The sequence below is a fragment of the Crinia signifera genome, chromosome 12 (assembly GCF_055691185.1).
Source record: "Crinia signifera chromosome 12, ASM5569118v1, whole genome shotgun sequence".
In the NCBI taxonomy this organism is placed as follows: Eukaryota; Metazoa; Chordata; class Amphibia; order Anura; family Myobatrachidae; genus Crinia; species Crinia signifera.
The window spans coordinates 14,947,150-15,091,328 of record NC_139228.1 but is presented as its reverse complement, the minus strand read 5'-3'; the positions used below and the strand labels follow the sequence as shown (position 1 = coordinate 15,091,328).

Sequence of the window (144,179 nt, the reverse complement as noted above, 5' to 3'; positions counted from 1 at the left end):
ACAACTATATACAGGTAACAGAAATGAACTGGAATGTATGTATATCTTACAAGCCGTTCTAGGTCAATATCTGTGTGATTGCCGGACCTGTGCTGCCCTGGATACAGAATTTATCTCGGAGTGTTGGTCTTTAAGGTACAGATTTATGTTCTTGACATTGATAGGACGTACCGTTTGTCATTTCAGGTGCGGTTCCTTAGTTGACCTCTGCCGGGGACCCCATGTCAGGCACACCGGGCAGATCAAGGCCATCCGTCTCTTGAAGGTCAGGCATATTCCCTTTTGAATTCATCTAAAAGTGGCCTCTGGCCGTGGTACATTTGTATTGGAGTACATTGTATCTGCTTTGGAGTAAATGAACACAGATAACGTGGTACTGAGGGAATTGAATGCATTGCAAATGTGAATACATCATAGCTGACTGTTCCCACCCCCTCACCCCTTTTATTACCAATTCATATTCCTTTTTCATGCTATCTGGGGAACGCTCAGACTTGGAGTGGACAATCTCCCCTCTAAACCCCTAGTCTATTCGGCGTCCCCCAGATGGACGCTGAGGAATTGATTTTACACTGTGTGAGTGCGTGTGGCAGGTAGTGACTATTGCAGGGATCTAAGTGACTGTAGCTGAATGAATTGCTTCCTGCACACACTCTGTTACCAGTAACAACCCCAAACCATTTGTTGGAGAGCATGTCTATACTCCTATGTTTGTCTGCTTTTGAGACCTGTTGTATTGTACTACAGCTGCTGAACATTAGTGAAGTCATAATGTGGTTTACAATGCATCAGATCACTTCGAAACAATGGGGGGAATTTAATCCAGCGTGCTAGTGAGTAATGCAAGGAATGAGAAGCCGCAGGTTTCTGCTCGCACCCTCCTAAGGTGTGTGCCGAAATCCAGCAAAACTAGTGCCAAAATTTGAGGTGCGAGCTACCCCCAGAGTAAAGAGCGAGAAAATGCAGCTTATTGGACTAAAATGGTATATTTTAGGCGCGGTACTCCGCATCTCCTGGCTTACATTTGGAGCACGATTTTGCTAATTGAATAGCTCCTAGCTCAATTAAAGCGCATATAATCTTCAGTACAGGGCATGCTGGGATTTCTATTGACTTTAATTGCCTCTTTAACTTCAGTTAACGAAGCCAGTGAACATGAGGCAGGTATTAAAAGCCCAGAATAATATGTTTAGCTGTAAATCTTTTAGTATCTGATCTGTAGGGTCTGTAGCATTATCTTGGTTCCATCCATCCTTACAGAGCTCCTCAGCGTTTTGGAAAGGGGATCCTGCACAGGAAACATTGCAGAGAATTTACGGGATTTCTTTTCCGGAATCTGCGCAACTGAAAGAGTGGGAGAGAGCTCAGGAAGAGGCCGCCAGCCGGGACCACCGCAAAATAGCCAAGGTAGGAGTCTGCTTTATGGAAGCTTACACTTAATATATACCCTTTTAATGCATGGCCATAGGAAAACAGTGTCCCGTCTTCTGAGGAGTCTGAGGTTGTTTTATTTTTAGGGTTCCTGAAAGAGCGCACAAGTGAAGATCTGCATTGTGATTGGGTGTAGTCTTGTCTGTAACAGTTTAAAGAAAAAGATTGGCTCATGGTCCCTATGAGGTACACATAGAGCACAGTCTGAGACCATTTAAATCTCAAGGGCAGGTAGAATAAAAGTTGGGATTGCTTTTATAAATAATTCTATGAGTTCTCCAGAATGGGACACTGGAGATGTTGGGGTTAGAGATAGTATGGTGCAGGAGAGCTGGTACTTCGAGGCCCAAATGGGATGGACTTTGCCCACCTGGATGGTCTTCTGGGCCGAGACAGTGACTTTGCTTTAGTTTCATGTGTTCAGTACAAGAAGTCAAATGTTACTCCCAAACTATAGTATACCTGGGGTCACTGTCCAACACCCGTCGGCAGAGGAGGTCTCTACCGAGAGGAAGAGCCTCTCATTACAGGGATTGGGGTGTTCAGTGTTGTCTCGCATACAGATGTTTGTTCATTGTGGTATGAGGACACCTGAGGAAGATGATCTTGGCCTACAGTTTATGCAGTTTAACTTCAGGTCGTTTCAGCGAGAACTTAATTTAAAGTGGGAACAGTTACACCATTATCTGTCCAATCCGGTCCCCCATCTGACATTAATAGCGGCTGTGTGTGCCTGTCAGCTTTCTGGAAACAGCAGGAGTCCTATTGATATGGAAACTGTATGCCCGTAACTTATTGGTGTATCGTGTCTGCTCTCTTCTAGGACCAGGGATTGTTTTTCTTCCATGAATGGAGTCCAGGAAGTTGTTTCTTTCTGCCAAATGGAGCTCACATCTACAACGTCCTGATAGAGTTCATCAAGGTAATTTATGCTCATTTGAGAATAATTGTTCCCCCAAAAAATTTCTGTGTTAGAATGGGAGGCACTTCTCCAGTAAGTCCGCTATGAAGACCTCCGCTGACCCTTTGTGGTCACCTCGGTGTTTGGCGGATCAGAATAGTAGGTGTTGGCTTCACACATGCCCGTGACATTCAGATACACCATTCTGGGGAATTCATAGGGCACACAGTAAAATGATACAGGGAACCCAAATCTAAACATTACAGGTAACAAATAGCAGCACAATTCTCGGTACACAGTACAGCTGGGATGTAGGGAAGCAGAGGAGCGGAGGAGATGTCCACGTACTACCAGAGGCAGGTTGTCATTGGTAAAGATACTGTACAACTGAGAAGATATGCGGGTATAGATGGTAGGAGAGAGCTGTAATTGAAATGCAGGAAGAGGGCTCTGCTCCAAGGAGCTTACAGTCTAGGCTAAATAGTGGATGATCGTTGGAAATCTGCAATAACCACTCTAGTGCAATGTATATAGCCCTACCTCTTCTGCCGTTGCAGCCAGCTATGGTGGTGCATCGAAGTCTAAGGCCAGGGCTCACAACCGCGTTTCAGTGACATTATTAGCCTAAACCAGTGGTTCCCAAACATTTTTCAATCACGGCACCCCTAAGTATCAGAACATTTTCCACGGCACCCCTAGCCCAAATGTTTCTAATTGAGAAAATAAGAAATTAATATTAAAATAAGTAAATTGTGTTTATATCTATTCCTTAGTGTCAGTTATGTGATGGGGGACATAATTCACTTCTGTTTGTCCACAATTTGCCTATTACATTAGTCATAAAATAACTTTAATGGGTCATGGACCACCAATCCAGGGCACCCCTGCAAGTCCTCCAAGGCACCCCAAGGTGCCACGGCACACAGTTTGGGAACCACTGGCCTAAACCATTTAACTGACAAAATTTTTTTGTCTCCACTAAACCGATCAGAAATGTTAATTGTTTAAAAAAAAAAAAACTTTTTAAAACTTTATTTAATAAAATATAAAACAATTGGTTCTTGATAGTACTACTCACACCTACTTTGTATCCTAAAAAAAATCCATGATTTATAATCCACCTTTGTGGGATTAGTGAATGCATTGTGCAGAGGCCCATCGCATTGTGTAATGGGGACCAGCTTGATCTGAGAACCGCTGGGAAGAGCTGATTGATATTCCATATTACTTCCTACTCAATTCAACTTGTATTAAAGTATTCTTGTAATATGCTACCCAAAGGACAGGCTGGTCTTAAAAACCACCTCAAATTTCCCTTGGCTAATCTAAGATGTTATAATAAACGCACTGTAAAATGGAAACATCTGTATTAAATTGAATGCCTTCAGAGGGAAAGCTGAATCCGCGTGTAACTACACGGCTAATATTACATCCGTTGTGCATTGACTGGCTAGTTAGCCACGTCATATTACTGGCAGTCCGAGGTCTCAGCAATCAGTCTTTGGCTGCAGTGCAGTTTCCAGTATGAGGGAAGCTTAGATCGGAAAGTTGGAAGATGAAGAAAAGAAATTACTTTTGGACGTTTCGATTGAGCTTGGTCCAGCGCGAGGAAAGACTGGAAAACCCATGTAGCTAGGAAAGTGCTGGTTTCCAGATCTGATGTAAAATCTGCCGGTGACTGTTGTAGAGATGCCAGAATTAGTGTCTGTCTGTTTACCGGCATCTCCAAAATGGAATCCTCAGATTTATGCCCCCCATACACGGTCCGTTTTGTACTTTTAAAGTACACATCGGATCGCATCCCTAGTGCATGCAGTGTGCATGCACTGCGATCCGATCCGATGTGTACCTAGTACAAAAAGTATGTGCAGCACATACTTTTTGTACCGTACTATGTGATGCGCGGGAGCGCGCATCGCATAGTACAGAACGGAGCCCTACACAACGGACCGTGTATGGGCTCCTTAACTCTGTGACCCCTCTCACCCTTGATGACCTCTGTCACAATACCAGGTTCTACATAATGGATTGCAATATTTAAACCACACTTCTGGCACCAATGACTACATTGTTGGGCAACGCGTGGAGGTTAGATGTCACAACAGCACATCACTGGACAGCTGTGACTGCCTGTGAGCATATACTATATACTAAGGCGAGCTCAGGGAGGACAGAAACCTCCTGTGGAGCAGAAGGGCAGCTTCTAGAATAGAACAGTAGAACAGAATAGTAGCTTTGGTGTCTGTATGAGACACAACTCGTATGATGATGTCTGTATGAGAAACACAACTCGTACATGTGTTCTTCATTGAGATGTGTAAATAGTTCCCTCATTGACATCTTCCAATACTGCTACATTAGTACTGCCAGATAACTGTGCTGCGTCTGCAAACGCCACTGCACAGCCCATTCCTCGGGTACAGCACTGTGCACACAAGGGCAAGGACTGGGAAAGCCCACTGTCAGCACCTGTAGGGCGAAAGACTCTGTATGTGACCGCTTTCAGCTACATACCCATGACACGCCCATGCGCTAAGCCCATAGGCAGCAGTTTATATGGCTTTGTAAACATTATGGTCGATATTACGCACATGCGTCAAAAAGGTACGACGTCTTCCTAGAACAGTGAACCGTTGGCACTCCAGCTGTTGTTGTACTATACATCCCAGCATGCCCTGCTACAGTTTTACTATTAGGCCATGCTAAATCTGTTGCAGGGCATGCTGGGATGTATAGTACAACAACATCTGGAGTGCGACATCTGGCAGCAGTTTGTCTCAATGTCCCCCAAGCAAGCATTGTAAGAGGTATTTTAAAAGATCTAATACGAGCACAGCATGCTGTTTCCATTCCACACCCATATACCTTTACACTGGCATATAGAGGTTTATTTTTATGAAGCATCTGGTTGTAAAACCCGGCACTCCTGATTGTCTTTACAGTATGCCCAATATTTAAAAGGGCAATGCCGTTACTTGCGGAAGACATCTAGTAAAATCATTGCCCTTTTAAATTTCAGGTTTAAACAATCTGAAGTGCCAGGTTTTACAACCATAAATAGATTGTTGAATACAATTGTCATCTGAAAGCAACTGTCTCTATATTAATGGGTCACAGCAAGCCATCCTCTGCACTGTTCTGAATGAGCGCCTTGTGAAGTTCCCCGTGCAGTGTTTTGTACTCACCTTGTATGATTATTACCCTCTGCAGAGTGAGTATAGGAAGCGAGGCTTTACTGAGGTCATCACTCCGAACATGTACAACAAGAAACTCTGGCAGCAGTCTGGGCACTGGGAACACTACGGCGAGAACATCTTCTCCTTCACTGTGGAAGATGAGACGTTCTCTCTGAAGCCGATGAACTGCCCCGGGCACTGGTGAGTTACACCATGAAACGCGTCAGTCTCCCGTGATCCAGCATTGCAGCAGGTAGGAGTGGTAACAGATGCCGTCTTCTCAACTACAGCTTTCCATTCATCTGCGCCCACCCTTTACTCTTTCATGAGTTTTTATGCTATATTCGATTTTGTTCTGTTCCTCCTTCTTATTTGTTCTTCTCTATCCTGTCCTGTGGGGCTTTGGTTAAGCATAACCTGAATTCCAGACTAAGGACACACTTTCAAATTGATACTCCTGGATACCACCACTATACCCACATTCCCAGTGGATTTCTTGGAAATATAACCTGTTGGACAGTTCTAAGTCCCCCACACCTCCAGCAACTCTGAGGCGATTACATTTCGCGCCATGCCTATATTTATTGGGTATACGTTTAGTCTGGTACAGATGCGTTCTGCTACTTTAGAGATGGGCTGTCTGTATTGAGTAATGGCTAGCAGTTGCTTTATCCCTTTCCAGCTTGATGTTTGACCATCGTCCCCGCTCGTGGAGGGAACTTCCTCTGAGACTGGCTGATTTTGGGGTACTGCACAGAAATGAGCTCTCGGGAGCCTTGTCTGGTCTCACGCGTGTCCGCCGCTTCCAGCAAGATGACGCCCACATATTCTGCTCCATGGATCAGGTGAGACGATGAGAGCTGTGGTGGTAATATTGACCAGTAACGAGAGAGGGTACATTGCCCTGTCCTTCAGCATGACGGCTGCTGACGTGCAGGGGGGAGGTCAATGTGCTGTTAGTACTACAGACTAAGGGGGAAATGTACCAAACCTTCTAAAGAGTGGGGCAGTTTCCCATAGCAATTAATCTGCTTCTAGCTATCATTTATCAAGCTGTGGTTATAAAATGATGGTCAGATGGCTATTAGTTGCTATGGAGAACTTCTATACTGTTTTTAAAAGGTTTGATCCAGTGCGAAGAGGGGGGAATCCTCTCATCATCGAATGAATCTGATTGGTTTCCCATAGCAACATGTCATCTTCAATAGAACTCCCATCTCCGTATATTTAGCCCAATGTGTCTGCAGAAAATGTATGTAGAGTATGGGGCAGCTGTGGGGCGTCATCCAGGTTTCAGTGTCTCCTTGGGGTGACGGAGACAATGGGGAGCATCCATGTGACTCAAGCCTAGTACAGAAGTTCCAGAATCTGCTTCATCTAATCCGGAGCCCATAACCCTAATGCATCTGTTGTCTTCCTCAGCTTGAATCTGAAATCAGCGGCTGCCTGGACTTCCTCCGCGCCGTGTACTCTGTGTTTGGATTCACGTTTAAGCTGTTCCTCTCCACCCGCCCAGAGCAGTATATGGGGGAGCTGGAGGTCTGGCAGAAGGCTGAACAGGTGGCGGATGTTGGGTATTTTTGTAGTATGTTCTGTTCTAGACTTGAACAGAGTTATTTATGCCTACATCTCTTGTAGGAACTAGAGACCAGCCTGAATGGGTTCGGCCTTCCATGGGAACTGAATCCAGGAGATGGTGCATTCTACGGGCCAAAGGTTAGTTGCGTCTATATAGTACTTGTACGGGGTTTCAGATTTTAGGGTCTATATGCAAATGATGTGTTATTTTTCTTCTAGAATGCCTACATTTTCGAAATGTTTACTGTGTTGATATTTGGAGTTGTGGTTGCAGATAGAAGTACCCCAACCCATCTGCAGGGGTTAAAGTCTCAAAACTGCCGTTGCCACGCTGTCACAAAACCTACACCCTACATATGACATCGGCGTTTCGACGAATGTCGGCATTCACCTTGTAGGGCAGTATTCAATGAGGCCAATTCGCCATGTTTTATGGCGAATTTGTGCTATTTTTGCGTTGGAAGGTGATTTTTTGTGTCACAAAGTGAATCACCCTATTCAACATGCACTTTTCGCCGTCTTTCTAAGTGATTTTCGCCGTGTAGCAAATCGCCATCTTTTCATGGTGAAGTGGAATGTGAACTTTTAAAATAAAGGTTGTTTTTTTTTACATTTGGTGTAAAAAAATCAGTGATTTTATTCTGTGAAGGGGCATACTATTTTTATTGATGTGCTTAAAGCACATGAATATATATTTAATTTATAAAAAAAAATTTTTTACACATAACAGCCAGCAGGGGGCCGAGAGCCGCTCATTAGATATTCATATATTCACTGCTCCCGATCATTACATATGCATGATCAGGAGCAGTGAATAACCGTCCCCTGCTGGCTCTCCCAGGGGCCAGCTTGTGCTGCCTGGGTCCTGGGGAAACCCTCCTCCCCTCCGCATACATTCTGGGGCAGGCAGGGAGACTTCCATCTCCCTGCCTGCCGCTGTCCCGGTCCCGCAGGGGTTAAGATTCGCCATCAGGGGCAGCGAGCCCCTGCGACGTTGAATACGGGGATAGCAGGGGGACATCGAGGCTCCAGAACACGGCGACTGTGCAGCAAATCCTAAACAGGATTCGCTGCACGCCGTGATTCTGTTCATTGAATACTGCCCGTAGTGTTCCTTGGATGTGTAGTTTCACAAAAGCCTGAGAACCACAGGTTAGGCGGGCCAATCCTAGATGACACTAATACGTGCAACATTCATACGTTATACATTATTTTAACAAGATACCTAATACGTGACGGGAAGTGGCTCAGGAGGGTCTGTCAGTCACCATTCCAGGATTGCCGTTCATTTCTGTCTTTGTAGACCGGTACTGGGGAACGGGAATCTATTATGGTCTATTGACATTCAGTGCGATTTTGTATAAAAGTACTGCAGCATCTAAAGTTATCATTTGGAAAGTACCAAAACTTATAGATATTATCTGTATAATAAGTCTAAGATTGTGTGCGCCGGCAGCCAATCGCTGCTTCCAATGGAGCGAAACAAGTGCTGCTCCGCTCGGGCATACACAACCGCTGGCACTACCGCACAAGTGCAGGCTGATCACTGGCATCTGAATTATTTTTTAAATGTAATTTGCGAAACAGCGTAGTTTCAATATCGACAGTTTGTTCCTGCGCCATAGACTCTGTTTGTTGACCATGACTCTTGATAATGTTTATAATCGGCTTTGATGGGGAGAGGATGCTTTACTACGGAAATCCCAGTGCACGGTAGAGCTAAAGGTTCTGCAGATTATATGCCATTATAACACCACAGGAGTAACGTGTGTCACCTCTGTATCTTGGCTACGTCACATGCAGTGTAATTCAGTGACTGGCTACGTGCCACGGAACATGCCAGCTTCTGCCACATGCAGTAACACGAATACCAGGAACTGTAGGTTACACAATCATCTATCCGAGATGAGTCTTCTGAATTGACCAGTGTCTTACTGGCTCCTCAGATGTGTAGTTGTTGCGTCTTCTCTGCCCCAGGCCATCTGGAACTTTCCATAATTATCTCAAACATTGCTCAACTCCTCCGGGACTAGTCACTGGCTGCCTGTGTAACACACTGTCGGGTTCCCTTACAGACACCTACAGCCGGCAGCCTGTCCATATATGCCACAAGCTGTTAATGTCATCATTTCCCTTTCAATGACAGCCAATGCCAGTCTCCCAACAGCCCTTCTATAGAACTCCCATGTTGGTACATGTAACCCTATGTGGCTTTAATAGGGGTATTCAGTCATGTTGGGAGGGGGTAGTTGTCTCTGGATACCCATTACATGTTATGTTCCTTCCATTCCTTTACACCAGGGAATGGGTAAATTACCCAAATGGGGTAAAAATTAAATTCCTGGGGGTAATGGACGGTCCCACTGCTGAGAGACAGCCGGGCATACATATGAATCTATGTGCATGCCCGTCTGTGTCTTGGCAGCACGACTATCCATTATCCCCCCAAATATAACTCCATTGCATATAGCAGTGTTTTCCCACCACTGTGCCATGTCACACTAGTGTGCCCTGAGCTGTTCTCAGTGTGACCCCAGATCTAGAGATGCCCAAACCAGTTTGCAGCCACCACCAGTTCAACTGTTATTTACTGGTCTCTTCTTTTCAATGTGATTTTTATTTTATATGGGGGCCAATAGGTTTGTTTTATCTCCTGTGGGGACCAATGTGTTTTGCCCTGTGGGGATCTCATGGTATGCCTTGGCAATTTTAAAATCTTATTTAGAGTGCCGCAAGGTAAAAAGGTTTAAAATCACATGCCCAAAATTTGGGGGTGTGGCCTATATTTTGCTGCTGTAGGGGCATGGCCTGAAGCTCTGTCCGCTTCTAGCCATGCCCCCAACCCCTCTGGCTGTGGGAATGCATGCGTGGATTGCGTCAGGCCCTTGTGTATAACACGCTTCCCTGCGTGATGTCCCAGGCCCCGCCTCCAAGGCCGCTCGCTTCTTCAGTAGAGTCGACTAGTTGTTGCATCATATCAGCAGAGCGCAATCTGTACTGATGCTGCGGTGCCGAGATTCTTTGCCTGGTTATAGTCTCCTGTCAATTCCCATCTCTAGTCTAGGGTAATCATTGCACAGACTGTCACTATATCATCTTGTAATACTGACACTAATAGTTGTCTGGACGTCACATTATCAATGGCTATACCACACACAGCCTGGCAGCCATTGGTGATGTTTACCATGTTCCACACACAGCCATACATGGTCATCATCATCATCATCAATGTCTGCCAGGCTGTGTACCATACTAGCAGTAGTAGTACATTTATTTATAAGGCGCCGCAAAGTGTCCGCAGCGCCGTACATAGCAAACAAAAAACTAATTACAAGGTAACGTACAGGGTGTGTTGAAAAATACAGTATAAATAGGGGTATAGCTGGTAGAACTCAGCATCAGTTCAGAAGTATTTGTCGAGGAGACTGAAGATGAAGTAGAGGAAGGAAGAACAGGGCAGGAGCACTGGTGAGGTAAAGAGGTAGGGTGAGTACGTGAGGCAGGAGGACCCTACTCATAAGAGTTAACATACTAAAAATAGGTGGGTGGACGAACGAAAAACAACAGGATAAGTAGGAACGGAGGCAGGATAGGAGGATCAAAAGAGGTTAGGAGGAGGGATAGGCTAGTCGAAAAAAGTGGGTTTTGAGGGAGCGCTTGAAGGGAGGTAAGGGAATCAGAAAGCCTGATGGGTGGCGGGAGGTTGTTCCAGTGCAGGGGGGCAGCGCAAGAGAAGTCTTGGACAAGGGAGTGGGAGGAGGTGATTAGGTGAGAGGTCAGTCGGTGGTCAGCGATGGAGCGAAGAGGACGGGAGGGAGTGTGGATAGAGATCAGTGAAGAGAGGTAAGGAGCGGTGGAGGAGGAGAGAGCCTTGTAGGTGGTGGTGAGGAGTTTAAAGAGAACTCGGAAAGGAATGGGGAGCCAGTGAAGAGATAGACAGAGGGGGGAGGTGGAGGTAGAGCGGCGGGAGAGGAAGATCTAGCAGGATATATCATCAATTTCTGGGGCTACAGTGTGTATTATAATTATATGATGCCCTTCCTTCCTTTCAAATCAAGGGGGGTAATGTCAGTGTATCTAAATATATTTTAAGGGTAAAAGGTAAAAAAGTTACCTGACCCCTGACTATTATGTACTTGTATAGCAGCAGCAGCAGCATATTCCGATGCGCTTTACAATGACCTGGTTATACTGTACTAGCGATGCGTTCACTTTTAGAGGTGATCAGAACACCGCCATGCTGTGCCTGTAACTGGGGTATTTTATTCACTCCAGATTGACATCCAGATTCAAGACGCCATGGGCCGTTACCACCAATGTGCCACCATCCAGCTTGACTTCCAGCTACCGATTCGCTTCAATCTCAGCTACGCGGGGTAGGTGCTCAGTCTTGCCGGTTATTGGGATTACATGTGTAACACTGACAAGAGGAGGCAGGTATTCCTGACGTGAGAAAGTCTAACATTGGCATCTCCAAGTAGAGCTGATGCCAAGAGCCCAAGGCGGCTATTTGAGGTAAACGATAATGTGTCATACCCACGCAGGAGGCACAGGTGTGTTGCGGGTAAGCTATGTAATGATTTTATCAGGTACAGTAGATATTTGCAGCTTTAAAGCACATGAGCAGTGTGTATTTTTGTGTGTGTGTTTGTTTGCTCGCTCGCACTCAATGGTGGTTTCTCGTCTTGACCCTAGAACAGTTTGATTTCTTTGTGGCATGAAGTCCAAAAAGTCCAAGAAACAGGCCGTAAGGGTAGATCGTAAGGGTGGCTCCATCACACAGTTCCTACAGATCTAAACTCATGCCGACGTCCCCCTATTTCCTGTAGGCCATTGGGGTACACCGAACACCTTGTCCTGTCCGTAGAACCAGCATGTGGTGACAAGCTGTGTAACATGGCTCGGTAGAAGGATGGGTAGACTATGACCATGGTCATCAATAGTACTCAGTGTGTAGAAAAGTTTGTGTCTAGATCCACTTCTGTTTCATGACCAGGATGTGACGTAAGAAGAGGGCGGAAGTTGTTAGATGCCCTCACAGCGTTGTTTTTTTATTTCATCTGTAATTTACATAGGTGTAGGTTATTTTCTTTTAGATCAGTTAGATTGTACCCTTGCGGGTTTGCTTCGCTCGCCACAGATTGATACCCCCCCTTCCAGGTATACGTGGTCCCAGTGCATGTATGGAAAAGTCAAGCACCGGAAGTGGATCTTGCCGCTACCGTGCAGAAAAGGGCCTAATGTTGCCAAGAAAACATTCCCTGCACCATTACATCACCAAAACCAGCCTGAACTGGTGACATGACGACACAAAATGGATCAACGGATCCATGTTGTTTACGCCAAATTGTGACCGCACCATCTGGATGTTGCAGCATAATCAAGATCCGTCACCCCATGCTATGTTTTCTGAATCGTCATCTACCCAGTGTTGGTGATCATGTGCCACTGTGCATAGCTAGCAGAGTCTTGCGTGGCCTTGTGCTGCTGTGGTCCATGCACTTAAGGGATATTTTTGCATTCTGTGATGGTCTCCTGCACACTCCGGTTGTAACACACAGTTATTTCCGTTTCTGATTTTACAATTCTCTTTAACCAGGCCCATTTTACCCACAGTACAGACACTCAAAGCTGTTTGTGGGCTTTTTCTCTGAGATCAGGGGTTTCTGAGATACCCCATCCACAAACCACCCAACCTGCCACTATTAATCTTTCCATGATCTAAGTCACATTAGATCACATTTCTGTCCCATTCCGACATATTGGTCTGAACAACAACTGAACCTCTTGACCATCTATGCATATTTTTGTGGATTGAGTTGCTGACAGCTGATAGGCTAATTAGATATTTGCATTATTGAGCAGGTTTCCTTGCTCCTGTACATAACATAATGTTTATACACCCTCTGGAAAAAAAAATTGGGTCTTCCTTGAAGGGAAATTTAACCCTTTGTCTGCCATGCTCCTATCCTTCTTGCCTGTCTGGTTTGTTTTCAGGCAATGATGCACAAATTGCTTGATTTTATAATTTAGTCATGACCACATTAAAGACTTTGCATTATGATGGGCAGGAATGACTTTCATGAGCGGTGTTTACCAGTTTGTATGATAAAGGAAATCTAACAAATAATATAAATGTGTTTATCACTTCTGAAGTAGATCCACGCCAACTTTGCCCCCCTTGTGTTTCCTGTCACAGTAAGGCGGACGGCGTGGTAGAGCGGCCGGTGATGATCCATCGCGCAGTTCTGGGCTCTGTGGAGAGGATGCTGGCTATCCTGGCTGAGAACTACGCTGGGAAGTGGTAAGTGTGGGTATCTGCAGCCGACGGATATGTCAGGTCCTGGCTTTATCAGAGGCTGAACAGTAAGTCTGCCAGCAGCAGGATAATTCTTCCACGTTGTGGTCTATGTGCTGATCAGAAGTTTTTACTGGTGTCGTGTGCTAGAAAGTATATGAGAAAATCCAGGCTGCTTTACCTTATTCCTTTTGTTTTATAAATAAGGGGGTTATACAGTAAGGATCTCCAAAATCTTTCTCTATTGGGCAAAACCATGCTGCACTGCAGGGGAGGCAGACGTAATATGTGCAGAGCGAGTTAGATTTGGGCGAGTTATATTGTTTGTGTACAGGGTAAATACTGGCTGCTTTATTTCTACACTGCAATTTAGATTTCGGCTTAAACAAATGCCACCCAAATCTAGCACTCTGCATATGTTACATCTGCCCCACCTGCAGTGCAGCAGGTTTGCTTTTAAGAAGAACCCCTGTTTGCTGGAAAGTAGAGCCAGCAGGCAGTAACAAGTACTCATTGGGGTTCCCTTGTACCCGTCATACAAGCTGATCAGCGGTCTGGTGAGAGAGGAACATTCTGTAGAGGGTAGATGGGATCCAGACGAGGGCTGTCGACGTTTCCTGCGTAAGGAGGCCTCATTTAACTCTGGGTTCTAGTCTACAAACATTGTTACATTCATAAAGTATAGAAGTCGGGCACTCAGCAGGATGTGGATTGTATGCTGTATTATATGAATACCAAATATCAATAATTTGCAGTGTGAATATATAATGAGAGCAAAAGGTTTAAAAGAAAACAGAATTATATTGCACTAAATAGTAACAAACTGCTAGTTTACATCTGTAATCATGAACATTGTGTCTTCTTCAGGCCATTCTGGCTGTCTCCTTTTCAAGTCATGGTGATCCCTACTGGAACCAGTTCTGAGGACTATGCCCAAGAGGTAAGAGGACGTGTCATCCTTTATGGGAAGACCTATTTCTTGCTGATTGATGCAATTCTCTAACCTAGGTTTGTTTTTGGTTTTTATTTTCATTGAGGAATGCAATCATGTTGGCCGGAGTGTTTTTTGAATTTTTTTTATTAAGTATATAACAACCAACAGATGAAATGGACTAATACAATAATCCATTGCATTATCCATTTCATGCTGGTTATTCAACCTGACATGTTACATTCTGCTATAGAGGATGCTGATATTCAAATGGAAACTGTTGTTGACCAAGACGGAGGACACTGATCAATTATATTGCTCTACAAGTGATTTGGTGACCAGATTTTTTGGTTATTTTCCAAATAATGGATATGGCATAAACAGAAGACCAACTTTAATGACCAGATTTATCTTAGGACTTGCTCCACAGTATAAGTTACTATACTGTCATTTGAACATCCCTGTTTAGTTTTCATTCTGGCACCTTTCCCCTTGTAAAATCCTTGCAGTTCCTCATTCCTGCCTGGGGTGTCACTCTCTGCTGTGGTGTCTCTAGACTGGTTGGTATCTCAGCACTGAGATACCAATCAGACTTTGCCGGAGCTACCACTGCAGACAGTGACACCCCAGGCAGGAAGGAGGAACTGCAATAATTTTACAAGTGGCAGGGTGCTAGAATGAACACTACCTGTACTTTTGGGGGAACTGGTTGCAAAATTATGTATTGTATTGTATTGTGTTGTATAGTATCAATATGATCTTTGCACACACAATAGCAGTTTTCTTTTTTTTTTCTTTTTTTTTTAAATACAACTTTATTTGATGCATTGGTTCAATATACTCTAAATAGACATTATGCATTCATTTACTAAACACAAACAAAGCAATGTCAAATGGTATATTCGAACAATATCAAGATATAGCATATTGTTTCAAATCTATTAATAATAAGTGATTACATTCTAACTAGTTAAACAAAAACCGTTTTCTGTTTTACATAAAGTTTTGCTGAGCGTTTCTGACACCGGGGCCTGGAGTCACGCAATGACTGGTTCTCAATTACAGTAACTTTATGTTATCTGCATTATTCCTTTGTCCACCAGGTACATAGAATCATTCATGACCACGGCTTTATGGTGGATGTTGATACAGACCAAGGAACCACCTTCAACAAAAAAATACGCAAGGCTCAACTGGCACAGTACAACTTCATTCTGGGTATTTAACCTTTTCTAATAATTTTTTCATCCCCGATAGATCACATCCATCTTAATGGGTATGCCCTTGTGCACAGTGCTTAGTTTGCTTTACACTAAGTGCCGTGCATTTGTGGTGCAACCTGGCAGCAATCTGAGAAGGTGGGTGGGCTCAGGGTGTTCCTAGTTCACTACAGACCATTTTTTCCCAACTGTCCAAAGATCAGATTTGGTGGAGTGAGGTTGTTTAAACAAAGGGGTGGACAGTGCAACTTTTGCTGGAGCGTTCCTTGCTGTCCAGGGTGGGGTCACACAGCCATTGCGCCAGGTAAGAGCTAGTCATCTTTAGGTCAGGGATGGGGAACCTTTGGCCTTCCAGCTGTTGTTGAACTACACACCCCAGCATCCCCTGCTACAACTTTGCTAGTTTTCCATGCTAAAACTGTTGCAGAGCATGCTGGGACGTGTAGTTCAACAACAGCTGGAGGGCCAAAGTTTCCACATCCCTGGTTTAAGGTAGACCAAGCACACCGCTCAGGATGCAAATCTGAGAACCTTTCAAGAGTTTTGCACCATAAAATAACCTTAGGTAACTGGTTTAATTGTACCACACTGACTGCCTTTTATTCAGTTGGTGGCAGAGTCTGTTCCACAGTATTACAGCTTTATCTGTTGACCGCAGTGGTCGGGGACAAGGAAAAGCAGAACAGCACTGTCAACGTACGGACCAGAGACCGCCAGCAGCACGGAGAGCGCAGCCTAACGGAACTGATTACAAAGTTATCTGGGCTGAGGGATTCACGTGTCGGAAATGCGGAGGAGATCTTCTGATTTATTTATTATTATTTTTTTACCGATTTTTACGTGACTGAGTGACCGATGTTAAATCGCAAATTCTCCACTGGCCCAATCAGAACACCAATATGGAAGCAGTTTGTAACCAGCCACAAAGTACGTAGCTTATATGCTGAGGTTGCCTGGTGCTGCCACATGACACTTGCTAGATTTACCCAGCATCCAATGCCAGCACTCTAATGGTTTTTTATGGTAAGACAGGCAGCCAGAGTCTGGTTAGAATAAAATACTAATTGTCCTAGTTCTGTTTTTAAGGAAAGCCAACGGACTGGACCGCACAGCTATCCTTTTTATACATGCATTTGTGGGTGCATTACTGGGAGCTGCCACCTGGGGTGGCTGAAATAAATGATGCTACAAAAGTTATGGTCGTATGTATCGTTTTTTGTAATAAAAAAAAAAAATCTGATGTCATCACTTATAGCAGTCAGGATAAGTGATCTGTCCAACGCTACATTATATTCCCTTGTGTACCTTGATGCGATTTGCCCGTCGTATCCTGTGGCCGTGAGACCGGAGCGTGTCATGCGTGACCCCAGTGGCTTTTTCCACCTTAAATCTAAATCAAACATGTACACTGGGAGGTTTGTTGATACACTTTGCCCCTGTAATGCTATCGGCAAATCTAGCCATCATCAGGATTGCTGCCCGGGGTCTCGCCTATGCCAGGATTACAGTCTGTAAGCTGCAGAACCCAAGTGCATGATGCGCATATTCTCTTCCCAGCATGGGATATGGTGCGTCTCTCTGTGCTCTCATCGCCCACAATGGGCTCTTTACGAATCATTATAAAGTAGGAAGTAAAGTGAACAAGCAAGTATCTTTTTGTTTTGTCTTGTACAAACTATGTTGCAATTCAAGGGGTGCAAATACATAGTTTTTCTGTGCAGGGTAAATACTGGCTGCTTTTGCATGTAGACCACAAATGTTAGACCGCTTTATTTTTACACTGCAATTTAGATTTGTTAGGACACACCTTACCTGGGATGATCGGCGTATGGAACGCTTTTAGTCCGGACCGACAGTGGCATCCCACTGAACAGATTACCGACAGAGGCTGGGTAAGTATACTTATTCCCCCCCTGTTAGTGCCTCACCCTCCACAGCCTAAACCTAACTCTTCCACAAGGCTAACCCTAGGCCCCCCCTTCCCCTCTCTGCATCCTAACCCTTAGTTCCCTGTAGGGCTTAAACTCGGCCCCGGCCTAATATTAAGACACCCCGCATACTTGCAATCTGGATGTCTGCTGATTTTGGGATTGCGGTGCTGGTGCTGCTGCTTAATTGACACTTGGGGGCTGCAGCTGCCCATGTGCCCGGAGACAGGGGAGTACCCAGGTGGGATGCATGTGGTATAGATTACTGTGGCTCTATCTGTAGATCTATATAACCAGTATCTAGGTAGGATTGCCCAATCGTAATGGGGACAAGGAAAGACATTGTAGAGCTGCTGGGACAGCCAACTATGACCTGGTCCTGCTTTTATTTATCGCTGGCCGTAAGTTGATTGACAGGAAGCCGGTGTTTGGGGTGGTAACTGTCCGTTTGGGAGTTTCAGGGAAAATGCCCAGGAATATTAGAGGAAGGGGTGTGATGTCATCCCCGGCACCCAACCAACATGATTCTATCCAAGCCGCCGAGTCAGTCCTGGGCTATACACAAAGGGCGCATATTGGGAAAATGATTAAATGGTGAGCAACTTGTTATTGGATTTGCAGCTATTGGAAGGCCTGCTACATTTTTGAAACTCATGCTAGGTAATTCGCAGGCTTGCAAGGGGGGTGGCAGGGTGGTAGACTTCTGATCACAGGGCTCTGAAAATTAGCAGCCATGCGATCCGTTCTGAATCGATCCCATAGAGAGAGAACACTACAGTGAGCATAGGGCCTTATTCTAGTTCACTCTTACAGGCAAATTCCTTTTAAAATGGACAAAACCATGTGCAGTGCAGGTGGGGCAGATATAACGTGTGCAGAGAGAGTTAGATTTGGGTGGTTTTTTTTTTCAAAATGAGATCTATATTGCAGTGTAGAAATAAAGCAGCCAGTATTTACCCTGCACAGAAACAAAATAACTCACCCAAATCTAACTTTCTCTGCACCTGTTACATCTGCCCCCCTGCAGTGCATATGGTTTTGTCCATCTGAGAAGGAATTTGCCTCTAAGCGTGAACTAGAATAAGGCCCATATGTCCAAATACCAGTTGGAGCCAAAATACAAGGTCAAATAAGATTCCAGGTTCGCATCCAGAAGCCAACACCCAGATTAGGGTATATACAGTATTGGGTACTGTATTTTGTAAGCCTGAGACCAAGATGGTAGACTCTGAGGACCATAGAACTGCAGTCAGCCTGGTGCCTGCTGTGTTAGTATTATCCATGCATTTGATGAAGCATGACCGGTCTACTCAGACATGGAACAGGCAGATGATACGTCTGTATTTCCTGATCACATAGACAAAAGTTGAGTATTACTATTGTATGATAAACCGACCTTTATAATCTCTTAATATTTCCTTCAATCCAAGGAATACATGTTACTGTACACTATAAATCATAGGGATTAAAATATCGGATGAAAAATCAAGAAGTGTAAAATGTCATATCTGTGCCCAGGCCTTCCCCAGCTGCATTCATGATGAATACCGGGGGGAGGCACCAAGTCTTAAAGGTCTCCCTTTATGTTGAGCAATATATTCCCTTTTTTCATGCCATTTTATCCGTTAGTTACCATATATAAGGTGCACATGCGCAGTACACCTGGCAAGATGCCACAAAGTTGGCAGAAGTGCCACTTATTCAAGCAATCTGGACGTGTTTTTATTACTATTGTTTCTCCTGTACCCCATGAGGGTTGGGATAACCAGTCCTTATAAAACGCTCCATTCCCCACATTAGCGCACGATCGGATGTGCATGTTTTTTATATAATTACCCACAGGAAGTGATGTCCTAATCATTGCTAAGGATACACAGGCATTTATACCTGTCTGAAACTACCCCTTGAAGAAGCCAGTTGATGAAACCAGTTGGGTGCTTTTCCTGCCTGCTGCTACCTCATTAGTTAATCTATCCTTATCCTTATTTTACATCCAGCATATATATATTTGTGTTCTTTATATATCCTTGTTCCCCTTTTATAAGATGCACTAAACTTCAAAAGTGATAAAATGGAGAGTGATAAACAACCAGCCAATCAGCTCCTAACCTTACATGTCACAGGCTGGGTTTGAAAAATGACAGGTAGAAGCTGATTGGCTGGTTGTTTATCACTCTCTATTTTATCACTTTGAAGCTTAGTGCATCTGCCCCCAAAATGTATTTTTATCTGCATTTTGTACTTTGCTCCTAATGTAACCGCCATTGGAGATATTATACATTGGTACACAATATTATGGTTTCAGCAGGTTATTATAGCATATTAAACACTGCATCTCTATATATTGTACATATGTATATTTGCATAGTTACTGAAGTCTTGGCACACTGCGGTTCCTCACTTAATTAGATTTCAGGCTTGCTTTGGCTCGCCTACAGTATTTACCTACCGTGGAGCTTCCCTGCAGCCAAACAACTAGCAAACCTTGTATCTACCAGAGGCCTATGGAAGCCACTTACCCTCATTCTCATCTGTTCTCCGCTACAATGCTGCAATCAAAACACAATGCCCCTGTATACAACATGATTACAGATGCTTGCTGTCCTAGCCCGGAGGCCATTGCAGTAATCCTGTACAATACACAGAAGCAGAAAGCCATGGGATTCACAAGGATCCAACATAAACATGGTGCCTGCTACTGCAGCGTAGGATGCCACTGGATAAAGTCATACTTGCCTACTTTTGAAAACTAGTTTCAGGGAGATTATAGTTGGTAATAGAATTCTGCACAGCGCCCCATTGTGGGGGCGTGTCATACTCCACCCAAAGGGCGTGTTTAGTTCCATATATGGAGAGATTGTGAAAAGAGATTGTGAACGTGGCACCTAGAAGCGTGGGTGTGTACTGCTGCATCTGAGAGGAATCTGCTAAAATGACTTCTATCCAAATGTAGATGAGCCCAAAAGCAGTTAGTAAGAGCTACTGTACTTGGTAAAGTGCTGGGAAATGGTGCTGATGACTCAATGTAAATGTATCTGTCTCTCTCATTCCTTTTTTTCACATAAATATAACAGTGTAATGTGGGCTAGGTGACATGAGGGAGATTGCTAGACTAATGAGGAAGAGAGGGAGATTGCTGCTATTTCAGGGAGTCTCCTGCAGAATGCAGGAGGGGAGGTAACTATGGGTAAAGTCTGTTGTTCTGGGAAATGTGGCACAGACAATAATCTGTCCTTCCCGGCAGTTCATTACGTGGGATGTTATCCTGGGGTTCCTGGAAAGAATATATGACAAGGGCTCCAGTTACAAACCTGTGCTGCTGTTACTTACTACACATACCCTGCTGTGAGTTTTTCACGGTTTTTTTTTTGTCCCAAATGTCGACCGGGCTAAGTGTACTGCGCTCTATTTTAGTCTCCCGCCACACCATGGTGGAGGGAAGGGTGCATGTCGGCTCAAAATAAATAAATAATGTCGACCCTTTGACTAATATTTGTGTCAACCTTCCGACCCTGGCGAGCTTAGCCATGTCGACAGTCAGTGGTTGACCCAATGTATTACGACCTTCAATGACTTGACCCTATCTCGTACATGCAGTCACAATGGGCTTAGCGTTCACCTATAAATGAGACCCTATCTCACCACCTGCTGTGGGACAGAGTAAAACCTCTGGGGCTGAGACTGTGCCCACCCTTAGGATTGTTAGAGAAGTTGGCATCGAGAAATACTTCGCAGTCTTTGGAAAGGACGGCAGCATGACGTTACTTGTCCAAGTGGCCACTTTCATCCTAACTGTGGTATGTCAGAAGATTTCTCATTGGGCCGCCTCCGAATAGCGGTAGAGACTAGATCCCCTTCAGTTTTGATTACAGGATGTGACGTTCAGTGAGGGCGGAAGTTGTTAGATGCCCTCACAACGGTTTTCTATTTTATCTGTAATTCACATACAGTAGGTGTATGTTATTTTGTTTTATTTTGGCTGCGTTGTACCCTCGCGGGCTCGCTACGCTGGCTCGCTTTGAGTACGGTGGCTCGCTTAGCTCGCCACAGATTTATATCCCCCCTCCAGATATACGTGGACCCAGGGAATGATGGGAAAATTGTCAAAACTGAAGGGGATCTAGACACTTGTTTGCTATGTACGGCGCTGCAGACACTTTATAAATAAACAAACTACTACTACCCTCCGATGGCACAGTGGCACAGTTGCCTCAGTGTGAGGCGCTCAGGTGTGCTGGTTTATGTGGTTTGGGTATGATTAATCAGATTATTGCACAGTTTTCTGTTGCATATTGAGAAATCCTATTTTATGCCTGTTCCCGGGGCTGTAACCCTGATCACACAGCAGCAGCACCAGCTGGGATCAGTGACCACAGACGGGCGCGTCACACAGGGAAGTGGGAGGGGCTGCTGAGTTCTTATATAGTGGGGAGTGATCCAGACACAGACATCCAGCAGCAGCAGTTAGGAAAGTGTTCCTCCAGCTGCAGCTCCGATATCATGATGACATACTCGGCAATGTGGATCCTGGCTGCCCATCTCTCCGCGCTGCTGTGCCTGGGGCACACAGGTAAGCCTAGATCACCCTGCTTATATACAGATGTGTCCCACAGAACGATCCCTCTCACTAGTTACTAAGCCTTGGAGAGAAATAAAATAGAGGGGGAAAGTACCAACCAATCTGCTCCTAACTGTCATGTTGCAGACTGTGTTTGGAAAATGACTCAAGCTGGTTTGTTGGTAGGTATCTCTTGCCAAGTCTTAGGGCCACATTCTCTAAGCTTCAAAAGTGATAAAATAGAGAGTGATAAACAGCCAGCCAATCAGCTCCTGCCTGACATTTTTCAAACACAGTCTGTGACATGGCAGGTAGGAGCTGATTGGCTGGCTTATAAAGTAGCCCTTTAAAGCTGCCATGAAATAAGTTGCTCTCTAGAGCTGTGTTGTGTATTGTTACATGTAGGGAGCTGGTGATGTATGTGATTACTATGCTCTGGTTACTGTTACACCGTCGCTATTCAGGGAGAACTCAGGTTTTATTCTTCTGCGTTATATGGGTTAAGGTTTCTAGCCGTCGTTGCCAGATTAACAATCAATTGCTCAGGGGGGGGCCCCCACATATAGGTGAATTATATAATCTGGGGGACACTGATGTGTAAATTGGGGTTCTTTGTGTGGCATAATGTGAGCTGGGGGTACTACAGTGCCCACAACCATGAATCTGTCCCTGGTAGCCCTCTCTGCGTACTCTCCTGTGTACAGGACCATAGAAGGGTTTGTCACACACCAGTACTGGGAGCAGAGGTTGATGTGTGCACTTTGTGTCTTTTTCATTTCCTAAATAGATTTTGCTTTTATTTTGTCTGTGTCTCTGGCATGTTTTTTAGCATATGATTCATTCGGAGAAAGGAATGTATTTGGTTGGCAGACTGCAGAACCTGATTAGATGCATGCTAATAGCCAATCGCTTTCGTGTCCTGCTTGTATTGCGGCTGTTACTGCACAAAGTGTTATAGATACTTGTGGTTCCAGCATACAGCTGGCAGTGGGCACAGCAGCCCTGGACGGCTCACGGGCACCTTATACTGTAGCAGACAGTGGCTACACACCCAGCACAAAGGTTTCCAATGTGAAATGCAGAAACCATATTGACTGGACGGATAATTATCCTGTAGATTATAGGATGCGTTTTATTGGGGCAGTGGATCACGGTGTCTCTACAATAGTCGGAACAGCTGTCAGCCTCACACCAGAAGTGATGCATCCTCTGAAGCCGTTCTTGTTAATGGTTTTGCCGCACAGTATGAAGGGTGATCGGACTGCGAGCTTGTTGCTCTGAGTGGCCACATCAGCCCCTATGTTACTGGATCTGTATCGGGGAAGCACGGATGGTGTAATGGTTAGCATTACTGCCACACAGCGCTGAGGTCATGGGTTCAATTCCCACCATGGCACTAACTGGGCAGAGTTTGTATATTCTCCTCATGCCTGTGTGGGTTTCCTCCGGGTACTCCAGGTTCCTCCCACAATCCAAAAATATACTGGTAGGATAATTGTCTCCCAACAAATGAACCCTAGAATGTCTGTGTGTGCGTGTACATGTGGTAGGGAACATAGATTGTCAGCTCCACTGGGGCAGGGACCGATGTGAGTGTTCAAATATTCTCTGTACAGCGCTGCGGAATATGTGTGCGCTATATAAAGAACTGCTTATGATTTTGATTGGTTGCTATAGGCAACATCCCATGTTTAATACGACTCCCATCTTAGTAAATGTACCCCTTAGCGCGCCCCTGCGAATCAGCCCACGCAGTGGACACGCGTGGTGCATCAGTGAGAGGTAGCTCTGTTAGGACGTTTTCCAAGTGTGTAACTTTTATAACCCGTGTTACACAATACTGGCCTCTTGCTGTGTTATTCAAAGGGGGTAAACCAACTACTGCAGAGCTTTTTTGATTACCCATAGCAACATCCCATGTTTAATACGACTCCCAGCTTAGTAAATGTACCCCTTAGAACCCGGGGTATCGCTGATGCAGAAAATGCTGAATGTTATTGTCTATTTGGTCAGTACTTGTAACATTTTCTGGGACAGGCGGTAATGAAGGCACAGTACAGTGTAGTAGTGATTATTCCACAAGTCTTGCCCATTACTCACACCTACTGTCTGGCGTCTGTGCAGCTAATTACAGCTATGTAGGTATCCATTAGATTGCCTTGGCAAATAGTGATGGGGGGGGGGGGGGAGCGGATTCCCTGCCTGTCTCTGCTTCAGGGAGATGGGCAGGGTTAGTAGGGGCTACAGGGGAGCCGGCGGTGGGCTCCGACAGAATGGTGCGCACGTGTCCCCTCTTCTGTCCGATGGCGATTCTATTGCCAGGAGCAGCTCAAATGACATAAAATGTAGAGGTGCAAGCAAAAGTGAGAGAAAATGTCACGCAGGAGATTGTAGGTAGCAGAATCTCTAGGTACCGGGTCGCCCACCTCTCCACCCTATCCAGTTACCTGTTCCTGAGTGAGTGCGGCATCCTGTGAGCTCTGGATCCAGGCGGTGGTGACTACAAGCGGGCCTGCAGCAATCCGACTCTATGTATCCCATACATGAGACCACCGCTCCTATTTAGAAGGAGCCGCTGGGTGGCCGCTTGTAACAATATCTCAGCAAGCGCCCGGCAACAGAAGAGGACCGCTGCAGAGCCCCCTAGTCTCCACACAGCTGACCCTACCCCGCCTCCCAGCTCTGAGTCCTACAAGCTACAATACCAAGAAGTATGTGCCTGGCCCCTAGCGCAGCACCGCACTGCCTAAATGTAAAAAAGAAGGCTAAATATTCGAAATACTGTAGGCAGGGCCATAACTATAGAGCATGCAGGAGATTGCCTGTTGGGTCCCCCCCCCCAGCGGCTGGGCCCCATAGCAGTTGCATCCCCCTGCACCCTCTATAGTTAGTCCTGCCTGCCCTACTTGAAATAACAAAAATAGCGAACAAAAATGGCAAAACTCTGGCTATGCTGAATGATATGGTAAATGAACTATCTGGGGATGACCTAGTTTGTTACTATGGTGTTTGTTTTTCAGAATAGACACAAATGTAATTTCCTGTGGTTACGAACCCGTGTGACACATTATACCCTACTGATACACAGTTCACGTGATTAATAAATAGTACATATGATGCCGTCTGTGTCATACCGCACTCCCAGCTCTGTGTATTCCCTGTTGGCACATATACTGCGCACCTCGTTGCCAAAGTTTAATTGTTTTGTGATAATTAGCCATCAACAATTTCCATGCTGCAATAGCTGTCTCGGTCAGAGAACTTGGGGCAAAACGTGTTGGTTTTACCATGATGCATCCCAGTAGTCCATGCAACACACCCCTGCAATAGGTCTATAGAAACAAAATGATCTGTGTGCGTGAAGAACCAAAAAGCATTTTGGCTATAAAACCTACTTTCCTCCTAAAATATTAATGCTTTACAGGGCTTTACAGGGAATTTTGGGGCCTGGGACTCAATTGCAGTTTCGGCCGCCTCCTCACTTGACTTACTGTAACCCGGCTACTGCTCCCCCATCTCCTCTTCCGCTGAGCTGCAGCCCGGAGGTCCCGGAGTGCAGGCTTATTCAAATGCCGGCAGCCAATTAAAATGCAGCACCATCTGGTGAGCCAATCAGAGCTCGTGTACCGGCAGCCACTCTGGTTGGCTGTTGGGTATTACCCCGTGTGTACACAGCATTAGTTAGATTTGGATGAGTTATTTTGTTTCTGTTTAGAGCAGGCATGTCCAACGTTGGCCCTCCAGATGTTGTGAAACTACACATCCCAGCATGCTTTGCAATAGTTTTAGCATTCTCTAATAGCAAAACTGTGGCAAAGCTTGCTGGGATGTGTAGTTTAACAACATCTGGAAGGCAAACGTTGGACATACCTGGTTTAGAGTATATACTGGCTGATTAATTTTGACACTGCAATTTAGATTTTAGTTTCAACAACTCACCCAAATCTAACTCTCTCTGCACGTTACGTCTGCCCCACCTGCAGCGCAGCATGGGTTTGCCCATTTGGAGAACAAATTTGCCCTGCAACCAGGTCTTAAATGGGACCATTGCTCTCCCTTTGATTGCGGCTCGCACGTGGCAGCTGATCATGGCACCGGTATGCCACTGACCGGGAAGGTGGTACAGAGCCCTTCGGTTGAGGACAGTTGGGGGTTATGCTCCTGAATGGTTTTGCTATCACATCTCAAACTGCTCTCCACTCCCAGAAGACTTTTACAGGGTTTGTGGATCTGTTTGTTTATGTGGTTCATCCACATGTCGGGCAGATCCCACCCAGCAGTATAACCTCACCCTCCAGGCTGCACTAATCCTCCCGGTGCGGAGTGATTCAGTAATGCTGACATGCCAGGACCGTCTGTGTGTGAGGGCTGGTGTCATGCTGCCAACCTCACCTATTACCCAGGTATGTGCTCTCCTGTCCTAACCTGTGCTCCAGGCTGAGGGCTGGGGCTAGGAGCACTGTATACATAGTGATGTTTGTGTTGGCTGGAACAGTTTGCTGGAAGGGCTCAGTATATTTTTGTGACATGAGGAGATATAGGTGCAATATCGACATGCTTGGCGCTCAACATGTCAACGCTAATAAAATGTTGACGTGATTAGAATGTCAAAAATGTTGCTGGTGGTGACTCACCTGGTCGGGTGGTTCCATTGTGTCTTCCAGGTCTGGTTGTAGCTATCTGGTGGTATTGCCTTACCCTCCCCTCCTGCAGCCTAACCCTATTCCTATCCCTTGTGCCTAATACATACCCCCCCCCCCCACCTGCAGCCTAACCCTACTACTTATGCCCAATACTCCCCTGCAGCCTAATCCTACCCCTTGTGCCTTACTATGACCTCCCCTCCTACAGCCTGACCCTTACTCCACCCCCTCAGCCTCATTTTAACCATCTAGTTCATCTAGAAAGTCACATGCTGACCTAATGAATGAGCAAGGTAACATTCTGCTCCATGTCAACATTGTGGTGTAGACATTATGGCATACTTGCCTACTTTTAAAAACTAGTTTCAGGGAGATTATAGTTGGTAGTAGAATTTTGCACAGTGCCCCTTTGAGGGGGCATTTCATGCGCCAACCAAAGGGCGTGTCTAGTTCCATATATGGAGAGATTGTGAAAAGAGATTGTGAACGTGGCACCTAGAAGCGTGGGTGTGTACTGCTACATCTGAGAGGAATATTTTACAATGACTGATATCCAAATGTAGATGAGCCCCAAAGCAGTTAGTAAGAGCTACTGTACTTGGTAATGTGCTGGGAAATGGCGCTGATGATTCAATGTAAATGTATCTATCTCTCATTCCTTTTTCCCAAAAAAAAATGTAACAGTGTAATGTGGGGAAAAAAATGAGCGCTATCAAGTTTAAGGAGAAAGGGTTATAATAAATGTAATGTGGGCTAGGTGACATGAGGGAGATTGCTAGACTAATGAGGTAGAGAGGGAGATTGCTGCTATGTCAGGGAGTCTCCTGCAGAATGCAGGAGGGGAGGTAACTATGATGTAACAGTGTAATGTGGTCTAGGTGACATGAGGGAGATTGCTAGACTAATGAGGGAGAGAGGGAGATTGCTGCTATGTCAGGGAGTCTCCTGCAGAATGCAGGAGGGGAGGTAACTATGATGTAACAGTGTAATGTGGTCTAGGTGACATGAGGGAGATTGCTAGACTAATGAGGGAGAGAGGGAGATTGCTGCTATGTCTGGGAGTCTCCTGCAGAATGCAGGAGGGGAGGTAACTATGATGTAACAGTGTAATGTGGGCTAGGTGACATGAGGGAGATTGCTAGACTAATGAGGGAGAGAGGGAGATTGCTGCTATGTCAGGGAGTCTCCTGCAGAATGCAGGAGGGGAGGTAACTATGATGTAACAGTGTAATGTGGGCTAGGTGACATGAGGGAGATTGCTAGACTAATGAGGGAGAGAGGGAGATTGCTGCTATGTCAGGGAGTCTCCTGCAGAATGCAGGAGGGGAGGTAACTATGATGTAACAGTGAAATGTGGGCTAGGTGACATGAGGCAGATTGCTAGACTAATGAGGGAGAGAGGGAGATTGCTGCTATGTCAGGGAGTCTCCTGCAGAATGCAGGAGGGGAGGTAACTATGATGTAACAGTGTAATGTGGGCTAGGTGACATGAGGGAGATTGCTAGACTAATGAGGGAGAGAGGGAGATTGCTGCTATGTCAGGGAGTCTCCTGCAGAATGCAGGAGGGGAGGTAACTATGATGTAACAGTGTAATGTGGGCTAGGTGACATGAGGGAGATTGCTAGACTAATGAGGGAGAGAGGGAGATTGCTGCTATGTCAGGGAGTCTCTGCAGAATGCAGGACGGGAGGTAACTATGATGTAACTGTAATGTGGGCTAGGTGACATGAGGGAGATTGCTAGACTAATGAGGGAGAGAGGGAGATTTCTGCAGAATGCAGGAGGGTAGGCAACTATGTATTATGGGGGAAATTTACTAAGGTGGGAGTTCTATTTCACATGGGATGTAGCACTGATGGTATGGACAGGAATTAGAGGATTGTCCTGTGTACTATCTGTATATACCATGTATATAAGCAGTGTGCAGGAGGATGCATCTGTCCTATAGCACTGATGGTATGGACAGGAATATGAGGATTGTCCTCTGTACTATCTGTATATACCATGTATATAAGCAGTGTGCAGGAGGATGCATCTGTCCTATAGCACTGATGGTATGGACAGGAATATGAGGATTGTCCTCTGTACTATCTGTATATACCATGTATATAAGCAGTGTGCAGGAGGATGCATCTGTCCTATAGCACTGATGGTATGGACAGGAATATGAGGATTGTCCTCTGTACTATCTGTGCATGCCATGTATATAAGCAGTGTGCAGGAGGATGCATCTGTCCTATAGCACTGATGGTATGGACAGGAATATGAGGATTGTCCTCTGTACTATCTGTATATACCATGTATATAAGCAGTGTGCAGGGGAATGCATCTGTCCTATAGCACTGATGGTATGGACAGGAATATGAGGATTGTCCTCTGTACTATCTGTATATACCATGTATATAAGCAGTGTGCAGGAGGATGCATCTGTCCTATAGCACTGATGGTATGGACAGGAATATGAGGATTGTCCTCTGTACTATCTGTGCATGCCATGTATATAAGCAGTGTGCAGGAGGATGCATCTGTCCTATAGCACTGATGGTATGGACAGGAATATGAGGATTGTCCTCTGTACTATCTGTATATACCATGTATATAAGCAGTGTGCAGGAGGATGCATCTGTCCTATAGCACTGATGGTATGGACAGGAATATGAGGATTGTCCTCTGTACTATCTGTATATACCATGTATATAAGCAGTGTGCAGGGGAATGCATCTGTCCTATAGCACTGATGGTATGGACAGGAATATGAGGATTGTCCTCTGTACTATCTGTATATACCATGTATATAAGCAGTGTGCAGGAGGATGCATCTGTCCTATAGCACTGATGGTATGGACAGGAATATGAGGATTGTCCTCTGTACTATCTGTGCATGCCATGTATATAAGCAGTGTGCAGGAGGATGCATCTGTCCTATAGCACTGATGGTATGGACAGGAATATGAGGATTGTCCTCTGTACTATCTGTATATACCATGTATATAAGCAGTGTGCAGGAGGATGCATCTGTCCTATAGCACTGATGGTATGGACAGGAATATGAGGATTGTCCTCTGTACTATCTGTGCATGCCATGTATATAAGCAGTGTGCAGGAGGATGCATCTGTCCTATAGCACTGATGGTATGGACAGGAATATGAGGATTGTCCTCTGTACTATCTGTATATACCATGTATATAAGCAGTGTGCAGGAGGATGCATCTGTCCTATAGCACTGATGGTATGGACAGGAATATGAGGATTGTCCTCTGTACTATCTGTGCATGCCATGTATATAAGCAGTGTGCAGGAGGATGCATCTGTCCTATAGCACTGATGGTATGGACAGGAATATGAGGATTGTCCTCTGTACTATCTGTGCATGCCATGTATATAAGCAGTGTGCAGGAGGATGCATCTGTCCTATAGCACTGATGGTATGGACAGGAATATGAGGATTGTCCTCTGTACTATCTGTGCATGCCATGTATATAAGCAGTGTGCAGGAGGATGCATCTGTCCTATAGCACTGATGGTATGGACAGGAATATGAGGATTGTCCTCTGTACTATCTGTATATACCATGTATATAAGCAGTGTGCAGGAGGATGCATCTGTCCTATAGCACTGATGGTATGGACAGGAATATGAGGATTGTCCTCTGTACTATCTGTGCATGCCATGTATATAAGCAGTGTGCAGGAGGATGCATCTGTCCTATAGCACTGATGGTATGGACAGGAATATGAGGATTGTCCTCTGTACTATCTGTATATACCATGTATATAAGCAGTGTGCAGGAGGATGCATCTGTCCTATAGCACTGATGGTATGGACAGGAATATGAGGATTGTCCTCTGTACTATCTGTGCATGCCATGTATATAAGCAGTGTGCAGGAGGATGCATCTGTCCTATAGCACTGATGGTATGGACAGGAATATGAGGATTGTCCTCTGTACTATCTGTATATACCATGTATATAAGCAGTGTGCAGGGGAATGCATCTGTCCTATAGCACTGATGGTATGGACAGGAATATGAGGATTGTCCTCTGTACTATCTGTATATACCATGTATATAAGCAGTGTGCAGGAGGATGCATCTGTCCTATAGCACTGATGGTATGGACAGGAATATGAGGATTGTCCTCTGTACTATCTGTGCATGCCATGTATATAAGCAGTGTGCAGGAGGATGCATCTGTCCTATAGCACTGATGGTATGGACAGGAATATGAGGATTGTCCTCTGTACTATCTGTATATACCATGTATATAAGCAGTGTGCAGGAGGATGCATCTGTCCTATAGCACTGATGGTATGGACAGGAATATGAGGATTGTCCTCTGTACTATCTGTGCATGCCATGTATATAAGCAGTGTGCAGGAGGATGCATCTGTCCTATAGCACTGATGGTATGGACAGGAATATGAGGATTGTCCTCTGTACTATCTGTATATACCATGTATATAAGCAGTGTGCAGGAGGATGCATCTGTCCTATAGCACTGATGGTATGGACAGGAATATGAGGATTGTCCTCTGTACTATCTGTGCATGCCATGTATATAAGCAGTGTGCAGGAGGATGCATCTGTCCTATAGCACTGATGGTATGGACAGGAATATGAGGATTGTCCTCTGTACTATCTGTGCATGCCATGTATATAAGCAGTGTGCAGGAGGATGCATCTGTCCTATAGCACTGATGGTATGGACAGGAATATGAGGATTGTCCTGTGTACTATCTGTATATACCATGTATATACGCAGTGTGCAGGAGGATGCATCTGTCCTATAGCACTGATGGTATGGACAGGAATATGAGGATTGTCCTCTGTACTATCTGTGCATGCCATGTATATAAGCAGTGTGCAGGAGGATGCATCTGTCCTATAGCACTGATGGTATGGACAGGAATATGAGGATTGTCCTCTATACTATCTGTATATACCATGTATATAAGCAGTGTGCAGGGGAATGCATCTGTCCTATAGCACTGATGGTATGGACAGGAATATGAGGATTGTCCTCTGTACTATCTGTATATACCATGTATATAAGCAGTGTGCCGGAGGATGCATCTGTCCTATAGCACTGATGGTATGGACAGGAATATGAGGATTGTCCTCTGTACTATCTGTGCATGCCATGTGTATATATAAGCAGTGCTGGCAGTCACGGGCCTGTCAGGACATTATGAGAACAGTGTAACTGGCACTACAGCAGTTGCTCTCAGTCCTTATATTTTCCCTCCCTTCTGGCGCATGTTACATTGTTCTGACATTGGATAATCCTTTTATTAATGATTATGGAGAGTGCATGGAATAGGGGCAGGCGTTCCTCCGAGCAGCACCAGCCGATGTCTATGGGAGGAGGGGAAACAGCGCCACACAGAGGCTGCAATGTGGATAGAGGGGATGGATAATATTACGCCATATATTGTGCTCTGTACATTTATTTGGAGCTTACAGTCTACATTTGCACGGGAATGGGTCACTGAGTCGACCAAATTAAGGTTGACTTGGCTAAGGTGGACAGAGTCAAAAGGTCGACATTAGTTTTCTCTTATTTTTTTGTCCCGAATGTCGACATGGACCTGGTGCACCGCGTTCCCCCACATGGCTCGCTGCGCTCGGCACACTATTATATTCTCCCTCCGCGCCCTATCGGTGCACTACATCCCCTCGCATGGCTCCCTGCACTTGGCACACTATTATATTCTCCCTCCGCGCCCTGTCGGTGCACTGCATCCCCTCGCATGGCTCCCTGCGCTCTGCACACTATTATATTCTCCCTCCGTGCCCTGTCTGTGCACTGCATCCCCTCGCATGGCTACCTGCGCTCGGGCACACTATTATATTCTTCCTCCACACCCTAGCGGTGCACTGCATCCCCTCGCATGGCTCCCTGCGCTCTGCACACTGTTATATTCTCCCTCCGCGCCCTATCGGTGCACTGCATCCCCTAGCATGGCTCCCTGCGCTCGGCACACTATTATATTCTCCCTCCGCGCCCTATCGGTGCACTGCATCCCCTCGCATGGCTCCCTGCGCTCGGCACACTATTATATTCTCCCTCCGCGCCCTATCGGTGCACTGCATCCCCTCGCATGGCTCCCTGCGCACGGCACACTATTATATTCTCCCTCCGCGCCCTGTCTGTGCACTACATCCCCTCGCATGGCTCCCTGCGCTCGGCACACTATTATATTCTCCCTCCACACCCTATCGGTGCACTGCATCCCCTCGCATGGCTCCCTGCGCTCGGCACACTATTATATTCTCCCTCCGCGCCCTATCGGTGCACTGCATCCCCTCGCATGGCTCCCTGCGCTCGGCACACTATTATATTCTCCCTCCGCGCCCTATCGGTGCACTGCATCCCCTCGCATGGCTCCCTGCGCACGGCACACTATTATATTCTCCCTCCGCGCCCTATCGGTGCACTGCATCCCCTCGCATGGCTCCCTGCGCTCGGCACACTATTATATTCTCCCTCCGCGCCCTATCGGTGCACTGCATCCCCTCGCATGGCTCCCTGCGCTCGGCACACTATTATATTCTCCCTCCGCGCCCTGTCTGTGCACTGCATCCCCTCGCATGGCTCCCTGCACTCGGCACACTATTATATTCTCCCTCCGCGCCCTGTCTGTGCACTGCATCCCCCCACATGGCTCCCTGCGCTCTGCACACTATTATATTCTCCCTCCGTGCCCTGTCTGTGCACCGCGTTCCCCCACATGGCTCCCTGCGCACGGCACACTATTATATTCTCCCTCCGCGCCCTGTCTGTGCACCGCATTCCCCCACATGGCTCGCTGCGCTCGGCACACTATTATATTCTCCCTCCGCGCCCTGTCTGTGCACTGCATCCCCTCGCATGGCTCCCTAGGCTCGGCACACTATTATATTCTCCCTCCGCGCCCTGTCTGTGCACTGCATCCCCTCGCATGGCTCCCTGCACTCGGTACACTATTATATTCTCCCTCCGCGCCCTGTCTGTGCACTGCATCCCCTCGCATGGCTCCCTAGGCTCGGCACACTATTATATTCACCCTCCGCGCCCTGTCTGTGCACTGCATCCCCCCACATGGCTCCCTGCGCTCGGCACACTATTATATTCTCCCTCCGCGTCCTAGCGGTTGGTAGGTTATAAAATTCCGCCTGTCTGTAAAAAAAAAAAGGTGAAACTCATGTCGACCTTTTAACTGTCGACCTAATGCTTGTGACGACCTTCTGACCCTGTTGACCTAAGCCTTGACCTATTACATGTGTCGACCTTTAGTGGTTGACCTAATGTATGTTTACCTTCATCGTGTCTACTCCCAATAGAGTTACAGTAGGAGGAATATTCTGCAGACATGATAAAGGCATACAAAACACTGCCATCTGCTGGTAGATGTCTGTATGACAGGTAACCCACACTACCATAATCCCCTCATACCTTTATGCAAACTGGCTACTACAGAGTCCTTCCCTTGTATACATCCACGCGGCCGAGTGTGCAGGGACTCAGGTGTCCATACATCTCTGAGACCTTTGTACATACACTGTGTGTAACACAAGCACTGAGCTATATAACAGAGCTGGTGTGAGCGGGCAGATGTAGGGAATGGTATGGGTAGGGCCCAGTCCTGGTATATGTGGCCATGCCTCCTTGATGCACTTGTGTTGCCATGACCTGTTCCTAGGCATAGCCTATGGCCGAGGGCAAGTATTCTTTTTCACCATCGATGGCAGGCCACCGTTAGTTGCGGTAACCCAATGTTAAAGGTTTGCTAATGTACAGCATTTAACCATCGATAGGTTTGTACCGATGGTTTAAACCCACCGTCCAGGGGTGGTAGTCATGGCCAGACACCGCTACCTGGTTCCGATGGACAGGTGTTGAGTCATGCCTATGAGGAGTCGTGGCAGCATTTACCTGCCCTGTACAGACCGAAAATACAGAAAGGAAGCAGTAATTGGGCACAGCTGTTCCCCTTACATAGATCAGAGGGTATTTTGGGGAAATAGAAAGGGAACAGGGCCCTGTACTGAATACACTGTGACTATATGATATAGTACCAAAGCATGCTGGGTAGTTGTATAGCAGAGGACACAAACTGTCACATGTTATACCCCCTTATTCTATTACAGATGAGATGTTTCTATGGGCAACCAGATATAGACTCCTGTCGACACGAGCCCCCAAATAGTGTAGCGCATACCGTCGCATATTGTATGATCTGCTCATGTGCAGAAACTGACGTGATAGTGTTCGCAGCCCCCGGTCAGCTGCAATGTTTGGGGTGGGGACACCCCGGCACCGTTCTTCAGAATGGGGGTGCGTCATATATTATTTCCTACCTGCTACTGGCTAAAGATCTTCGTTTCTGTATCATTTTATTTAAGTTCTGAGCAGTAATTTGCTACATAGCCTCATGTTCTTACGTATTACACATCATAATGGATGAAGAGATCAACAAATGTGTATTTATTTCAGCAGAGGAGGTTCCTAATGCCGACGACTTCGACATGTTCCAAAGAGAAGTTATGCCCAGTTTGCCAGTGGATCAACGTTCAAGTAAGTTATTATTATCATCATTCAGATCTGTCTATGGGGGTTATTCAGACCTGCGGTGCGAAATTAGCAGCGCTCTGCGATTAGATAGCCGCTGCCCAGTCTGAGTGAAATCCCGCCCTGTGTGACACTCCCAGAAAACGTCTGTTACCACCCACAGACGCCGGCTTCATGTCAATACACTTGGATACGGCCAGCAATCAATAAAGTAGCAGAATTTTATCGCAGGACGGCCTTGCGCATGCGTGCGATGATCACTACCCATGCGCAGTCTATTGATAATCTAGTGCGACTAGTGAATTCACAGCCATGCGGTCGGGTGTGAATATATCCGGTGTAAAGGTGTGCCAAGTGGAATGAAAAGGAGCCAAAATGATAAAGTACTGTACATGAGGTGGGGGACATTTACTAAGGGTGCAGTTCTGCTTCACATGGGCTGTTGCTGTGGGCAACCAATCAGAAACTACTTATTTATTTAGCACCTTCTAGAAGATAAGATAGAATCTTTTTGGTTGCCCATAACAAGATCCCACATGAATGGTAGAGCCATCGGTGGCCATCACTATGCCGAGCACCCAAAGTGTCCTAAGAAGACTACTGCTTGACAAAATTGTTGGCCACAGGTTTCCATCCCAGGCAGCTCGCAGCCAAAATGCATGCGCCAAAGGGCAGTGACGTTTGCCGACCATTACCAGTTATCACCCTGGCTGTATAAACTGGTATTAAATCCATGAACTATCTAAAGGGTGGAATCAAACAAGGCCTCTAAAGCAGAGAACCATCCCATTCTATTTGGTGGTCGCCATAAACGTGTGCAATGCGATCATACAGTCTTTGGAGCAGGTCGATTCCTATTGGTGAGGTCTTCTCTCCACCCCAGTTACCCACATTGATCAGATAACCCAGATGACCTCAAGAAAAGTGATCAGGAAGAGTTGCTCATGAGATCTGGAGGCAAGGAACCTCAAAGTGTGTGTGTCCATAGCTGTCTAGCATGAAGCGTGTCTCTATTGTGTTTTTTCTTTTCTAGTTCAGCTGCCTATTCTGAACCAGGGTGAACAAGTGCTGAGTCCACGTGGCAGGAGACCAGTGACTTCTTTTACAAACAACTTGAAAGATTTCCCTCCGGGGCAACCATCCAGTTCCAACATTGACAGCATCTGCTGGAAGAACCGGGTCAAAGCCTCCTATGGTCCACACAACATTCCCAAAAGCGGGTTCTCACACCTCAGCAGACAAGGAAATGCCTTGAACGAGTTGGAAGCCGGGTTTACCAGGTGCTGCCTTCAGTCTGATCAACTTGGCTGTGCGGTGGAAGTGGTACGTGTATAATACCGATTGGAGACTGGCTTGCTTGGCCTTCTCTGATCCCTGACATGTGCAGTAACTACTGCCCTGTCCATAGCTGGATATTCTTGACTGGCACTTTCCACATGCTTTAATATACCTACATCAAATACTCCAATGGTAGAAAGTGGACTGGCCTGGCAGTAGATTCAAAATAGTATACTATGCCCCACTATCAGCTTGTTGTCGGGGGTTTCATGATGCCATGACCACTGCAGCGGTCCTGGCACTGCTGTCCACGTCTGCCGTCTCAGTTTAGTAAATGTCCCACCCAAAATGGCCACCACCTCCTCTATCATCCTTCATAAATGTCACTTCTGAGGCGGCAACCATTTTGGGTAGGACATTTTCAACAGTATTTCTCACTGATGGCTAGACTGCATGCCTCTACTGCATGGTGCGGTCATTCTGTGGTACCCAACTTCAGTCCTCAAGAATCCCTAACCATGCATGCTTGAGCACAGTCAGGGCCATCTTAACATATTGGCACACTGGTCAGCTGCCCAGGGCCCCACAGTCCAATGGGCCTCCAAGTAGGGGCGGGTGGTGATCACACAATTAGTGGCCAATCGGTATTCACTACCTGTCTTCCAGCATGAAGCCAAACAAGGAATGGCTGTCAGCATGCTGGTTGGTGGATGGCTGGAGCTATTGACCAATCAGAGTGCTGGCAACCATTCACTGTAAAGAAGCATATGGAGAGAATTTAAGTTGCCTCGAACACTTGGACATTTATTGAGAGCTTGAGCACCAGGTTGGGAACCACTGCTGTGCTGCATATGTCTGAGTAATGTCTGGTCTCTTCTAGTGGAAGAACTCTATGGAGAATTTCTGCGAAGCAGAGTTTGCTGTCAAGACTCGCCATTACCACTGCTGCAAGAAGTACGGAACAGAGAGGGAAGCCTGCTTCAGCGAGGATGCCCCCAACCCCAGCTACGACAGTCCCATCAGCATGCTGCAGGAAGCCCGAGACGTACCTAACCTTCATGACTTAGGTGTCCTAGATGATATTGAGCCCTGTCCTCCTAACTCTCCTACATGCCAGAATGCCATGAAGAAGCCAGGCCTGGCCTTCCCTCCAGGAAAACCTAAATCCAGCAACATCCAGAACATCTGCAAGTTGGGCAAATACCGTCTGCACACTGACAAAGAACTGGCCCAAAGCGGCTATAAATACTCTTCTCGTCAATCCAAGGCCCTCAGCCGCTTGGAGAAAGAGTACAAGAAATGCTGCAAGGGGAACGATGAGGCCTGTGCCCAGACTGCGGTCAGTAAGCCTATTGTTATAGCCCCTTCTTGTATAGCAAGATGCTTTGTTAAACCGATGAAAAGATAACGACCACCGCTATTGTGGTGGCATTTCCTAGTTTAGGCACTAGATGGGACTTAAAGTTAGGCTATGGGAGGAGGGGGGCAGGGTGGTTAGGTTTAGACAGTGGGGTATGAGGTGGTACTAGGAAGGTGGGATAGGCTTTGGGGAGGGAGGGCAAGGGGAAGGTAAGCAGGATGCTGGCTTTGGTAATCTGACTGCCGGAATCTCAACAGATGTCATCTGTACATGTAGTGAGTGAATCGTATTGTTCTCATGTGCATTGGTCAAGGGCCAATGCAAGCCACAGTGGCCATGCCTACTTAGTACTGTTATAGATCAGTGACAAAGGGGCAGGTGAGGGGGAATGGGGTGGAACGGAGTTCCACCACCTCTAATGGTGAGGTGGAACATTTTAACCTCCACATCGGCCCTGCACAGTAATTCTCACAGAAAAGCATTCTAGTTTGATGGGGGATGCCAAAAACCCTACCACTGACCCTGTATCTGCCTATTGGGGGTATGGGAGCGGGTGTAATTAGTTGGCATAGAGAAATGAGTTCCCCCACCTCTACATTACCACTTTATGCCCTGCATAGGGGGAAATTTTATAGTCTGAGTCTTGGTGATACCTTCTGTTCCTCTCATTGGTATGATCTCCTCCTTATTACACAGTGGGAGAAAGTCTTGTCCAGGTTCTGCGCGGAAGAGTTGACTGTGAAGACCGTTCCCCATGTTTGCTGTGGTGAAGACAACAAAGCTATGTACGGCTGCTTTGCCAAAGAGGCCCCATTCCCGGAGTATGACAGAGAGGTGGAGGCACTGGACCTCGGCACCATAACAGAGGACCTCCTGGAGAAGCTCTGTGGAGAGTTCAAGCTTCTAACTAAGAAGTAAGTCCTCCAGGTGCACAACCTACCTTCTGCATCAGTCTACATTTTGTCCCACTGGCCCTCTACCGCCGCTCGTATATGGTAGTTATGTGGGGTAGACCGTTGCTTACCTGCTGGTTAATGACCTCTGCAATGGCTGACATCCTGTTAATGTACTGTAACTTTTAGAGTGACATTATTCCTTACTTGTAGGGATTGCTAATGATCAAAAGGGATCCGGATAATAGGCTGACAGTCAATAGGTCGATACTATATGCTCGACATTGACCAGGTTGACCTAAACAAAAGGTCAATATGTGACAAGATCAACGTGCGATTTTTCACAGTTTTTTTAAAAAAAATTGCACTTTTTTCATACTCTGCCCTTCACGTGGACTACGGTGTGGAGTGAGGCACTGGAGCATGGTGAGGGTACATTAATTGAAGGTCCACATGCCAAATTCTACAAATTGACATAATAAAATTGTGAAAAACTCACGTCGACCATTTCCGTGTCTAACTTTTCCCTGTGCAGAACTTTTTCCCATGTCAACATTTTGGGGTCAACCTAATAACTGTTGACCCTATGATCAGCACCCCTACAGCTGCATTATTAGGGGAGATGTATCACAGCTTCTGCAGAGGACAGGTGGGTCTGTTACCGTTAGCAACCAGTTAGCTGCTGTCTATCATTTTATAAAATGCACTGGATACATAATGGAAGCTGATTGGTAGATGTTGCCCTCTATCAGCTGCCGGAGGGTTTCCTGCACCTGTACAGTTAATAGGTGCCCTGTCCAGCGCATGCTCAGTGATCTGATTGGTTGATACATTAGGTGAAATTTACTAAGATGTGAAATACACTTCACAGGTCATGTTGCTATGCGCAACCAATCAGAAGCTACTTCTTATTTATTTACCACCCTCTAGAAGATAGTAGACAGGATGTGATTGGTTGCCCACAGCAACATGACCTGTGAAGTGTATGTCACCCTTTATCTCTCCCGATAATTCCCATCTGCGGTTGGGACAGCGGAGCAGTCCCCAAATGGGACTGGCCATGAAATTCGGGACAGTTTGGAGGTATGCATCTCTTCATAGTTATTTCATTACATAGAACATATGCACTGTACACTGTTTCCCTACTTGTAGAATGTAGACTTTGCTGTCACAAGAGCTGCATCTTATCAGAGGTTCCCTCTGTAGCCACATCATGATCTTATCAGGGGCTGACTGTGTTTGTTACCTCTCCCCAGGAGACAGCTCCCCCTGCTGGTGACCAACCTGAAGGACTTGTGCTGCAGTCTCCCCCAGGATAGGAAGCTGGAGTGTGCAGCAGAGCAGGTGAGGATCTATGTGGCGGGACACAGTATACTCATATGTTACTATTACACTACTGTACTGATTGTCCAGGGTTATAGAGACAAAGGGGCATATTCGGGATACGGTCATTAGGCCGACATGGGCATGGTCAACAGTCAAAGGGTCAACATGGGGTTTTTCACAGTTTTTTTAAGCGATGTGCCGACAGGCTGTATTTCATGCCCCACCATCTACTAGGGCATGGTAGGAGAATAAAAGTGCCAAGCATAGCGAGGCACCGTGCCCGAAGCACGTCATGTGAGGGGACCCGGTGCTAGGTTTCAGTGTCCATGTCGACATTTGGGTAAAAAGACTGAAAAACCCCATGTCGACATTTTGACTGTCTACCTAATGACCTGTCAACCTAGACCCATGTCGACCCAATACATGTCGACCTAACTGCTGAAGATCTGATGATTCCTACCTGTATATTCATGTTCCCGCACTGCACTACCCCTAACACTGCACCTGTTTCCTGCACACACTGCACTACCCCTAACACTGCAGCTGCTCCCTGCACACACTACACTACCCCTAACACTGCAGCTGCTCCCTGCACACACTGCACTACCCCTAACACTGCACCTGTTTCCTGCACACACTGCACTACCCCTAACACTGCACCTGTTTCCTGCACACACTGCACTACCCCTAACACTGCAGCTGCTCCCTGCACACACTGCACTACCCCTAACACTACACCTGTTTCCTGCACACACTGCACTACCCCTAACACTGCAGCTGCTCCCTGCACACACTACACTACCCCTAACGCTGCAGCTGCTCCCTGCACACACTGCACTACCCCTAATGCTGCAGCCGCTCCCTGCACACACTGCACTACCCCTAACACTGCAGCTGCTCCCTGCACAAACTGCACTACCCCTAACACTGCAGCTGCTCCCTGCACAAACTGCACTACCCCTAACGCTGCCCCTGTTCCCTGCACACACTGCACTACCCCTAACGCTGCCCCTGTTCCCTGCACACACTGCACTACCCCTAACGCTGCCGCCGCTCCCTGCACACACTGCACTACCCCTAACGCTGCCGCCGCTCCCTGCACACACTGCACTACCCCTAACGCTGCCGCCGCTCCCTGCACACACTGCACTACCCCTAACGCTGCACCCGCTCCCTGCACACACTGCACTACCCCTAACGCTGCACCCGCTCCCTGCACACACTGCACTACCCTAACACTGCCCCTGTTTCCTGCACACACTACACTACCCCTAACGCTGCACCTGTTTGCTGCACACACTGCACTACCCCTAACACTGCACCGCTCCCTGCACACACTGCACCCACTCCCAGCGCTCACTACACTACCCTAACACCGCGCCCGCTCCCTGTGCATAGCACACTCCACCCCTAATACTCTGCCCGCACAAACTGCACTCCCTCTAACACTGTACCCGCTCCCTGCGCACACTATACACTACCCCTAACACTGCACCTGCGCACACTGCACACCTGACATTGCACCCGCTCCGTGTACACTCCACCCACTACCCCTAACACTCTGCCCACACAAACTGCACTCCCTCTAACACTGCAACCACTCCCTGCACACTACCCTTAACACTACAGCCGCTCTCTGCACACTACCCCTAACACTGCACACACTGTACCCACTACCCCTAACCCTGTGCTCGCTCCCTGCACACACTGCACCCACTCCCTGTTCACACTACCCCTAACACTGCACCCACTCCCTGCGCACACTATACACCACCCCTAACACTGTACCCGCTCCCTGCGCACACTATACACCACCCCTAAGACTGTACCCGCTCCCTGCGCACACTATATACTACCCCTAGCACTGCACCCTCTCCCTGCGCACACTATCTTTAACACTGCTCCCTGCGCACACTGCACTACCCCTAACTTTGCACCTGCACACACTATACAATACCCCTAACACTGCACCCACAACACTGCGCCCACTCCCTGCACAGTACACACACTACACTTCCCCTGACACTGCACCCACTCTCTGCGCACACTGCTTTAACCATGCTTTGATACACATTCCCCACATTTATATTGTATTCATATAAGTGAAGGAAGAGAGATAATGTTCAGCGTGAGTGAGATGCATCCGCTGAATGCAGCGTCCATGAGGTGTGAGGCACCTGGATTTAGTTTATCTGTCCTCCTTACAGAAGAAGAAGTACATGAAGACTCTGTGCGGCCCCAGAAAGGACACCTGGAAAGACTCCCAGAACTGCTGCAGCAAGGACGGGCCAGAGCGGGACGAGTGCTTCAGTTCCTACATGCAGGACGTCTCTGTGGCCATTGTGGGAGGCAACGAGGGGGAATAATGGACAATCGCACCGTCCATGCCAGACAATACCCCGGGCGGTGACCGACGTCCGCCGATCCCTGAGATAAGATTTACATGGGTGCCGCCTACAGTATATTATCCCAATCCATCGCTGACGTAGTGGGACGGATTTGCAAGCTGTATCTATAATAGCCTATAGCAAACGCATATGGACCGTAATCGCGGGATGTGGGGTATGCGCCCCGACAGTCAGGATTCCCACCATCGTTTCTCCTTCATTGGAATCCCAACTGTCAGAGCGTCATCCGACACCCATAATCACACGGGATGGGAGCAGCTATTATGGGGTCACAGCTGGGGAACCAAGTGTCATTTGTTTGGCCCCTCAAATGTTTAGTCTTGCCAATGCCTTACACTGTCTTGGTCCTATAGATTTCTTAACACCTAGGGGCTTATTTTTAATGGTGCAATGTGCACAGGGAGCACACAGTACACATTGCGCACATTTTTTTATTTTGTACTTACCCTCTGGAGTCCAGTGTTGGTGGCAGGATCACTGCCGTTATCACCGGATAAATGTCTGCCGCACCATTTTTCCAGAGATTTGTACATTCGCAGTAGGGTCTGAGACTTCTAGTGCTTAGACCCTACTGCTCCCGATGCAGAGGAGGAGGCCCAGCTGGAGGAGGCTCCTCCTCCCTTAAAACACCTCTGCTAACATTGGGTGGTATAGTTGTGGTCTTCTAGTGGCGGGTTGGTATAAGAGGGGTGACTCTTGTACGCCGGGCAGGGTTAGATCCCCAGTAGTGGCTTAGGCATCCAGAGCCCATTCCAGACAGTGAGACGAGGATCACACTGCAGGTGATTGGACACATGTTCTAGAACAATATCTGGACTGTTCTAAACGTCCTCACAGGGCCAGATTAACAATGGGGTGTATGGGGTTGCAGCTCCAGGCCTCCACAAAACAATAGGCCCATCATGGCGGCATTTACCTGCTTGTTAGGCTGCGAATACACGCATTCTAGCTAACAGATCTGAATCAGATCCTTGGATAAGTCTTCCCCCATGGGACGACAGAGCTCTGTAACCAATGAATGAGGAACAGACCACTGGCTAATACGTAGCTGCATCTATGGAGGGCCGGCAGCAGCGTCTCTGTGCACGGACCTCCGCGCGCTTTCTTATAACCACTGTACGGAGCAGCTTCTAGGTCACGTTCGCACGCTGATCGCAGAGTAAATCAAACCCCGTAAAGAGCACATTGTTACCGGTCAAATGCTTACTTTTTATTGTTCGTTTTTTCTAAATGCGAATTTGACAGACGTTGTTTTTTGGGAATGTTTTAATAAAACCCTTTATAATAAGGCGTAACGCGGTGTGTGCTTATTGCCGGCTGTAATACCGGGCTCTCAGGGTGTTGGTGCTCATGAGGGTCCTCATCCACAAAAGGTGCCCATACACGAGTAAGATTTATCTTTAGATCTGGCTGGTTGGAACAAAAACATGGTTATGGATGAGTGGTAGTTTGGCAGTTTTCCAGCATTTCCAAGCAAATGGTCAACTGTCATTTTCTCTCATCCATAACCATGTTTTTGTTCCAACCAGACAGATCTGCAGATAAATCTGCATGTGTATGGCCACCTTTAGTTTACACAAAAATTGAATAAAAATAGCTTTGAAGGCAGCATAACAATTTCCCAAGAAAACACAGAGCACCTAGGTCAGGCATGTCCAAACTGTGGCCATCCAGCTGTTGTGAAACTACACATCCCAGCATGCCTTTCCATAGTTTTAGCATTCCCTAATAGGAAAACTGAGGCAAGGCCTGATGGGACTTGCAGTTTCACAACAGCTGGACGGCCGTAGTTTGGACATGCCTGACCTAGATTTACTAAGAAAGTGGGATGTGAGTCGGAGAGCAAACAGAACAGAAGAAAATGTACTGTATAATTAACACAGGCTGGAGAATAAGGCCAATCACAATGCATGAACTCGAAAGGAACCAATCAGCAAGCGCCAACATGGGTTTAAAGCATTATAAAGAGAGATCGCAGCCCTCAACCTGTCACTCATTCATCCAGCGGGAAGCCGTTCTCTGAGCGACTTATAATATGACCAGTGTCTGTCACTGGCAGCGGACGGTCCCACGCTTTGGTGCGCGCAGTTGTAATATAACAACATTCAGCAGCATTGTCTGTATAGGTTATATAACATCCGCCTAGTCCTTCCTACACTGACTCACTATCAATGGATTACAATAGTTTTCCCCCTCCGTAATACATCGCTCCTGTATCTTCACATCACCTTATTTTCTTTCAGCAATTGAATAGGCCAATAATTCCTTTGTGTACTTATTATATGTAGATCGGTATATGTTGACTCTTTTCCTTTGTTGACCTTTTGTCTGTCGACCTAATGACCAATGTTCAAGTGCCCAGGTAATACTTTCTCAGCTGGGTTAAGTCTTGCAATGCGTTGAAAGAGGACAAAATGTAGATTTTTCACAATTGTCTGTGTCGGCAGTCTGCCAAGCGGTATGCCACACCCCCGGTGGTGACTCCGCCCATAGCGTCAGCTGCTGACATAGAGAAGCAGCCAGCAGCTCAGCCATGTCATTGTGGCACTTGGGTATGATGTCACAGCCCAGTGACACATTCCCAGTATGAGGAGCGGCAAACCGCCATCCAACATGGGCAGTAACAGTGGAAGGGGGGGGTGCCACCTAGGGTGCCATGAATCCTATGCCAGTTCTATGTCCATCTGCTGTAACTGAAGCTGTGATTCCGGTATATTCAGAAGAAAGAAGAAAATCCACACTAGTGACACACTGGCTTAGTAAATATAAGTCAAGGCAATGAAAGCAAAGCTGCACCGTATAGGCAGATACTAGTGACTCTATACAGAGTAGTCCTCCGCTTTCTAGACTTTAAGGACATCTGAAAGTGTAAGACAGTGAGAATGAGACCGTAATACTGATATGTGACGGTCATCCTGATGGAGGCGAGTAGGATGAGACTGTAATACTCATGTGTGACAGTCATCCTGCTCATTCTCCTCATCCACCTAAGGGTGAAGGTCATTAGTCAGTATTATTGTCACATCCTACTCGCCACCATCGGAATCCCGACCGTCGGGGATTTATACCACACCCCAACCGGGTGCCGGATGTCTCCCCGACAGTCGGGATTCCGACAGTCATTACTCCGACGTCAGAATCCCGACTGCTCCCTCGTGGGGGTCCACGACCCCCATAGAGGGAGAATAAAATAGGTGACGAGCGCAGCGAGCCCGCAAGGGGCTTCATTGCGCCCCCCTCCGCTGTGCAGTCGGGATTCCGACGTCTGACTAATGACTGTCGGAATCCCGACAGTCGGGGATTTATACCACACCCCATCAACCACCTAAGTGTGACCGTCTTATGTCGGTATTACAACCTCCTGAGGACGGGCAATGTGGGAGGATGAGACCATAATACTGACATGACAATCATCCTCAGTTGGATAATGGAGATGAACTTAGTGGAGGTCTGATCATGATAACAATGTATCGCAAATCGATCGTTATTAGTAAATCTGATCAGACTCTCCCACATTGTTGGATACCTTGTACAAAAAGAGGCAATGCCTGTGCAAGTGTAAATAAAGAAAAGAGGCCTCATCCGGCTTCATTGTTAATGCTTTCTCTGGGATACTGAAGACTTCTGGTAACACCTGGGTTTGTTTTCACCTCACAGCACAACGGCACAGGTACATCACATGGTGTGACTGGTCAGTAGTGAGTGATAAGGAGGGGGGCTTAAATATTCTGTTCTTGTGTTTGGTTCAGAATGACCGTCACTGGACAAGCTGGCAGGTGACTAGGTGGCCAGTGTATAGCTAGAAGCAGGGCCAGGGGACACTGAATGTTATGGATGTTGTTGCTGGGACCACAACTAGCACCTGATTCAAGAAACCCTGCAGATTATCAAAAGTCCCCCTCCCCCCTTTTGTAGTAGCTCTGAGGGGAGGGATTCGGAATGCGGGTGGCCATGCGCATACTGGTGCCAGGAGTTGTAAATGTGTGAGTAATCGCAAGACTGAAACTCAACCTGAATCAGGCCCCTTATGCGGTGTGTACCAGGTTGACATTTCCTTGAATAAACCAGCAGCGTGTGTGTGTGTGTGTGTGTGTTCATTGATGTTTGAAAGAAGTATAAATAAAAAATAACTAATGTGAAGCCCAAAGATTGCTGTAGAATGATCAAAACAATAACAACAAGAAAAAATACATTGTACAAATTATTACAAGTAAATCTAAATGGAAACCTTCCCAGGACTGTGATCAGCTGTTAAACCTCATTTATAGTTACCTACGGCCCCTTTCCACATGCTTGCCCAGGGCTGGGCAATTGCGGCCCTCCAGATGTTGATGAACTACACATCCCAGGATGCTTTGCATTAGGTTTGCTATGTGACCATGCTGAAACTAATGCAAAGTATCCTGGGATGTGTAGTTCATCAACATCTGAAGGGCCGCAATTGCCCAGCCCTGTGCTTGCCTGTTCTTCCTCAACTGCATAGCCACACTCTCTCTGTGCCCAATATTTATACTTTATTCAGTTTGATTTATTTGTCGAGATTTGATTGGACAGGTCTGTCTTGAATCAGGGGCGTAACTATAGCACCGCAGTCCCCGCGACCGCGGGGGGGGGGGGGGGCGCTGTGCATGTGCGGGCGCCGGGGGCTGCAGTGCTATAGTTACGCCCCCGCCGCCATCCCCCGCAGTCTTTACCTGTCAGTGTCTTCAGTACGCGCTGGTCCCGGCTCCCTTCTTCTGCTATGAGGACCACAACAAAATGTCCGCCCCCATTTAGCAGACAGTTCTCTGAAACTGTCTGCTGCATGGGGGCGGACATTTTGTGGTGGTCCTCATAGCAGAAGAAGGGAGCCGGGACCAGCGCGTACTGAGCGTAGGTAAGACTGCGGGGGATGGGGGGTTTGCATGGGCGGCGAGGCGGCGTTTGTTGCGGAGGGGCGGGCGGGGGTTGGTGCGGCGGGGTGCGTGGGTGGGCGCCCTCCCTTTAACGGCGGGGGGGGCGCCCAAAAGCTAGCTACGTCACTGTCTTGAATGAATGATGCTATCAACAATTGACCCCTCACCTGTCATCTGCAGTATTAGGACACTTCAGTAAATATAATAAAACATAGATTTATTGACGGAATTTGTGTCAGCAGCACTTAAGCATGGTTGCCTACCTGACCCTCTCCATAAGGGAGAAAATGCTCTGTTTCTGGACTTCCCTGGTAATGTAGGATTGCCATCACCTGTGATGAAACACCTTTCTTGTCAATTACCTAGCTCCCCACAGGTGCTGGCAATCATACATTACCAGGGAAGTCCAGGAACAGAGCATGTTCTCCCTGATGGAGAGGGTCAGGTAAACAACCATGCGCTTGATACCCTCCAACATGACCCATTCCATTAGGTACAGAATGCTCTGTTCCAGGACTTCCCTCTTACTTATATGATTGCCGTCACCTGTGTTGACACACCTTTCTCATAAATGAACTAGTTCAACACAGGTGAGGGCAATCATATAAGTAAGAGGTAAGTCCAAGAACAGAGCATTTTGGGGCAGATGTATTAAGCCTGGTGAAGAGATAAAGTGGAAGGAGATAACGCACCAGCCAATCAGATCCCAACTGTCATATTTCAAACACAGCTGATTGGCTGGTGCGTTAACTCCTTCCACTTTAACTCCAGTTTATCTCTTCTCCAGGCTTAATACATCTGCCCCTTTGTACCTAATGGAGAGGGTCATGTTGGAGTATGGCCCTAAGGTGTTGATGGGTCACAAGTGTTTGTAAGTCAGCAGCCACTTGAATAGAGAAATGCCAGCCTCCAATACATAGAAAAAAAACCCAAAAAGATCAAGTGGCACTTAAATCCCAAACAAGCAACAATGATACAAAAACAGCATGGTTTTACTGCAGGGAGATTATACCAAACAAGTCTCATTGACTTTTTTGACTCCGTGCAGCGGCGTAACTATAGCACTGCAGCCCCCGCCACCGCGGGGTGGCGATGTGCATGTGGGGGCGCCGGGGGCTGCGGCGCTATAGTTACAAACCCCCCCCCCCCAATACCCCACAGACTTACCTATCTCGCTGGTCCCTGTGGCTCCGTTCTTCTGCTGAGGACCACCACAAAATGGCCACCCCCATATAGCACACAGTTCTCTGAAACTGTCTGCTGTATGAGGGCGGCCATTTTGCGGTGGTCCCCAGCAGAAGAACGGAGCCGCCGGGACCAGCGCGATAGGTAAGGCTGCGGGGGATTGGGGGGGGGGGGGGGTTTGCATGGGTGGCGGCACCCAAAACTTAGCTACGCCACTGAATCCGTGTCCAAAATACTAGATGAAGGGGGCTGTAGATGTGGCATATCTAGACTTTAGTAAGGCATTTGACACTGTCCCACATCGCAGGCTGCTAAATAAACTTGAAAGTGTGGGATTGGATTATAAAACAATTAAATGGATAAGAACCTGGTTGCAAGATAGGAAACAGACAGTTGTAGTAAATGGAGTGCATTCTATGGAGGGACATGTTACCAGTGGAATACCCCAGGGATCTGTACTTGGACCAGTACTCTTTAATATCTTTGTTAGTGACATTGCAAATGGTATTGAAGGGAAAGTATGCTTCTTTGCAGATGACACAAAGATATGCAACAGAGTAGACACACCAGGAGGGGGAAATCAAATGACTGATGATCTAGGTAAACTAGAGAATTGGTCAAGAGCATGGCAAATACAGTTTAATGCAAAATCATGCACTTGGGACTCAAAAACCCAAAGGCTCAATATAGTATCAAGGGTACTATAATGGAAACTACTGAGGAGGAAAGATCTAGGAGTCACTATTTCAAGTGACTTAAAGGCAGGAAAGCAATGTAACAAAGCAATGAGGAAGGCTAGTCAGATGCTTGGTTGCATAGGGAGAGGAATCAGTAGCAGAAAAAAAGAAGTAACAATGACACTTTATAGGTCATTGGTACGGCCTCATCTGGAATACTGTGTCCAGTTCTGGAGACCGTATCTTCAGAAGGATATAAATACATTGGAGAGTGTACAAAGAAGGGCAACTAAAATGGTGCATGGCCTACATCACAAAACTTACCTGGATAGACTAAAAGATCTTAACATGTATAGTTTGGAGCAGAGAAGGGAAAGAGGGGACATGATAGAAATCTTCAAATATATCAAGGGTTTTAACATAGTACAGGAGGGAAATTTTCTTTAAAGGAAAACAAGTAATAAAACACGAGGACATGCACTGAAACTGGAGGGAGGTAGGTTCAGGGGAAATGTTAGAAAGAATTACTTCACAGAAAGGGTAGTGGATAAGTGGAATAGCCTCCCATCAGAGGTGGTAGAGGCTAATGCTGTGTACACATTGGGGTGATAGGGGCTATAATCGCTGGGAATATGGTCGCAGGCGACCATATTGCTAGTGATGGAAGTGTGCCCCGGCGATAAATCGCCGGGTGCGCGCTCCCGTTTTCTGCCCCATTGTAATCTGCCCCATTGACCAGCTAATTACCTCTACGGCTCCCCCAGCAGAGGTTCCTTTTCATCAGCGACCATCTCTGGTCGCTGATGAAAAGGAGACACTGAGCAATATATTGCAAGCAATATATCTCCCCCCGTATGTACGCACCTTTAAGGTGCATACACACGGGGCAATATGATCGCTGGCAATATATTGCTAGCAATATATTGCTCAGCAATCATATTGCCCCGTGTCCCGTTTTCATCTGCGACCAGAGATGATCGCAGATGAAAATTTAAACACTGCTGGGTGAAGAGGCAGGGGATGTCGCTGGTCGGAGGAGCATGCTCCTCCGACCAGCGACCATTCAGGGGCTGAAAATGGGAGCGCGCACCAGGCGATTTATCGCTGGTGCACACTCCAATCACTGGCAATATGGTTGCTCAGCGACCATATTCCCAGGGATTTCAGCCCCTATCGCCCCCGTGTGTACACAGCATTAGACTCTTGAACAGTGGTCAGGGAACTCAGTCCTCATTACCCCACACAGTGCATGTTTTTCTGGTAACCCAGCAGGTGCACAGGTGTACTAATTACTCACAGACACATTTTATAAGGTCCGCAGGCAGAGTTAATTATTTCACTTGTGATTCTGTGAGGAGACCTGCAAAACATGCACTGCGTGGGGTAATGAGGACCGAGTTCCCTGACCACTGAACTAGAACAATTTAAACATGCTTGGGATAGGCATATAAATATCCTTACAAAGAAATCAGGATTAAAAAGGGTTGAGATTACCTGAAGGGTAAAAAAAAGGGGCAGATATAACTGAGTCAGCTCAGCGACATGTCTCAGTGTCCTCTATCTCTAATGCAGCAGTAATAGACAGTAAGGGGAAAATTTACTGAAGATGGATTGTTCAGCGTTATAGTTTATGAGATAAGTTGCACATTTACTAACAGATGACATATTTAGAATTTATAGTACTAAATAAGGAATCTGCACAGGTGACAGAATAAGTGTAGGATTAGGCTGTGAGCCAGCACCTGATACAGAGAAATGACTCCTTGTACTTTTATTACTTACTCTACCAATACAGAGTTTTCCCAACTAAAACAAAAAACTGTCTGGGGCTAGAACCTTGGTCTCCCCATCACTGCCCATCGGGCTGCTAACCCAGTGAGCCAGCACAGGATATTATACATTACCAGTGATGGCAGAGGACAAGGCTAGATGCAATGTTACTCTATAGACTGTTGTTAGGCTAGATGATAACAATACAGAAAATCTCCTGCTTCTAGTAACACCTCCCATGGCTCAGTCAGTATATCGGCAGGTACTTGGTATGTCATGGTGGTGGAGACTGGAGTTCGAATCCCACAGTGGTTTGTTCTCTGCTCAATGATATAAACAGAGGATTTTGTTGGTGTAATGATTTTGCTTAGTGCTAGAAAACAATAAAAGCCCACCTAGCTCTGCTGTAGCCGCTCTCCCTACCGGCCCTATCCGGGAACACCCTAGCTCGGGGGACGCTCCTCGCACGCTCTGACTGTGCGTTATACACCGTCAGGGCTGCTGCGGAGCATCCGCCACATCCGGCACTTAGCTACAAGGATATGACCATCGCTGTCAGAGTTTGGGGGAGGGAGCATGCAGGGTAAGTGGTGAGGGGGGAGCATGCAGTGTGGAGGGCGCCAGCTCATAAGAAGCAGCGAAGGTTTTCTCATCATCCATGAGGGATCCAAGGTGCTAAAGAGAAACCACTATGGGAATCGAACCGGGGACCAGACTAGGATTGCCAGTATAGAGAGCAGCTACTAGCCCACTGAGCTATGCAGGCTATAGGTAACCCAGGTTTTTTTTTAAATTATATCATCTATATTGTAAAATCCACAGAACTAAATGGTAAACACCATGGGACTCGAACCAGGGACCATTCTGCCATTGCCAGTATAGAGAGCAGCTACTAGCCCACTGAGCTATGCAGGCTATAGGTAACCCAGAGTCTTTTTTTAAATGTTATCATCTAGTTTACTGCAAAGCTAAAGCACTAAAGGGAAACTATCATGGGACTAGAACCGGGAGTTCAATAGACGTTGCCAGCATACGAGAGCAGCTACTAGCCCACTGAGCTATGCAGGATATAGTATATAAACGTTTTTTTTAAATGTTATCATCTATTCTAGTGCAAAATCCACAGAACTAAATTGTACCCACAATGGGACTTGAACTAAGAACCCATCATTGCCAGTATATGAGACCAAATACCAGCCCACTGAGCTATACAGAATACTGTAAAAGCATACGTTTTTTTTATGTTATCATCTAACCTACTGCAAAATACACAGAATTAAACCAAAACCACCTTGGGAGTCAAACCAGGGACCCAACTATCACGGCCAGTATAGAAATCAGCTACTAGCCCCGGAGCTATACAGGGTTTGGTAAATTGGAAGTTTTCAAATGTTATCATCTATCCTAGTGTTAAATCCACAGAAAAATTTAACTTACAGTAGGATTAGAACCAGGGACCACAGGATCATTGCTTAAATAGAGCACAGCCCACAGCCCACTGCACTATGCAGGCTACAGTTAGCTCCGCATGTTTTTCTCAGTGTTATCTATCCTAGTGCTTAATCCACAAAACTAAATGGAAACCACCATGGTATTCGAGAGGAGTTATATGCCCATTGAGTTAAGTCACCTCATCTGCGGCATCTAAGGTACCAAAAAGATTATAAATGGGACAGGGTGCAATATCCCAGACACCAAGAAGGGCCCTCTGCTGGCAGGAGAGCACACGGCTACTGGGCAGCTGGGTCAGATCAGTGATTACCTAGAACCCTGGTGTAACATCGCAGATACCAAGAAGAGCCCTCTGCTCCGGGTGGAGCCTCTGACTCAGAGAACCAGCCCAGTGAGCCCACAGTGCCTCTGTCTCCCCATGCTGCCCCGCAAAGACACTGCTACTCCACAGCCACCAGGTGAGCGCCCCCTCCCACGATTCCCGGCACTCCCCCACCACACCACCCCCCGCGACCCCACCCCCCTCCCGCAATTCCAGGCACACACACCACCCCGCAATTCGCGGTACCCCCCACCACGACCCCCCCTCCCGCGATTCGCGGAACCCCCCGCGGCCCCCTCTCCCGCAATTTACGCCTACCCCCCTCCAGTGATTCGCGACACCCCCCCACGACTCCACCTCCCACGATTTGCGGCCCCACCTGTGATTTGCTGACCCCTGCCCCCTCCCACTATTCGCGGATCCCCCATCCCGCAATTCGCGGACCCTCCGCCCCCCCCTCCCCGCCCACCCTCCCACGTTTCACAGCACCCCCCCTCCCTCAATTTGTAACCCCCCCCTTGCGCGATTCACGCCACCCCCCCCCGAGCTCCCCTCCCGCGATTCGCAGCCACCTGCGCCCCCCCTCCCACAATTCTGCCCCCCCTGCGCCCCCCTCCCTTGATTCACAGCACCCCCACGATTCACGCCACCCTCGCACCCCCTCCCGCGATTCACGAACCCCCCTCCGGCAAATCACTGACCCCCGCAACCCCCCTCCCGCAATTCACTGACCCCCACAACCCCCCTCCCGCAATTTGCAGACCCCCCTCCCGTGATTCACGCCCCCCTCCACCTTGCCCCTGGACACAGCCCGTCACCCTGGACACAGCCCGTTACCCTGTACACAGCCCCTGGACACCGCCCGGGACACAGCTCCTGTACACTGGACACAGCCGTCACACTGGACACTGCCCATGGACACAGCCCCTGGACACTGGACACAGCTCCTGTACACTGGACAAAACTGCTGTACACAGCCCCTGTACACTGGACACAACCCCTGTACACAGCCCCTGTCACACTGGACACAGGCCCTATACACAGCCCCCGTACACTGGACACTGCCCCTGGACACAGGACACAGCTCCTGTACACTGGACACAACCCCTGTACACTGGACACAGCCCGTGTACACAGCCCCTGTACACTGGACACAACCCCTGTACACTGGACACAGACCCTGTCACACTGGACACAGGCCCTGTCACACTGAACACAGCCCCTGTACAGCCCCTTGTACACTGGCCACTGCAGCCCCTGTACACTGGACTTGTGTACAGCAGCCCCTGCAGACCCTAATCGAGTGAGCAGCAGCAAAATAATATATTATTATTATAGCACAGCACACAGCACAACCACCCTCTTCCCTCTCCTATGCTGGAGTAAAGATGGCGGTGCGCGCGTGCGTCTTATATAGAATCCAGATCCCACGAGAATCCGACAGCGCGATGATGACGTTTTGCATCGTTTTCGGTCCGGAATTTAGATGGTAACTCCCGAGCCGTCTCGGATCCAGACTCGGATCGCGATATTCGGATCTGTCGGATCCCGGAGATCCGGACCCGCTCATCTCTAGTTGAAACACCTTTCTTATCAATTAATTTGTTCAACACAGGTGCTGGCAATCATACATTAAGAGGGAAGTCCAGAAACAGAGCATTTTGTCCTTCTTGGAGAGGGTCATGTTGGGAGGTATGAAGAAGAGCCCTCTGCTGGCAGGAGAGCACACGGCTACTGAGCAGCTGGGTCAGATTAGTGATTACCTCTGAGTTGCCTACCTGACCCTATTCCTTCAGGAAGAAGATGATCTGCTCCTGGACTTCCCTGGTGATGTATGATTGCCATCACTTGTGGTCAGCTAGTTAATTGAGAAGAAAGGTGTTTCACCACAGGTGATGGCAATCATACATTACCAGGGAAGTCCAGGAGCAGAGCATCTTCTCCCTGAAGGAATAGGGTCAGGTAGGCAACCGGGATTTCCTAGACTCCTGGTGTAACATCACCGATACCAAGAAGAGCCATCTAATGGCAGGAGAGCACACGGCTACTGGGCAGCTGGGACAGATAAGTTATAATTACCTAGACACTGGTGTAACATAATGAGATACAACTGAGTCAGCTCAGCTACATGTCTCAGTGTCCTCTCTGTAATGCAGAAGTAATAAACAATAAGGGGGAAATTTACCAAATATTGATTGTTCAGCACCATATGATTTGAACCAGGGACCAAGGAACCATTGCCAGTATAAAGAGCAGTTACCAGCCCACTGAGCTATACATATATAGGATGCATTGAGGACTCTGGTTTGCTTGTGTCTGGCTTCTTTTTAGCCCAGGGCAGCTGGTACCTGACACTGAGATAAGTCTCTGCTGGTTAGGGGCAACATGTGTCCAGCCTCAGCAGCCTAGTGGTATGGTTCACTGCACCCATACATGTGGGGTCACTGGTTCAAATCCCAGGGCCAGTGTTATTTATATTACCTGTAATTTCCCCCCTGGCTGCTGGGTGATATAGGTAATAGTCTCAAGATATACTGTGTCGTGTGGTGGCTCAGCTGGAAGGCTGCCTGGTACTGTGATGTAGCTGCTAATGCTGGGGATGCAGGTTCGTATCACCAACATGGCTCTACTTATCACCAACATGGCTCTACTTACAAATGCACTAAGCCAGTGGTTCCCAAACTGTGTGCCTAGGCTCCCTGGCTTGCTTCAGAGCACTTGCAGGGGTGCCTCAGGTTGGTGGTCCAAAACCAATTCAAGTTATTTATGGCCAATGAAATAGGCAAAATCAGTGCTTGTGCTTCCAATTAAGAATATGTAGGTAAACAGAAGTGAATATGTTTCTCACCACATAAGTGGACCTAAGGATACCATTTAAATCACAACTGATTTAATATTTTTCCTGAAATTAGTAGCCAACTTTTGGCCTAGTGGTGCCTTGAAAAATATTCGGATACTTTAGGGTGCATGATTCAAAAAGTTTGGGAACCACTGCACTAAGCCACCACATGACTGAGAATATCCTGAGTCTATTACAGTACCTATTTCACCCGGCAGCCAGGGGGAATATTACATACAGTATACTATAAGCAACACTGGTCCAAGGATTTGAACCTGGGACCCAGGGGCAAACGCAGGATTTTCAGAAGGGGGTTTCCAAAGGGGCGGAGCAAAGCACGGAGATGGACACTTAGGTGACCCAGTATATGCCGGGTCAGTTCAAATATTATAGATAAACCAAATGTATATAAATAATAATAATAAAAAAAAATACACATACATATATATATACATACAGGGGCATCAACAGCAGTGTAGGCCCCTGGCATAACAATGTATTAGGGCCCCTATTGATCCTCCAGAGGTAGGGGTGGGGGAAGCTTTGATGTCCCGCAGGTGGTAGGGGGTATTATATCAACCGCTCAGCATGTAGGGCCTGGATCAGTAATTTCCACTAATTACCCCTTTACTGCACAGATGGTGGGAGATGGGGTGGGAGAAGGGGGCATTGGGCTGAATGAAGGGGCCCTGATACATAACTTCTAGGGTGGTAGAGGATGTTTAATACGCAGAGGAGGGGTGTATAATGGAGTGGGCTTATTATTCATAATTTTCTGGTGGGAGGATAGCTTGCTTGACTGCAGATATCTCCAGTTCCCGGAAATAGATTTCTTAGATTTTAATGGAATTAAAAACTAGAGAATCCCTCCTACCAAATGGTATTGGGGACTAGGGGATCAAAGTTCAGGAGGCAGAGCAATCTGCTAACGAGTATATAAAACTACATACCAGGTGTGTGGGGCTGGAGCAGTAACCAGCTGCTGGAAGGCTGATATCTCTGGTTCTGGGAACAGTAGAGACAAGCTGCTAGTGTCCCTCAAAGGAGCAGAGTCCCAGCCTTTGGAATATACCCTCAGAAAAACTATAAGTCAGACAGAACCTGAAATATCTGACTGGGAAGAGCAATTAACAGGCTTGGATGGGGACCACTGCTTTGAAGTCAGATATCTCCGGCTCCCAAGGGCCGATTTTTAGAATTCTTGTTCCCATGGAAAGAGGAGACCCTCAGCTTTCAGCTTAGGGCCCTTAGACTTCTGGGGGTGGGGTTCTGGGTACTCAGAAACCCCCCCTGCGTGCGCTACTGGGACCTTACAATAGCTGTGTGCATGGAACCATGCAATTAGTGCACTGAGCCCCATACAGCCAACTAAGTTGTGGTCGGACTAATATCAGTGTCATAATGCAGCCTGTAGAAACATTCCATGTACTATAAATAACACTGGTCCCAGAGATTCAAAACGTGGACCTCAGCACCAAGCAGTCGGTGCTGGGATATGACTAATACCAGTGTCATCAGGCAGCCTGTGGTAATCAATGACAGTAAGCTATGGCCCTTATTCCCAGTGTTATCCTCTAGCCCTGTGAATCCACACAACTAACAAGTAAACAGTAAGCACCATTCAGAGCCGGCCCTAGCCTAAATGAAGCCCTAGCACCGCCACTAGTTCCGCCTCTGACCCTGCTCCCCTTTCCCAGCACCATCAACCCTCATCATAGCAGTCAGCATTTTGGTGCTCCTACCTGCAATATTTTAAATAGAAACAGTGCACACATTCGGTGGACTGCCCAAACAGGGGTGTGTTCTTGCTTGGAAGGGGCATGGCCACACAATAGTGCCCCCAGTTCAAATTATGCCATTTATAACAGTAGTGCAACTTTATTCACATAATATCATATAACTTTATTCACATTATATCATGCGATGGTGTCCCTTATTCACGTTACATCACACAGTAGTATCATTTTACCTTATATATACCTTACTCCTCACATTATTCACATTATACCCTTAGAAAAAAATCCTGAGAAAATATTGTATTTTAAGCACCTCCATGGCCACACTGCAACCCAGCACAAAGCAATGTGTGCTGGGCAGAGGAGAAGAGCTGCTGATGCTGCTGTCATTTAACTGGGCCCTTCCATCAGACTTTGGCCTGGTAATTTGTACCCCCTACCCCTTTCTCTCTGCACCCCTGATAATACCACACAGTAATGCCCCTTACACATGACACACATGACACACATTATTAACCTCTTCAGTGGTGGGGGGGGTTTTTGGGAGCACTCCCCACTGGGCAAGTTTTTTATGGGGAGCGCTCCCTTTAAAAAAAAACACCACTAACCCTCTAGGTCCGGGCAGCGCCGCTGAACTGTCAATCAGCGGCTGCCCGGACTTGCGCCCCCCGCGCTGCATCGCTGTCCCCGGCAGACGGCTTGTCATAAGCCGGCGCCGGGGACTTCTATAAAAAACCCGGAGGGGAGGAGGAGGCGACGCCACAGAGGGGAGGGAGCCGGGCAGCGCGACGCTGCCTGAGATCAGAGTGTACTCAGCAGCACTGAGGCACAGCCCGGAAAATTCTCGGGATTGCCACTGAAGGGGTTAATGTCCTTATAAACATAATGGGCCAGATTCTCTAAGCTTCAAAACTGATAAAATGGAGAGTGATAAACAGCCAGCCAATCAGCTCCTGTCTGACATTTTTCAAACACAGTGTGTGACACAGAGGCAGAACTCTGGGAGGCAATGGAATCATCTGCCGCCGGGCTCCTGCTCCCAAGGGGGCACCCCCAGTTATTTAAAACCAACAATATTGTTTCTGTGGCTGAGTTCTGAAATAAATGTGCTCTCTATCTATCTATCTAAACAGAAATATATATTTTGTATAAGGTTATATAGGGTTGTGTGTGTGTGGGGGGCACCAATATATGTCTTGCCTCCAGGCAACTGGAACGAACTTACACCACTGGTGTGACATGGCAGGTAGGAGCTGATTGGCTGGCTGTTTATCACTCTCCATGTTATCACTTTTGAAGCTTAGAGAATCTGGCCCAATGCCCCTTACATATTATTCCAACCTTTATTAATGCCCTTCATACACATAATGCCCCACATAATGCCCCTTACACATATGTTGCACATTATTAATGCCCTTATACACGACACACATAATGCCTGTTACACATATGTCGCACATTATTAATGCATTTATACATGACACACATAATGCCCATTACACATTATGCCAACCTTTATTAATGCCCTTCATACACATAATGACACACATAATGCCCATTACACATATGTTGCACATTATTAATGCCCTTATACACGACACACATAATGCCTGTTACACATATGTCGCACATTATTAATGCATTTATACATGACACACATAATGCCCCTTACACATATGCTGAACACTATTGCACAACCAACCCACCCGCAGACAGCACTCGCACAGCCGCTAACACTGTGACCTCTGCCTCTGCTTGGATACAGATGTTTCCTCATACATCTTGCCTCAATAGGCCATGCAAAGTTGGGTGCCCTTTTTGCTGAAAATTCATCTTATTTGCATTGCTATGTGACCAGGACACACAATGAGCTTCTGATGATTAAAATGATATGTGGCATGCCTATATTATTTGTGCAACTGTGGCTGTACACGGCTGCTATACGGAATGCTGTTACAGTGATTTCCATGAATACACCATGTCATATGCAGATACAGCCTCACTCAGACACAGAATACAGGCATGCTGCATATCATTTTAATCAGCAGAAGCTGCTGGTGCCCCTAGGCATAACAAATGCCCTAGGCATTTGCCTAGTTTGCCTATGCCTAGGGCCGGCTCTGGCACCATTCAAGCCATAGATCTAACCACAACTGCTATTTCCTAGAGGGGTGATTGGACCAATGAGCTATGCCTTCGGAACTGAAGTCAACTTATCTGTAGTATCATACCCTCCAACATGACCCATCCCATTAGGTACAAAATGCTCTGTTCCTGGACTTCCCTGCCAGTGGCAGTTACAGAGGTTGGGCTCCAGCACAGTCCAATATTCAAAGAGGGGGGGGGGTCACATCAACTGACAGTGAGTCCAGGACAGTGATGTTTGGGGTGTTAGTAGGTGTGGCTCCCCTTTTTGAATATTGGACTGTGCTGCAGGCTCACATCTGTAACTGCCACTGACAGGGAAGTCCAGGAACAGAGCATTTTGTACCTAATGGAATGGGTCATGTTGGAGGGTATGCAGTATCCAAAGCTGGGCCGTAACTCCCAGAGGCAATGGAGACTCCTGCCTCTGGGCTCTAAGCCTTAAAGGGGCACCTGCTGGTTCACAGTGAGATCAGAGTGTGACCATAGCTCTTCCAATGGTGCTTAGGAGCAATCTTGCCGCTGCAGTCGCATAGTCAGTTCTGTCCCAGTAGTCCTGCTAACACCTGCAATAGGGGACAGGACAGCTCCTGACTGGTATCGCTCAGCCTGCGCTGCAGCAAGCGACGGTGCATCCTCCACTGCTGCTGGACTGTGAGATGGGACCCACTGGTGAACGCTGATTCATGCTGCAGATGGATGAATCTTGTGTTTGAATCTGACCCACCGGCCATTGTGGTATGATATGGTGAACATACCAGATACCATGAAGAGCCCTCTGCTGGCAGGAGAGCACACGGCTACTGGGAAGCTGGGACAGATCAGTGATTACCTAGACTAGGGGTGGGGAACCTGTTTTTGTGCCAAGGGCCGTTTGTATGAGGAAAAAAATCCTTTGGGGGCCATATATAAAAAATTATCTTACAAATTCCCCTGCTGCAGCCATCCCACACTCCGGTGGCAGCCGCTGAATATGACTGACAGTCTCCGGCTGCTGTTGATTAAGAGGAATCTGGCGGGAACTACCGACCTCTCGCGAGAAATCACCTGTACTTGACTCCAGGCAAAGCCACCGGGCGGGTGGGACACTCAGACCGGCTACGGGGGCCGCATACTGCCCCAGGGCCTGAGGTTCCCCACCCCTGACCTAGACCCTGGTCACTGTAACATCCCAGATACCAAGAAGAGCCCTCTGCTGGCCGGTGAGCACACTGCTACTGGGTCAGATCAGTGATTACCTAGACCCTGGTGTAATATATGTCTCAGTGTCCGCTCTCTAATGCAGCAGTAATACACAATTAGGGGGAAATTTACTATAGATTGATTGTTCTATTTCAGGAGCTATATCACTCTTTTATTAACAGATATTTTATATAGATTTATATGGATTTTTAAGTGTGATCACTAAAAAACGAATCCATACAGGGCTAGAACCTTGGTCTTCCCATCACTGACCAGTGCAGGATTAGGCTACTAGCCCAGTGAGCCAGCACAGTATTTAATATATTACCAGCAATGGCAGAGGACAAGGCTAGCTGTAATGACTGTTTAACCAGCTGCAACAATCAGGGCCGTAAGCTAAAAAGAAACCAGAGAAAGGCCTGAAACCTGAACCCTGCGGGCAACTAGGGATCAGTGTGCGTCAGGGGTGTGTGACCTGTGTATAGGGATCAGCGTGCGTCAGGGGTGTGTGACCTGTGTATAGGGATCAGTGTGCGTCAGGGGTGTGTGACTTGTGTATAGGGATCAGCGTGCGTGAGGGGTGTCACCTGTGTATAGGGATCAATTGGGAAAGGAAGCTTAAGGCCGGTTTCACACACTCCGGCTCCTGCCGGACGGTGAAATCCCGCATGGCCAGGGAGCCGTGCCGCACACAGTAGTTGTGAATGGACACTATTGTGTCCATTCACACGGGACGGCCACGACCCGGCCGCACGGTTGCAGCCGGATCCCGCCACTGGAAGGGACGGCTGCCGGGCTGTGGCCATCCCTTCCATGATAAACTAGTGTGTGCGGCACGGCTCCCTGGCCGTGCAGGATTTCACCGTCCGGCAGGAGCCGGAGTGTGTGAAACCAGCCAGAAGATGCGACCAAGAAAGTATGCCTGTGGAAGAGACAGAAGTTTTCTCTAAGGGAAAGGGTTGACATTCGCAAGACTTATTTGGTGCCAATTTTTTTTTTGTACGTCAGCTATGTCTGTTTTTTGCCTCAATCTATGTGGTCCAGGCTATGTTCCTTATTTTTCCAGATGTTCTGGGGGAATAGGATGAGCATGGTTAAGAGAGGTATCGTGTACAGGCAGAGGGAGGCCAAGATCCCCCTCGATTGGTACAAGGTTTCCTAGAATGGTGGAATCCCTACTCCAGAGCATGGATAGATGGCGGCAGGTTGAAGAAACCTTGGACTAGGAGAGGTTACCTCCCGATCTACGTGATTTTGGCCATTAGGAGCTTGGCGGTTGGAGATGTAAGAGATCTCTCAAGAAAGGAGTTGGGGAAGAGGGTCTTGCAGATCTACTTCCTGGCTCCGAGGGACTGCCCGGGGACTGTCTGTTCAGCAGGGTTGAAGTTGCTTAATGAGTGGCGGATCCCTCTGAAGTTTAGAGACATTGCCTGGCTCTCGTTTCTAGGGAAACTCTATGTTAAGGGGAACCTTAAGTTTATAAGTCCCAATGATCGTGGTTGTCCACGATCTAGGTGGTTGTCCACGAGGATTGTCTAGGGGAGGAGGAGACTATAAACCTTTTATCCTTAAGTGTCCTTTTAATGTAGAAGTTTACAAATCAGTGTCAATCTCCTTGGGTATCCCTTGTCTTTCGGGGTTCAGTTACCCAGAATGGGCCTAAGGAACTTTCAAGGGATATGGGAATTTTGATTTGTGCACTATTTACATAGTTGGCTTAGTGGTTAGGTACCACACGTGCCATCAGCTAGTCTCGCTTGTGGGGTCAGCTGAAACCTCCTTAGTAGGTGACGTCCTGGTGAATCCTGGACCATTCTGGGTACTTTTTCTATCCTTGAACACAAATAGTATACAAAGATTGGTTTAAAGAAATGGTTTGCATGCACCTTACCTATACATAACCTCCTTTATTTTAATGTAATATTGGATGGATGGATGAATGGAGGGGGGGGGGGGGGGGGTATTTGTTATAATGAATTAAGTCTTGTGAGTATAGGTTATGTATGTGTATGTTTAAGGTAATGGGTAATCTTGGTCTGGTGATGGGCTGGTGGAATGTATGGGTAGGTGTATTTGGAGTGAGTGTGAAAGGTGGATGGATATCTGAGTAAGAACATATGTTGAAGTCTTTTTGGAGGCATGAATGGTGAATACTTGGGGGAGTAAGTGTATGAATGTGAATGCATGGTGAAAGATGAATGTAATTTTTCCTTCCAAGTCAAGATAAACTAGAAACGTCTTTATAAATCAGAAAAAATATGATTTACTATGTGTTGAAGTAACCATGTATAAGTTTGAGCAGTTGCTAGATATTTTGTTTTTCCCAAGTTGTGATATCATTTATTTATTAATTTGTATATATGTATATTTGATTTTATGATATTTTTTGTATAAAAGATACAATCTTTAATAAAAGAAGCATGATCAGCGTGCGTCAGGGGTGTGTCACCTGTGTATAGGGATCAGCGTGCGTCAGGGGTGTGTCACCTGTGTATAGGGATCAGCGTGCGTCAGGGGTGTGTCACCTGTGTATAGGGATCAGCGTGCGTCAGGTGTGTGACCTGTGTATAGGGATCAGAGTGCGTCAGGTGTGTGACCTGTGTATAGGGATCAGCGTGCGTCAGGTGTGTGTGTGACCTGTGTATAGGGATCAGAGTGCGTCAGGTGTGTGACCTGTGTATAGGGATCAGCGTGCGTCAGGTGTGTGTCACCTGTGTATGGAGATCAGTGTGCGTCAGGTGTGTGTCCTGTGTATAGGGATCAGCGTGCGTCAGGTGTGTGTCACCTGTGTATGGAGATCAGAGTGCGTCAGGTGTGTGACCTGTGTATAGGGATCAGTGTGCGTCAGGTGTGTCACCTGTGTATAGGGATCAGAGTGCGTCAGGTGTGTGTCACCTGTGTATAGGGATCAGAGTGCGTCAGGTGTGTGACCTGTGTATAGGGATCAGCGTGCGTCAGGTGTGTGACCTGTGTATAGGGATCAGAGTGCGTCAGATGTGTGACCTGTGTATAGGGATCAGAGTGCGTCAGGTGTGTGTCACCTGTGTATAGGGATCAGAGTGCGTCAGGTGTGTGTCACCTGTGTATAGGGATCAGAGTGCGTCAGGTGTGTGTCACCTGTGTATAGGGATCAGAGTGCGTCAGGTGTGTGACCTGTGTATAGGGATCAGAGTGCGTCAGATGTGTGACCTGTGTATAGGGATCAGCGTGCGTCAGGTGTGTGACCTGTGTATAGGGATCAGAGTGTGTCAGGTGTGTGACCTGTGTATAGGGATCAGCGTGCGTCAGGTGTGTGTCACCTGTGTATGGAGATCAGTGTGCGTCAGGTGTGTGTCCTGTGTATAGGGATCAGCGTGCGTCAGGGGTGTGTCACCTGTGTATAGGGATCAGAGTGCGTCAGGTGTGTGTCACCTGTGTATGGAGATCAGAGTGCGTCAGGTGTGACCTGTGTATAGGGATCAGTGTGTGTCAGGTGTGTGACCTGTGTATAGGGATCAGCGTGCGTCAGGGGTGTGTCACCTGTGTATAGGGATCAGCGTGCGTCAGGGGTGTGTCACCTGTGTATAGGGATCAGAGTGCGTCAGGTGTGTGTCACCTGTGTATAGGGATCAGAGTGCGTCAGGTGTGTGACCTGTGTATAGGGATCAGAGTGCGTCAGGTGTGTGACCTGTGTATAGGGATCAGAGTGTGTCAGGTGTGTGACCTGTGTATAGGGATCAGCGTGCGTCAGGTGTGTGTCACCTGTGTATGGAGATCAGTGTGCGTCAGGTGTGTGTCCTGTGTATAGGGATCAGCGTGCGTCAGGGGTGTGTCACCTGTGTATAGGGATCAGAGTGCGTCAGATGTGTCACCAGTGTATAGGGATCAGCGTGCGTCAGGTGTGTGTCACCTGTGTATGGAGATCAGAGTGCGTCAGGTGTGTGACCTGTGTATAGGGATCAGTGTGTGTCAGGTGTGTGACCTGTGTATAGGGATCAGCGTGCGTCAGGGGTGTGTCACCTGTGTATAGGGATCAGAGTGCGTCAGGTGTGTGTCACCTGTGTATAGGGATCAGAGTGCGTCAGGTGTGTGACCTGTGTATAGGGATCAGAGTGCGTCAGATGTGTGACCTGTGTATAGGGATCAGAGTGCGTCAGATGTGTGACCTGTGTATAGGGATCAGAGTGCGTCAGATGTGTGACCTGTGTATAGGGATCAGAGTGCGTCAGATGTGTGACCTGTGTATAGGGTTCAGAGTGCGTCAGGGGTGTGTCACCCGTGTATAGGGATCAGAGTGCGTCAGATGTGTGACCTGTGTATAGGGATCAGAGTGCGTCAGATGTGTGACCTGTGTATAGGGATCAGAGTGCGTCAGGTGTGTGTCACCTGTGTATAGGGATCAGCGTGCGTCAGGTTTGTGTCACCTGTGTATAGGGATCAGAGTGCGTCAGGTGTGTGACCTGTGTATAGGGATCAGAGTGCGTCAGATGTGTGTGACCTGTGTATAGGGATCAGAGTGCGTCAGGGGTGTGTCACCTGTGTATAGGGATCAGAGTGCGTCAGGTGTGTGTGACCTGTGTATAGGGATCAGAGTGCGTCAGAAGTGTGACCTGTGTATAGGGATCAGTGTGTATATCGTGGTGAATGTCAGGCATTGTTTAGGAAAGCAGCACATACATAATACAGAAGTCATAGTTTGCCAATATAACAGAACAACAACAACAACCCCCCTCCAAACTGTATAGAAATTGGAAGGTGAGAACGCACCAGCCAATCAGTTTTCCAGCCAGGATCCAGAGGTTGTCCATCCATAGCAGCAGGCGATCAGAGGGTAGTATAGAGCCTGTCGCAGATAGTGGCAATGGTTACCTGAGACATATGGGATCCGTCAGGGGTAGGTGGGAAACAGATGAAGCCATTTACCAAGCTAGTTCAGACAAGGAAACAACATGGCAGTGACAGCAATGGCTTCCAGCACTTCCGCAGCCTCCTCTGGTAGTGGAAGCTCCTAATGCACACTGGGTTTGCAGTCTCCTGCGTGTAGCATGACCATGTCATTGCCCCCCCCCTTACCACAGGGCTCAGTAACAGCTGCACCCCTCCGTGTGATACTACTATCCTGTAAGAGAATCCAGCGGCCATTGTGTGTGTCCAATACAAGTGTGACAGGTTTCAGCATGTTACACGGACACAATAGACACTGTGCAGACAAGGTAACACAGGAGAATTCCTAGGTCAGCTTCTTATAGGAGTTGCGTTTGGGGAACACGAGTGTGAGAATACAGGTGTGTCACACTATGCACATGCTTGTTTGCATCACCAACGGATCCCATACAAGGGAATGGGAGCTGGGCACATGTGCAAAGTATACACCAGATCCTGTTCTAGTCTATGGCATAGCGGGAAAGTGCCCACGTGCAGATAAACAGGAGACATTTGTACGTTGGGTTGTTAGGACATTTAAGCAGGTGTACACGTTTCCACAAATAGTGTCCATGGCGCTCTAAAAGTGGACGATCTGGAGCTGTGACACAGCCGTGGAAATCCACTAATCCTAAGGGCCAAGTACACTATAGGCAACTACAATGCATAACGTAGGAAAAAGTACACACATTAGGGCAGTCACATCCAACCTTGGCCCTCCAGTTGTTGTGAAACTACACATCCCAGCATGCTTTGCAATAGGTTTAGCATTTCCAAATAGCGAAACTGTGGCAAGGCATGCTGAGACTTGTAGTTTCACTACAGCTGGAGGGCCAAGGTTGGATATCATTTAGGGTAAATGTACAGCACCAGTTCCTGCACAGTTACAGGCTGGCTTATTCTTAGCGATTGGTTGCTTCTGTGGAAAATAAACCTTTGCAAGCAAGCCGGGTGCGATACACGATGGAAGCATCCTATGGGTGTGACAGCCATAGTTGGCAGGGACAGCAAGGGGTCTCTTTCTCTAGTTTATCAGCTGTCTAGGTCACAGGTTCCATCATATCTGATAAAGTAAAGAGACCGGAAACACAAAACAAATCTATCCGGGAATCCGAGAAAGTCTTTTATATTTAATGCACACTCACAAAGAGAACATTGCACCAGATGAATCAGTAAGTCCCAGACTTTCTTATGTGCTGTAACCAAAAGTAACTAGCATCTAACTGTGGGCAACTTAGGAAAGGACTGTATGGTTGGTTGGCTGCTATGGGTTACAGAACCATTATGCGTGTGGCGCCATGGCATCATATAAACCAGGCATGTCCAACCTGTGGCCCTCCCGCTGTTTTGAAACTACAAGCCCCATCATGCATTGCTACAGTTTTGCTATTGGGGAATGCTGAAACTATGGCAATGCATGCTGGGATGTGTAGTTTCACAACAGCTGGAGGGCCCCAGGTTGGACATGCCTGATATAAACCCTTATGTGAACAGGTAATGCTACAGTGAGTCCCAGCACTGTTAATATAGGATAAAATCTCTATTTCTTGGATATTTCTGCAGATGTAGGACCCCTCTCCTGGCTTCCTCCATGTCCTGTAACTCCGAGATTGGCCCTAAATAAAGAAAGATTTATATTAAAAAAATGGTACTTGTTTCCTAGCACGGCGCCCGCGATTTTGAAAAATCGCATCGATCAAATCGCATGCGATGGACGCGATTTTTACATTGGAATCAATGTAAAATGGTCCATGAGACCCAATTTTACATTGATTTCAATGTAAAAAGCCCCAAAACCCCCCATTTTAATAGCAAACCCCCCCATATGGGTGAAATGGTCCTCCATTGTTAACGCCACCCCACTATTGATGCCAACCCGAAGCATGGCGAGCGCAGCGAGCCCGCGAGGGGCGGCGGTACGCGTCCTACGACCTTTTCATACCCCCACTATCCACGTCGGCGTGGAGTTGATTTAATATAGTGTGGCGAGCGCAGTGAGCCCGAAGCGTGGCGAGCGCAGCGAGCCCCGCGAGGGGACGCGCATAACGTATAGGCGTCCGCTCGCCACGCTTTATAAAATTAACTCCACGCCGACGTGGATAGTGGGGGTATGAAAAGGTCGGATGATGCGTACTGCTGCGCTCGCCACGCTTCGGGTTGGCGTCAATAGTGGGGTGGCATTAACCATACTTTATACCCATGAGGGGGCATATACAATGAGAAATTGGCCATATTGGCCCATTTCCCATTGTTCCCTATGTAAAATCGCGTTGATCGCATCGCATGCCATTATAATGGCATGCGACCAACGCGATTTCAGCTTTGAAAATCATTTAACATTATTCTCTATGGGAAAATCGCATTGATTGTGTTGGACACGATTTTCTCTTTTACCGGCAATTAAACCTGTGATTGACAAAAAATCGCGTCCATCGCATGCCTTAAGTACCTTAAACTTAAGGCATGCGATCAACCTGACGGGCGCCGTGCTAGGAAATAAGTACCAAAAAAATATCTGAGATCATTCTGTAATATGCCCTTTTCTCATGATCAGATTTAGTCACAGTCTCTAACAGGGAGGTAAGCGTTACTAGGGCACACAGTCTATGACGCTGAATAACAGGAGGTAAGCATTACTAGGGCACAGTCTCTGATGCTGGATAACAGGGAGGTAAGCATTACTAGGGCACACAGTCTATGACGCTGAATAACAGGAGGTAAGCATTACTAGGGCACAGTCTCTGATGCTGGATAACAGGGAGGTAAGCATTACTAGGGCACACAGTCTATGACGCTGAATAACAGGAGGTAAGCATTACTAGGGCACACAGTCTCTGATGCTGGATAACAGGAGGTAAGCGTTACTAGGGCACAGTCTCTGATGCTGGATAACAGGAGGTAATCATTACTAGGGCACACAGTCTATGACGCTGAATAACAGGAGGTAAGCCTTACTAGGGCACACAGTCTCTGATGCTGGATAACAGGAGGTAATCATTACTAGGGCACACTGTCTCTGATGCTGGATAACAGGAGGTAATCATTACTAGGGCACACTGTCTCTGATGCTGGATAACAGGAGGTAATCATTACTAGGGCACACTGTCTCTGATGCTGGATAACAGGAGGTAATCATTACTAGGGCACACTGTCTCTGATGCTGGATAACAGGAGGTAATCATTACTAGGGCACACAGTCTCTGATGCTGGATAACAGGAGGTAATCATTACTAGGGCACACTGTCTCTGACGCTGGATAACAGGAGGTAATCATTACTAGGGCACACAGTCTATGACGCTGAATAACAGGAGGTAAGCATTACTAGGGCACAGTCTCTGATGCTGGATAACAGGGAGGTAAGCATTACTAGGGCACAGTCTCTGATGCTGGATAACAGGGAGGTAAGCATTACTAGGGCACACAGTCTATGACGCTGAATAACAGGAGGTAAGCGTTACTAGGGCACAGTCTCTGATGCTGGATAACAGGAGGTAATCATTACTAGGGCACACTGTCTCTGATGCTGGATAACAGGAGGTAATCATTACTAGGGCACACTGTCTCTGATGCTGGATAACAGGAGGTAATCATTACTAGGGCACACTGTCTCTGATGCTGGATAACAGGAGGTAAGTGTTACTAGGGCACACATCTCTAATGCTGGATAACAGGAGGTAAGTGTTACTAGGGCACACAGTCTCTGATGCTGGATAACAGGGAGGTAAGTGTTACTAGGGCACACATCTCTGATGCTGGATAACAGGAGGTAAGCGTTACTAGGGCACACTGTCTCTGATGATGGATAACAGGAGGTAAGCGTTACTAGGGCACACTGTCTCTGATGCTGGATAACAGGAGGTAAGCGTTACTAGGGCACACTGTCTCTGATGCTGGATAACAGGGAGGTAAGCGTTACTAGGGCACACATCTCTGATGCTGGATAACAGGAGGTAAGCGTTACTAGGGCACACATCTCTGATGCTGGATAACAGGGAGGTAAGCGTTACTAGGGCACACAGTCTACAGCACTGGATAACAAGGAGGTAAGCGTTACAAGGGCACACAGTCTATGGCGCTGGATAACAAGGAGGTAAGCGTTACAAGGGCACACAGTCTCTGATGCTGGATACAGGAAGGAAAGAATTACTAGGGCACACAGTCTTGGACGCTGGATAACATGGAGGTAAGCGTTACTAGGACACACTCTCTACTGCTGGATAAAGTGTGTGTGTGTGGGGGGGGAAGCATTACTAGGGCGCACACACTACTGCTGGATAATGGGTGGGAGGGGGGGGAGCACTGCTATGTCACGCATATTACTGTACTTTGTTGTTTCCTATCAAATAAGGCTGCGAAAACACCTCTTATGTGGCACTAGCCGTCTATGACTGCGATTGGCCGCACATTAAATAACGTCAGGGTTATGTGAGAACATGTTAGTGCCTCAGGCACAATGCAGACAGGGGACTGTTCTGTGCAGCATAGCGGCCTGTACAACATATTGGGTTTCAGCACTTACCCTGTAATGTGGTGAGACCTGTGCTAGTAGAGGAAGCCGGATGGTGCACCCCTTCTGTAGTTACCCCGTCCACTGGAGGAAGAGGTGCCAACCTGGCCGAGCCATTGGCCATGACGCACGTCAGATGGGAGCCCAATGGAGTCTGGAGGAGGATAGCTCCGGGGTTCTATAAAAGTAAAAATATATGTATGAGTCGCCACCCATGTTTCCATAGGGAGAACACAACTGACCACACTATCATCTACAATGCATAGTGACAACAGGGCATCCAGGTGGCACAGAGGGACATATCCGTGAAACAAGTGCCCACCTCCACAGTGTCCTTGTAAGGGGATTTCCACACTGGTTAACTATGTTCTTGTGTGGTGGTGGTGATGATGATGTACAATTACATTATACAGTGTATGGATGTATGGTATGTACAGATACAAACAGGGGCAGGTATTGGATCTCATTAACTGCACCCAGCCTTCAAATCTACCCACCAGCTCTGCACCGTGCTGCTCCAAAGTCAACCCTTCTGGCAAAATGTACCAGAGAAAGCGTGCGCCTTCCGCTCCGCGCGTGCCCTCCATCGATTACGTGCCACAGAGAAAACCAAAAATTTATCTCTAACCTGTTAAATTTCTTTCTTTGAGGATGCCAGGGGCCACAGGGCTAAGGCTGGGAATTGGAGTGGGAGAGAGATCATTTCACTACCTAAAAGGTTAAACTTCTTCCTGCCTCCCAGGCAGCCAGGCTCCTCCCCTCCTCTACCCCGCCTCCTGGCAAGGAAGCTCAGTTTTTAACAAGCCAAGGCAGGAAAGAAAAAGAAGGAAGAGAAACACCACACAAACACATTCAGAAGACAGGTTAGTACACCCAACAGGGAACTATGTAACCAAACCTTTAACGTAAATGTTAACATGTGAGTCCCGTGAGGCAAACATATCAAATGAGTAAAAGTGAAAGATAGTTTTGACGGACGACTAAGTCGCCACACTGCAAATAGCTCAGCTGTTGCGTCGCCCCGAACAGCCCAAGATGCCCCCACAGACCAAGTGGAATGTGCCCAAGTAGCGAAACCAGCAGGTAATAGTCTGCTTATTAACAGGCCAAGCTCTCTATTGAAACCCATGGAGGACAAAGAGTCAGATTTGCAAAAAGACTAAGGGCCTTATTCTGGTTAGGTCTGCGAAACGTACGTACGGTCCGTTTCACCGTACGTTTCCCGCACGCGGACATGAGCGAAAGTCCGTCCACAGAACAGCCGCATACGGACGGTCACAATCACCGACAATGGGGAGTGGCGTACACTTGAGCATACGCCACCGTATACGGACGGGTCTCCTCTTAGACACCGTTAACTGGCGTAGAACAGAGCGTACGCCACCATATACGGACGGGTCTCGTCCGTTTTCACACCGACATCTTCCGTATATCTGAGTGTACGCCACAGTGCACGGACGGGTCTCACCTTTATTCAATGGAAAACTCAGCGTGTGTCACCGATCGTGAGAGTACGTCCGTGCACGGTGGCATACCCTTCACATATATGGCACTGCAAATCTTGCCTTTCAACTAGAATTAAGACAATTAATTATTCTAACTGTTATTCAATAATTGTTTTCTATTAACTCAATTGTCTACCTTAATAAACACCCGAATAAAACAACTTTTTAACCCTCATTACATGTATAATTTATTATGTTCTAATGTTGCATTTTAATCACTATCTATGTGTCCCCACATTGGTTTTACTTTTAAATAAAGTTATGTTGGTGTTACAGTGAAAAAGTTGAAACAAAGTTGAGTGTCCTGCTTTTTAAAGTATACAAAAACACTGAATGGGTGTAGATGGTTATAAAATAACTACCTTGACATATATAAGCAGGTCTTAGAATGAATCTTACCTAAAATTAAAACAACCTTTACATGTAGAGAGGTGTAGAAAGATATGCTTCCAATGTATTTGAGGGCTGTGTGTGGCTTGCAGGTAGTGAAGTCATGGTTTTCACTTAATAGGCTGCAGCATTGCTTATTACATTCAGGTGTAGTAATCAGCGTTAATTAGCAGACCCAGGCGTCCGCTCTCATACAGTATCTCTAGGGATGGTCTGGAGCATCCGCCTGTTTTTGGCCCAAAATGCACGGTGCGTTCGCCGATCGAGCGGTTGTAGCACTGTACATTTTTGGTGCACACCCCCCGTGTACACCCATGTTTACCTCATTAATTCCGGCTGCTCCCCTAAAAACGCCCCCATGCCGCCCACAATGACCATACTCTTGCGGACAGGTTTTTTCGCACGGAGAGACCCGTCCGTGAGCGGTGTGAGGTCGCCGCACATGCGCATAGCGGAACCTACGCATGCGCAGATGAAAAAAAAACCCGATCCGCCCGTATACGGTCCCACCGTACAAAACAGAATAAGGCCCTAAATGCGGCGCACGTAGATGCACAGACGACAGTCAAGCAGGACCATTCAGGAGAAGTCTCTGGATCTCAACAGGCCGGAACCACAATCTCCTGGTTGACGTGAAACCTGGACACCACTGTAGGAAGGTGAGAAGAACGGTTCTAAGAACTGCCCATTCAGTGTTGAAGATCAGGAACAATGACCCACAGGACAGGGCTGACAAGTCAGACACTCTCCTGGCTGAAGCATATGCCAACAGGAAAACAGTCTCCAAGTGAGCCAACAAAGGTCCACTAACCTGGCCCAAACGGTGGGGCCTGAAAAGCAGTGAGTACCCGTGAAAGGTCCCAAGGGGCTATCGGGGGAACAAAGGGAGGCTGGATATGTAGGACGGCAACAGCGCCAACTTATGATGGAATAAGATGGACAAAGCTGAAACCTGTACCTTTAAAAGTACAGAAGCGCAATCTAGCCTCCAGGCCTTTCTTTCAAGCCCACCACATGTGATGGTAAGCCCCTGCCGATGAAAGTTTGCATGCCCACAGTAATGTTGAGATTACTCTTTAGCTAAAGCCTCTGGCCCTTAACAAGGAGGTCTCAACAGCCACGCAATCCAGGCCAGATGCTGTAAACCGGGTGTAGACATGGTTTCAGAGAGCAGGTCTGGAAATAGAGGTAGGCGGATCGGAGGAGCCATTGACAAGGTCTGTAGATCCTAGAACCATAACCGTCTGGGCCAATGTGCTGCCCTCCACCTCCATCACTCGCAAGAGGAGTGACAATGTACATGAGAGTGAAAATGACAGAGCCTGAAGATCTGAGAACCAGATGCGGAGCCACCAGGATCAATGTGCCCCCCTCCGCCTTCAGCTTGCGAACCACTCGCAGGAGGAGGGAGAATGGCGGGAAGGTGTACATCAGCCTGAACAGCCACGGGGCGGACAGGGCGTCCACCAAGATGGCGGCCGGGTCGTGAGCCCTGGATCCATAAAGAGGGACTTTGTGGTTGTGTTGAGAGGCCATCAAGTCCATCTCGGGTAAACCCCACCATCGTACCAGCATCTGGAACACCTCCTAATGGAGGGACCATTCGCCGGCATTCAATGTTGGCCGGCTTAGGAAGTCCGCTTCCCAATTCTGGACTCCTGGGATAAAGACCGCTTAAAGAGCCGGAATCTTCTTTTCCACACACTGAAAGATGCGGGATGCTTCCACCATTGGACCTGCACCGGGCGACCCCTCAGCCAGGGTTCCAGAAAGGCAAAGTGCTTGGAAGACCGCCCCCAGTTTGAGGATATTGATTTGAAGCTTGGCCTCCGAGGTAGACCAAAGGCCTTGGAACGACCTCTGGCAAGTGACCGCTCCCCAACCGCGGAGACTGGCATCCGTGGTGAGGAGGGTCCATTGGTGGATCCAGAATGGCCGTCCCATCGTGAGGTTCTGGTCCAGGAGCCACCATGAGAGAGAGAGAGACGGACTGTCGGCAATAAGGTTATCACCTGATATCGGAGAGAAAGGTAGGATCCTGACCACCTGGAGAGGATCTCCTTCTGAAGGGGGCGGGAGTGAAACTGGGCATATTCCGCCATGTCAAAGGCCAACACCATGGAACCCAGTACCTTCATGCAAGCATGCATGCATGGACACCCGTCGAGGAGAGAGCAGCCGACGGATTCGGGACTGCAAAGTCCGACAACAGTCCTTCGGCAGGTAGATCCTCTGATGGATGGTGTCCAACCTGGCCCCCAGGTGAACCATCGACTGGGCCGGAATCAGTGAAGACTTGTCCCAATCGATGATCCAGCCGTGTAAATTCCAGTAGCTGTATCACCAGTGTCAGGTGGTCCCGGAGAAGGTCTGCAGAATGCGCAAGAATCAACAGGTCGTCCAGATATGGGAGTATTCGGATACCCTGGCTGCGCAGACTGCTGCCCATCACTTTCGTGAATACACGGGGGGCAGTGGACAGAGCAAATGGTAGGGCCCGGAACTGAAAATGCCGGTCCAGGATGGCAAATCGCAGGAACCGTTGATGTTCCGGACGGATGAGGATGTGCAAATACGCATCCTGTATGTCCAGGGATGCCATGAAGTCCCCTGGCTGAAGGGCCAGGGCAATGGAGCGTAGGGTCTCCATCATGAACTTGGGAACACGTACAAACTTGTTGAGCTTCTTTAAGTTGAGGATGGGCCTGTAGGAACCGTTTGGTTTCCTGACCAGGAAAAGGCTGGTGTAAAACCCTGAACCCCTTTGGGCCAAAGGAACGGGTCTGATGAATCCTGTTTGGAGCAAACGTTGAACGGATTGTTCTAATGCTCTGCGCTTTTCCAGGTCTGATGGTAGACTCGTGGAAAAGAATGATCTTGATGGGCGATGCCAAAAATTTGAGTAGCCCCGAGAGACCACCTCTTGAACCCAAGCGTCTGTGGTGGATTCCAGCCAGATGGCCGAAAACCCCAACAGACGACTGCCCACCTTGGGATCTCCCAGGTGGGGGCCCACCCTGTCATGCGGAGTACTTGCCCACAGGCTTGGGGCGTCTGGTGGCCCAGGGACGCTTGCCTCTAGGACAGGAGGATCTGCCCCCCTGGGAAGATCTGGAGGAGAAGGCCTGTCCCCTACCACGGCCCTGGAAACGAAAGGACTGAAAAGCAGGCCGGGGTAGATGGTAGGAAGGCAGTTTTTGAAGCTGCCATCGTAGCAACCGTTTTATCCAGTTCAGGACAGAATAAGAGGGAACCGTTGAAGGGAAGAGCTTCCAAAGCCTTCTTAGAGTCAGTGTCAGCCTTCCAGGAATGCAGCCATAGGGATCTGTGAGCAGCCACTGCTGAAGCCGACACCCTAGAGGAGAGAGTAGCGGAATCAAGAGCTGCCTCGCCTAAGTAGAGGGCAGCCTGATGTATCAACTCTATAGTAGGCAACATATTTTCTGCTGGGGCCCCCTCAGACACCCCTGCCGCCAGGACAGCAGTCCATTTAGTTAGGCCCATAGCCACCCAGGCTGACGCCAGGGCAGGCCTGCCTGCTGCCCCAGACGTGGTGTAAATAAGCTTCAGGAAGTTTTACAACTACCGGTCCGCTTGGTCCTTAATAGACGCTGTAGGAAATGGCAACAGAGAGGCTTTTACCAGTTTTGCCACATGAGCGTCTACCCTGGGGGTCGTCTCCCAGTGGGTCCTTTCCTCCTGGGGGAGAGGATAGAGGGAGGAGAAACATTTGTGAATGACAAACCTCCTATTGGGAACCTCCCAAGCCTCCCTAATGACCTTGTCAAGGTTATCCGACTTGGGAAACAAAACCAAGGAGCATTTAGGGCGCTTAAATACAGGGCCCGAATCCGCAGGCGGATCAGCGTGGTCGTCTATTAGAAGGACCTTCTTAACCGCTGTAAATCAGGCCTGGCACATCGAGACGAGACGGGGGGGGGGGGTCCTCTCTAACGCAGGTGTCCCCTAAGTCAATGGCGACGTCATTGGCATCATCGACGGCCTCCTCCAAATAATCGTCATCCTGATCCTCTTCCTCCTCCAAATCACGCATGAGGAGGGGCCGGAGTGCCGCAGGTTTTTTTTTTTTTTTTTTAATATTAAATTTTTATTGGGTCAACAGTGGAAAACACATACATAAGAGGAACAGAGGCAAAACAGTGATTCTAACATAGAGTTGTCGAAAGGTAGTTCCACAAACCATACTATCTGTCTTGCACACTGGTTGATAATATTCGGATTTAACTGTGCCCCATGAATTACAATTGGAGACAAGATTACAATATCAAAGAAAAAAAGAAAGCTAGCGGAGAAAAAGAAGAGAGGACAGAAGAAAGAAGGGAAGACAGAAGAAAGGAAGACAGACACACGAGGGGATGGGAGGGGTATACGAGCACTAAGTCAGGGACATTGCATGATACATTATAAACATGAACATGTTGTGCCGCAGGTTTTTTAACTAAAGACCTGTGTCTATCTGCGGGCAATGAACCCTCCCCCTGGGCATCCAATGCTGGGGGGCTACACCCACCGCCGGTGAGGATGGCACGGGCTGCTGGGGCAGCGCAGCTGAGACTTCATCCACTAGCTGCGCCATCATCTGTACAAGGGATGAGACCCAAGCAGGCTCCTGAGAGGAGGCCGCAGGCGTGGGCAGCGGCTGCGCATTGTAGCAGCTTGCGCATAAGCCATCCTGTACATAGTCCAGGCCGTGCATGACCGCAATGCTGGGGCCTCCCCCCTCTTGGACTTGCCCTTGTTGGGCATAATTACTGTAAGTACAGGAGGGCTAAGTACAATAGAACACCAAATACACTGCAGCAGTTAATGGGTTAATAAGGTACACAGAAACAGCAAGCATACAAAGGCATACAATGCAATGAAGGCAAATGGCACTGGGCTCTAGCAGCAGCGATGGCTGGCTGGAGCACTAAGAAGCTGTGACCTGTGTCCCGCAGGAGAGGTACAGGGGGGACTTGCCCAAGCCTCCTGGCAGTGAAAGAGTGGAACCCCGGGTGGCTGAGAGCATCTCCGTGTCCCTCCTCACGTGCAGCCAGGCAGACAGGAAGGGATGTCAGTGGCGGGAACTCTCTGTGCGCCAAGCACAGTTCCCTGCCTACTGTCCCCGGGGGAGGAGCTGATGTGGGGGGAGCCACCTCCCCCTGCTTACAAATGACCCCCAGGGAAGATGTCCACCTGCAGCGCCGGTAAAATGGCGGGGATCCGGCGCGCGCCGGGCGGCCTCGCATACCGGCACTGCTGCCCACAAACTAGGATCCCTGGTGGTCCAGCGGGACGGCCAACCGCTTATTAGCTCAGCCGGCGGTCCCCCCCGCCGACTTATACAGCCACAATATGCCTCGCTGGGTGCACGTTTCCTTATGTGAAGGTCCCCGACGTCCGTTGGCGGCTGTCTGCTCCCCAGTGCTCGGGAGCCGCTGCAGGTCCCCACCCGCGGGTGGCGAAGCAGCACCAGACCCGGGTGATGGAGCCGACAGCGCAGAGGACCGCTCAGACCCTCAGCGCTGCTGCTCTGTCACTGAAAAATCTGTGTAATAAAAAATAAAATTGAAAATAAAGTTATGGCTGCTAATATAGCAGCCCCTCTAGTGGGTGCATCTTACTCCTGCCAGCACCCTAAAAAACTGAGGTCCTTGGCCTGGAGGCGGGGTAGAGGAGGGGAGGAGCCTGGCTGCCTGGGAGGCATTTAAGTTAACCTCTAGGGTGCTGGAGCTCTCCCACTCCCCACTGAAAAGCTGTGGCCCCTGATGTCTCCCGAAGGAGAAAGCGCACGCTCTCCATCCCATGCATCTACTGGAATAAGGGCGCTCTCCGGCCCACACGTCTACTAGAGTAAGCACATTAGCATTAACTTACATTATTTTCTGGTGCTGAGACCCCCGGCCTCACTCTGACAAAGTAATAATAAATTATAACTATAGAAACCTGACCATTTGCCTGAGAAAGTGAAGGTTATCGGTGATCTGCGTTGCAGCGATTTCCAAATGAGATCTAACATTGGAATTCATTTTTGTCTTATACTGGACATCAGTAGCATTAGCTTTGTACATGGTCTCTAATACCCCTTTTACACCAAAAACCCTGGTCAGACCCTGGTCTTTGAATGCCGGAGTATCCAGGGTCTGACCCTGCTTTATACCCCATTAACACAGCACTTTGACCTGGGTCTGCACCATTTACACTGAACCTGGGTCAGCCCTGCCTTAAATAATAAATATTATATATATATATATATTTATTTAAGGCAGGGCTGACCCAGGTTCAGTGTTTTTTAGGAGGTAGATGGGGAGTGCTGTCCCCGGGTGCTGGGAGGAGGGGGGTCCCTGCGGCTGCTGAGGGGAGGGGGGGTACCTATCAGCCTGAGGTCGGAGCTCACTCAGCGGAGGAGAGGATGTGCGCCGCTGCTGTACCACTCCACGCAGCCGCGAAGTTCCTGCGGCGAATGTACAGTCAGTGGCGGGGGTCCCTCTGGCGCATGGGAACTAGTACTAGTTCCTATGCGCTGGAGGGACCGCCGACACTGACTGTCTATTCGCCGCAGGGACCGGCTGCCGGGGGATGGTACAGCAGTGGCGCACATCATCCCCTCCGCTGAGCTCCGACCGCAGGCTGACAGGACAGGTACCCCCCCTCCCCTCAGCAGCCGCAGGGACCCCCCTCCTACCGCAGCAGCTGGGCACATCTTCCCCAGCACTGCACGCTGTGGACCCGCAGCGGGACCATTTACATGGGTCCTATCCGGGTTCTACCCAGGTCAGGACCTGGGTAGAGGACCCGTGTAAATGGGCACGGATATAACCCATTTACACCGCCGATGATCCATGTCTGACCCGCAGCTGACCTGGATTTTTTGGCGGTGTAAAAGGGGTATAACAGTGACAGCAATCTCCCAGGACAGATAGAACTAAGAGCTCCTGCAATGTATGCTGGGAAAGGTTCCTGAGTTTACCCACAGCAGTGATCTACAATGCACAGAGGACAATGCAGCATTATGTAGTAACATAGGCTAATATAGGTAATTATGTAGTAATATAGGATGTAATACCTTCACGTTTTCCGGCTCCTAGTCCAGAAGGTAATGTTGGCTCATGGCTACTGAACGGAGGTGCCGGATTCGTCTGGCTCTGGCTGTAGTGAGATCCGGATTCTGTAGATATAAAAGGTCTATGGGGTCACAGGAACAACAACCTGTAAAATGGCAGTTAGGAGCTGACTGGATGCTGCTTTGTCTCTCGACAAGGTTTAGTAAAAAGACTTCTGAAGTATACCAAGTGTTAATGCCTCCCTGCCTGCTGGACACTTGTGTTTTCCTAACTAAGCCCCGCAGGACAGAAAAACCTGAACAGGGGGGTGGCAGGGAACATCTCTCAGACAGCAGTATTCCCGGACTGGACTGCAATCAGGTGTGGACACAATCAGATGATGCTATAGATACCTGGATATATGTCCGTTCTTGACCCAGGCGGTGGTTTCTTCTTTTGACCCCGAAGGTGGGTTGGACGTTGCCATTTTCCTCTGGATCTGGTTTTATGACCTGCATGGTAAATGGCGGCTTCATTAGACAGATATCTGTGCTGTGCTAGAGCACGGGTTCTCAAAGTCGGTCTCCTGGACTCCACACAAGGCATTTTTCCAGGTCTCCTCACAGAATCAAGTACAATAATTAGCTCCACCTGTGGCTCTTTTACAACGCGTCAGTCAGTAATGAGTGCACCTGTCGGGTGACCTGGAAACCATGAACTGTGCGGGGTCCTGAGGACCGAGTTTGAGAACCACTGTGCTAGAGGAATCATCTCCTCCATTCTGAGCTGGCCTTTGGTAATGCCCATTGAGCAGGAAGTATAAAAGCATTATCCTTACAGAGGCAGATATGTGGGATAAATGGGATTTTCTATATACTTCCTCTTGGGGGACACTGGCTACATCGGGGAGTTGAATGCTGAAAGAGGAACTTCCTCCTACAAGTCCCATCATGCCTTGCCACAGTTTTGCTATTAGGGAATGCTAAAACTATGGCAAGGCATGCTGGGATGTGTAGTTTTGCAACAGCTGGAGGGCCACAGTTTGCACATGCCTGCTGGAAGGTGTAATGCTTCTTTAAAAGAAACTGAGAATTCCAGACAATTGCTGGCAGTAATCTCCTTGGCTAAAACAGTTACCAGAACCCTCTCCCCCTACTTACATAAGGACCAGGGGCAGGGATATCTGGACCAACAGGTAAACCAGACATACATCGTGGAGTGTTATTAACAACAAGTTTAGAAGAAGACATTATGAATCTATACCTGTACTGTTCAGTGCTCTGGAACCTTGCTGGTTGTTAGGCTTGCCGGCGGCATCTTTTTTATTTAGCTGGGCTGTGGCGTACCGCAGCTGCTTTATCATACGCAGTACTGCAAGGTAACACAGATGGTCACAGTCCATTACAAAAGGAGCAACCATCGCACATTTATGATAAATATAATAATCTGAAATGTGTCCACATCTTCCAGAAATGTTTAATTACATTTATTATACTTTTATTACATTGTTTGGGTTTTGCCTCGATGCAAGCTTTAACCTGACCTTAATGGGCGAAGACAGCGTGATAACAGCAGGAATCTCCCATCACAATGTGCGCAATACAGCATTTGAATCCACCCCACAGAGTCACTTCTTGTAACCTTACACTTAGAGAGGGGTATCCTATTCGGCCCGTTTCCATCGTGTTTTCCGGGGCTGCGATAATATCGCCGTTTTCACACCCGGTAACCGGCCTTCAGGCCCGATGTTATCACGCTATACTATATGTATTTTTAAAGATGCATTTTTGGCCGAAAACCCGGCAATCAGGTGAGCCGTGGGAGTGTACTTTTCGGCTTTTCTCACAATATAAGAAGGGAATCACGTTCAAAACGATTTTAGGTATGGCCATCATTGCCATAGTGCAACTGGCCATCGATAGTGGTAAACTATGCAATAGGTGACCATCGATATTTTTACCTATGGATGCTCATCCATTGTGTTTGACTGATAGGCCTGTGGGCCAATCAAAAAACAGGGAGGGGGCTTCGCGAGTGACGCGGGAGGAGCTATGCTCCGTGCCTCTGCACTTTAAAAAAAGTGTGCCATCGATGGAGGGAAACTATCTGGTTCTCCCCCATCAATGGCAAAAGTATTCAACATCGGCCATAAACCATCAATGATTTCACACTATCGATGGTCAATCCATCCATAAGCGACTTACCAAGGTCAGCCATTAATAAGTCGACGTCTCATAGGTTGACATCTTACTGCTCCCCAATCTGGTAGCACTTAAACCCCATTCATACCCATCACCCCTCAGTCTGTCTGGCACTGCTAGCCCCCATCAGCCCCCTATCCATGACGTTTATCATCCCCATACCTGACTAAATCCAGACACCCCAAGCCTCCCCCTAGTCACCCCACAGACTGTCTACACTTAGACTTCCTGTTGATAGCGGTTAGCTGGGGTCTATTTTTTTACCATGGCACTACAAGTACCAGAATGATCTGGCACTGTGCAGCGCTATGCTAGCGTTGCAACAGCCATCGCACTGCTGCTTACCTGAAAGGGTGTACTCCGTACGCACCCCCATACCCATAAACATAGACGCCCCAATGTCTATCTCTAGTCACACCTAGTCAAACCATGGGGTAACAATTTCAGTGAATGTATATTAATAAGGGGTGATGTCCAAAAAGTGAGGAATAGGATACCCCTTTTAGTAACAGGGGGGCACAAAGGTGAACATTTATCAGTGAGCTTTAACTATTTAAAACTCCCTGTGCATGGTAATTGATACTCCAGCCAATCATCTCCCAACTGTCATGTTTCAAATACATATCAGTTAGGAGCAGATTTGGCTGAAGCACCATTTACCATGCACAGGGAGTTTTAAATAGCGAAAACTCATTGATAAATGGGAAACCTAGCTCCTTATGCTAGAGGAGAAGTAGTTTTACGACGGAGAATTAGTGTAATTCAGGACCAAAGAGAACCTCACCATTGAAGGGGACAGATTCAAGAGCTTTTTTGGGTTTTATATCACCCCACCATTTGCAAAGCCAAAGAAGTTTCTGGATAGAAACAGCAGCCCCACTACCCAACACAGGGGGCACCCAGAACCGGTAAGCAGAATAAGCTTTAAAGGGGAAGGGCGGCGGTCCTAGGTAACGATCTGGGTTCTAACTGTGAGGGTGCTTCCAATAAGGCCTCATTGATATATACCTCCGGGGTTGTCCGTTTTGAATTCACGCTGCTTTGTCGGCTTCTTGGCAGCACCTTGTATACCCTGCTGGGATCTGGCCGACTGCACCTGGTTTAACACCGGAGGTCCTGTCCCTTCAAAATAAATTAGGTTATGGAATATTAATTCTACAATTATAGTAAAAATAGTAACCACAATGTGTCCGCATCATCCAGAAATGTTTGGTTTAGTTTTAGTTTATTGGTAGTTTTACATGTCGCCACTGCTGACAATGCCTGGGGCACTATATGCAAATGAGCGAAAGAGGAGTCCCTATTTCAGGTGACACACAGGCGGGTAAGCAGTGCAACAAAGCAATGAAGAAAGCAAGTCAGGTGGCTGGTTGAATAGAGAGATGAATCAGCAGCAGTAGAAAGAATAATGCCGCTGAATAGGTCATTAGTACAACCTCATCCAGAATACTGTGCCCAGTTCTGTATAGGTCACTGGTGCGGCCTCCTCTAGATACTGTGCCCAGTTCTGTATAGGTCCCTGGTGCGGCCTCATCTAGATACTGTGTCCAGTTCTGTATAGGTCCCTGGTGCGGCCTCATCTAGATACTGTGCCCAGTTCTGTATAGGTCACTGGTGCAGCCTCATCTAGATACTGTTCCCAGTACTGTATAGGTCCCTGGTGCGGCCTCATCTAGATACTGTGCCCAGTTCTGTATAGGTCACTGGTGCAGCCTTATCTAGATATGGTGTCCAGTTCTGTATAGGTCACTGGTGCAGCCTCATCTAGAATACGGTGTCTAGTTCTGTATAGGTAACTGGTACGGCCCCATCTAGAATACTGTGCCCAGTTCTGTATAGGTCCCTGGTGCGGCCTCATCTAGATACTGTGCCCAGTTCTGTATAGGTCACTGGTGCAGCCTCATCTAGAATACGGTGTCTAGTTCTGTATAGGTAACTGGTACGGCCCCATCTAGAATACTGTGCCCAGTTCTGTATAGGTCCCTGGTGCGGCCTCATCTAGATACTGTGTCCAGTTCTGTATAGGTCCCTGGTGCGGCCTCATCTAGATACTGTGCCCAGTTCTGTATAGGTCACTGGTGCAGCCTCATCTAGATACTGTTCCCAGTACTGTATAGGTCCCTGGTGCGGCCTCATCTAGATACTGTGCCCAGTTCTGTATAGGTCACTGGTGCAGCCTCATCTAGAATACGGTGTCTAGTTCTGTATAGGTAACTGGTACGGCCCCATCTAGAATACTGTGTCCAGTTCTGTATAGGTCACTGGTACGGCCCCATCTAGAATACTGTGTCCAGTTCTGTATAGGTCACTGGTACGGCCCCATCTAGAATACTGTATCCAGTTCTGTATAGGTCACTGGTACAGCCTGATGTAGATACTGTGCCCAGTTCTCTACAGGTCACTGTATGACCACATCTAGAATATTGTGCCCAGTTCTGTATAGGTCACTGGTGCGGCCTCATCTAGAATACTGTGCCCAGTGCCGTATAGGTCATTGGTGCAACCTCATCTAGAATACTGTGCCCAGTGCCGTATAGGTCATTGGTGCAATCTCATCTAGAATACTGTGCCCAGTGCCGTATAGGTCATTGGTGCAATCTTATCTAGAATACTGTGCCCAGTGCCGTATAGGTCACTGGTACGACCTCATCTAGAATACTGTGCCCAGTGCCGTATAGGTCATTGATGCGGCCTCATGTAGAATACTGTGCCCAGTGCCGTATAGGTCATTGGTACGGCATGATCTACAGTACTGTGTTCAGTTCTGCATAGGTCATTGGTACAATACATTAGAGATGGTACAAAGAGCAGCTAAAATTACAAAACTTATCTGGAAAGACTAAAAAAATCTCAGTATGTTAAGTTTGGAGCAGAGAAAGGAAAGGGCGGACATGATAGAGACGGTCACATGTACCAAGGCTCAGGAGGAAAACATATTAGAACACGAGGACATGCCCCGACACTGGGGGGACACAAGACCTCCTGTTGGATTTTGTGATCAGCACAGATGGAATTGGCGGCATCAGCTTGTGCCTGGTCTAGATGCATCTACAGCAGGGATAGGGCTACTGTAAGTGTGCATGGATGAGGACCATTACAATAAGAGTATGCACAGAGGTGCTCCGCTAGCAGAGGTGCGTACAGCTCCACACATGGGCGACAATACGCATTTAGTCCTGAGCTAGGACAGGCAAGACCATAAGAAATCATTTCCATACAGGCGTGTACACGGCATTACCATTCTTGTTCTGCTGGTGTGCAGGTGCAGCTTCCTGCGGGTGGCTTCTCTTCCCCGGTTGCTTGTTACCTGTAGCGACGCCTGCAGGTTTCTATGGAGACAAACACAACCGGTTACATAGCGGGAAAAGGCAAACCGGTTGAGTAGTGCTGAACTGGTAGTGTGTGTGTGTGAGCTGGCCCGGTGACTCAGCAAGCTGCCCGGCATCACACTGTCCGTTATTGACAGTCTGATGCGATTTCGGCCTCTGGTAATGTGGGTATTCAATCTAGGATTCAGATTGTCAGAACGCCCCAACAGTCAGAATCCCAGGCAGTGTTCGTTCAATAGAAACTCGACAGTTGGTATTCAATGTTCCGACTGTCGGAAAAGTCCAAGGTTTAGAAAAAATGGCCGCGGATTGGCAAAAAAACGGCCAAGAATTCAACAATCCGCTGCCATTTTCAACAAAACGGATCTGACTCGTCGGATCTGTTTTGTTGGAAACTGCCTTCAATGCCATCAGAAAGGGCAGCATTGCATAGGCGACGGCTGCTATTTCCGCCAGCGGGAATAGCGAACTGGATTGAATCCCCTCCCCCCCACCTTGACCGATGGTGAGTGATCCGGTGTTCTAAGATACAGGTTGGATCGCTAACGCAGCAGCTTGTAACAGACGCCTCTTGCTGCATTTCCATACAGCGCTAGCCAAGGGAGCTGCAGTGATCGCGCCACCTTCCTCATTGGAACCAGGCCCAGTGAGCTGCGCCAATACACATAAATACTATTAAGATGGCACAGGACACCCTGATGTTGTAGAGCCACCATGTGATTGGTAGTAACACACTGGTTTCTGGTCACATGAGATTACCGGGTAAGCTAGCTATAAAGCAGCCCCAGGCTGTTCAGCAAGAGGACAGGCAGGAAATCCCAGGTGGCTGGCTCCAGGTATAGGAGAAGAATTAACGGCACCTGTAATTGCTGACTCCCCCTCCAACACCCCATAAGAAAACACTAGTAAGCTGATGGCATTGGTAGAGACCCAAGAAATCATCCATTATAAAATTGATCATAGCTACAGCCACATCCATAGTATTCTATGTGCATTTGAAGACAGACAAGACAGCCAATACCTTTTGGCCTTCTTGCACTTTCCTTCGGTTTTCAGAAATGAGTATTTTTAATACTTTCAGACGCTTGTATTGTTCCAGCGCATTGGTCAGGCTCTGTGCGACTTCCAGGATAAAGGTGAGGTCTCCCTGGTTTTCTACAGAGTAGTTTTCCTGCAAGAGACAGTTGCTGGATGTTAGCAGTGAAGAGCAGGTGTAGGGGAAATGCAGGCACATGGGACATGCAGCAACAATGCAGTGTTCATCACTCAGACTATCACATACAGGTTGTTTTCTAAACCAGCCATACAGCTTACCAATTTCCCCACTCTCTGCCAGTGGTTAGGTGTATATGGTTATGTCTGTGTGTTTGTGCCAGTCTTCTACTCTCCTCCTTGGCCCTGCTGAAAAATCGATACCCAATATATCTGCAGATATATCGGTGCATCTGGCTTTGCATAAGGGCGACCCTTCTACATGGATTGACTACACAAATGGGGATTATTGCCTTACCTGTTAAATTCTTTATTCTGAATCCATGGGGGACACTGGGTCTGTGGGTATAGTGGGAGATCCAGGAGTCTGGGTACCAACACAGGCTCCTCCTCCCCCATACCCCACGAAGCTGGAAAGCAAGTTACACTGAACAAGCCCAAGGAACAGGAATGGAAGGAGACCAGCACAAACACACAGATATAACCATGTAAATCTAACTGCTATGGAATCAGGAACCTTCAACAAGCCAAAGGATTGAGGGCAGGCGCCCAGTGTCCCTCATGGATTCAGACAAAAGGATTTGAAAAAAAGTATGACAAAAAAAAACAAAAAAATGACCCCTCTTTCCTCCATGGGGGACACACTGGGACTGTGAAAAGTCATGTTACAGGAGAGAATGTTGATGTGCAAGATTAAAAATCTGATGCCCAATATGCCAGGGGACATGTTATTGTGTGGCATACCCAGCATAAGTTTGCACAGTCTTGTACTGTAGAAGAAGATTGTGCTAGTGAGGGCAGGTCACAGACAGAGTTATATAGAGGGAGGAGCAAGGTCTCCCAGCAGCACAGTGTATATCAGGAGATCATTGATGTGTCAGTGAGGACAGTGCCATGATGTGATGTGAGGAGGGTAATGTAGGCAGCAAGCAGTGACGTGCGGTGAGGTCATTGCCTGGGGAGGCACTGACCTCACCGCACGTCACTGCTGCAGCGGCCGCCCGCCGCCGGTACATGCGCGCCCCACCTGCCCTCCCACCACCCGGCGGACTCACCTGTCAGTCATCTTCTCGGCGGTGACGGCGGCCGGTCCCGGTGAGTGACAACGGCAGTCTCCCAGCAGGCGCCGGACTCCGCGCTGCTGCTGCATCCTCTCACGGTCCTGCATGTGTGATTGGGCCAGCAGATCCAGTGCTGGATCTGCTGTCCAATCAAATCTGGGGGCGTGCGTTTATACTGGTGCCGCTGTCATTGCGGCACCAGTATGAATGCCGCTTCCCCATTCATATTCAATGGGCTTTTACAGCCCATTGCTGCACCCTGCCCACCCCTTCCCGCCCCACGCTGCCCGGAATCTCAATGTTAACAGCGGGAGGCACCTCTCACGCTGCCTCCCACCCTCACATGCAGCAGTGTAAGAGGATGGGAGGCAGCCGGAGAGGGAGAAATGATGAAAATAATAAAAGAAGATATATAAATATCTTCTTTTTATTATTTTCATCATTATGACAGGGGAGGCTCTGCCTCCCCTGCCTGCACGTCCCTGGCAGCAAGACGCCACAGACAGAGTTATACAGTGGGAGGAGCAGGTCCCCAGCAACACAGAGTATATCAGGAGATGAGTGATATGTGTTAGGGGCTGCATGTAATATGGTCAGCAACAATATGAGGAGGAACTGGAAGTCACGTACCAAGAACTCAAACAGCTCTTCATTGCAACAGAAACTGTCCACGTCACAGTCAGGTTCCTAGGGGGGAGATAAACATACATAAAATCACATGACATCACCCTAAGTTATTAGGTATTATGAATGATCAGAGACAGAGTGAGACAGCGTTGTGTCTGCAGTACACAATGGACATTGGCGGTGTCTGGTCTAGTACAAAGCAGTAATGGGTAGTCCCCTACCCTAAATCCCCTGATCTCTAGTATACGTAGACTGTGCTAGGCAACTCCGAAATACCAAGCCCATGGCCCGATCCTTCACCGAGAGCCTAGGTTGACACCTATGCTAAAGTATAATGACACGCCCCTATTGCCTCAGAATGGGCATTATTGTGCGCCATCCCTTTGTATCAGCGGGTCACTAGAGAAAGGAAAGGTTTATAACCAATCCTGCGGGTTTTCAGGTGGAAATGTATTATGCAATATTTGGGACTGACGCGTTTCTACGCTACCTGTAACCATGCAAAGTCCTACCAAGGGCATCCAGGTGGGTCTTCTGGCAATTGAGCCTCATTATCCTCCCGCCTGGTGAGTCAGTCCCCTGGATACATGACTGGCCCTCCACAAGCACTGCACACTCTACAGCTCCCAACTACATAGACCTAGAATGAGCACATTTGTAGAGTGTACATTTTGTTGGGCTTAATCTAGTGCCACCTAGGCTACACTATGAGCAGACTGGTCCTTTGCTCAATGGCCTGGTGTTATCCCCGGCCTGACTTCCTCTCCTAGCAGTGTCTGGCAGGAGCCCCACAGGACTGGCTCCTACCAGCGCTCAATGGCCAAAGATGTAACTACGGGTGGTCGGAAGCAGCTTGGAGCATGGATCCAGGTAGGAATGAAAGGAGATCAGGGGTCTGTGATCACTACTGTATTTCAACATGGTCATTATGTCGACACTGTGAATGTTGACAGTCACAATGTCGACATTACAGAGCGAGGAGGGTTAAGGTGGCCATACACCTGCAGATTTATCTTCAGATCTGGCTGGTTGGAACAAAAACATGGTTATGGATGAGAGCAAATGACAGTTGACCATTTGCTTGGAAATGCTGGAAAACTGACAAACATTCAGAGATGACCAGATTTTTGTTCCAACCAGCCAGATCCGAAGATAAATCTGCAGTTGTATGGCCACCTTTAGGCTTCGGCGGGTTTGTGTTCTAAGAGCATAAAAATCTAAATTTTGGCATGCACGATATCATTAGGAATATACCAACGTAACCTCCATGTAGACCAAGGGTAGTCAACCCTGGTCCTCGAGATCTATCAACAGTTCATGTTTTCCAGGCCACCTGTGGATCGGTAAAATGTGCCAGTTAGGAATGAATGCAGCACATGTTTGAAAAGGTTTCAGTTGGTAATGACTGCACCTGTGCACCAGCTAGGTGGTCTGGGAAACATGAGTTAGTAGTGACTGCACCTGTGCACCAGCTAGGTGATCTGGGAAACATGAGTTAGTAATGACTGCACCTGTGCACCAGCTAGGTGGTATAAGAAACATGACAGGTAGTAATTAGTGCACCAGCTAGGTGGTCTAGGAAACATGAGTTAGTAATGACTGCACCTGTGCACCAGCTAGGTGGTATAAGAAACATGACAGGTAGTAATTAGTGCACCAGCTAGGTGGTCTAGGAAACATGAGTTAGTAATGACTGCACCTGTGCACCAGCTAGGTGGTATAAGAAACATGACAGGTAGTAATTAGTGCACCAGCTAGGTGGTCTAGGAAACATGAGTTAGTAATGACTGCACCTGTGCACCAGCTAGGTGATCTGGGAAACATGAGTTAGTAATGACTGCACCTGTGCACCAGCTAGGTGGTATAAGAAACATGACAGGTAGTAATTAGTGCACCAGCTAGGTGATCTAGGAAACATGAGTTAGTAATGACTGCACCTGTGCACCAGCTAGGTGATCTGGGAAACATGAGTTAGTAATGACTGCACCTGCGCACCAGCTAGGTGGTCTAGGAAAGTACGGATTATTACCTGTTCGTACGATTTCCTCTACTCCTCCATGGCAGCCAACCTCTGGGTTCTCTCCCTATAGGTAGATATCTGGAAAGGAAAAGAAAAGACACCTCCCCTATATAAGGACTGCCCCTTTCTAGGCTCAGTGTCTTTCAATTATACAGCTTCAACATAACATTTTTTTTTTCAGTTGCTCTTGGGCGGGAATAATGCTGCCATGGAGGAGTAGAGGAAATCGTACTAACAGGTAATAATCCGTACTTTCCTCTACCTCCCCATGGCAGCCAACCTCTGGGTGATACCCTAGCAGTTACTTCACTGGGCGGGCTTTAATTTAGGATTATCTTATACAATCATGATATATATATAACAGGCAAATAAGACCACCAAAAAAGAAAAAGGATACAAGGTTCTTTTCACCTCCTCTTCCTTGTCATTTACTTTCTGCTTTCTTTTTTTTTGTCATAGCGCCACCGCGCTAAGAATCCTTCTCCCAAACTTCACGTCACTTGACGACCCTACATCCACTCTGTAGTGTTTGGTGAAGGTGTGGGCTGAGGCCCAACATGCTGCTTTACACAGCTCTTCCATTGAGGCTGCGCCCCTTTCCGCCCACGACGCTGCTACTGCTCTCGTTGAGTGCGCCTTGATACCTTCGGGCGGATCTATTTTCTTAATCCTGTATGCCTCTGCTACACATGACTTAATCAACCTGGCTATAGTTGTTTTGGTGGCCCCCGTACCTTTGTTTCTTCCTTCTGATATCACAAAGAGTCTCTTAGTCTTCCTCCATGGCTCCACCCTCTTCAGGTATATCAATATCGCCCGTTTGACATCTAAATTATGCAGCCTGGCCTCCTTTTCGTTCGTTGGCTTGGCGCAAAAGGTGGGCAGCACCATCTCTTTATTCACATGAAATTGTAACACCACCTTTGGTAAGAAGTTAGGATTTGTCCTTAAGACCACTTTGTCGTCAAATATGTTCAGAAATGGCTCCTCGGCCCAGAGAGCCTGCAATTCTGACACTCGCCTTGCAGATGTTATTGCTACTAGAAATGCCACTTTTAGCGATAGCATCCTGGTGGACACCTGCTTCAACGGCTCGAATGGCTCTTCCGTCAGAACGTTCAAGACCATGTTAAAATCCCATGGTGCCATGGGGCTGTGGAACGTTGGCCTTATTCTCTTCGATGCTTGCAGGAACCTCTGAACGTACTTGTCTTCCGCTATTCTAATGTCCAGCATAGCTCCTAAAGCCGCCACTTGCACCTTTAAGGAGCTTACTGAGAGATTCCTCTCTAGTCCTCTCTGCAGGAAGTCCAGTACTGAAGTGACCAGCTTGTGGTCCCTACCTTCCCTTTTACAGAATTCTGTATATGCCTTCCATATCCTGTAATATGTTCTCGAAGTGTAATATTTTCTGGCCTTCAGCAGGCTATCCACGACCTTACTGGAAAACCCTCTTGCTACCAGGTTTCTTGTCTCAGCAGCCACGCCGTCAGATTCCAATGGTCGGGTTGCCTCTGCACATGAGGACCTTGCCGTATTAGGTTCTCCATGTCTGGTAGTTTCCAAGGTGCGTCCACCGCCATCCTGATCACCTTGGCGAACCAGGCTTGCCTCGGCCAGTAGGGCAGGACCGCTATGACTGTCACCCGTTCCTGTTGAATTTTGTTCAGCAGCCTCGGTATCACTGGGAAGGGTGGAAACACATATGCCAGGCCTGTCCCCCAACTGGCGGTTAGGGCATCCGCCTGCCATGCCCCTTGTTCCCAGTGCCTTGATATAAATTTTTTGGCCTTTGCGTTGTACCTGGTAGCCATCAGGTCCACCTGTGGAACTCCCCAATGACTTGTCAGCATGTCGAATACTTGTGGGGACAACGCCCACTCTCCTGGTCTTATTGACCACCTGCTTAGCACATCTGCTCGCTGGTTCTCTTTCCCTGCGATAAACACTGCTGACAAGCTTTGGACATGTCGCTCCGCCCACTGAAGCACATTTGCCGTCTCCCTCATCATTTCCCGTACCTCCTTGGCGGTTTACATACGCCACTACTGCTCTGTTGTCGGACCGGATTACTACTTCCTTCTGCCACAGTCGTCCCTGAAACGCCCGGCATGCCATCATCACGGCCCTCATCTCTCTTATATTTGAGTTTGCCTGCGACTCAGCTGGTCCCCATTGACCTTGGGCTGTTCTTTTGCCACACACAGCTCCCCATCCTGACTGGCTGGCGTCGGTGGTAACTATTATCTGCTCCCTTTTTGCAAATGACCTCCCTTGCTGCAACCTGTCTGTGTCCATCCACCACCTTAGGTTTTCTTTTGCTCGTTTTGACAAGGAAATCCTTTGCATGGGATTTTTCCCGTCGCCATCCCACTGGGATAGAAAGCACGTTTGTAGATCTCGTGTGAAATCTGGCCCATTTGATGGTGTCTAGTGCCGCCGACATGAGGCCTAAAACTTTTAAGCAGTCTCCTGCGCACACTAGCCTTTTTCTCAGAAGCTTGAGTACCTCTGACTTCAATTTCTCCTGCCTTTCTTGTGTTAATCTGACCTTCATGGCTTCTGTATCTATTATGACACCCAGATACTTTGCGGTTTTTGTTGGTTCCAAGTGGCTTTTTTCTCTGTTTATGAGCCACCCATGATGCTTTAGATACTTCATTACCTTCTCTATGTTCTCTTGCCATTCTTTCTGTTTTTGCCATAATCAGCAAGTCGTCCAAATATGGCCATATTGTCACTCCCTCTTTTCTCAAATTTGCTATGAGCACAACCAAAACCTTTGTGAAGGTTCTTGGGGATGTGGATAGGCCGAACGGCAGAGCCGTAAATTGGTAGGTAACCCCTTTGATTTTGAATCTTAGGTACCTTTGGTGCTGTTGACATATGGGGATGTGCAGGTATGCGTCTTTTTAAGTCTATCGTTGTCAAAAAAGACCCTTGTTTGACGTCTGGGAGGATGGACCTTATCGACTCCATTTTGAAGTTCTGGGTTTTGACATATGTATTGTGTCTTCTTAGGTCCAGAATGGTCCTGAAGCCCCCTGTTGATTTTTTTACTACGAAAAATCTGGAGTGCCAACCTTGGCCTTCCTGATCCTTGGGTACTAGGATTACTACCCCCTGAGAGATCATAGTCTGCAAACTGCTCATTAGCGCCTCCCTTTCTTTCGGGCACTTTGGCACAGGGGACTCTTCCATCCAGTTTCCGGGTGTCACTACGAATTCTATTGTAGCCGGTGGAGACAACTTCTTGCACCCACCGGTCCTCTGTGGATCGGAGCCAGGCTTGTTTGTACTCTAACCACCTGCCCCCGACCCTGTCCCTGGCGTCATTGCGATGACTGCCTGAACGATAACCTTCCTTCCTTGTTTCTTTGACCTCGAAAGGAACTCAGATTCCCAAACCAAGGCCGTCTGTAGTTCCTTTCTGGCCTGTAAGTTCTCGCCTCTCTGAATTCCGATTGCTGGAACCTCTGGGACCTATTGAAGGGCTTCTTTGCGCCCCTGTCCTGTGGTAACCAGGAGATTTTCCTCCCGACACCTTTGTAATGATGTCATCGAGTTTTTTTCCGAATAGATATTCTCCCTGAAATGGCAGAGACACAAGTTTATTTTTTGATTGGGCATCGGCTGCCCATGGTTTTAGCCACAAGGCCCTTCTCACCACTGCTGCATTTGCGTTGACTCTTGCTGCCAACCTGACTGCATCTAGTGACGCATCGCACACAAATTCTATCGCCACCTGCATATTCTGCACTATCTTCAGAAGATCTGCTCTTTTTATGCCATCCATCAGATCCGACTCTAGGTCCTGACACCACGACCTGAGCACTCTTGAGGTGATCGCAATTGCTGATGACGCCTTTATCGCCGCCCCCGATGTCACGTGTTTTTTACGCAACCCCATCTCCATTTTGCGCTCCATGGAGTCTTTGAATATATTGGCGTCCTCCAACGGGAGCATCGTTTTCCGGGATATGCGTGCGATAGCCGCGTCTACTTTCGGTGGTTCCTCCCACATCTTTACCTCCTGTGGTTCGAAGGGATACATTTTGTTAACCCTTAGTGCACCGCCACCTTTTTATCCGGGTGCGCCCATTCGTCTTCTACTACTTCTTTAAGTGTCAAAGACAGCGGAAATGTTTTAGACTTTTTCTTTTTGTCTCTAAAGAGCAGATCTTGTAGTTTACCTTCCTCTTGCGCGACATCAATATTAAGAGACTTATTCACTAGCGTAAACAGATTATCCAGCAAATCTGGGTTAAATTCTAGTTCTACTTTCTCCTGCAGAACTTCTTCTTCAACTTCCTCCTCTGTAACAACTGCGGGACCTTCCTCTGAATCCTCTGAGTTAACAGAGTCCAGTTCCCTAGGCCTTTTTGCAGACATCTTTGCTAAGTCCTCCTTTGTCACAATGGTATCTGCCAATGCTGTCCTAAGCTTCGCAACTAGCTCTGTCATTTGTGAAGGTGCCAGTATTTGAGAACCTTTGCAATTATCGCAAATAGACCCTGCACATTTGTCAGGGAGCGCCTTGTCACAGAGTGTGCATTTAGCCAGATGCATCTTTTTATGCTTGGCCTTTCCTTCCGCCTTTTCCTTGCTTGCCTCGGACCTGCCAGAGCATATACACCAATGAGTGCCTGACTATCCATATAAGTGTGCCAAATAAATAATAAATAACAAAAAAATAAATAAATAACTGCCTTTCCTGCTTACCCTGATTTAGCAGGCTGCTTCCTTTCTTCCTCCATAATATTTAAGTGTTGATAGAATCTGCACAAGGATACACACCATAAGAATATGCCTGAAGGTACACACACAGCCCTGGCTAAAGAGCCTAGGGCCTTACCTTCACCTCTGAAATCCGCCTCCTGCAGCTGCCTTTTGGAGAAGCAGTGGCTCAGAATCTCTGCCCCCGGGCTCCTCACTCCTTTTGCCGGCGTTTAGACAACACAATGGCGCCTTCCTTGCGCCCCAGCCGCGTTTAAATGACGCCCCGCGTCGCTCCTGTGGCGCGCCTATCCAGGACCTCAGAGCCGCGTCCCCTGCCGTTACACGGCGCCCGGGTGACGCGCGACGTATCCAGGAAGCGGCACACCTCCTGACGCGCCCCCCCTGTGACGTGCGCGGCGTCCACGCCGCCCGGAATTACCGGCCGTCCAGCTCTGGCATGTACCGACCACTCCATTGCCTCCAGTACACGGAACCCGGGGTAAGTTCCCTATACTGCACCGGGCAGCAAGGTATCCTTGTAGTCGCCCTACCGCTCTGGGTGGCGGGCGATGCCTTTCTTTTCAAAAGATAGCCTAAACCCCAACTGCACTAGGCAGCGGAGAAGGCATCAGCCATCCTCAGGGTAAGCACTTTCTACCTGGAAAGGAAAAAAAAGACACTGAGCCTAGAAAGGGGTAGTCCTTATATAGGGGAGGTGTCTTTTATTTTCCTTTCCAGATATCTACCTATAGGGAGAGAACCCAGAGGTTGGCTGCCATGGGGAGGTAGAGGAAACATGAGTTAGTAATGACTACACCTGTGCACCAGCTAGGTGATCTGGGAAACATGAGTTAGTAATGACTGCACCTGTGCACCAGCTAGGTGGTCTGGGAAACATGAGTTAGTAATGACTGCACCTGTGCACCAGCTAGGTGGTATAAGAAACATGACAGGTTGTAATAAGTGCACCTGTGCACCAGCTAGGTGATCTGGGAAACATGAGTTAGTAATGACTACACCTGTGCACCAGCTAGGTGGTCTGGGAAACATGAGTTAGTAATGACTGCACCTGTGCACCAGCTAGGTGGTCTAGGAAACATGAGTTAGTAATGACTACACCTGTGCACCAGCTAGGTGGTCTGAGAAACATGAGTTAGTAATGACTGCACCTGCGCACCAGCTAGGTGGTCTGAGAAACATGACAGGTAGTAATGACTGCATCTGCGCACCAGCTAGGTGGTCTGGGAAAGGTGACCTGTTGATAGATCCCCAGTTTGTTGTACAATCTCCTTTTACAATCTCCATTATCGTCTATTCCTACATTTGCTGTTATGTTATTTTCAGTATAACGTCTGCTGCATGAACCTTATCCAGCAGATCCAACCAACAAAAAGATAAAAGCAGATTATGAACAGCACGCTAGGTGACAGACTAAACCACAGAAGGTTATAGCATTACTCACCTGCTCCATGTTAGTATCCCAAGCAGGATTTTGACTGTTCACATGAAAAATAAAAGACAAACATACTGTACTCACTACATTATCCTGGCTTCCTTCACAAACAGAAATCACGATTCAACAATTCCAAAAATAAAAAAAAATGGCCAATATATTCTTTGTAATATCAATTGCAACATAATGAGTGACCGTAATATAGCAGCCCCTATGCTACCCCCCCTGCACAGGTCATATACCTCCCCCTGCACAGGCCAGGTAGTTTTTGTTTAGCAAAGCCCAAAGGAGTGCACAGGAATATAAAGGAAGAGAAACAAGACAAACAAGAGGTTGCGGAATCTGGGATAATACAAACCGGAACACAGGAGAGCCATTGGAGACAATGGAGAGAGCATAGGGCATCCCAAAACTGTCCACTAATGTCTGGACAGCCGATATAGTCGGACTCCCATTTGTTCACACCCAGGGTCTATTGACAGTTAGAATAAACCATTCTAACCATCTTCCTGCTCACCTACGGCGTGGTCTGGTGGCTTTTAGGGTCTTGATTTATAGTATGTACGCAACCTGGAATCTTGATTGAAAGGACCTGGAAAGGGGATGTGTCTTACACAAGGCCCTATAGACTCACTCAAAGTTCCAAAATGTTTATTGGAAGAAAAAGGTTCCTTGTCTGACCAGTGACCCTGACAAGTCACCTCCTGAGTGGATGTCCATCAAAACTTGAGGCTGGCATCTGTGGTAAGGAGCACCAACACCCATTTCTCATTGGGATATAAAAAGTGGTCTAAAGGACCAGAATTGGACGACCCGATCCTTGTCCAGGAGCGATAGAAGAGCTTTCAAGGACAACATAATCATCTTAGACTTGATCTGAGAGCAAAAGCTCTCTTACTCTTGGCCAGAAGGTTCCACCTGAAGATCTGGGAATGGAACTGGGCGAACTCAACCATTTCTAAGACGGGCATACGTTGATGCACCAATACTCTTTACTAGTGGAGGAGGGACGGATTGAACGCCTATGATGATGTGATCTTGTCCCTGGGAAGAAAAACACTGCTGAATGTTCAATGGGTCTACCAGACACACCAGCTGTTAAGTTCGGTTCAAGCTTGTGTGATTGAAGCAACTGAATATTAAGAGAGATGTTTCTGCAGAGTGTCCTTGGACTGGGCTGCCAGCAGAAGATTGTCAAGGTATGGAATAATCCAGATCCCTTCAAGTCATAGGGAAGCTGACCCTAAAGGAATCACTTTGGTGAAAACTTGAGGAGTGGTCAAAAACCGGCAGTGGTCCAAGAGGACTGCAATTCACTGAAGCCACTAATGTTCCAATGAAACAGTAACATGCAGGTAAGCATCCACTACATCTAAAGATGCAATTCCATTTTGAATTTGGGAACTCTGAATAAACATTCAGGAATTTTAGGTGGAGAATCAAAACAGAAAGGTTTTTTCTATGAGGAACAGAAACTGGTATGGCCATGGGAAATAACTCTGTACGTATGTGTTCAGTTCCTTCTGGTCTGCAGTGACCCTGCTGTAGTCCGATTTAGAGATAGACCTGGAGAGGGCTTTTTGAAGGAAATAACATAGCCATGACTCGCCATGCTCCAAAATCATGAATTGGACATAGTCTTCCACCGTTCCTCTCGGAATTGTACATGGCCTCCCAGGTGGGAGTCCAACAATTCATGAAGCTTGCTTTTCAGCAGGATTTAGTGTAAGTCTCTGTTCAGTAGGAGGAACATACTAGTTCCAAGAAGTAACTAATAGCAGAAAATGATTTAGTTTTAAATATTAAGGACTTGGAAGAATCGCCTCCTCAGAATATGTATTTCTTTTATTTTGTCTTTATTTCCACCTATCGTCAGATTGGTCCAAATGAAATACCCCTTACTGTGGATGCTCTCATAGGTCACTTGAATAAAGCCACCACTCCTCCTCTACCTCATGTGGCCTCCTTGGAGGATACTATGAACATGGAACTACAAGTTTTTCTTAAAGCTATTATTTTAGCCACTAGACTAGAGCCTCCATAAAACCTGTGTTGACGGTGTCTTGGATTTCCAATGCTTTGGAAAGATGGTCTGGACATGGCTCTTCATTTGGAATCCCTCCATTTCATTAGCAAGATCCTTTTTGGTCCTGAACTAGATAAGTTAATGACTTAAGCGGCCAAACTCCTGCCGTCCAAAACTGTCAATCCAAAAGTTCCTCCAGTTCTTTAATTCCCAAGGGCATCCAAGGTTTCACCCTTCCTTTTGGGATCACGCCTTCTCCTCCCATGCTGGAAAACTCCAAGAAGAAGACAACAATGGGTAGTTACAATGCTCAGCCACTGGCGCTGGGCATGTAGAACGGGCAGGCAGCAGGAGCATGCGGCAGCTCTCAGTGTAAAAAGGATAAAAAAAAAAAAAAAAAAAAAAAAAGTGAAAAATAGAAAATATGCTCAAAGAAAAATTACCTGCGTGGCTTGTGCAGTGGGTGGGGGTATAGAGGAGGAGCCTTGACTTAAATATAAAAGTTTATATTTTGAGAGCCTAGCCACTTCACCCCTGCTATACCCATGGTTTCTCCAGTGTCCCCTATGGCTGTAGGAAAATATTTTTTGTTAAATAGTGTTTGTATAATTGGCGATCGGGTAATCAGACTTCTACTGTATTTACTATTACCTGTTACGGGCGGCTCTCAGTTTGGCTTCGTGAGCTTTTTTTAATTCTACAAGAGAAACAAAATAAATAGGATTAGGTTTATTTCTACATTCAATGGGGGGGGAGGGGGGGCACTAGAATTTATTTTTTCCATTCAATTGGGAGGAAGGGACAGGACCAGTGGCAGTTTTTAGCCCCCCTCCCCCCCGGTAAAATCTGCCACTGTGTGAAGCCAGATGCAGTCTGTGAGACTGCACTGGCTTCACTGTGGACTTGAAGTCACTTCCTATTGGAACTCCGACTTGCCAGTCACCCAAGGCAGTCCCATTGTTCCCTCCCTCCGGGTTGCCTCTACAGGCTGCTGCACCAGCAGCCCATACAAATGGGTTCTGCGCATGCGCAGTACCCAGGACAATACCACGCATGCGCCAGATCTGGGACTGTGAATATGCTTCTATGGACTGCTGCTGAAGCAGCTTATAGAGCCTGGGGGCCAGCACATGCACAGTACCGAAGAAGCTACTGTGCATGCGCTTGTCCCAAGGCCGGGACCAGCAGGCCTGGCATCGCGACCAGCTGCAGCGCTCCTCCTCCTCAGTGGTAAGAGCCACTGGAGGGGACCATTTGTTTTTTTTTTCATTCCAATCGAATGATGGGGCGATTCTGCATTCAATGGGGACACTATTCCTTTATTCAAAAACGTTTTCTGGCATCACTCAATAAGTGGTGTCTACTAATAACATGAAAAGAATTGAAGTTATGTCTAACATAGCGATCTTCAGCGGTTTGGCTGTTTGATGGGTAGACGTTACCTAGAAATGGTGTCTTTCCCTCACACAATGCAGAAGAGGAGCTAGGAGCATCTCCGCTCTCGGGTCCCGTGCCGCTCACGGATCGTTTGTTTCTCTGTTCTCCAACTGTTCATAGAAAGAATCATTTATGGGATATCCACACAATGGGAAATTGGATTTTTACTCACCGTAAAATCCCTTACTTGAAGTCTGTGTGAGGAACACTGCGCTTAGCCATTACATGTGGGGTCAGAGGGTCTACTTCTAGAGATGTCCACAAAAATAGTTCAAACTAAACTCCACCTCCCCATCTACCCCCCCCCCCCCGCACCTCCAGCAGCTCCTTGTCTTTGTTTTATTCTTCCGCCACGCTATTTTGCTAAATGATCTAGACCTATAGAGAACGATAAACCGCCAGCCAGCAGCCACAATACACGGATGGATCGCACGGTTCCCCAGGTGCACTTCAATATTACAGTAGTTTTAACTCTGTTAGTGACAAACTCCAGGGACCACTATTCAGGGGCCGGCATACAAATCCATTCAAAGGTCTTATTTAATTTTTCATTCAATGGGGACACTATTATTGGAATACATACGGCAGCTCGGCAGGCAGGATTGCCAGAGGTCAGTATACCGTAGGAGGGAATCCCAACAGAGGTGTACTTATCCCTCCCTCTGCACCCCCAAACCCTAAATCACGTACCCTGCCACCTAATACCCCTTTCACATGTTATGCACTTCTTCATGTTTGAGCCACAGACAGAAATATGGCAGCAGGATGTGAGTAACTATTAAACTATGGGCCTGATTCACCCCCTACATCAGGGGAAAGAAACGTATCACCGGTAACAATAACTACTAGAATGTGGTTTGAACAATGGCCTATGCTGCTTAGCCCATTAATCCATCGGAAATGTTATTTTCTACAAAAGAATAGGAGGTAAACGTACCCCCACCATGTTGTGCACTGACTGGGTCCGGAACAAAATATTCTTCCACAAACTAAAAGTATAAAAGGAACAAAATCAAAATTAGTGATCGAAAGTGCCATTGTGTCCAGAATTTTTTTTATTTATTTATTTATTTATTTTTTTTAAACTGTTTTTATTGAGCATAGTCAAATTTACAGCAAAAGTTCCATCGCAATGTGTGAACAATGAATCATAGAAATATGCTTACAATTGGTTATCGTGTAGTTATTACATTTTCAATAAACTTGTACATTATAATACAATTTGGTGTTCGGTTGTTTTGTCGCTGCTCCTAGGGCGAATATCCTCATAGTATCACGATGTTCGTTCAATGAATAAAGAAAAGTTCAAATGCACAGTTCTTGATAGCGATGGAGTGTACATGTTCCAGAAAAATCAAAATAAACTTTAAACAATAAATTAACATTAACTTGCTCTCTGTCCTTGCTCTCCCAAATTCCCCCCATCCCCAATCTTCATGGTGAAGGTGTTATTCAACATTAATAGGTTGGTCCTGTGCTACCGTACGCAGCAAATACCAGGATGTGTCTTTTAGACTTTTGTGTACTTGTGATCTGACCTCTATTGAAAGGGTATTTATATAGCTTTCCCACCTCGAAAAGAATTTTTTAACCCTAGACTCTTTGTTTAATGTAGTTTCGACCCAATCCATTCTAAAGAGATGGAAGAGTTTATATTTGAATATGGGAAAGGTTGGTGGAGAAGGTGATGTCCATTCTTGCAGTATGGTTTTTTTTGCTGCCGCGCTAATGGCAAGTAGTAGATCTTTGTTACCCCTAGTTATTCGTAAGTCTGTGGGAACTATCCCCAATATTGCCCATTCGTCTGTAAAGGGGATGGAGTTTATTAATTTGGTCTCTACATAACTCTTGATTTGAAGCCAAAAACTTCTTACTATTGGGCAGGCCCAAAAGCAGTGATACAAATCTGCTCCCTCTTCTCCACACCTATAACAGGCGCTTGTACTTACTCGGCCCATTAGATAACTCCTATGGGGTGATAGGTAGGCTCTGTGGTAGATATTTAAGAACATTTCTGTGTATGTTGCTGCGGGTAGTGTTTTACAGGATTTAATTAAAAATTTGAGCAGGTCTTCAGTTTCGTACTGAGGAAATTTCACTGTCCATTGGGCTAGGCCTTGTTTACTGGACGAGTAATCCAATATTTCCCTGAAATGCTGGTAGTATCGCGTGATTGCTTTTTTTTCCACAGGAGGCTGCGACAAGAGGGTATCTATGGGATTACTCCAATCTTTATCTGAGAAATGATTGATCACAGCTGAAGTATAGTGTTGGGCCTGCAGAAAGGCCAGAGGGTGTCCCGCCAGGCAAGGGAACTTTTCCCTGGCCACCTCAAATGTTAAGGGTTTGTGTAAATTTTTGTCAACCAACGATCCCACGTTCATGACTCCACCTACTCTCCAAATGTTGAAAGGGTAGGTGGCTGTCCCTTCTTGGAAGTCCGCATTGTTCATGAATGGGAGATGTATTGTCTTGTGTATGTTTAGGCCCGCTTGACTCCTCACCCAGTGCCAGGTTTTTTTTGTGTTCCATAAGAGAGGATTGTCTTGTATATGTTTAGGGACTTCTGGGTCATGGAGATGGAGAAATGACACCAAGCATTTTCCCTCGACCATTTCCCTTTCTAGATTGGTGCAGGTGTATAGTTCGGTACCTGCTATCCAGTCTGTGAGATAGCGGAACATTGTGGCTTTATTATATTGTCTAATATCTGGCAGGCCCACGCCGCCGTTCCACTTAGGCTGCTGCAGTTTAAATAAGCTTATTTTAGGTCTTCCTCCTCCCCAAATGAATTCCCTGACCTGACAATTATAAGTTTTTACATCTTTTGGGGTAATATACAAAGGTAGGCCTTGTAAAAGGTACATGATTCTTGGAAAGGATATCATTTTTACTAAGTTGATTCGCCCAATGTAAGAAAGTGGTAGATGTTTCCAGTTTTTTAGCTCCTCATATATCTGTTTAAATATTGGGGTATAATTTAATTTGTAGAGGTTTCCTAACTGTCGAGGAATTTGTGTGCCTAGGTAAGGAAGTGAGTTAGAGGTCCATTCAATCTGCACGGTACTAGTAAATTCATTGGGTAGGTTTCGCGGGGCTAAGGTGAGCGCTGTCGATTTCTGCATGTTGATCGCAAAGCCAGAGACCGTCTCAAAGTGTTTAAATAGGCGGAATATATGGTGAAGGGACTCCAACGGATTAGCTATATATAGTAATATATCATCCGCAAAAGCGGTGAGTTTCACTACCTTGGAACCGATTGATATACCTTTGAATACTGGGTCCGCCTCCAGGAGACGTAGGAATGGGTCCAAGGCTAGATTAAACAACAAGGGTGACATGGGGCAGCCTTGACGGGTTCCCCGATGCATCTCTATTGGTTCTCCAAGGACTCCGTTCACCATTATTCTTGTTATGGGGGAAGTGTATAAATATTTTATGAACTCTATCAGGTCTGAGTTAAAGCCCCTCATTTCTAGGGAGCGAAACAAGTAGGGCCATAGGACCGTATCAAAAGCCTTCACTGTATCAAGGCTCAATAGGACATTTGTGTGGGTGGTTGTTAGTGAGGAAGCAGCGACCGCTGCTATGGCCGTCCTGATGCCCTTCACCGAGTGCCTGCCACGGATGAATCCCAATTGGGTAGGTGTAAGAAGGTCAGGAAGAACCGTTTGCATTCGGTCTGCTATGATTTTGGCTAATAATTTGATGTCCGTATTTATTAGACTTATGGGCCTGTAGGATTGTACTTGTTGGGGGTCTCTTTGTGGTTTGGGTATTAAAATGGTGGTTGTGTTTGTCAGGTGTGGGAAAGGGGTCCGATGTTTGAGTAATGTGTTGAAGAGGTCTGTGAGTGCCGGAGCCAGTTGATGCTGAAGGAGTTTGTAGTATTCGTTAGAAAGCCCGTCCGGGCCAGGGGATTTTCCCAGGTGGGTTGAGGAGATTGCATTCACTACCTCTTCCGATGTTATGGGGTCTGTCAGGGCTTCACTCTGTGATGGCACCAGTTTTGGAAGATGTAAGTTTTGGAATAAATCCTGTAGGTTTGTGGGATCTGTTGTGTGGTCTTTGTATAGTGCTGTGAAGTAGGTCTCAAACTCTGATAATATGTCAGGGGTGTTTGTGGATAAATTCCCAGTTTGCGAGTTGCGTAAAGCGGTTATGAATACTCGTTTATGTCTGGGCTTAGACATGTTTGCCAGCAGTTTCCCTGTTTTATTCCCCCACCTAAAGAATTTTTGTTTTGTGTAGAGAACATCTCTCTTGGCCTGTTCCAGCAAGTGAGTATCTAAGAGTTGTTTTGCTTCTTTATATCTATTTAGCGAGTCTGATGTGAGGGTATTTTTGTAATCCCGCAAAGCGTGGTTCATAGAGTCTGAGAGGTCTTTGTATCTAGCAGCGGTTGCTTTTCGTTGTCTCGAAACATATTCAATTATGTTGCCTCTCAGTACTGCTTTGGAGGCGCCCCAGAAAATTATTGGGGTGTCCCATGCGTCAATATTGTCGTCCTGATAATTCATCCAAGACGACAATAAAAACTCCTTGAATTTACTTGAGTTATAGAGGTAGGCCGGGAATCGCCACTGTTTACTTCCTTCGTAATTGTGTAATGGGGTCAGTGAGAATGTGACTGGAGCATGATCCGAGATTAGTATGGGGTGTATGTCTGCTTTGATTACTTTAGAGGTAAGACTGTCAGCTATATAGATCGTGTCAATGCGGGACCACGTCTGGTGTGCGGCCGAATAGAAGGTGTATGTCCTGTCTGTGGGGTGAAACAAACGCCATATATCTGTTAATTGTAGCGTGGTCTTGAGGGATTGGAATTGAGTCCAGAGCGTCTGGTTTATCTGTTGGGGTGGCTGTCTATCTTCGGCAGGGTTTTCTACTGAATTTAGGTCTCCTGCTAGTATTATGGGATTGTTCGGGCGTTGCGCTAGCTGTCCTATTAGCTTCCCAAGAAAAGCCTGTTGGTCAGTGTTTGGTGCATACACATTTACCAGTGTGTACTTGCTACCCCAGATCTCGACATCCATGATCATGAACCTTCCATTTGGGTCAGTTATGGTTGACAGAACTGTGTAGTTGACATGTTTTCCAAATAGTATGGCTACCCCTCTGACCTTTCTACAGAAGTCAGCTGTGTAACATCTATCAATCCAGGGGGCACGTAAGGAGTTGTTTTCCCCAGTTTTCCAGTGCGTCTCCTGTAGAAAAATTACATCAGGAAGGAACCTTTTTAGATGTGTTACTACTCGCTTGCGCTTTACTACTGAGTTTAGGCCTCCCACGTTCCAGGACAAGATTTTTATGGCTTTTGGTGTGGTTGGCATGGAGTTAGTGTTGTTAGTGTTTGAAGCTATATTAACCTACCCCTGTTTTCATGAAGATTTGTGTTAGGTGCGATTCTTGTGTGAGCGCGCCAATCTCCGTCCCAGCTAGCGGAGACGGCACTTGAGGAGGGGTGGGTTTCCCGCCTAAGCGAGGGGGAAGGAGTTGGACGAGAGAGCAATACATAGCAACATAAAAACAAAACAGTATGATGATTAGACAGTGCCCTAACCACCATTTTCTAACTTTTCCTATCTTAAAGCAACCAGTGACAGGCATCTTTCTTTTTTCAAGATGCGTGTCCGATAGAGACTAAGAAATAAGTTGTACTTAGTTAACAACAACAAGAAACCGTAAAATAGAACAGAACGGGGTCTCATTCCCTTGTTTAGCTATGTGCACATGCGCACACGTTATCCTATGCATTTATACTGGTTAGAACACGGTACATCTTTCTTGATAATTCTCAATTTGTAACTTATATAACATCGAATGAAGGACAGGATCCACCCACCAGGTGAGGTATTGGTTTTGACAGTTTCATCTGTTTGGGGGGCGATCTTCCTCTGGTGGTATGTCAAAATGAGTTTTGGCTTGTAAAGGGTCAATGAAATACCGTGTGTGGCCGTCCACCTCGACTCTCAATCGTGCTGGGTACAATAGAGCAAATCTAATGTTGTGGTTGTGTAACCAGCGGCAGACTTCTGCAAAGTCTCGCCTTTTTTGAGTGACTGCTATTGAGAAGTCTTGGAATATAAGGACTTTAAAGCCGTTTACTTCCAGGGGAGAGTTCCTACGATAAGCTGTAAGGATCCTGTCCTTCATTCTGTAATCCAAAAATTTGGCGATGACAGGTCTTGGTCTAGCGTTCTGGGCGGCCCGGTCTGGCCCTATCCTATGTGCCCTTTCCACATGGGGGAGTATTGAAGGGTCTGAAATTTGTAATTTTTCGGGGATTGTGATCGTAATTAAATCCACCAAGGGCTGGCCTGTGATCTGTTCGGGGATACCCACAAACCGTAAATTATTTCTCCTGGTACGGTTTTCAAGGTCATCTATTTTAGCTAGCAGCGACTGCAATGAGTCGGCCTGTGAATTAACCTCTCTTTGCATATTGTGGGATTGATCTTCCATGTCCCCTACCCTCCCCTCCAGTGCGGTCACTCTGGTGGTATTTGCGTCTATTTTGGCCAATGCCGCATCAAATGAGGATTGGAGGGTATCCAACTTCCTCTCCAATTGTGGCATGAGTATTTTTGATATTTCATTGGCCATGTCTGCTACCGTGGAGGACGCCTGTCTTGTGGGGAGAGGTGCTGTAGAGTTTCCAGCACCATCTTCTGAGTATTCACTATGGCATGGGGACAAAGGGGCTTGTTTCCCTTGCTGTGGGTTTTTTTTACCCATGGCTTTAGCTTTAGAGTTTGTGTCGGGGGTATTTTGGGCAACTGTGTGGAGGTATCTTTTCATGCCCTTAGGGCGTTACCAGACCGGAGAATTAACTCGCCAAATCACTTCAGGTATTAGGCGTTACATCGAGAGTTGAGGCGTTAATGGTTAGGGAGTAGAGATCCCGTGTGCTCTCTACTGATCCTAGTACATTTATGAGCGCAAAGTGTGAAACTGAGATAAGCAGAGATGATTAACAAACACACACTGTCAGTCAGTTTCGTTTCTAGTGCGTTAAGTTGCCTGTATCAATGGAAAAGGTTTATCCACTCCGCATGTGTTGTGGAGTACTCTGCACTCTAATAGATACAGTCCTATTCATAAATTTTGTGGGGTAAGTCTAGTGACCCACTCTACATATGAAGCTTCACTGTGCACAGCCAGATATGAGCTTTGCAGTGTAATCTCTATACCTCAAGGGGGCAGTAAAGTTTATCCAGCGGCATATATAACTAACTGTGAGAGGTTAGAGTTTTGAAATACAGCAGCTATGTTACCTGGGGGTATAGCTCTAAACTACCACAGTCTTTACCAAAGTGAAATCGAAGCTTAGAAACACATCAGTTATGGTACTAAAAGATACAGTATTAACCTCTTACGACTCTTATTGATTGTTGTTGTGACTTAGGGGCGTATCTGCTATGTCACTTAATGGTTCAGCATTAGTCTCTTGGAGTCCATTGGGGCTTTTCCTGCGCTGGTTAAGGATCAGTGTCCCCAAATGATCAATAGCTCAAAGTGCTGAGTTCCAGGACCAGGGGGGTTGCATGGCAGAGTGGCTATAAGATTGTATGGGTGTGCTGTGCCAGCACTCAGGATACTGTTCTCAGTGGCTTTTGAGGCTTTAAGGCTTTGGTACAGCAGGGATGCAGTAGGACTATCTCTCCAGATAGTACAGGGATGTCTCTTGGGGGTGTCTGAAGACCTCTGAGGAGATCCCGCGCTAAGGTGTCCCAGGGAGTTCCACAAGGGGGGAATTTGGGAGAAAAGTGGAGGTGGAGGCAAAGGGGAGAGTGTTCGCTTTGGGAAGAGGAGCTAGCAGGGTACCCAGATGTAGGGTCAGACGTGTAGTGTACTGCGCCAGCGGCGCGCTTACCCCCGGAGCTCGCCCTCCACGCTGGGTGTGCGCCTTCCCTCCTCTCCGTTAACGGTGCTGACGTCTCTCTTGTCGCGGCTTCTCCTCCGTCACCCGCGCCGCAATGGTGAACCTCCCGGCTTGTTGCGCTTCCTCCTTCCGGCTTCACTTCACCGCGGCCGGTTGTGGGGTCTCACGATGGTCTTCTGCGGCTGGGGGAGCAGTGTGTCTTCGGTCCCTTCCGACGTCCACTCTCAGCAGCGTCTGGGGGGCCTGCTAGCCAGCAGCTCCACGTGTCTCGCCACCCGGGGGACCTTCTGCCTTCACTGCCCGCTCATACCTGCCGCCGCCTCCGGTCCAGGACGGTCCGTCGTGCTCGGTCTCCGCTTGGCCAGGTATTTAAATAGCGAGGGGTCTTTTCGCTGTAAGAGTTCTGCACTGTGTTGCTTTCTGCTTTTCGCGCCACTGCTCAGGCGGTCAAGCGGGCCGTCTTCTCCGGCGGCCAGACTCCGGTGGCAATGGTCAATTTGGGGCTCCAAAACGCTGCATCGCTTCTCTCGCTGCGGCAGGGACACTTTAGTGAATTTGTAGTCCACTTTTCGTGCGTTTGCAGGGTGGATGGAGAAGGATTTTTTTTAACATCCACGGAGCTCCGTTAAAATGCGGCCGCACCTGGCGCCCCGCCCACCGGAAGTCCTTTATTTATTTTTTTAATTAAAAAAAAAAGGGTAATTACCCACCATTTTATTTAGCAAAAGATTTTGAGTATGATCTCCATTGCATTTGAATATGCTAAGACGCCAGCTACGCATTGCTGTGTTTAGGTTTCATTTAAATACACAAAAAACTAGAATTGCGAGACTCAAGTTCTGCGTAAATACCCAACATATTGGCTTGGTCGCAAGAGTGAGGGAGAGAAATCCGTTGGTTAGGGAGCTGGAAAGAGGGGGCACATGCAAACTCAAAAATTCCAGTTTATCCTAGTTCCTAAGGGAATAACTGAGTTTTCCTAAGACTTGTCTTGTGCTGCCCCTAACCAACGGAACCTTCTCCCTCCTTCTCTCAGACTCTCCAAACAGCCAATGCTTCAAATTATCATTTCTGCACCTTACCCCATTGCATCTCTGCCTGATCTGGTCCTGCCTTTCTATCCCTAGACCCTGTGATGTCCCCAATTACTCATTCTTGCCCCTTCCATTTAGAATGCAAACAGGGCCCTCCCTAATTATTTTATCCCTTCCCCTTATTTTCACTAAATCAGCCAATGGGAACACGTTATAATTTTGCCTACACCTGTAATTACATACATATGTGATTCAGTGACTATTTATCCTATTATGATTATTGCAATGTGGACAGACAAGGGCCCCATAAGACTACAACGATATGTCTGAGCATGAAGTCAGATGTGATTTCTTTTGGACTCCCCCTGGACCTTCCCGGGAGGGATTCCATCCGATTTAGTACTTCTGTGTCATTTTTGCATAAGATATATCGTAGTGTCCCCGCTAGGCTGCTTTAGTGGGGTGCTGCGCCCTGTCGATTTTGTAAGGGCAAAATGCGCCCTGCCCCTCTAGCACCGTCTGCTAAAAGGACCTTTCTTCGACCCGCCGTTGTGACCGGGGAAGCCCAGCACCGCCGTAGATGGCAATGCACGGCACTTCCCTGGAGACTTTGGTGGGGCCTGCCTCCTTTAGTGATGGCGCAAGGTGGGCTCACCCCCTTTAGTGATGTCAGCAGCCTCGTTTCGCACCCTTTTGTGACATTGGCGGCCTGGGACCACCCACAACAGTGACGTTGGCTAGCCCAGTCCACCCCCCTTATGCTGCCCCAGTGCGGCAACGCCCTGCCCGCTACGGTTCCTAGAAGGAACACTAATATTGCATGCAATTGATCAAGCCAAGATAAATCACATGCTATTGCTCTTACGGTACACAATTGTAGCAATGAGATATCTGATGGGCTGAATTAGGGGGTGAAGGGGTCTGGAAATGTCACCCAGTCAAACTTCATGCCATACATCGCATGCAAATAAAAAAAACAACAAAAAAAAAAAAAAACACTCCATTTACATCCGATTCCGATAAATCAATAGTGCAGCACTAGGGGTTCTGATCGGACACTCACAGGAGCGCGCATCGGATCGGATGGAAAACACATACGATTTGCCACTTTACAAATGATATAGCGGCCCAAAAGTATGGACTCATATGAAATCGTGCAAAATCATTGTAGTGTATCGGGGCTTATAGACTGGATAGAGCAGCGATTACTGGAAATGGCCCTCCCCCGGGCTGCAGCCTGGAGTGATTGCGGTTTGGAAACTCACCTTTATCTTACTCCTGCCATACTTTTCCTCCACATGCTTGCACATTTTCAGGAACACTTCATATTTGTCCAAGGTGCTAAAGTGGAAATTCTTTCCCACAATGCCCTTGCTTTTCTGAAATAGAAAGAGCAACAAAACGGTTGTGGCGTTGTGCTTTAATAAATATGTAGGCAGACCTTTCACACTAGATGGATTTTGATAAAAATGTCACAGACGGATGACAAATGATCTGGGGTGCCTAACTGAGGGGTAGATTTATTAAGCTCGGTGAAGTGATAAAGTGTCTGGTTTTTATCACCGGCCAATCAGTTCCTACCTGTCATTTTTCAAACCAAGCCTGTAACTTCACAGGTAGGAGCTGATTGGCTGGTGATAAAAAAACAAACAGTTTATCACTTCACCGAGCTTAATAAATCTGCCCCTCAGTGCTTATGCTCCTGGTCTGACTTCCTGTTGGTGGGAGCCAGGGGCATCAGTTCTGGGCCTTTCAGAGGGGAGGCAACTGGTTTGGGAAGCAAAATTGGGAGGGTTGAGAGTTCAGGTTGAGCTACAATGCCTGGTACTTCTGTACTTTCACGGCGCCACTAGAAATCGCGGGCATCGCGGCCATTGAATGCACTAAAAATCGGGTGCGACGCGATGCCCGCGATTTCCCATAGGGACCAATGTTAAATTTCTCAATTGACCCGATTTTACTGTTCAATGCCTCAATTGACACGATTTTTCCATAGGAAACAATGTTAAATGGCCCACAGAGGCCAAATAGCCACCCTGAAGTGTGAAATGGCCCCCACAATTGTTAACGCCACCCCACGATCAACGTGAACCCGAAGCGTGGCGAGCGCAGCGAGCCCGCGAGGGGCGGCGGTACGCGTCCTCCGAACTTTTCATACCCCCACTATCCACGTCGGCGTGGAGTTGAGAATAGAATAGTGTGGCGAGCGCAGCGAGCCCCGCGAGGGGACGCGGATACCTTCACAGGTAAACGCGTCCCTTCGCGGGCTTCACAGGTATCCTCGTCCGCTCGCCACGCTTCGGGCTCGGTGGCTCGCTGCGCTCGCCACACTATTCTATTCTCAACTCCACGCCGACGTGGATAGTGGGGGTATGAAAAGGTCGGAGGACGCGTACCGCCGCCGCTCGCCACGCTTCAGGTTCACGTTGATCGTGGGGTGGCGTTAACAATTGTGGGGGCCATTTCACACTTCAGGGTGTCTATTTGGCCTCTGTGGGCCATTTAACATTGATTCCTATGGAAAAATCGTGTCAATTGAGGCATTGAACATAAAAATCGGGTCAATTGAGAAATTTAACATTGGTCCCTATGGGAAATCGCGGGCATTGCGTCGCACCCGATTTTTTAGTGCATTCAATCCCCGCGATATCTAATCTAGTGGCGCCGTGAAAGTAAAGAAGTACCCAATGCCTAAACAAGATCAATATCTGGGCAGAGTGTCCTCTGATGCTAAAATAAAGGCAGCAGCAAGAGCAGTGGAAACTGCAAAAAATAGGGCACCATAGTCTTAAATACCGAGCCGAAGAGAGTGCCAATGCCCTTTCTAGGAAGTTTGTAAGTCCCAATCCTCCAAGCAACCCTATGGTGAAGCTAGGGGAGGAGGAAAAAAAAAAAGGCAAGGTAGGCGACCTCTGGAAAGTGGTGGAGGGCGGTGTACCCGGTCGCATGACAAGTAGAGGAGGGCGAGGCTAAGAGCTTGCCTGATAATTGTGTAGCTTTCACCAGGCTGGTTGAAGCTAAGGGGGGGAGGAGTGTGGCAGAGACAGCATCTCTCCACATTAAAGTAATGTGAAGGATCCAGACCAGGTTTTGGAGCAGAAGCATGGTTGAGTAATCAGCAACACCTGTCATCTCCAGATATAAGTGTTTCTAGGGCAAAGGGTCCTGATGGTGGATTAGCTGCCCAAGCGATAGGCCGGGGTGTGGGCTATGGTAGGGACCACTGGACCATTTGCAAGAGTCTGTTCTATGCTGTAATTACCTGCAACTACGCTTGCCTATGGAATTTATCCAGTATGCTGGAACCTGCTTTATAAAATAAAGGTCAAAGTCTTCCTCTAAATCCCTGTGTGATCCTTGTCACAATACATACATGTACACACACACACACACACGCACAATAAAAACATGAAAAAAAAAATGGTTTTCAAATTAGTCAAACACAACCAGCAATACATTTACCAGGTACAAAAGCCGATGGGGTATTCCGGTAACATGGTAAAAGCTCTGCCTTGTGGGACCTCGATGCGTGCACAGGTCGCACCGATACCCTGCGATCATCTTTTCATTATGGCCAAACTGCGTGATGTGTTCAAGACCTGAGGAAAATAGAGACAAAATGAATAAAGACTTTAGTGTTACAGCCCAGTATCAGTGAGGTTTCCCTGGGACAGTAGGTGCCCAGATGTGTCCTCATAGACTCTTGCTCTAGGCACGGCAAACAGACCCTCTTGGCGAGCCAGGCTTCTTGTGACTTAGCCACAGCAAGAGCGTTCTAGCTCTCCAAACCTGTACCTTTAACATGACAATCAGTGACACAAGTACACGGCTAGCGTACACTGAATGTGTGTAGTATGACACAGCCGCAATGCTGAACCAGAGGGAGAGCAGAAAACCAACCTTCTTTACAGCACAGCACTCCTAACAAGGCACAAAAGGACATAAGCCGGACATAAGGGGATTTAACCAAAGTACAAAACCCACATTTTCTCAGGCATGCATTGGGGAACACCACAAATCCCATAGCCACATCCATAAGGAAGCGTTAGCTCAGAAGTCAAGGTGCTCAGCATTTTATTAACAAAAAGCATCATATCTGAGAGCTCCTCAATGGCCTGGCCTGGCGCAGGCTGGCCAGTGCCTCTCGGGGTTCACTGGCAGGGAAGCGTATGTGGCTGTCCTAGTCCTCAGGTGCTGCACACCGTGTATCCACCCACGGTGTATAGACAATTTGGAACGAACTCTAGAGCAGAAAAATAATATAGGCCACTGTCCGCCCTTCAGTCTTAGCTATGGACAAACACAGGCCAGCACGGTCATACGCCACACCAGAAAACGGTTTCCTACAACGGAGAAGCAGCCGCTGTAATTGTTCTGGTGGGCGTGACCAGTGTGTAGCAGTGGGGGCGTGACCAGTGTGTAACCCCACATGGAAGGAAGGGCCACAGGGATTAGATTTCCACACAGGGGGCACGATTCAGAGATCATCCTGGGTGTGTGAATTTGCAGATCGATTATCGCGGGACTGCGCACGCGTTCGAATAGCAGCGTGCGAGCCAAAATCGCAACAGAAACAGTTTGTGGATCTAATCGCAATCCCCTCGCAATTTGACTGAAAGGAAGACGGCTTTTGGGGGTGGTAAACTGCCGTTTTCTAGGAGTGTCAGAAAAACGGAGATGCGCAAAATGTTTTATATATATATATATATATATATATATATATATATATATATATATATATATATATATATACATACATATACACATTACAGGTCACTACGATGAATACTAATGTTCACTTGGCACTCAGAGGGTTGGGGGGGGGGGGGTTGTGATGTCAGCGCTGGCATCAATTGGCCCGTGAGTCGCAGATGAGCGGTAGGGTCAGACACTCACATTTCCACAGACTGGGTAAAATCATTTGATGGTCTGTGTATATGGATCTGTGGGTGGGTAGTGATCTGCGATAGGAGATTTGCACGGGGCGGGTTTTCTTACCGCCTGAGCGGTGGCTAACTGCTCATTATCATCGGCAAATTTGCAGATGAGCGATCAGGTGTTAATCAGCCCCAGGGGTCGGTACCGCGCATCCTGGAGAAACACGGCGATGTCGTCCTTATAGTGGGTGCGGAGTTATTTAAAACAGACTGGACTGTTGGGAGAGTGACAGGGCATCCAGACATACTTCTTCCAGGGCAGCCTGTCCTTAGCGTTATAGCACCCTGGTATACAAAGGAGCTATGTGGGGGATACGCTTGGAGCGTACTTTTGCATAAGTGCAAACTCCGGCGTAATCCGGTCTCACCGCAGATAACTAGAGAACGGAAGTGTTGCTAAACAAGGGGCCTGATTCAAAACCTGTTTGCTAGGCTGCGGCCAAAGGGGAATCATTTGATGGTCTGTCTAAACTGACTTTTATTTCCGCCGCTGTATACAGGGCAGGTGCAGATGTCATACGCCCCCCTTAAAAAGGCAATACCCAGGGAAATGCCCAGTGTTTTTATGGGAGCGTTCCGCTGATGCAGCCCCCTTCCCTCCCCGTTGCGCGGACCCTCCTCCCCACAATTGGAAACTGGGCCTACTTTGGTCTGAATCGGCCTCAATGAGAGGTCCACTTTAATCTACATGATAGACAAAAAGAGGGTCGAGGTTGAGGACCATATCCCGCTTCATTACATCCAGCGGAGGGAGATGGTTATTTGTGCCATTCTGGGCCGCTCCTGCCTAATAACATCGAATCCTCCCCACCATCTGCTGCACCAGGGACCACCACCTGTGGGTCCCCATCGGGCCATCCGCATACCACGGCCTGGCACCACCATCTCCAACAGGCTCGATTTGGATTACAAATTTAGCAGGAAGGTAGAGGTTGAGGATCATATCCCGCTTCAAAAACATCAAGCGGAGGAGTCGGCAAATCGTGTCAACTTGAGCCACTCCTTACTTCCCTATTTGGTCCTCCCTCCCTACTGCCCCAATTTGGGTTCATCATCTCAGCACCATACAGGACGTTATATTGTCACAGCCCTATACAGGACTTCTTTGGGACTCTCCGGGCTACACAAACACCCCAGTTTGGTCTGGTGAGATATGAATTTTATATGTAATGTATTTTAAGATTTTTAATTGTATTTTGGCTATGTGCTATTTTTAGATAATAAATCCCTTTGTACTAGATCAACCCATCCATCAATTTTTCATCTCTATTTATAGAATAAAATATAATTATTATTTTTTGACCAAGCGCAGCTCACAACCCCACATCCCTCTTTTTGTCTATTCAGTACAGGACTAACTATCCTGTCACAGAGCAGCTGCTAGGGTGTCACAGCTCTAGCCAGGCGCACCTGCACCCAGACCCACTTAGTGTGGTCGGGGTAACCTCCACCCTCCTTAATCTACATGATGCCTTTCAGTAAATACACAAGGCTGTAAATATACAGGATCTAACCTATTTCATAGAATAAGAAAATTCCCATTTTACCAATAATAGGTTCCGCGTCCCCGGCGGCTTTGATTTTCTCCTCCAACGTTCCAAATTGGCTGATCAAAGCCTTGTATTTGCGCCGTAACTCCTGTGCGATACAAGAAGGCAATGTGTAGTGTTAGTACACAACAGCCACAACCGGCAGACATGTCAGTGTACATGATGGGGAAATTCCTGGCTAAATCCCCAAACGTTCATGCAGTGATGTCCTATACTAACAAAAACATACACAAGTTCTAGGCATTGGGCAAAAACCGTAACAGACCACAGAACGCCGGACTAGGCACAAGCCCCATGCAGTAAACACTGCCACTTGTAGTGCGTGTCCCTGTCCAGGGGTCTCAGATCCTGGGGGCTGTGAGAATGTCCCCCCTAGTAGGCCAGTTGTTCAGGATTTGATTGTTCTTCTCCATCAAGCCCAGGATTTCGTAGACCTGATACGACCTTCTGGTTTCATCGGTTTCGGATGAAACTAACCAAGAAGCAGACAGTCCATGTGCCATCTTCCACTTATCTGTATCCTTGGGGGTGGCATGGCAGAAGCATGATTGACGTGATCAGGTGACATCACTTTGCTTCAGCACCTGAAGCCTTGAGCAAATGGGATGGTTTCCACCATCCCTCTTTCAGGTTTGGCTTTGTTGAAGGATATGTCCATTTTCGTTTCCGCAAGGGCTTCTCCTTTAGCTGGTCTTAGCTGCTGCTTAAGCCAACAAGGCAGATGAGAAATGGGCGGAACAGCTGGGTGGAGGTTTGCAATACAGATCTTCTAGCTTGGATCCTCTTGAGGACCATACCTAGGTCTCTGAAATCATAAAGCCAAACCTTTGTCTCAGAGTCGGATTGTCTTAGTGTCTCCACAGCCCTGGGCCATACCATGGATGTTCTGAACCATATAGGGAAGCAGAACTTGGCTTTACAGCTTTGGGTGCTGCAGTCAGATGCACTCTATGGGTAAGATGTTGGGAGGTGGACGCAGAATCCGAGAAGACCTTTGAGGCATCATACATTCCAACAGGTATATCTGTCCTTTTTGGGGCATAGATTCCATCATTCTTCTCAACCTGAAAAGAATACTATCCACCAGTCAAAACTGCAAGACCAGGGGCCCAGCAATTTCAGTCCTTTTGGTTCTGTGGTAGAACAAGGAACACCTCCTGTTGTGCAGGTTACCAGGTTTGTAGTTGGGATGGGGCCCAAGCCTGCCAACAAACAGTCAATGACGAGGTTTATCCCAACCAAGATCAGTCTGATAGGGGCTCTTCTACTTCGGACTTCGGACACAGCTTCTACTTCGGATTGGTGGGTGAGATGATCATAGAGAGGCTATATTCTAGACATCAAGGCAACTCCACCATTCTTCGGCATATCTCATCCAAACGACTAGGTCACTGGCACACCTTGCAGCTTTACACTAAATGGTTCCTGGTTTAGAAATCATGTCTATTCTTATTTCTGATTCTGAAACTCAAATCCTTAATTGTACACCTGCGTCCACATGTTGAGGATGGAGTCCCTCTGCTCTGTGATCCATTGCATGGATTGAAAAGAATATCTCAATTCCATGGACATAAAGAGACATCCCATATATGGGAAGGGCACCACCACCTGCTCAGATTTGCAGAGGGTAGTTCTCATCTCCAGTTCTGGGCTATCCCATCTGGTCTACATGGATCTTCACAGAGATTATGGCAGTGATAGCCACACTTCTTTGGTCAAAGGTGGTCGCTTTTACCGAATACCTCGGTATTGAGGATAGAGAATTGAGAGATGCTCGGCTGGGTTATCAATTACCCCAAGACTCATGCAAGTTCCTGGGTTTTTGCTTTGAAACAAAATTGGAATTAAAAATTCCCAGTGGTTGCTGGGATACTTGTCATCCAAGCAGGTCCTACGTCCTTAATATAGGGCGTATTTCGAAATTCATTCTCCTTTATATCTGTATGGACTTGACTTGGCTGATTGGATGAAAGTCATGAGCATTAGGCTAGTGTTCCCACTAGTCTGTATTAGCAGCACCCTGCTAGAACAGCCTGCTGCCTATGCGCACGGAGAAGCCCAGAGCCCATGTTGAAGCCCGGCGCATCCCTGGCAGTTACTTCGGTGACGTGTCGGCCGTCCCCCGTCCCCTTTGGCGATGTCAGCGGGCGGGCCAGCCCACTTTGCTGTCGCAGCCTTGGCCCATCCCCTTTGGTGACGTCGGCTGGCCGGCCCACCCACTTTGGTGATGTCGTAGCCTGGATCCGCCCCCCTTTGGTGACATTGGCGGGCCCGGTCCACCCCTTTCTTTCTGCCCCCACCCTGCCCTGCACAGTTCCTAGAAGGAACACTACTAGGCCATAGTTTACCATGATCCTACCTTAAAAGTTACTTAAAAAAGGTTTTTCCTTTGATCCACTCTGAAATAATATAATCATAGACACACCGCATGCAACTTAATATGCAACGCTAGGCTTCAACATTATTAAACGGTATACAATTTTGATGATTTGGTATCTCTAAAAAGCCATTGACAAAGCAGCTCACCATCATCCGTAAATGAAGAGGTTTTTGAAAATGGTTGAGATCGCGGGGAATCTGGCAGAGCTATAAAGACACAACAGTTAGTTAGACGTTAAAAAGGGATAAAGGGATATATAAACACGCTGTAAACAATAAAAAAAATGTCAACATCCTGGAGAATGCCGATGCAGTTTATAGACTTTAAATAGGACAGGAAATCATCTCATCATGATTAAAAGCTATACTGTTGACACAAGTAAAATACTTTAGAAAACATCACTACCACGTCGACATTCTGCCTTCTACGTTTTGAACGTTGACAGCATAAAAAAGGTAGACCTAAAGTAAAACAAAGGGAACAACTAATATGCAATCTGGGATCACGGCTGTCGATCCCCGCCGACAGCCGTGATCCTGGCCCGTTTGCGGTCAGATTGACCGCATAACGACAGACGGGATTCAATGTCCCTCCTGCCGCTCGGCGCAAAGGGGGCGTGGCCGCCAAAACAACCGTGGATTGACGATCTACGGTGGGGTCGTGACAATACACGGGCATTATCGGCAGAACGGGTCCGACTTCTAAAGTTGGGCCCGTTCTGCCGTGATCCCGCTTCAATGCTGTCACTAAAGACAGCATTGAATAGGGAGCCGCCGCTAGTTCCCACGTCGGAAATAGCGGCGGCACATTGCCTACCCCCCTTAGACATGAAAGAAAACCGTAACAAAATCAGAGACGTCAACTGCCAATGGCCCAATAAAGGAATAGATGTGTTCCTGTATGCGCTTCTTAGATCACTGGAGGCAATGGCCCCTTAGTTGTTAAATAGCAAACTTCAATCATAGTGGTGGAGGAGGAGAGGTGATAGCATTACAGAAAAGTGCCAGCCAATCAGCTTCTTACTGTCATTTTACAAACGCTGGGCAGATGTATAAAGCCTGGTGAAGAGATAAAGTGGAAGGTGATAACGCACCAGCCAATCAACTCCTAACTGTCATTTTGCAAACATGGCTGATTGGCCGGTGCATTATCACCTTCCACTATCTCTTCACCAGGCTAAATCCATCTGCCCAACAGCCTGTGACATGGCAGTTGAGCAGATTGGCTGATACTTTACCTCCTTCCACTTTAAGCACTCCAAGACTTAGCACATATACCCCATTAACTGAAGCATCAGACACCAGTAACAAGGAGCATGGAAATCAAAGAAAATTATTTAATGGCAAGTTCCAAATTTCCCGTTTCCTTTTTCATTCCATGTAGGACACTGGGGGTCTTCGGGACCTCCCAAAGCTTTCTTCGTGGCAAGGAATCGGTCATGTCAACTTGAAAAAGTGGACACGACTTCAACCTGCTCACTTTCCAACTTTTTAACTAAACGTATTAAAGCCTCGACCATAGTAATATTGATCAGAAGACAAGACAAGTAGAAAACCAAATGCAATTGACACAGATTATATAACAATATTAATCGCTGATTAGAGGTATAGAGAGGGAGGAGAAACTGGTTTCAGATCTGGGCTATGTGACCTACTGCCCTCGGCATTGGTATTAGACCCATGTGCAGTTAGGACCAGAGTTCCTATAGGCACCTGTCCTTCCTGATGCAGGCATAACTAGGGGATCCCAGACTACTACCTGTGATGGAAGTTGCTGTATGTACAGGAGATAACCGATCCTATATTCCGATGTGCCCTGGTTACAACGGAGGTACTGCCGGCCAATGGGGAGGAGCCTGAGCTGTGGCATGTTTGTTTTCAGATTCTACTTAACATTTATCTAGCACCTTCCAAACAATAATGGCTAGCATCTAGGACTGCACTTCCTATCCTACAGGTCAGCTGGATGGTACTGGAACCTCTCCTCACACTCTTTGTGATACTGAATGTCAACAGGTTGTCCAATACACGTCATTTATGTAATTTCCGCACATTTCTATTTGCATTAAACAGTGAAGAAATTATACTTACATCACACATTCCTGATTGGCCCGTTCTCACTTTATCGAAAGTCATATTTGTTTTTATTTTTTAAACTAGAAGAAAACAGCATGAACAGGACCGTTAGTGAATAGATGCATTCTGACAATGAACAAACATCAGATAGGCTATATGCACAGCAATGCTCATTGACCCATATGGAATGTGACCTCACCGTAAGGTCAAGCCACGGCGTAGCCATTAATGTGTCTCACAGCAATGTATTTTGCGGCACATAATACAGGGACTGGACGGTCGGAGACCCGAAATTATTGACCATTAACTTGCAGGAGAGCCCTGGCATCAGAGGATGCTTACCAGGCTTCAGTGATTGTTGAACACCTAGTTTAAGTGTCCATACTGTATGTTCCACTCCTAACTTCAAGCAGTCTACAGGTCTTTTGTACACGTTCTTCAACCACCCTTCTACTCATGTACAGCCATGCTGGATTCACCTATTTTCCAGGCTAATAGAAACCACTTTTAGTCTGTACTTGCTAGTAATTCAGGACAACTCTTAAAGAACCGAAAGTTGACCGATTTTACACTAGACCGCTTTAAATCCACCATATACATCATGGATTACTGCAATGACGGTAGTAGCAGGGAACACCCATTGGAAACACATTTCAGTTTCTCCAACTGGCAAAACTTAACCCTTTGAGTGCCAATGTTGATGTAAGCAATCCTCTAAAGATCTATTAAGCATGCCAGCGCGGCTCACTGCGACAGTTCTTTTAGTATAAATAAACACAAATAAAGCAAAGCAAGTCATTGAATTTAGTTAAATATTGCACCCAAAAAAAATGTGAGCTTATTACTCACTGACAATTCCCAAGTCATCCAGCAGATGCACAGTGATGACAATTTAAAAAGATCCACAGAGCTAATTATTTCACTTATGAAATAAGAGTGAAGAGACCTGCAAAACATGGACTGTTTGGGTCTTCAAGAGCAAGTTTGAGAACCTGCGGCATAAAGAAACACTGGCACTGCCAATCCTTCCTTGCAGTCTATGATATTCTGGTGTGAGGTTGTGGGAATCCAGGCCAGGACCGCAAAGCAGTGTACACATCTTAGTCATGGCTACAGCTTATGTTAGGCTTACCCGAGGTGTTTTAGGACAAGAGGGGGCTTGTATGCAGATTTCCTTGGGTCCCTGCTTCCTGAAAGAAAACAAAAACTGTCACCTGTGCAGAACGTCACAAAGATCCTCAGTGCGCAATAATCTGCCATTATCTAAGTGACACCGGGGCCGAATTCCCAATAATGTGACAGTGACAATAACAGTAACTCAGCAATAAAGCGTGTCGCTGATGTTAGAAAGGGGGCAGCAATTGGAGCTGATGTTTCCTCCTCCCTATAGTGTGAACGGGACACGGTTTACCCTTTCACACTGAACAGCAACCCGGGATCAACCCTTCTTTTAACCCGGGCGGAATTCCAGGTTGCTGGACCCAGGTAAATTTAAAAGGCCCTTTCACATCACACATCAACCCAGGTCTGACCCAGATACACAACTGAGGACACGGGTTATCCACTCACTCTATAGAGATAGGTTACACGATTAGACACAGACATCACACATGCTGCACACAATGCATATACCACTGCTACACAGATTACATGACTTTACACGCACGTAAACTGGCATCAGACTCTAGCCTGAGCTGCTCACCAGTGGTAGCTGGGCCTCCTCCGCTGCTGCTGTAGCACTACAAGTCCCAGCACACCCTGCTAGCCTCTGCCTGGCAGAGAGAATGGTATCTGAGGAATAACAGTGCATTAAATACATAACTATTACATACCTCCCAACATGACCCTCTCCAAGAGGGACACAATGCTCTGTTTCTGGAGTTCCCTCTGAATGAATAACTGCCATCACCTGTGTTCTAAAACACCTTTCTTATCCATTACCCTGTTTGGCACAGGCGATGGCAATCATACATTCCGAGGAAAGTCCAGAAACAGAGAATTGTGTCCCTCCTGGAGAGGGTCATGTTGGGAGGTATGCTATTATTGCATAGTACACACACACAATGTGCCAGCACCTCCCTGCACAGCTATGGACAAGGTTACATCACACCACAGCGCAGCACTCACCTGTGAGACCTCATACACCGTGCCGTAATACAATCTCCGCTACTAGTGATGCCTAGCTGTGTTTCCAAACAGATTATACGGAACAAGTTGAAATGTCCCCAGTGGAGGCGCCATATTAGCGAGGTCTGTTAGATGAGTGCGTAGGAATCATGGGCTACGGGAATATGGACGACACTCTGTAAGAAAGGGCCTTGGAGCGGGGACAGGGCTTCATCTTACGCGTTCAAAGTGCGCGTCCGGCTCCGGGGAATTTACTTCCGGGTAACGTCAGTGAGGTCACCTGATGGGAAACTGTTTTAAAACGTAAAATAGCCGGTTCCTTCCTTCCCCCCTTGTGCTGACAGAGTGCAGTAGTGCACTTGGCTCTGGCCTCTGTCTCCGGAACACAACAGACTACATCCAAGTAGCATATTACCTCCCAACATGACCCTCTCCAGGAGGGACAGAATGCTCTATTCCTGGACTTTCCTCTTAATTTATGATTACAACCACCTGTGGTGAAACATCTTTCTTATCCATTAACCTATTTGAAACAGGTGATGGCAATTATAAATTAAGAGAGAAGTCCAGAAACAGAGCATTGTGTCCCTCCTGGAGAGGGTCATGTTGGGAGGTATGAGTCTTAGTAGCCCGAATTTCGTGGGTAGGGGGCGGGGCTAAAATGTTGCGATACGCGTCATTTCGTGGCATTTTAGCCCCATTATTATTATAATTTTATTTATAAAAGCGCCACAAGTGTTTTGCATTGCCATACAAAGGAACAGTACAGGGAGACAAAACAGTATTACATTGAATAAATAACAAAAATACAGTACAAATAAAGAGCGCCACAGTTCAATACACATTACAGCTTAAATATAAGTAGTGAGGACTCAATCAACATACAACTAGAAGCTTGAGGCCAATGATGGAGATGAGTATGAAGACGAAGATGGTCACTGAGTGTTTGAGTATAGGAGAGCTGTGAGTAAAATGTGAAGAGAAGTTGGCTTTGACAACAGGAGGGAAGAGGGCCCTGCTCGGAGATGTTTACAATCTAGTAGGAAGGGGAGACAGACAGATTACAAGAGGTGCAAGCAAGTGGGTGGTGGCTAGATAGCAGGATGTAAACAGACAAGGGGACGGAGAACCAGCTAGTTTATGCAGTGGAAGGGTACGCTTTGATGAATAGGTGAGTTTTCAGTGCCCGTTTGAAGCTTTGCAAGGTCGGGGAGAGTCTAATGGAGTGAGGGAGTGCGTTCCACTGAAGGGGTGCAGCACGGGCAAAGTCCTGTACTCTAGCATGGGAAGCAGTGATTAGGGTGGAGGAGAGACGACAGTCGTCAGCCCACCATAGAGGGCGGGAGGGTGTAGGAATGGAGATGAGGTTAGAGATATATGGAGCAATGGAGTTAGAGATGGCCCTGTATGTGAGTGTGAGGTGTTTGAAGAGGATTCTGTAGGGGAATGGGAGCCAGTGCAGATTTTATTGAAGGGGAGTGGCAGAATTAGAGCGGCGGGAGAGGAAGATAAGCCTGGCTGCGGAGTTGAGGACAGATTGGAGAGGAGCCAGTTGGGATTGAGCGAGGCCGGTGAGGAGAGCATTACAGTAGTCAAGCTGTGAGATGACTAGTGAGTAGATGATAAGCTTAGTTGCACTCTGTGAGAGAAAGGGCCTGATGCGAGCAATGTTGCGTAACTGGAACCAGCAAGAATGGGCCAGGGCTTGGATGTGGGGTGCAAAGTAGAGGGAGGAGTCGAGAGTGACACCCAGGCAGCGGAGTTGGGGAACGGGGGAGATGATGGTGTTGTTAACAGTGATAGAGATATTAGTAGGGGGCATAGCTCTGGGTGGGGAATAAGTTCTGTTTTGTCCATATTCAGCTTCAGAAATCGCTCAGACATCCAGGAGGAGATGGCTGAGAGGCAGTTGGAAACCTGAGAGGAAACAGTGGGGGACAGATCAGGAGAGGAAGATTTGGATGTCATCAGCATAGAGGTGATATTGGAAGCCAAAGGAGTTAATGAGTGCACCCAGAGAGGAGGTGTACAGGGAGAACAGAAGGGGCCAAGGACGGAACCCTGAGGGACCCCGACGGGAAGGATGGAAGGTGGTGAGGTGGAGCCAGAGGCAGAGACTGAGAAGGAACGGTTGGAGAGGTAAGAGGAAACCAGTTGAAGACCGTGCCTAAAGGGTGCTTTTGAGCACCCTAATGGGTGCTTACAATGTTAAATGCACCCCCAGCCCCCCCCCCCCACTATAAACGTGAACCCGAAGCGTGGCGAGCGGCGGCGGTACGCGTCCTACAACCTTTTCATACCTTCACAGGTAAACGCGTCCCTTCGCGGCCTTCACAGGTATCCGCGTCCCCTCGCCACGCTTCGGGCTCGGTGGCTCGCTGCGCTCGCCACACTAATCTATTCTCAACTCCACGCCTACGTGGATAGTGGGGGTATGAAAAGGTCGTAGGACGCGTACCGCCGCCCCTCGCGGGCTAAATGCGCTCGCCACGCTTCGGTTCACGTTTATAGTGGGGGGGGGGGGTGCATTTAACATTGTATGCACCCATTAGGGTGCATATACAATGTTTAATCGCATCGCATCGTATGGCATTGTATGCCATGTACAATGGCATACAATTTGAAAATTGTATGCCATCGTACACTAACCAACGAAATCGCGTCGCATCGCATACCATCGCATGCGTTATGGTATACGATGCGATGGGCGCCGCCAAAATACACAAGTACCTTGGTTTTTAAGAATAGGTGAGACCAAAGCATGTTTGAAGCCCCATCCACGGACCCACAAATGAATGCGGCTGTCGGTCGTGGGGGCGGGGCTTGGTGACGTCAGCCTCGCCCCGCCCCCAAAACGAAGCCTCGTCCAGCTCCCCTTTCACTCCTCTACGGGCTTCTCCAGGAGAGGAGTTTTAAAAAGTCGGCATGTATGCCTTAAAATCACCAAAAATTTGACTTGACTTCCAAATAGAACATCACATTGACCATCGATACTGCGCCATAGCCATCAATAGGAAAAGCTAATTTACTAACCGTCAATTTGAAAATACATCAAAGCACCAATAATCACCATTCCCAATAGAACCATCAGAAGCAGATCTATTGGACTTCGCTTTTACAGACACAGCTAGGAATAAGCATCAGATTCCGATGTTTCGTAACCATCAATAGTTTTTCAGTGTTGGTTTTTTTTTTTAGCCATTCGATGGCGGGCTTTCCGATGGCATCGGCCATTAAAGATGTGGATTTGATCTGAGCTATTTAACATCAGGATCAACCATGAGTTGCTTTTGCGACACTGGATGACTTTCAGCTCAAAGCCGCCCAGTGTACATGGCCTGACGATGAGCGGTGAGTGCTGCTGCTCCTTCCTGCATCATCGCCGGGAAAGCCGCTCATCTGCTGGTATTGGCGCTGCGCTATGCAAAAAAGTCCGCCCAGTGTGTATGGACCTTAAGAGGAACTTATGCCAAGTTTTCATGGCAGCAGCCCAGCCATCCTTCTTTGATGGTGGACTTGCGATGTCCATCTCTAGACCCAGCACCGATCGTGGATATGCAAATTAGCTCAAGAATTAAAGCGTTTTCAGGTATTATAGGGCATGTTTGGCCAATAGGAATGCTTTTGTATAATTTTGATGATTTTTGGTTCTGTTAAGATCAATGCGCCATTTTTGGTTCTATTAAAATCAATGCGCTATCAAAAAAAAATGGATCAAAAAGAAAACTTTATATTTGCGGTAAATTTAATACAGCTTATAAAAATGTAAAAGAATTTGATGTTGCCCATAGCAACCAGATTCTGTCTATAATTTTTCTATTGAATCCTGGAAAATGATAGGCAGAATCTTGATTGGTTGCGGGACAGCCCCATTTTTTTGCCGGGCAGCAGTTTATCGCAGTGGGTGGGTAGGTATGAGAGGCCTCCTGTCACTCGCTGCTCATGTTCAGAGGGGCAGCTCACAGAGTGCAGACTATGCCCCCATAGTGAGGACAGCGGGAGGCTTGACTCGCTCAAACCTCATCCCCACAAAGTCATGCTCATTTTTGATGAGGCCACACCCCTTTTCAGATTCGGCGCACAAGGGTCTTGAATACAGCCGCGCACATTTTGGGAGGTACATATTGGCAACATCAACTTTTTTCATTTTTCGAAGCTTTAGTAAATATACCCCTAATAAACGGAAAGAGGCACCGTTTCCGTTTGGTTTTAAATAGATCCAAAAATCAACTTTTAGTTCTAACTGCTACAAGTATACTATACCCCGACATCTCGAAAACCACTGATCACATATTGGTATCCAGCAGAGGGCAGTATTACACTGCTTCTTAAATAATGTTGTTTAACACAACGGGCACCAGTTATATACCAACAGTACAGAACATTACAGGATAAGGACGTAGTTTAGATACATTGGAATTAATGCACTTCATCCGTTACCATATTGCAGTCTAGTCTGTCTATAAGCAATATCAATGTCTATAAATTTATAAACAGTCCATGTACAAATGAAATATTTGTCTGGTCCGTCATGCTAGCACTACATCAGTGTATTGCCCCGTACGCGCGGTGCGATTCTGACTACCTTTCGATAAAATTTGGACTAGATTGTCAGAATCGAAATCGAATAGACATCGAACGGTTTTCAGCCGCATCCGATGCTGATTTGATCTTGATGTGCGGCCCCACGGCATCGAAACCGACTATACAAATAGACTGTGCAAGGCAAGACTATATAGTACAGATCTGTACTATATAGTCAATATCGAATGCGTCTTGTGTGCCGAGCCAATTGATCTCCATTCGATCCAGATGGAATAAGGATTGAATAGCAAGGCAATCGCACCGTGTATAAATAAATGTATCTTAAATTGCGCTTGTACAACAAGATATAATTCTTAATCAAAATATGTGTCAGGTTGGAAATGTACAAACGCGTTTAAGAAATAAATAAAAAAACTCTACAGAACATATAATAATAATAATAATAATAATAATAATATAATATATATATATTTATATAGACACCGCATCCTCATTTTATAGACAGTTATCATCTGGTTTTATAATACTGCTGACTTTTGTGTATATAAATATAATGATACATAATGACCTTAAACTTACAGCACTGCAGAATATGTGTGCGCTATATAAATAACTAAATGTGGATAAGTAGTGCCCTGTATGAGCAGATCTCTGACTAATGGACAACCTCCTTCTACTCTCACTTGCAGCGTGGCAAGGAAAGGAGAGATGTCCACTTCAGCCTTGACGCCCGCATGGAATCTTCTGAAATTAACCCTCCAAAAATGGCCGCTGCCTAAGAGGGGACTAGAGCTAGAGGTCTAGGGGGAAATTTACTAAAGGAAATTTGTAAAAAAATAGGTGTATTTGTATCCAGAAATACACTTATTTTTGACATTTACTATCCCGAAAATATGGCAATTCGTAGTCATATTGTTGTGCTATCAATACGAATACGAATTGCCGTATTTTCGGGATAGTAAATGTCAAAAATAAGTGTATTTCTGGATACAAATACACCTATTTTTTACAAATTTCCTTTAGTAAATTTCCTAGTGTCTGCTGCGTTTACAGCGATACCCAGAAATTACGCCACTGATACTAATATGTCCTAGAACTCATCAGTTCCTATAAACAGACAATGGGGTATATGGGTGTATCGCGTCTAAGCTCGCCAGAGGTGCCGTATGCCGGCCGAACGCTGAACTCTTTAAAGCGGCAATCATTTACAAAGTACGGATCGCCGCTTTAAAGTTCACCAGCCAAACCCGCACCTCTGGCAAACATATGCCCCAATGTCCAATTCAATAAATACAGTGAAATTCTTTTAACTAGGTTTATAGCATCATAAAATGGTCAAGAACACTTAAAAATGTTAATTATATAAAAAAAAAAATATCAAAAAATAAATAAAAAACCCGGAGTCTTAGTTATGTGACCCGGGTCCCTTCGCTAGTATTAGTATAGTAAACTAGTGTCTAATTAAAACACTACACAAATACCTGCAATTAAAATGTGTGAAGGCGATGTATGCACTGGTTCTAATTTGGATTTCTATACTGTATGTGGGCAGAAAATAATAGTAAAGCAAACATTCTCTGTTTCTATAGTAGCTGATAGGCGCAGATGAGGCCAATTAAGAAATAACCCTTTCCCCTTATTTTTACGGTTCTCTTTATGTTTTGTGTGTGGGCGTATACATGTAGAGAGAGATACGGGAGACAGATGTGAGAGAATACATTGATATTATTATTATATTGTTATATATATAGTGCCCACCGTATTGCGCAGCACGTTACAGAGAACATCAATCCCTGCTGGAGCTTACAGTGGAAATTCTCCGCCGTGCAGACACACACGGCACAGTTATACAGGCGGAAATGTTCATTTATGGAATGTGGGAGAACAATGTAGCGCACAAAAGGAATTGCCAAGCAGACATGGGGAGAACATACAAACTCAACACAAACAACTCTGGACCTATATGCCTAGCATCTGTCAGACGGTGTTAACCACTGTGCAACAATTGGAACAAGATTCCAAATAAGTGTCAATTGTTCTGTTGTTACTGTTTTTTTTTTTTATTGATTCACATTTTGAATTGTTTGTATTTTATTATCTAACTGTTTAGTGCCAGCACAAAAGGGGGCCGATTCAGACCCATTCGTTATGAGTCGAATTCGTCCCCATCCCCGATGATCGGGTTTTGCGCATGCACAAACGACAGGAGCGAACGGCATTGACGAGTTTCACACTCGCTGGGCTGTTGGTTCCAGGAAGGAAATATGGCTCATTCGGGTCTGAGCGAGGTTGATTGATAAAATGAAATCAGATTTTATATAGATAGATAGATAGATAAGATACATACATTAGCTAGATATGAGATCTATAGATAAATGGATCCCAGGGACTAGGAACTGTCTGGATAAATAGGTCCCATGGGCACAGGACTGGCATAATGCCCTAGCTGTCACTTGACACCCCCTCCCCAATTACCGCCCTGCAGCACAGAGCTGCTCAGACACCCTTGACTCCGGATTGATTGACAGGCCATGTTCCCCGGCCATACTCACAGGAACCCTTCTACTCATATAAACAAAGCTAATTGTCTGCTGTTGTTCGATGAATAAGGACAAAGAACCTCGCTGGGTGTAAGAGATAAGGAACAGCTTTTGATTTACAAAAATGGGGACATAAAAATACTTAAGTGAGAGCGTTGTCAGTAATTGCCTGTGTAACCGCTGCTGTGCTGGTGCAGAGGAGCTCCCGGTATTACATTACTATGAAGCGGCCTGGGATAAAGGGAATTCCATAATGTGCTAGATATCTGTGAGGGTTCCGTACAGATCTGTAAGTGTTCTATACTGGCTACACGCATATCTCCTCCGTCACATCGGCCACCACAGCTGACACGGAACAATCACACGCAGATAACAGACACACAAAATATAGAAAAGGCCCATGTACACTATAATATTATATCCTTGACCATTCTTCGAATTTAGCCCATAGAATGCATATACTCCAATAACACCGCAGCCCTCTGCCAGCCTCCGAGTACTCCAATAACACCACAGCCCTCTGCCAGCCTGCGAGTACTCCAATAACACCACAGCCCTCTGCCAGCCTGCCAGTACTCCGTTAACACCGCAGCCCTCTGCCAGCCTGCGAGTACTCCAATAACACCACAGCCCTCTGCCAGCCTGCGAGTACTCCAATAACACCGCAGCCCTCTGCCAGCCTGCCAGTACTCCGTTAACACCGCAGTCCTCTGCCAGCCTGCGAGTACCCCAATAACACCTAGATCCCTCTCTTCCTCAGACGTTTCCATTATAGTGTCATTTATACTATATTTAGTCTTTGGATATTTGAGACCCAAGTGCAGAATTTAGCATTTTTTGGCATTAAACTGTAGTTGCCATGATCTTGACAATTTCTCTAATCTACCTAGATCATCAATCATTTGTTTTACCCCTCCTGGTGTGTCTACCCTGTTGCATACCTTTGTGTCATCTGCAAAGAGGCACATTTTACCCTCAATTCCATTTGCAATATCACCAATAAAGGTATTAAAAAGCACCGGTCCAAGTACAGATCCCTGGGGTACACCTCTGGTAAACTTTCCCTCCTGTGACTGAACTCCATTTACTACAACTCTCTATTTTCTGTCCTGCAACCAAGATATTATCCATTCAACCATCTTAGAATCCAATCCCAAGCTTTCATGTTTATTTAACAGTCTGTGATGTGGGACAGCGTCAAAAGCCTTAATAAAGTCTATATACGCTACATCTTCAGCCTCCTCTTGATCTATTACTTTAGTCACCCAGTCAAAAAAGTCAATAAGATTTGTTTGACATGATCTCTCCCCAGTAAACCCCTGCTGTTTATGATCCTGTAAATTGCTGGTTTTGAGATATTCTACAACTCTTTTTTAAGATTGTTTCCATAAATTTCCCTACTACTGATGTAAGGCACACTGGTCGGTAGATGCTTACCTCTTCCTTGCTTCCACTTTTGTGCAGTGGGACTACATTCACTATTTTCCAGTCCTCTGAGATTACTCCAGTAGCTAGTGACTGGTTGAATAATTCTGTTAATGGTTTTACCAGCTCCCCTTTAAGCTCTTCTAGTATCCTTGGATGTATTCCGTCTGGCCCCATTGATTTATCCACTTTCAGTTTTGAGATTTCTGTTAGGACTTTCTCCTCTGTAAATGTACATGTTTCTCCCTCATTTTTTCTGACTATACTTAACTGTGGCCCCTTCCTTTCTCATTCAGCAGTGAATACTGAGTAGGAATAATTATTAATATGGTCTGCTATTACATTGTCTCTGTCAAGAAGACTTCCACTCTCTGTCTTTAGTCTTATTACTCCACTTTTTGTTTTTTATAATTCACTTACTGTACATACCTAAAAAAGTTTTCCCCCCTTTTCCCACTGATTGGGCCATTTTCTCCTGAGCCTGGATTACCTTCTGTCTAACAAGATACACCTCTTTGTCCTCATTCTTCTGCGTCTGCTTAAATCTCCAACTTTTTTGCTTTCACAATTCTTGCTACATCTTTCGCAAACCACAATGGCTTCCATTTCCTTTTGTTTTCCGAACTTATATGAAACAAAGTTCTGTTGCTTTTAGTATTGCACTTTTAAATTTTTCCCACTTCTCCTGTACTCCTTCCAAGTTCCATCAATGTGCCAAAGAAGAAACTAGCTTCAGGCAGTTGACTGGACAGAGGCACGGAATCTTACCCTGTCAGTGCTCTTCTTCAGGGAACACCGCAAGGGGTATTGAGTTTTACTGCAAATGACGGTCCGGTCAAAGAGATCTGGAAGAACGAAGGTAATGAAGCAGGCTGTGATTAGTGGATTATGCCGATGGCTGGAGATACTGTTCTCACATTGCTGAACAGAAATATCGGACTTGTATTGATTATTTGGAATAACGGACTTGCACCGATGTTCTGGGATATCAGGTGGGACTGGAGAACACTCATCTTAGTAAATTTACACCTAAGAGTCCGCCTTCATTTTGTGATAGACTCAGGGGAACCTGGCACCACCGCCCTAGTTAAAGCTGCTTAATGGTAGATCTGGCGCCCTGAAGGTATGATTATCCAGTTGGAAGTGGAACCCAAAGTGTTTCAGGTTGCCCATCTCTGCTGTATGTTCTATGTTGTTGAACCTTCCACTTATTTTCTTTAGGTAAATCCCGCTAAGCAGCAATCTAACACGGGTGTACCGCCTGGTCTAATCCAACCGGAGGGTCACATAAGCACAACCACTGTTTATGGCCAAGGCACTTTATCAGATACAGCCTCATAACACGGCCTGTCAGTCCACGGGTGCGCCAAAAGATACCACACACAGGCAGTGCAATGTGTAACAGACCCAGCTTATACCGAAGGCTAAATGAATAGGCCCCAGTGTCTTGTGCTACCTCCTACATCTATATGCTGCATTCTGGGGCTGTAATATATGCAGGGAGAGGTCTAGTGACTGCCTCTGACTCGCAGCCCACAGAACAGTGTATTCCTGTTCTTACATTACATATACCGATTACTATAGCCCCATACCTGCAACTACAATGAAATATTAGCTATTTGAAATTATATATATATATATATATATATATATATATATATATATACACACATATACATATACATATATATATGCTGCATCGCTATAAAGTGTGAGAGCTGCGGCCATTGTTCTGCCGATTTTTTTGCAGCACTTTTGGTCACCACACAGGACTCCAGAGAGTTAAGTATTTAAAAATAATAATAATAAAAAAAGTGGGTGCAGCATTTGCAGTGTGGCCCCCCTGGGCTCAGGGCCCATGTGCACCACACACAATGCACCCATTATAAATATCCCAGCAGCACAGAGTATATCAGGAGATGCATGATATGTCAGTGAGGACAGGGCTGCATGTGACAGGGGCAGTGACATGATGTGAGGAGGGGAATGGAGGCAGCAGGAAGCCACAGGCTGAGAGTTATATAGTGGGAGGTGCAGGGTCCCCAGCAGCACAGAGTATATCAGGAGATGGGTGATGTGTCAGTGAGGACAGGGCTGCATGTGACAGGGGCAGTGACATGATGTGAGAAGGGGAATGGAGGAGGCAGGAAGCCACAGACTGAGAGTTATATAGTGGGAGGAGCAGGGTCCCCAGCAGCACAGAGTATGTCAGGAAATGAGTGATGTGTCAGTGAGGGATAGGGCTGCATGTGACAGGGGCAGTGACATTATGTGAGGATAGGAATTTTGGGGGGTGGTAACCAGCCATTTTCTGGGATGTCACAAAAAATGCAGGCATGCTCAGGTATTTTAAGGGAGGGTCTGTGACGCTGGCCTCAATCAGCCTGTTCCAGTCACTCTCCACATTTTTGTCACTGTTGGGGGCATGGCCAGCACTCTGAGCTGCTGTCCACACCCCCCTGACCCCTACCTGCAGTCAGTGGTTGGGAGATCAGTCTCTCTACACTAGCATTGAGGTACACAGCACCTGCAGTAGGTGTCTGGGAGGTAAGTCCCCCTGCACTGGCACTGAGGCACGCAGCAGCTGCAGTGGGTGTCTGGGAGGTAAGTCCCCCTGCACTGGCACTGAGGCACGCAGCAGCTGCAGTGGGTGTCTGGGAGGTAAGTCCCCCTGAACTGGCACTGAGGTACACAGCACCTGCAGTATGTGCCTTGGAGGTAAGTCCCCCTGCACTGGCACTGAGGTACACAGCAGCTGCAGTGGGTGTCTGGGAGGTAAGTTCCCCTGCACTGGCACTGAGGTACACAGCACCTGCAGTATGTACCTGGGAGGTAAGTCCCCCTACACTAGCACTGAGGTACACAGCAGCTGCAGTAGGTGGCAGGGAGGTAAGTTCCCCTGCACTGGGGCATTATGCAGTAGGTGGTTGGGAGGTAAGTCCCCATGCACTGGCACTGAGGCACACAGTAGCAGCAGGAGGTAAGTCCCCCTGCACTGAGGCACACAGCAGTCAGTCGCCCAGTAATTTGTGAATCAGAGCGCTAACTGCCGGGGACTGGGGTGGAGACACACGAGGCTTCATGTAGAGAGCTGGCACTTTATGGAGAAGTAACTAACTCCTATATGCAAGAAGTCTGGGACAGATGGAATTATAATACATTAGAGCTGTCAGTCACAGGGGTTTCCCAGGGAGCAGGCCGGGTGAGGAAGGAGCCAGCTGAACTGTTTGCCTGGAAGTAGTGAAATGCCACAGACATATGTACAAGAATATTTATTTCCCCCTCTGCCTTGTAAAGTAATCACATAGCTCTGTACTCATGTATGACATCCTACACACAGCACGCTAAACGGAACATCTGTACATGGGGAACAGCTGCTGCCGATAGATATTTATTATCACATCATATGGTTACTAACCATCTATAGTATACCTATTACATTGATAAGATAAATAACCTTTTATCTAGAGGCATGGATCAATAGGATTACCCTAAGTAGACCAGCAGTCAGTAGGTCGACCTTACATAGCCGACATGGTGGAAATGGTTGACACAAAAGAAGGTCGATATGACATTTTTTGCATCTAAACACATATAACCCCAGGTTTACGGTTCCCAATCCTACCCCACCTGGATGGTAAAGTAAAAACCAAAAACAAGGTTGGAAAAAAAAAATTAGCAAACAAATCCCAAAAAAGTTGTGTCGACAATGCTAAACATTTGTACCCGTCGACCATAACTAGTATTCGCAGTGTACATGTTAAAGTATTGATCAAGTCGACCTACTGACAATGTCAACATGATGCATGTCAAACATATTGGAATAACCTATCATCTGGGTCAACCTGATTTAGGTCGACATGCATTGGGTTGACCACTGAAGGTCGACAACAGGCCTTAGGTCGACACCTGAAATAGGTCAACATGGGTAAGGCCGACAGGGTTGGAAGCATTTGGTCGATAATAATAAGGTTGACATGAGTTTCCGAGGGTTTTTGTCCTGAATGTTGACACAGTCGACATGGACACCGTACAAGTGTACTGTGTGGAGTTCAACCTTAATTACAGTTTACTTGACCCCCCCCCCCCCATCTATTTCCCTTTTCTCCCCTGGGCCTTCACAAGGATAGTGTATGAGAACACACCTGGGGGTAGATTTCGTGTACCTATGCAGTGGAAGACTGACATAAGAGACCTGGGAACATTTAGATCAGGTTTGCATACCTCCGGGAGAGGGTAGCCAGTTCTTTTGAGGCAGGGGGCTGGGGCAGCAAAGGGGTGGGGGCAGTGCTAGAAAGATATGATGTGTTTGGGGTGTGGTTAATGCGAACCACGCCCCCGCCATGTAATACCGGTATTTCAGGCATTGCACAGCGGGGGGCTACAATGACGCACTATGCATACACACTAAGCGGCTTTCCCCCTGCTCGGCGCCGACGGAGGGGGGAGGACGGCGTGCAGCAGCACTCTTCGCTGATCGCTGGGGCATACACACTGGGTGGCTTTGAGCTGAAAGCCGCTCAAACCTCCTGTTTGGAGCGACTTTCAGCTCAAAGTCGCCCAGTGTGCATGGGCCTTTAGACCAGTCTTCAGCCCCATAAACACTTCTCGGCCTTTTGGCTAAGATCAAGTGTAGTATCTGTTCTTATCAGTGGGTATGGACTGGCCTCTGGCAGAATAGAGAAAGGCTGAACTGAGTAGCTGAGTAGCTGCTCTGATGGGCGGAGGGTGTGGGACCCCTCTTTTTTGCCTGGGAGTGGTGAAAAGTTTGGCTGAGTACCTTCACCTCATCCTTTGGTAGGAGGTGTTGTTTCCCTAAATCCACTGGTAAGAGGGGGGGGAGAACCACTGGGCCTAGTAGTTTGACTCTCTTGACGGGGTTCGTAGCCCCCGAGTCAGCGAAAGGCTCAGTCTAGTATCCATTCCCAGGGAGCGGAGAAAAGCTGAGACCGAGTAGATTGGTCCAGGTTGGGTAGGGCCCCAGCCTGGGCACAGCGAAAAGCTCAGCCTAGTATCTTAACCCTGGGAGCGGAGAAACACTGGGACTGAGTAGATTGCTCTTCTGAGGGGGGTGCAGCCCCTAAGGGAGTCTTTTGAAAAGCCCAGTGGAGTACCCATTCCCATGCCAGGGGCTGGAAAATGCCCTACGATGGGAACAGAGAAACCTTGGTCGGACGCTGATCGGTCGGTTGCTTGGAGTCCGAGGCTGCACTGTGCCCCCGGGGAAACTCGGGGGTGCCGAACATGCACGGGTGATCCCAAAATCACCATGCACTAGTATGGCACTTGCACTGCGCACTTTCCCTTCTTCCGTCCTTTTGGATGGGGTAGGACAATTTTTCACACCCCCACCCTGGCCTTCTGGCTAGGGTCCTTTATTATTTATTTCTCTTCCCCCTCTCACGTTTGTCACTTTTCACGTTCCTTGTTTTTTGTAGTTTTGTCACGTTTTTTTGGGTTGTGTGGTCGACCCTTTCAGGCCTTCCATTTCCCCAATGTGCCGAAGCTCTCGCCTTTTGGGGAGAGCTTCGGTCCCCCCGAGGACGACCCCGAGCCGCAAGGCGGAGGGAAGTCCACTGCGGGTCTCTCCAAACCATGGGGTGCGGAGGACGCACCGTCCTAACCCTTTCAGGGGTTGAGGAATGAGGGTCTCTCTAAGCTTCGGCGAAGAGGACCCACCGTTCCCTATTTTCCCCTCTTCGGCCTTATGGTTGAGAGGGGTTAGGGGAAAAACGGGGCCCTGTCTCCTAGGAGACGGACCCATTCGATCGCACGGCCTCCTTTGCACGTGTTTAGGCACAGCACTGGTGGTGGGGAGCACACCTCGGGCTCCTGAGTTTTTTCAAACTCATTCAGCCCCATAAACAATTCATGACGCTGACGCAGCCGATATAATTAACCATGTTGACCGTACACACTGAACAATGTCGTTTAGTGATGTCATCGGGGTCCACTAAACATCCAGGTCGCTTGGCTAGATTGCCAAATAAACCTGTATGTTTGGAAGACATCAATCATCGTTAATGACGCGCGGGAACGCACATCGGTAATGATATTGCATTTATGCACTAGACAATATTATGAATATCTCCCAGAAGCCCCTTTGTGAGCGACATTGATCATAATACAACCTAGTGTGTATGGGGCTTAAAGCTTAGCGCCGTGTGATGTCAACCGCCCGCCCCGATCAGGGAACGCCACACCTGAATTCTCAGGGGAATGGCTGCAGATACAGCGATGCACAGCACCATCTTCAAAGCGGGGCTAAATTTGCCCCCTTCTAAGCCACAATGAATCGCCCCGTTATTCGCATGCAAAATTTTCGCACGGGCCGTCTAGTATAATATAACCCAAACATAGGGTCTGCGCTCACCTCTAATACACCAATATAATATACCCAGTCATTTTGTGCATTTTCCACGACCTGGCGCTGCTGCCCCGCCTGTGCCGGCGGTGAGTAAAGGATCTATTTGTACGATGACACGTTATTGAATAGAGTTTGTGTTTCATAGTGTCAGAAACCACTAATAGAGTCCTATCCCAAATAGCCCCATTAAGCAGCAGTGTAGCCACGGAGAGCTGCCTGCCCTGCTCCTGTCCATCACAGCCCTAGAGAAAGGAGAGTCTCTGTGTATGAGGGCGAGGGGCGGGTGGGCCAGCGAGGGAGGTCTCTATTACTATTGATCCTGTGAAGAGTTTCACAGTGTGACACTTCTTTTAATTACCAAGCTTGGCGATTCATGAAGAGCGGGTCCCATGCAAGCCGCCCTCCCCAGTCAGAAAAACAGACCTTTCTTTGCGCCTCTGAATGTACTAACTTTGCTTTCAATATAGAACCCCTCTGAATAACCTCGTCCCTCTGTCCACCCTGCTGATGTTAGGGGTAAGTTAGGCATACTCTAATCCTGACCAATAATGAGGTGTAATTAGCTAGGGCACCCTTTTAACTCCGATCGGCTGTTCAATTGGGCTGAGGCAATAATTAAAAAAAAATAAAAAAAGTTGGCAGAGACAATTCCTTTGGCGCCTCCGTCGGCCACCGGTCTTGCTAGGCCCTGGACGCTGACTGGCAGCTGCTTCTGTTTTGGTTCTTCACCGCGGATTCAATTGTTCCCTTTCGTCATAGAAACTCCATTGCTTGCAGGGGGGTTTTTTTTTGTTTGTTTTTTACCTTCAGGAAATTTGCACATAATCAGGCTTATTGGCAGAAATGTGCAGTAACCATAGCAACTGGGCAGGCACGGTATTAGCTAGACTATGCAGCGTGAACTCACAGTTGCTACGGGATACCGTACATATATATATATATATATATTTTGGCTGTTAAATAAGCTCCGTCTGGGAATTTTGAAGCCACTCTCGCAGTAGAGTGTAAGCTTCCCGGGTCAGGAGCAGGACCTTCCCTCTGGATTGTGCTGCTTTTTTTTTCGGTGATCTCATCGGCCATTGTTCGGCGTAATACTGAGTTATATTGTCCGCGCCGCTGTCTTATGAAGCGTTATATGACTCAAATGACATTATTCAATAGCTTGAACTGTTTGGGGCTTTGAAGGTGAAGAACACATGGGCAGTTTAATGAAACCCCTTAACCACATCAATCATGCTCACTGTAAGTAAATTGTCCCATCGGATGGCTGCTAACATCAGAGCCGCCCGCGCAGGAAGGAGAGAGTTAATTTCAATGAATGGCCCTCTCTGTCTGTCGTTCCCTTTTGTTTTGTATAATTTCTCCCTTTTTCTTTGATATCTCATCTCTTGTTCTCTGTGTAATAGCCTCCGGTATTATCTCCTGTGTGATTTCTCCACTTTTTTTTTTCTCTTATCGTTTTTCTTTTTTTTTGCTTTTTTTCCCCCTTTGTTGTGTTGCATCGTTCTGCTCTCTGTCCCTTGTCCTCTATTATACGTGTTCCATTGACAGCTTGGAACCTGTCTCATCGTGTAGACCAGCCTCTCGCATGGAAGTCATCCCCCACAGGCCCACCTATTTGCATCTCTTCTCCTCAGTCTAACCTTTAAGATATATATAGCGGGCTTAAATGTGTTTGGCGGACATTAATAATCTTTTGTATTTGGAATTTTTTTTGTGTGCATTTTTTGGGTATTTTAATAAAATAAACCACCTTCCTAAAAATGGGGGTTACACTACCCTGTTTGTACCCAAACAGGGTGCCACAGTAAAATATTATAACAGTACATTTCGTCTGAGGTGATTATAGCTTTGTCTAATAAAACAAATGCTGATTAATGTGTGTATTTTTTATGTATTAATAGCTATATCAATGTGTCCTTCCTCAATCCTTATAAAAGGCTGCCAGTTTTAATAACCAAGATTTGCAAAATCCATCTCGTGGATAAGGTTTAGATTTTACATGACACAATGACAGACAGAGCTCTGAGAGCAACATAAAGCCTCTCTGCTCATGACATCATGGGCCATGTGACTGTACTAACCAACATATGCAGAGGTGCCAAAGTGGTTGGATCAGGTAACAAAGATCCTTGACCCGGAACTAAACTATACACCTATTAGTTGGGGATTACAGTTGGGACTTCTTGGATCCATAGATCTGGACCTGCATCACCTTTACATTCCAATAAACTTTAAAGGGCCTAAGCAAATGATAATGGTGATTATGAGCGGTGAAGATGAAGAAGGAATGAGTGTCAGAACTGTGCAGGATTTTTGGTATTACATTGACTCCAGTCTGCTGCCAGATGGCAAAATACATTTAGTAATCAACATATATTTGCCAGAAAATGTAAGACAGTCGTTGGTGCACTGTATCAGTATGTGTGGTTAGCCCCGGGTCCCAGGCAATACGCCCACAGTGACGGGAACAACCGCCATTTCAAAATGAAGAGTTTATAAATGTGTACACAAAACAGCCGGTCAGATTTTACCTATGATTTCATAGAATGTACAGTAGTACTGGTAGTCAGAGCCTGAAGTCATCTCCACTTTTTGGCCTGATGCAGATGGGGGGCCACTGATGCATTCATAGCTGCTGTGTTACAGTCACCTGGAAATTGGAAAATATCGTGAAGCCGACCAGCAGCCTCACAGTTCCCAGCAACTGCGCACAGACTGCGCAGCGGCAGGTAATGCAATAATCGCCCATCTGACTAAAGGGGCATACACATGGGGTGATTTTAATCCCATTTTTAAGCGATCTGACGAGAAATGAAGCACGGATCGCTCCATGTGTATGGCCCGGGGTGATGGAGATTTGCAGTCCCACGCGTCGTTATCGCCCCCAGAGATAGATGTTGCATGCACTGTCCAATGGTCATGCAGAATGATCAAGGGAACTGAGACATCAGCGTCATGTTTTCTGCATAGAGGACCAAATGTGTAGGCATACATACAGAAATAGTGGAGACACGCCCATGATTTTGCAGCCACTCCCCCATACCTCCCACAAAATGCTCAAGTCTGTCGATCACTTGTAAATAAATCCTCACTGCTAGAGTAGTTGCATTTGATGGCAATTCCATAGCGCCATATGTGCACTGTTAATCGCTCAACTGCGCTAATTAAAAAATAGCAACCAGACCCGAATCATGCCCTTTGTTATTATACTTTAGAATCTTATTGGGCCCGGTTTGGAGGGGGGCGCTGCGGCACTGCCGGACATGGGCAAGCAGCATGCTCCAGCGTAGCACTGCGCCTGCGTTCCAATGGCTAGAATTGCAGGCAGATCCATGCAATTTCAATGGTCGTTTCTAGGCAGTAAGGAAGAAGGTGACCCGCCTTTTGCGGGTGTGGCACTAACATCTGTGGCCATATTTAAAGATTCTGCTCCTCCATAAGGCTGATGTGATCTTCAATGCTGTGAACGATGGTAGGTCCTAATACGTACAGCGATGGATTAGCACCAGACCGGTGTATTCTCAGATGGTGTGAATGGTGGTGCATCCTAATACGCTCAGTGGTGGATTAGCGCCATACCGGTGCGTCCTAATACGCTCAATGATGGATTAGCGCTGCAGCCGGTGGCATCTCAGCAGGAAGACCATCGGCAACAGCAGAAGAATAAATGTAAAGCACTGCGGATACGTGTGCACTATATAAATGGAATGCTGCCAATATGCCGGCGGTCGGAATCCCGACGGACGAAATGCCGACGCCGGAATCCCAACTGCCGCAATGCCGGCACTGTGTCCATCTATGGGTGTCCATGACACCCATAGAGGGAGAATAAAATAGTGTGCCAAGCATAGTGAGGCACTGAGCCCACTGTGTGGTGAGCCCAGCAAGCCCACAGGGGGGGGGGGGATCCACGGCCCCCCCTTGTCGGTATTTCGACGGTCGGGATTCCAACCGCCGGCATTTCATACCGTATCCATATAAATAACTGGTAATAATAATAAAGACAAGTCACGGCACATTAGCTGCACTTCATACAATAAGCTACAGTATGTGCTAGTCTCTTATGTATTTCTGTACTTCTATTTGCCCCGCTTTGGTATTGACAGCCTGCCACCGTGACCACCTGTTCCTTTAATAGGAGACCCTCTTGGCTCTTCCTCTCTTGTCTTGTCTTGTCTTGTAACCAAAATAAAATAAGTTGTTTTAAGAAATGCATGACTGTTTGACCTCTATCTATTTCTGCTTGACCCCTGATCTTTTTTCCCCATGACTCTGATCTTCAGCCTGACACAGTGATGGATGGCCCAGCGCCTGTGATTTATGACATCCCTTAATATTTCTAGAGCAGACTGAATCGCATATGTCGGAGGAGACTGCAGAATCCTTGCAGGGGAGGTGGGGATGTTATAAGAGGGTACACAGTATATGTGAATTGCCAGGCTTTCACTACTGGGTGTGTGCGAGGGCAGCGGGGTGGCCTCTCAGTGTCTGCAGTGATTTATGAGCAATTGCGAAGATTAAATTGGCGCGGGCTAATGATAACTAAGTAGCCATGGCTGACCTTTCTGATGGCTATATGACGAATAGGAGGCACGTTTCCATTGTCTGAGTGTCTGTTCGACTACGGCGGCTGCCACGTTATTTGTTTAGAGCTTGGTTCCTCTTTTGTTTTCTGAATTTTTCCACTTGGTTCCATTGGAAGATCCATCACCCTCCTTGGAAATTGACAGGATGGAAGTTTAACTGGATGTCGCTGTTGGGCATTGGCTTTGGCAGTGATAAAGAATTCGAGCGCGGTCCCATCTTGGCGCTGTTTGTACAATGGGAATGAGGGGCAAAGGCTTGAGGCGAATCCATTGGACGTAACCAGAGGGTTAGTGGACTGTTCGGGTGGCAACGCATCATAAAAATACCAATTTGGTCCTCTAGTCTTTACAATACAAAATGATTTATCAGAACTTGGAGAGAGATCAATTGAAGAGTGACAAAGTACTAACCAATCAGCTTCTGTTATTTTACAGGCTGTGAGGCTGATTTATTAAGCCCAGGGACCCCTCCCGGCCCCTCCCGCCCCCCCGGAAAGGTGGGTAACTCTCCCGGATACTGGCAACTCCCCCTCCCCCCACGGCAATGTTAATTTCCAGAATTTGCAGCCTTTCGGGGGGGAGGGGGGGGCTAAAGATGCTGATCGCTTCATGTAGCCCCACCCCTTCTCGAAGTCCCGCAAATTGCAGGATTTACCATACTGGGGGTGGGGCTTGATGACGTCTACATCATGCCTAATGCTGGGTACACACCAGGACGACTAGGGCCCGATCCCCACAATCTCGATCCAATTTCCGATCAATTGGATGTAGATTGTGTGCTGATTGGGCCCTTTTCTGTCCTGGTGTGGACCGATACTGATCCGATGCGCGGTCCCGCGGGTCGGTCGGTCGTTATTGAGATCCTACCTGCTGTAGGTAGGATCTCAATGACGACCATACAGCCGGGTGCGGGTCGCCATCGGATCGGACCCGCTCACGGTGCACATCGTGAGCGGGTCGTGCCCCCCCTCGTCACCGTGAGCGGGTCGGATGAGACACTGACAACCCGCTCACGATGTGCATCGTGAGCGGGTCGTCCTGGTGTGTACCCCGCATTACCCCCCGAAGTGCTGCTGATAGTCTCCTCTCCAGGGTTCTCCCAGAAAGGAGACTTTTAATGTAGGCAACCCTGATTAAGCCTGGAGAGGTGAAAAAGTCGAAGGTGATAATGCAGCAGCTAATCAGCTCCTACCTGTCATTTTTCAAACCCAGCCTGTAACTTGACAGTTAGGAGCTGATTGCCTGTGTGCTCTAGCCTTTCGCTTTATCACGTCCCCGGGCTTGATACATCTAGCTTGAAAAATTACAGTTGAGAGCTGATTCACTGGTACTGTATCTAGCTCCCCAAGTTTTGATTTAAAGTCCCTTTTAACAATGGCTGATCCCGTGGATTCTACTCTATAAGCACATTTTCTGGACATTTATGTAATTGGGAGGTTAGGGGCGGGAACTGAGTGGCAACCATGCGGACAAAACTGTTCCTTCTTCTGGGAGTATGACATCACCCAATGTGTCTACTGTACATGCCACGCCCATTGCAGGCCGGCTAGTCGAGCTGAAGATGCACACATTGGTGGAAAAGGGGCATGGCCTTGAGTCCACAAAGTAACACCCCTTAGCGTGGCCGTGTCACTAAATACAATTGTATTTCCGAGCTTTGATAAATACCCCCCCCACATATCGTCTAACGAGAATGCTCACATATAGAAATCAACCATTATTTTCCCATTGTCACATCTAAGACACCACAATGGCGCAATTAAACATGCGACTCATTATAATAAAGGCATTTTTCCTTTGTCTCTTTTTATTGTCGGAATGGTTGACTCTTGTTACCTTTGTACTGAGCTGTTCGTAGCTCCACTGAGCATCAAAAGATAATGATGATATAATTGAGGATTAGTCCATTTCTGTTTCATAATTTGCAGAGATTTTCTTTTTTTTTCCAGCCAATTTAAAAACAAGTATTTAAAACAACAACAAAAAAAAACCCATTATATGTCACCTTATAATGGATCCCGGGGGCGGCAGAGGATGAATAATTGATGGCAGCTAATCACCTGGTACTAATCACCCCAAAATTGTACACTTTAAGAGTTAACAACAAGAGAAGGATTCCGGGACTATATTATAAAATGTCCTTGACCCTCATTAAGGAGATTACACGCTTAAGTGCTCGGGGATGTTATGACAACCGCAGAATTTATGAAGATCTCCAGCACCTACAGAGCTTACAGTATGGTAATTAGCACAGTTAGAGCGCTTCCCATACAGTCCAAGCCGAATGCCCGTCAGTCATAGGGGGAGGTTTATCAAAGCTTGGAGAAAGATACTGTACCAATCAGCCCCCAACTGCCATTTTTTTCAAACACAGCCTGTAACATAACAGAAGCTGATGGTTTAGTACTTTATCTCTCAAAGTCTTGATAAATCTCCCTTTTGATGAATCTCCCCTGAAGAGCAGAGGGACCTATTCCCGGCAGTGACAGGAAAGCACATACAGATACGATTATACAGTTTACCAGCAACTGGGAATATAAAAAAACATTTGGATCTAAGTACAAAGCCTTGAAAAGAGATAAAATGAATGGGAATAAGTCAGCAGCCAATCAGCTTCTAACTGTCATGCCAGGCGAGGGGGGTGGGGCGCCCCGGTGCCTACGGGGGAGGGGGGGTACCTGCGGCACTGTGTGATCTGGCGGCGGGGTCCCTGCAGTGATGCGCACAATCCGGCAGCCAGGGGGCGGCGCGGGAAGCGCTGATGGGTTTGAAAACTCGCCGCACGCTGATTGGCTGAATCTCAGCCAATCAGCATGCGGAATGTTTTCAAACCCAGCAGCGCTTCCCGCGCCGCCGCCTGGCTGCCGGATAGTGCGCATCACTGCAGGGACCACGCCGCCAGATTACACAGTGCCGCAGGTACCCGGCACGGACACCCCTGCAGCCTCCATGCGAGAGGCGAGGGGCGAAGTGCCGCCCTTCAGTGGCTGGCGCCCTAGGCAAATGCCTAGATTTGCCTAGTGGTGGCGTCGGCCCTGTAGCTGGCACAATGTGTATAAGTTGCATTACTGTGTGGTGTAATGTGAATTGGTACTATTATGTGTCCACACCCCTTCCCCACAAAGCCATGCCCTTTGGCGCGCACTGTCCCTGTTTTTACTGTGTGTGTGTGTGTGTGTGTGTGTGTGTGTAAGGGGACTTCTGCTACTAGGCACATTGGGAGAAATTTACTAAGATGTATATTCTACTTCACATGTGATGTTGCTGTGGGCAACCAATCAGAATCTACTTATTTATTTAGCACCTTCTAGAAGATAGTAGACAGGATCTGATTGGTTTCCATCACATGTGAAGTAGAATACACATCATAGTAAATTTCCCCCATTATGTGTATAAAAGACACTACTACTACTACTACGGGCATTATGCACCTTTTTTTTCCAGTGCGCGTCTAGTGTCACACATGCATCCATCAAAGCCCGCCTTCCCGCTCATTACAGTAAGGCCACACCCCCTTTTTGCACACGTGCCAATGGCGCACGCAGATTATTTTTTACAAATGATGACATTTGGAACTGGGACCACCCATTACTAACTTTCTAGTTTCG

General features: G+C 47.2%; 3 protein-coding genes and 1 pseudogene across 6 annotated transcripts in view; 3 read left to right on the top strand and 1 right to left on the bottom strand.

Moving 5' to 3' along the window:
* TARS2 (threonyl-tRNA synthetase 2, mitochondrial) overlaps positions 1-16,743 on the top strand; it is a 23,646-nt gene extending 6,903 nt beyond the window's left edge. The window contains exons 7-19 of the mRNA XM_083165986.1: positions 1-14; positions 187-265; positions 1,261-1,407; positions 2,255-2,353; positions 5,543-5,709; positions 6,191-6,353; positions 6,931-7,068; positions 7,147-7,224; positions 11,362-11,462; positions 13,286-13,390; positions 14,252-14,324; positions 15,419-15,533; positions 16,194-16,743. The exon at positions 1-14 is cut by the window's left edge and continues 48 nt beyond it. Coding sequence (XP_083022112.1) covers positions 1-14; positions 187-265; positions 1,261-1,407; positions 2,255-2,353; positions 5,543-5,709; positions 6,191-6,353; positions 6,931-7,068; positions 7,147-7,224; positions 11,362-11,462; positions 13,286-13,390; positions 14,252-14,324; positions 15,419-15,533; positions 16,194-16,342 — 1,428 coding nt within the window. The 3' untranslated portion in view covers positions 16,343-16,743. The remainder of the gene's footprint in view (positions 15-186; positions 266-1,260; positions 1,408-2,254; positions 2,354-5,542; positions 5,710-6,190; positions 6,354-6,930; positions 7,069-7,146; positions 7,225-11,361; positions 11,463-13,285; positions 13,391-14,251; positions 14,325-15,418; positions 15,534-16,193) is intronic.
* Positions 16,744-21,881: 5,138 nt separating this feature from the next.
* On the top strand, positions 21,882-43,771 carry ECM1 (extracellular matrix protein 1). 2 transcript variants are annotated; one of them, XM_083165906.1, is made up of 7 exons: positions 21,882-22,033; positions 35,142-35,222; positions 36,250-36,539; positions 37,375-37,833; positions 38,551-38,768; positions 40,004-40,091; positions 42,281-43,771. In XM_083165906.1, exons 1-7 carry the CDS (start codon positions 21,964-21,966, stop codon positions 42,437-42,439), a joined length of 1,365 nt encoding a protein of 454 aa, XP_083022032.1. In that variant the 5' UTR covers positions 21,882-21,963; the 3' UTR covers positions 42,440-43,771. The 2 variants fall into 2 exon arrangements, with proteins under 2 accessions (XP_083022032.1, XP_083022033.1); XM_083165907.1 differs by having other exon boundaries at positions 21,885-22,033; positions 35,145-35,222.
* Positions 43,772-66,696: 22,925 nt separating this feature from the next.
* LOC146050076 (uncharacterized) lies at positions 66,697-121,361 on the bottom strand. Of its 3 annotated transcripts, XM_083166888.1 has the most exons (21): positions 121,106-121,360; positions 120,681-120,769; positions 120,111-120,168; positions 118,994-119,058; positions 117,050-117,109; positions 114,521-114,611; positions 111,499-111,635; positions 109,302-109,415; positions 100,055-100,106; positions 99,123-99,227; positions 98,332-98,377; positions 95,664-95,697; positions 87,466-87,522; positions 85,584-85,733; positions 84,472-84,562; positions 82,242-82,355; positions 80,296-80,403; positions 79,446-79,544; positions 79,056-79,157; positions 70,107-70,272; positions 66,697-67,202 (listed from the first exon to the last, which is right to left on the bottom strand). In XM_083166888.1, exons 4-20 carry the CDS (start codon positions 119,036-119,038, stop codon positions 70,130-70,132), a joined length of 1,548 nt encoding a protein of 515 aa, XP_083023014.1. In that variant the 5' UTR covers positions 119,039-119,058; positions 120,111-120,168; positions 120,681-120,769; positions 121,106-121,360; the 3' UTR covers positions 66,697-67,202; positions 70,107-70,129. The 3 variants fall into 3 exon arrangements, with proteins under 3 accessions (XP_083023014.1, XP_083023015.1, XP_083023013.1); XM_083166889.1 differs by lacking the exon at positions 120,681-120,769 and having other exon boundaries at positions 120,111-120,164; positions 121,106-121,361; XM_083166887.1 differs by lacking the exon at positions 120,681-120,769.
* A 12,854-nt stretch (positions 121,362-134,215) lies between these two features.
* Positions 134,216-134,427, top strand: LOC146050908 (U2 spliceosomal RNA; annotated as a pseudogene).
* The last annotated feature ends 9,752 nt before the right edge of the window (positions 134,428-144,179 follow it).

What these genes read in the sequence shown, in the direction of transcription:
- ECM1 (XM_083165906.1), top strand. Translation starts at nt 21,964, where the DNA reads ATGATGACATACTCGGCAATGTGGATCCTGGCTGCCCATCTCTCCGCG. An exon ending in GCTGTGCCTGGGGCACACAG is followed by an intron (nt 22,034 to 35,141) that starts GTAAGCCTAGAT and finishes TATTTATTTCAG; the next exon opens with CAGAGGAGGTTCCTAATGCC. An exon ending in AGGCCTGTGCCCAGACTGCG is followed by an intron (nt 37,834 to 38,550) that starts GTCAGTAAGCCT and finishes CTTATTACACAG; the next exon opens with TGGGAGAAAGTCTTGTCCAG.
- LOC146050076 (XM_083166889.1), bottom strand. Translation starts at nt 119,038, where the DNA reads ATGACTTTCGATAAAGTGAGAACGGGCCAATCAGGAATGTGTGAT. An exon ending in GGACGCGGAACCTATTATTG is followed by an intron (nt 111,636 to 114,520) that starts GTAAAATGGGAA and finishes TATTTTCCTCAG; the next exon opens with GTCTTGAACACATCACGCAG. An exon ending in ACACCAGCAGAACAAGAATG is followed by an intron (nt 82,356 to 84,471) that starts GTAATGCCGTGT and finishes TTTATTTTGAAG; the next exon opens with GGACAGGACCTCCGGTGTTA.